This window comes from Carcharodon carcharias, chromosome 1, assembly GCF_017639515.1.
Source record: "Carcharodon carcharias isolate sCarCar2 chromosome 1, sCarCar2.pri, whole genome shotgun sequence".
NCBI classification, from domain to species: Eukaryota; Metazoa; Chordata; class Chondrichthyes; order Lamniformes; family Lamnidae; genus Carcharodon; species Carcharodon carcharias.
This window is the reverse complement of record NC_054467.1, coordinates 53,085,341-53,229,519: the sequence shown is the minus strand read 5'-3', so window position 1 is coordinate 53,229,519 and position 144,179 is coordinate 53,085,341. Positions and strand designations below refer to the sequence as shown.

At 44.0% G+C, this 144,179-nt stretch overlaps 1 protein-coding gene across 1 annotated transcript; it reads right to left on the bottom strand.

Annotated features, from left to right (window-relative positions):
* Positions 1-31,844: 31,844 nt before the first annotated feature.
* Positions 31,845-121,396, bottom strand: rbm46 (RNA binding motif protein 46). Its single transcript, XM_041194697.1, has 4 exons — positions 121,246-121,396; positions 93,916-94,383; positions 54,492-55,286; positions 31,845-32,047 (listed from the first exon to the last, which is right to left on the bottom strand). The coding sequence occupies exons 1-4, from the start codon at positions 121,394-121,396 to the stop codon at positions 31,845-31,847; spliced, it is 1,617 nt and encodes a 538-aa protein (XP_041050631.1).
* Positions 121,397-144,179: the final 22,783 nt, after the last annotated feature.

The window sequence follows — 144,179 nt, the reverse complement described above, 5'->3', positions numbered from 1 at the left end:
CTACACCCTGATACACCTTCTTCTCCAGTGAAGCCTAGACCGTCCTCTCCAATGTTGGCATTTATTTCGAGAGGACTAGAATATAAAAGCAGGGATGTGCTGCTGAGGCTTTATAAGGCTCTGGTCAGACCACATTTAGAATATTGTAAGCAATTTTGGGCCCTGTATCTCAGGAAGGATGTGCTGGCCCTGGAGAGGGTCCAGAGGAGGTTCACGAGAATGATCCCAGGAATGAAAGGCTTAACATATGAGGAACGTTTGAGGACTCTGGGTCTATACCCGATGGAGTTTAGAAGGATGAGGGGGGATCTGATTGAAACTTACAGAATACTGAGAGGGCTGGATAGAGTGGACATGAGGAAGATGTTTCCATTAGTAGGAGAGACTAGGACCTGAGGGCACAGCCTCAGAGTAAAGGGAAGACTTTTTAGAACAGAGATGAGGAGAAACTTCTTTAGCCAGAGAGTGGTGAATCTATGGAATTCATTGCCATAGAAGGCTGTGGAGGCCAGGTCATTGAGTGTATTTAAGACCGAGATAGATAGGTTCTTGATTGGTAAGGGGATCAAAGGTTACGGGGAGAAGGCGGGAGAATGGAGTTGAGAAACTTATCAGCCATGATTGAATGGCAGAGCAGACTCGATGGGCCGAAGGACCTAATTTCTGCTGCTATTTCTTATCGTCTTATGTGGGCAGGGTTCTCAATGAGTACTTTGTCTTCGCCAGGAGAGGGATGATGTAAACATTCTAGTTAAAAAGCCGGAGTGTGAAATATTAGATACAATAAACATAATGAGAGGAAGTACTGGAGGGAATGACATCCTTGAATGTGGATAAATCACCAGGGCCAGATGGATTGTATCCCAGATTGTTAAAGGAAGTCAGGGAGGAAATAGCAGGTGCTCTGAGGATCACTTTCCAATCCTCATTAGGTATAGGCGAGGTCCCAGAGGATTAGAGGTCTATGAACATTGTACCATTATTTAAAAAGGGTGCGAGGGAAAATTATAGGCCAGTCAGTCTGATTTTGGTGGTGGGAAAATTATTCGAATCAATTCTGGGAGACAAGATAAACTGTTACTTAGAAAGGTACAAATTGAACAGGGATAGTCAGCATGGTTGGTTAGGGGAAGATCATGTCTTACTAACTTAATAGAATTCTTTGATGAAGTAAGGAGGATTCATGTGGGTAGTGTAGTGGATGTTGTCCACATGGATTTTATTAAGGTATTTGACAAGGTCCCACATGGCAGATCCCATGGGATGTAGGGCAACATGGTGAATTGGCTCAGTGACAGGAAACAAAGGGTAATGGTCAATGGATGTTTTTTACAAATGGAAAGTGGTTTCTAATGATGTTCCACAGGGCTCGTTGGGGCCCTTGCTGTTTGTTGTATATATTAATGATTTGGACTTAAAATGTGGGAGGGATTACTGGGAAATTTGCAGACGACATAATTATTGGCCATGTAGCTGATACTGAGGAGGATAACTGTCGACTCCAGAATGTTATCAATGGTTTGGTTGAATTGGCGGTGAAGTAGCAAATGGAATTCAATCTGGAAAATTGTGAGGTAATGCATTTGGGAAGGGCAAACAAAGCATGGGAAAACTCAATAAATGGCAGGATATTGGGCAGGCTTGAAGAAGTGAGAGATCTTGGAATGCATGTCCAAAAGTCCCTGAAGGTGGGTAAGGTGGTCAAGAAAGCATATGGAATGCTTTCCTTAATTGGATGAGGTATTGAATACAAAAGCAGGGGTGCAGTGCTGGAACTGTATAAAACACTGGTTAGGCCACAACTGGAATTTTGTGTACAGTTCTGGTCACCACTTTACAGGAAATACATAATTGCTCTGGAGAGAGTACAGAGGAAATTTACAAGAATGTGGCCAGGGCTTGAAAATTGCAGCTAAGAGGAAAGTTGGATAGGCTACGGTGGTTTTCCTTAGAACAGAGGAGACTGAGGGGTGACATAATTGAGGTGTACAAAATTATGAAGGGCCTAGATAGGGTGGACAGGAAAGATCTGTTTCTCGTGGCTGAGGGGTCAATTACCATGGGGCAGAGATTTATGGTGATTGGTAGAAGGATCAGAGGAAAAACTTTTTCACCCAGAGGGTGCTGGGCATCTGGAATTCTCTACCTAAATTGGTGGTTGAAGCTGAAATGCAATGGGCCAAATGGCCTCCTTCTGCAACGTAACAATTCTGTGATTAATTTAAAAGATACCTGGATCTGCACTTAGAGCTCTGTAATCTGCAAGGCTACGGATCAGGTGCTGGAAAGTGGGATTAAAAATGAGCAGCTAGTTTCTTTTCTTCCCTTTTTGGCCAGTGCAAACATGATGGCTGAACATCCTCTTTCTACACCGTAACTTTTATATGATTGTATATTTTGGGGAGCCAAGGGACTTGTGAGAATGAGAACCTGAAAGAAATTAGTGAAAAAGTAATGCTGGAGAAATTAATGGGACTGAAAGTTGATAAATCCCCTGGACCTTATGATCTACGCCCCAGAGTATTGAAAGAGGCAGCTGTAGAGATAGTGGCTGCATTGGTGATCATCTTTCAAAATTCTATAGATTCTGGAATGGTGCCTGCAGATTGGAAGGTAGCAAATGTAACCTCAGTATTTAAGAAAGGAGGGAGAGAGAAAATGGGGAAATACAGATCTGTTAGTCTGATATCAGTGGTAGGGAAAATGCCAGAATCCATTCTAAGGGCAGATTTTGCCCTCGGCCGGGGCAGTTGGGAAGCTGACCACTGCCCGCGATCGGCAATGCACTGCGATTTCACGCTAATGGGCCAATTAAGGCCTGCCCAGTGAGAAACATGAGTGGCAGCACTGAGCGCTGTCTGTGTGGAAGGGGTGGACAGGAGGATGAGCGGGCCAAGCACGAACTTCATGCATGTGCGCGAGTGAGTGCTGCACAATCTCCCTGAGGCATGGAGCTGCCTCAGAGAGATGAAGAGGTATAACAAAAAATAATAAAGAAAATAAAAAGGTAATAAAACATGTCACATGAGCAGGGACATGTTATTAATTCAATTGCAAAACTGTTATTTTATTTTTATTTGCTTTTGGAAACCTCATCCCGCCCGTGGATGGGGTTTCCAAAGAAATGCGAATTTTTCGTCTGTCCACCAGCCATTAGGTTGGACGGGCAGTGAAAATTTAAATTTAATTGTTTACTTAATGGCCTTAACAGGCCTTTTAATTGTCGGTGGGCGCGCTGCTGGCTCTGGTGCACGCCTGCTGACTGAACTATTGCACGATTGCACATTGACGTCGGCACACAAAGCTGATGTCAACACGTGTCACTTCACGCTTCAGCAGATCATGTACATGCCCACCTGCCGAGCGAAAATTTCTGCCCTAAAGGATGTGATAACAGAGCAATTAGAAAATAGTGGTGAGATTGAGCAGAGTCAATATGGATTTATGAAAGGGAAATCATGTTTAACAAACCTGTTGGAATTTTTTGAGGATGTTACTAGTGGAATAGATAAGGGGGAAGTGGATGTGGCGTATTTGGATTTTCAGATAAGGACCCACATAAGAGGTCAATAAACAAAATTAGAGCTCCAGATTGGGGGCAATATATCGGTATGGACTGAGGATTGGTTAACAGACAGGAAATAGAGAGTAGGGATGAACAGATCATTCTCAAGTTGACAGACTGTGACTTGTAGGGTACCGAAAAGACCAGTGCTTGGGCCCCAGCTATTCACAATCCATTTGAACGATTTGGTTGTGGGGACCAAGTTTGCTGATGACACAAAACTTGGTAGAAGTGAGTTGAGAAGGAGTCAAAGAGGCTTCAAGAAACAGGGGTGATTGCTTTCTCTTCTTGCTGACACACTCACCCAACACCTGTCTGCATTCAACTTTTAACCCATTTTTCTTGTGTATTCCTGGGAGATGAAATAGTCTTATCTTCCGCCTAGAGTCTGTTTTTCTTTCATCTCAAGCCATTTTACACATTCTGTGATATAAAGCAACAGGTGGGTTTTTGGATGACTTCTGAAATGTGCAAATCAGTCTTTTGTCTCTGCAACCACAGGAGATTAAAGTTCGGTCTTTTGCATCTTTCCTATCTCCCTTTCAAGTGTCTCTGCTTGAAGAAAGGCACCTTTCAGGTGCAACATTCCATGTTCTCTCAGGACAGATCTTGTCAGTATAATCCACATAGGAATTTTCCAGAAAGTGGTCACTTTACATTATCATCTGTTGATCAGTCTTTACTTATATTTCTTTAAAAAACACACAAATGTTTCTTAAAAGAAGTTCAATATGCCCATAAGTAATTCATGGCTATAACCTGCTTTTAATGACACTTCCCCTGCACCATGAATGAAATGAGATTCATTCTCATTTGATTACAACAGGGAGAAAAACATAAGACAATCAGACACACACACTCTCATTCATTCTTTTAGTCTTGGTCAATATTATCTCTTCAGTTCTAACTGGGTCTCTTTAAGTTCTGGGCAGGGTATCTGCAATCACATTTGATTTCCCAGCAATGTGGGTGATTTTTAGGTGATACGGCTGGAGAAACAAATTCCAATGGAATAACCTGGCATTCTGTGTTTTAAAACCTTCCACAAAAGTTGCATTCATTTACAGATTAGCTTGGTATCCAGGTTTCAAAGTTGCTTTATTTTAAAGTCATCTCTGGTCAGTAACCTTGTGTCAGCCAGTGCGAGTAATTTATTTTGTTGGTTCAAAGGCTGCAAAATCCAACTCCAGGGCATTGGGGGAGGGGAGCTCCAGCTGCTCTGGGGCTCAGCTATATCAGGGTTCAGCATGTGCTGGGTTTCCTGCCTTACCTGGGCTGGCTGGTACAGCTTTTGATTTATTGGTGGGGGTTCTCCCACATCCACGTCATGGACTACGGATCATTGTAAATTTCTTTAAATTTCCTGAACAGGGCTGTCACATTCTCCAACTACTCATAGGCCAGGGTTGTTGATTGGGCATTTGAGATTCCAGGGTCTGCCAGCCTGGCAGCCGGGGGCTCAACTGGGGAAGAAGCCTGTCCCTCCTGGCTACCCTCCAAGGTGTCCACCCCCTGGTAGAAATTCACTGGTTGTCTGGGCTCTGGGTTTAACTTGGCTTCAGCTGCACTTGAACTCCCCATGTGGTAATCCCAAGGGTGGCGGAGTTTCAGGGTTTTGAGGAGCTGGGGAGGGGTTGGTTCCTAACCTGTCCCATTTTGTTTAGGACACCACTGCCCTCAGATGGTTCTCCTGCTGTTGCTGCAATGCCCTGCAGCTCATCAACTAGGTAAGGCATTCCCCTCAGTAGCTGCATGTCTTCTTTGGACTTTCCCTGTTCTCCCTGTAAAGTTGGAAACACAGTGTGGATGAGCCAGACCTCTGGCTCATCCTGCAGGGATGCAGGTGTCTTTCTTTTTTTCAAACATTTTGCCTGGTTTGGGACGTTTTTGCGTCCCTGTTCTGTCCTATATCTTTGGGAGAGCTTCGCTCACAAGAGTTGGACCAACTTCAGTTGCTGTGCCCTGTGGCTCTTCAGCTAAGTGGGACATCACCCTCACTCTTCCCTGCCCGATTTGGGAATTTCCCTGTTCCCTATTTAAATTTGCCACAAAGCTATCAATCAGACAGGACACTGGTTCGATAGCGCCCTCTGTTGTCTTGGGAATTTGCATTCCCCTAACCTTTTCTATGTCTCCTGGAACATTACTGCCTTCAAGTGGATGTTCAGCTCCTGTTGTACTCCCTCGTGGCTGTTCAACCAGTTGAGGCATCTCCCTCACTATCTGTCTTTTTGTTTGGAAACTCCCCTGATCCCTAATTAAATCTGCCATGAAGCTGTTTGTTAAACAGGCCTACTCTTATCCTCCTTTTTAATCTTTACATGTCCCTCATGGACCTCTTTTATTACTGTTGATGTAGCTTTGATCCTTTTTAACTTGCTCAGGTTCTACCTTGTTTCTTTGTACTTCTGCAAGCCTGTCTTTGGCCCTTTTAACTTCCAGTGGCTCCGCAGCTTGGCATGGCACCTCTCTCAGTCTCCTTACTTGTCTTGGAGCTCCCCTGGTCCCTGTCTAATTCTGCAAAAATGTACCTACTAACTCAATTTCCAGGTTATCCTCTCTGCCTGTTTTAATGTCCACTGGTCTCTTCTCAACTCTTGTTAACTTTACAGACCTAACCTTGGCCTTTTTAAATTCAAGAAGCTGTTTTTTAACTACTCCAACCTTCAATAGTTCTATCATCTCCTTTTGGGCTCCTGAACACTGTTCAGCTCTCTGCAGACTCTGGCTGCATGTTCCCTATCTATGATTGCAAGGAGCCCTTGTCTAACTACTCCAACCTTTACAGGCTCTATTGCCCCCTTTAAGGCCTCTGAGCCATTCTGGGTTCCCTGTATTCTTACAGGTCCTGGCTGGCTCCAGCCCTTTCAGCTTCTTCTGATTCAAGAGATTTTCCCTGACTTTTCAGGAGTACTATCCATTTTGCCAGCCTTTAACTTCCTTTCCAGTTCAAGTAGTCTTCTTTGGAAAGCTTCCTCCCTTTCTTTTTCTCTTTCCTGTCTCTCTTTCTGTTCTCTTTGGAAAGCTTCCATTTCTTACCATTTCTGTCTTTCCCTTTCCTCTCTCTCTCTTTCCTGCCTCTCTTCTTCTCTCATATTCTAATTCTTTTCATCTCTGTTCTAGCTGCATTCTCAGCAATTCTTTTCCTGGTAACCCACTGTAATATTACACATCTCATCTCATTTGAGGGAATCTCTAATCCTAAGTGCCTAACTCTTCGAGGGACAGAACTTTTAAATCCTCAAAAGTAACTTCCCCTTCTGCTGGAAAAGCACTTGCATCAAATGTGGACATTTTTACACTTTAACAGTACAGACTCAAGAAAGCCTTTGTGCATTATTTTAAGATAAAAGCAAAATACTGGCAATGCTGGAAATCTGAAACAAAAACAGAAAATGCTGGAAAAGCTCAGCAGGTCTAATAGCATCTGTGGAGAGAAAAAAACAGAGCTAACGTTTTGAGTCCATATGACTCGAAACGTTAACTCTGTTCTTTTTCTCCCCACAGATGCTGTTAGGCCTGCTGAGTTTTTCCAGCACTTTCTGTTTGTGTTGCTTTTTTAAAAATTGGTTTTGAAGGAACAATTTATTTTCCTCATACTAATTCTTTTGTTTTGTCTGTGGAAACAATCTTGGCATGAGCCCCCAATTTGTTACGACTGGTCCCGGACAAGATCGCCAATTTGTTACAACCAAATCGGGACCCAAATTTTGCTATGATCCCAGGTGAGAGGAATCAGCTGGCTCCCCTTCTTTATTCAACCTGCTTGGTTGGTCACAAGGTTAATTTAAAAACCCTATCCCCTTGGATGTCTTTTCTCAGTCCAAATGTATTTACTTTTTAGAAGGAGCCAATTTAACCAGGCTTTCCTGAGTCAAAGAAAGAGTAAGTTTGCTGGTTACTAAAACCCGCAAAAATTAATAAAAATGCAACTCAAACACACAGATCAGAAATGAGAAGTTAAGAGTCCAAATAAAAGTTTAAAAATAAACAAATCAATCCTTGGCTTGTCCATGAAGCATGGATGGTAGTACATTGCAGCTGTTAAGCTGGGTGATTTCAGTAGAGTTGACTTTGGTAGATTTGCTGACTTTTGGCTTGTCCTTGGGCAAGGAATCCTGGTTCTGCAGGGTAGCTGAAGAAGCTGTCCTTTTGCTTGTGGCTTTTGCTGAGCCTTGCCTCCAGCAAGAGAGAGAGAGCGCGAGATTTCACCTACAAACTGCAGGGGTAACTTTTTTTTTCTTGCTGACACACTCACTATTACTGGTCTGCATCCAGCTTTTTAACCCATTTTTCTTGTGTATTCCTGGGAGGGGAATTAGTCATGTCTTGCGTCCAGAGTCCATGGGCAGACATTTCAGTTCGGTGGCAGGGATGGTTGGCGGGCCCAGGATCGGCCAGGAATCAGGCCGCCACCTGTGATCAGTCCCCAGCTGCGACTTCACGCTGGTGGGCCAATTAAGGCCCCCCTGGTGTGAAATACGCCTCCCCACTGGTCGGGAAGGGCCGGGAAGGTGCGAGGGGCCGTCCGCTGCTGGGTCAAATGGCAACCCAGCAGCTGGTTTAAGAATGGCACAGGCAACGCTTGAAGAGCGTCTCTTCTGTCTCTTGTTATCTAAGGTGATGGAGTCGAGTGCAGCTGGAGACGCCAGGCAGGAGGGCAGGTTGGGTGCGCACTCAGAATCACACAATGCAGAAGAGGCCCTTTGGCCCATCGAGTCTGCACCGACACGTGAGAAACACCTGATCAACCTACCTAATCCCATTTACCAGCACTTGACCCATAGCCTTGAATTTTATGATGTGCCAAGTGCTCATCCAGGTACTTTTTTAAAGGATGTGAGGCAATCTACCTCCACCACCCTCCCAGGCAGCGCATTCCAGACCGTTACCACCCTCTGGGCAAAAATGTTTTTCCTCACATCCCCCCTAAACCTCCTGCCTCTCATCTTGAACTTATGTCCCCTTGTGACTGACACTTCAACTAAGGGGAACAGCTGCTCCCTATCCACCCTGTCCATGCCCCTCATAATCTTGTACACCTCAATCAGGTCACCCCTCAGTCTTCTCTGCTCCAATGAAAACAACCCTAGTCTATCCAACCTCTCTTCATAACTTAAATGTTCCATCCCAGGCACATCCTGGTGAATCTCCTCTGCACCCCCTCCACTGCAATCACATCCTTCCTATAATGTGGCATCCAGAACTGCACACAGTTCATCAGCTGTGGCCTCACAAAGTTCTATAAAACTCCAACATGATCTCCCTATTTTGTAATCTATTATGCCTCGATTGATAAAAGCAATTTTCCCATATACCTTTTTCACCACCCCACTGACATGCCCTTCCGCCTTCAGAGATCTATGGACAAACACGCCAAGGTCCTTTTGTTCCTCAGAACTTCCTAGTGTCATGCCATTCATTGAATACTTCCTTGTCAAATTACTCCTTCCAAAGTGTATCACCTCACACTTTTCAGGGTTGAATTCCATCTGCCACTTATCTGCCCATTTGACCATCCCGTCTATATCTTCCTGTAGCCCAAGACACTCAACCTCACTGTTAACCACCTGGCCAATCCTTGTGTCATCTGCAAACTTACTAGTCCTACCCCACACATAGTCATCTATGTCGTTTATATAAATGATGAATAATAGGGGACCCAGCACAGAACCCTGTGGTACGCTACCAGACACTGGCTTCTAGTCACTAAAGCATCCTTCTGTCATCACCCTCTGTCTCCTACAATTTTGAATCCACATTATCAAATTACCCTGTATCCCACGTGCATTTGCCTTCTTTATAAGTCTCCCATGTGGGACCTTATCAAAGGCTTTGTTGAATTCCATACAAACTACATCAACTGCACTACCCTCATCTACACACCTGGTCACCTCCTCAAAAAATTCAATCAAATTTGTTATTCAACCTTGCCGACCTGCTGGAGGAGGTGACTGCCTGGAGGGACACCCTTGTCCCCAGAGATGGGAGGAGGAGGCCATCGCACTTCACAAAGAGGGCATGGAGGAAGCTTAAAGCGCAGGTTAGCAGCCATGACGTGGTGCAGCTCACATGGGTGAAGTGCTGGAAGAGGTTCAATGACCTGCTGTGCTCAGGAAGGGTGAGTACCATGTTGGTCTGGGCCAGTGTGCAGAAGTGTTAAGGTGTGGCCTTCCCCCCGTGGACCTCGGGGGCACAAGAGTCTGAGCACCAACTGTCAATGACACTCGAGCTGGCCATGAGGGTGAGCTCTGGCTGCTTGGAGTGAATGCCTTGCAGCTCGAGGGCCGAGATTCGGATGTGCCCTGTGAGGTGCTCCTCAGGCATTGCAGGTAGAGATTGGACTAATCAATGCCCCTCTGTCCATTCAGAAGAAGCTGAGCCATAATCAATCAGGGAGATCACTTGCAGGCCCAACTTACTGCTGCTCACCAGGTTCAAGCAGGACACTCTTGAGCTGGAGAGCTGGCATGCTCCACATACACTTGAGTGTGGAGAGGTGGGGGTGCCAGACAAAGGTAAGAGTGCAGTGCACAGAAGTGAGATTTTTGGATTGTGCAACCAATCTAGTGTAGTCTCTTCATTCATGGGAGCTTCGAACCTGGAGTCCCCATTGATCATTGAAAGACAACGGCACCATGATGCAGATCTCCATTGTCTTACCAGGGTACCTGGCTTGCACAGTGACAGTGTAGCGATTTAAACTAATGACATGTCCTTCTTCTCCTAAAGCTAAATTCACCAACACGCACTCGCTCTCTAGACACTGAAGGGCCATCCCTTATGCCAGAGGACCACTGGGCTTCATTTGCACCTGCATCACACCCACTCTCTGAACCAGGCACCAGCGCAGATACCAGCACCTCGGTGGGTATTAGATCAAAGGCTAGAATGTGGTTGCACATCGGTGAGGACACTTCACACACGCTTGAGGTGCAGGCGGAGGCAGAGAGTACCCAGAGCGCCAGCAGTCAGAGGACTACTGGGGACCAGGACACCACTCAGTTGAAGGCTGATGATAAGCCTCTGGAGTCGTCTATTAGGCAGCAGATGCTGGATGTCCAGTGAGGATCTGGCTGAGATCTGTGAGGGTCTGTATGCCATGGTCTCCGTGATGGAGGAGTCCATGTGGAGCGTGAGCACTGCGTTAACCGTCATGGCTGAATGCCCTGCCTCCTCCATTGAGAGAGTGGCGACTCTCATGGAGAGGCAGCTCCAGGGGCAGAATGAGGGGTTCCTGGGGTGGTGATTGGACCTGCATGCCCTCACACAGGCACTGACCTCAGGTGGTCCTCAGCACTTGCAAGTGTAAGTTAAAGGCACCATGAGCACAAGAGGGACAGGTCACTGGTGATTTTATGTTAATTTATGTTTCATTTATCTACACTGGTCTGGGAATGAAGACCAGAGAAGTTTATGTAAATAGTTTGGAATTGTCAAAATGAGAAAAATTGTGTTTTTGTTGTCATGGCCTGAGTAAGCTTCAGCTTTTTATTTTATTGGTTCAGGGTATGTCAATATGTAATGCTGGACATAAAGTCTGAGCTTTATTGCACAGGTACTGAGTGTTTTTTGTGTTCGAAAGAAAGGATCATTTTAGACATCCGGGATGGAGGCGGAAGCCCTGGAACGAGATGGAAGCAGATCTTTGGCAGCCTAGCTGAAGGAGTGTTGCATCAAGGCATCCCTGGTGTCCCTGCCTCCCTGGAGGTTTCTGAGGTCTGCCTCCATGCCCTCAACGTTCTCCTCACCGTGCTCCTCTTCTGACTCAATACTGGATTCATCATCTGTGGCCTGTGCAGCTCTTCCTCCAGTGGGACCCCCTTGCCACTGCCAGAATGTGGAGAGCTCAGCATGTAACTGCTATCAGTGACACCCGCTCTGGGGGGATATTGTAGAGCACACCCTGAATGGTGCAGGCATCGGAAACGCATCTTCAGAAGACCTATGGTCCACTCTACCACCGTCCTTGTAGAGGCATGACTCCTGTTGTAACTTCTCTGCCTCTGTTCTTGGGTGGTGGGGACGGGTCATAATAAGCCACCATTTCAGCGGATAACCCTTGTCACTCAGCAGCCATCAATCCAGTCGGACTGGAGCAGTGAAGAGCCTCGGCACCTGGGAGAGTCTCAGGATGTAAACATCATGGGAACTGTCAGGGTACCTTGCACAGACTTGCAGAATATGCATCCTGAGGTTGCACACTAGCTGCACTTTGCCTTTTTAATGGCCTTAGCTGGTCTCGTTAATTGATGGCAGTCGCAGCTCCAACTCCCGCATGTGCATGTCAACCGAAATATCACACGAGAGCGTGATGATGTTGGGATGCTCACCTGACATCATTACGTGCTATTTTATGCTCGAGTGCGTTGGGCACATGCCCGCCCACTTAGTGAAAAATTCTGCCCCTCAGACCATTTTATGCATTCTGAGATATAAATAAATAAATAAATAAATAATATAAACAGGAGATGGATTTTTGGAAAATTGCTGGGATGTGCAAATCAGTCTTTTCTCTCCGCATCCACAGGAGATTAAAGTTCAGTCTTTTGCATATTTCCTATCTCCCTTTCAAGTGTTTCTGCTTGAAGAAGGCCATGACACCTTTCAGGTGTAACATTCCAAGTTCTCTCAGGCAGGTCTGTCAGTATAATCCACGTAGGAATTTTCCAGAAAGTGGTCACTTTATATTATCAGTCATCTTTTGATCAGTCTTTACTTGTATTTCTTTTGAAAACACAGGTCTTCCTTAAAAAAAGTTCAATTTGGCCCATCAGTAAATCGTAGTTGTAATCTGATTTTCATGACAAGCTAAATGAATCAGCAAAAACACAGCAGATGGAACTTAATGTGGAAAAATATGAAGTTATCCACTTTGATCGGGAGAACAGAAATGCAGAGTATTTCTTAAATGGAGAGAGATTGGGAAGTGTTGATGTTCAAAGGGACCTGGCTGTTATTATTCATAAGTAACTGAAAATCAAGGATAGAACTTAGCCCTTGTCAGGCAGGCTCGGCGGGGTGGTCGGGAAGCTGACCACTTCCTGTGATTGAGGCTGGAAGGAGCTTTCACGCTGGTGGGCCAATTAAGGCCCTTCAAGCATGAAACGTGAGCCGCAGTGCTCAGCGCTGCCTATTTTGGGGGGGGTGTAGGAGGGCGAGCGGAGCGAGCATGAACTTCGCGCATGCGCATGGGGGCACGTGCTTGAGAATCCCTGAGGCAGCTCTTTGTCTCAGAGTTTTCAAGAAAAGATAAAGAATCGAAAATGTGACTCTGTCACATGTACAGGGACATGTTATTAATTAAATTTTAAAATTTTAATTTTATTTTTATTTGCTTTAGGAAGCCTCATCCTCCTCGCGGGTGAGGTTTCCTAAAAAGTGCAAAGGTCACTTGGCCTTTTCATCTGCCAGCCAACCATAAGATTGGACAGGCAGCGAAAAATTCAACTTAGATTTGAATTGCAACATAAACTTGAATTTAATTAGATTGTCAATGGCCTTAATAGGCCTTTTAGTTATCAGCAGGTGTGCAGACGACTCCGGCACACGCCCGCCGAATGAAATATCACGAGACTGTGCGATGATGTTGCGATGCATGCCCGACATCATCACGTGTCATTTTGTGCGTAAAATTCTGCCCCCTGTGTCAAAACCCTGTCATGCCTGTGGCATTTGAATGGGGAGGCTATGGTGGTTGGGGGGGCTGTCCTACCTTCAAGGGACTAAGTGGGGACAGAGTGACTGGGATAGAAGCAACCCATGGGCTTCACAATGGCTCCCTAGTTCGTAACTGGAAGGTGACCATGCAGGCTTCTGTACATTTTTGTGTCTGTCCATTGTTTTGCTGACAGAGCTCGTGCATAATGGATGGAACAGCCAGCGTTGCATTCATCCTGGCGATCAGGCAACTAAGCAGGAGGAGAAGAAGGGCCTGTTGCCACCATGCTGGGCAAAGGAAAGAGCCTCACCCTGATCAACAAGCACCAGCTGGGCCCCCTCAAGACCCTGAAGCTGAGGCTGGCAGACACATTGAGCGGAGACATTTTGCAAGACCAGAAGTCGCTTCTCATACCTCCAGATGGGCAAGAGACAGTCCTGTAGATGCCATTGCTGGTTAAAGGATATGTTTTTTTAATTCATTCACGGGATATGGGCTTCGCTGCCAGGCCAGCATTTATTGTCCAGCCCTAGCTGCCCTTGAGAAGGTGGTGGTGAGCTGCCTTCTTGAACTCCTGCAGTTCATGTGGTGTAGGTACACCTGTTAGGAAGGGTGTTCCAGGATTTTGACCCAGCGACAGTGAAGGAACGGCGATATATTTCCAAGTCAGGATGGTGAGTGGCTTGGAGGGGAACTTCCAGGTGGTGGTGTTCCCATCTATCCACTGCCCTTGTCCTTCAAGGTGTTAGTGGTTGTGGGCTTGGAAGGGACTGTCTAAGGAGCCTTGGTGAATTCCTGCAGTGCATCTTGTAGATGGTACACACTGCTTCTATTGTGCATCGATGGTGGAGGGAGTGACTGTTTGTGGATGTGGTGCCAATCAAGCGGACTGCTTTGTCCTGGACAGTGGCTCATCTTTGTCACATTTTCCAGGAGGAGTTGACACCGCATGGCCTGGGAGGCCACCCATTGCCAGTGGCTCTAAAATGACTGCCACTCTGAACTTCTTCATGAGGGGTCCACTGGAGGAAGGATTTCTCAAGCACCTGACCACAAGTGCATCTGAGAAATTATGACTCCAATACAGTTTTTAAACTGTCACATGCCTTCTGACACTCCTGTGTCCATTGAAACTTCTTGTTCTTTTTTAGCAGTTCAGTCAATGGAGCAACCACACTGCTAAAATTTGGGACAAATTTCCAGCAAAACCCACTCATGCCCAAAAGTCTCAAACTTATTGTTTCATCCCAGGCATGGGGAAATCCACGATAGCATTGACTTTCACATCTCTCAGAGCCACTTTACCATGTCTAATGGTATGGCCTAGATATGTAACTTGCGCTTTTGCAAATTCACTATTAGTCAAGTTCATCACCAAATTAGTTTCGTGTAGTTGATTAAATAATTCATCCAGATGTTATAAATGTGCCTTCCACGTTTGACTGAAAACTATGAAGTCGTCAATATAAAGCACAATTGCTCAGTCCTGCAATTACTTTGTCAGTCCTTGAAATGTTGCTGGTACATTTTTTATACAAAATAGCATGACTTTAAACTAACTTAGTTCATCTGGCATCAGAAAATTTGATATCTCCTTTGGTCTCTCTGATATGGCTCCTTGCCAATATCCTCTCAGCAAGTCAATCTGGGTAATAAACTTTGATTGTCCCACTTTCTCAAAGCAATTTTCCAAGTGTGGTAAAGGATATGAATCCGCTTTTATCATTGCATTCACCTTTGGATAGTCCACATAGTTTTTGTGTTCTATCTGGTTTCGGTACCATCGCAATAGGCAAACTCCAGTTACTGCAACTAGACTCCATGATGTCATTTTGAAGTATAAATTCAATTTCTCTCCGTACTTGTGATAACTTTGCTGGACTTAATCTATAAGGATGTTGCCCTATTGAAGGTGAACCTCCTACACCCACAACATGCATAGCTAAATTTGTCCTTCCCAGCTTATTCTCACAAATAGCCTTGTGTGACTGCAATAACTTCTTCAAATCACTTTGACACTTGTCTGGAAAGTAACTCATTATTACATTTAAGTTTTTAACTACCCCCTCATTATCCAATTTGATTAGAGGAAAATCAATTTCAGAATCCTTCTTTTCTACCTCTTTCTCCTTATCTACCACAACTAATACCTCTTTTTGTGTGCTTCAAAGTATTTTTAAGCAATTTACAAGATACACCCTCTGCTTCCTTCTTCTTTCTGGAGTATTTATTAAATAATTTATTTTACACAGTTTCTTTTCAATCCTGTAAGGCCTACTAAATCTGCCTTTAATGAGTCACCCAATACTGGTAACAAAACTAACACTTTTTCCCCAGCAACAAAACTACAAGCTGTGGCTCTCCTATCTGCCTTCACAGAATCACACAGTGCAGAAGAGGCCCTTTGGCACATCGAGTCTGCACCAACATGTGAGAAACACCTGACCTACCTACCAATTCCCAATTACCAGCACTTGGCCCATTGCCTTGAATGTTATGACGTGCCAAGTGCTCATCCAGGTACTTTTTAAAGGATGTGAGGCAACCCGCCTCCACCACCCTCCCAGGCAGCGCATTCCAGACCGACACCACCCTCTGGGTAAAAAAGTTTTTCCACACATCCGCCCTAAATCTCCTGCCCCTCACCTTGAACTTATATCCCCTCGTGACTAACTCTTCAGCTAAGGGGAACAGCTGCTCCCTATTCACACTGTCCATGCCCCTCATAATCTTGTACACCTCGATCAGGTCGCCCCTCAGTCTTCTCTGCTCCAATGAAAACAACCCAATTCTATCCAACCTCTTTTCATAACTTAAATGTTTCAACCCAGGCAAGATCCTGGGGAATCTCCTCTGCACCCCTCCACTGCAATCACATCCTTCCTATAATGTGGCGACCAGAACTGCACACAGTTCACCAGCTGTGGCCTCACCAAGGTTCTATACAACTCCAACATGATCTCCCTACTTTTGTAATCTATGCCTTGATTGATAAAGGCAAGAGTCCCATATGCCTTTTTCACCACCCCACTAACGTGCCCCTCCGCCTTCAGAGATCTATGGACACACGTGCCAAGGTCCCTTTGTTCTTCAGAACTTCCTAGTGTCATGCCGTTCATTGAATGTCAAATTACTCTTTCCAAAGTGTCTCACCTCACACTTTTCAGGGTTAAATTCCATCTGCCACTTATCTGCCCATTTGACCATCCCATCTATATCTTCCTTGTAGCCCAAGACACTCAACCTCACTGTTAACCACCTGGTCAATCTTTGTGTCATCTGCAAACTTACTAATCCTACCCCCCACACAGTCATCTATATAAATGACAAATAATAGGGGACCCAGCACTGGACACTGGCTTCCATTCACTAAAGCATCCTTCTGTCATCACCTTCTGTTTCCTACAACTAAGCCAATTTTGAATCCGCCTTATCAAATTACCCTGTATCCCATGTGCATTTGCCTTCTTTATAAGTCTCCCATGTGGGACCTTGTCAAAGGCTTTGCTGAAATCCATATAAACTACATCAACTGCATTACCCTCATCTACACACCTAGTCACCTCCTCAAAAAATTCAATCCAATTTGTTAGGCATGACCTCCCTCTGACAAAGCCATGCTGACTATCCCTGATCAAACCTTGCCTCTCCACGTGGAGATAGATTCACTCCTTCGGAATTTTCTCCAGTAGTTTCCCTACCACTGACATGAGACTCAAAGGCCTAAAGTTCCCTGGCTTATCTCTACAACATTTCTTAAATAGCAGAACCTCACTAGCTGTTCTGCAGTCCTCTGGCACCTCCCCCGTGGCCAGAGAGGAATTAAAAATTTGGATCGGAGCCCCTGCGATCTCCTCCCTTGCCTCCCTCAGCAGTCTGACACAAATCATCCGGACCTGGAGATTTAACCACTTTTAAGCCTGCCAAACCTCCAATACTTTGTCACTCTCTATATCAATTTGCTTAAGAACGTTGCAGTCTCTCTCCCCGAGTTCAATATCTTCATCCTCATTCTCTTTCACTTTCATCACTTGCTGTCATATCTTTATATGTTCCCTAGCTAATTCACATGCTCTGTTCAATCTTTCTCTGAAGTTTGATACATATTCCACGAGAGTAGTTTCCAAATTTTGACCCACCAATTTCTCATGAATCAACTTGTGGTACCCTTACCTCATGACCATAGACTAATTCAAAAGGATTAAATGCAGTCGATGCATTAGCAGCTTCTCCAATATCAAATGACAAGAATGAAATTACTCTACCCAATCCTGTGGATAGTCCTGACTATATGCTTTCATCATGCTTTTTGATGTCTGATTCCATCTTTCCAAAGCCCCTTGTAATTCAGGATGGTAAGCTGTTGACTTAAACTGTTTTACCCACAAACTATTCATTACTTCCTTAAACAGTTGTGACATGGAATTTGAACCCTGATCTGATTGTATTTCTTTTGGTAAACCGTATCTTGTAAAAAAAGTTAGTCAACTCTTTCCTCTTTGTTATAATATTTCTCAAAGGTATCACTTCAGGAAACCTTGCAGACATATCCATTATTGTCAGCAAGTACTGATTTCCACTTTTAGTCTTAGGGAGGGCTCCTACACAATCAATCATGACCCTAGTAAAAGATTCCTCAAATGCTTGGTAGCAATTGGAAGCAAAGGTGCCAGCTTAATCACTGCTTGTGGTTTCCCTATCACCTGACATGTGTGACATGTTCTATAGAAATTGACTACATCTCGATGCAATCCAGGCCAATAAAAATGTTTTTGTATTTTTGCCTGTGTCTTTCTAATTTCTAAATATCCCCCTGTTGGAATTTCATGAACTATTCTCAATATCTCATTTTTGTACTAAAATGGTATAATAGCCTGATGCACTTTCATCCATTTTTCATCTGCTGAAACCTGATACAGTCTCCACTTTCTCATTAACACGTTACCCTTAAGGTAACATTCTGTAATACACCCTGCCTCTGTTTCTGAGTAAACTGTCTGATATAACTGCTTTATTCAGCCCCACCAGCTACCTTGAGTTAAAGTCTTCAGCTGCATTCTCTTCCATTCTTTCTTCCTGAACAATCTTATCAAAGATTGTATCAGCTAATTGAACTTCAACACCTTTTCTCTGCCTTTCAATTTCCCCTTCTTTCTGTTTCAACCTGTGAGCTTGTGATCTTGTTACTACACAATCTGGAAACAATCCAGGATACTCTTTCTGCAGGACTTCTGTTGAAAGCACCACTATAGGCTGTTCAACTACCATAGGCATCGCCCACATCTGTGACCCTGCTATATCATTACCTAAAATAAATTGAACCCCTACAATGGGCAATTTTTTCACTACTCCAACAATCAACTCACTTGTTTTCGGCCTATTCTTTAAATTTACCTTCCACAATGCAATAGATTTAGCATCTCCGTGAACCCCACTTACTTGTTCCTGCAATACTCCCTCTAAATAACAAATACCACTATCCAATAACTTTAAGGATTGACTAGCCGCTGTGTCTCTTAAAATTTTAATATCTTTACCTGCTCCACCCTGTACACATGGAAAAGCTTCCCCTTCACATACAAATTCTTTAAACATTTCTGCTGCTCAGAACTCCTTTGGGTAAATTGTGAACACATTCACATTTCTTTACCTATCACAGATTCTTCCTGCTTTATCTGCACACAAACCAGTTTTTTCCTGTGCCTGGACCTCAGAATTCACAGTACTTTTACTTCCTGAACTTTTCTGCATCCCAATTAATTGCAAAAGATTTTCCCTATAATTTCCAACACATTGACTCTTTGTACCCAACTTTATTACAATGAAAACACCTCAATTTTCAAATGTCATTTCTGCCTTCAGCACCTTGCTTCTTAGTTTGAAAAAAAAACTTTGTGGGAATTTCCACCTATTTCTTCTATTCTCTGATTGCCTACCTTCCTTTCACCTTCCTACTTTCTTTCCTTTGATTTAAAAGGGTAACAAAAAAGGTTTAGATCTATGAACTAAGACATAATCATCAGCTATCTTTGCTGCTTGTCTTACCCTTTTAATCCTCTGTTCCTCCACATGAGTTCTACTGCTGAAGGAATTGAATCTTTAAATTCTTCCAAAAGAATTACTTCTCTAAGAGCTGCATATGTTGTCTCTATCTTTAATGCCTGTATCCACCAGTCAAAATTACTTTGTTTTACTCTCTCAAACTCAATATAAGTCTGCCCAGGCTGTTTCCTTATATTCCTAAATTTCTGCCTGTATGTCTCACACGCCAACTCATATGCACTTAAAATAGCTTTTTTTACCGCACCATAACCCACCGACACTTCTTCTGACAGTGAAGCACAAACTTCATGAGCTTTACCCACTAACGTAGACTGTAAAAGCAATGTCCAGTTTTCTTGTGGCCATTTCATCTGTTCGGCTATTTTCTCAAATGAAATAAAGAATGGCTCTACATACCTTTCTTCAGACTTTGGAAGAGCTTGCACTAAGTTAACCATCTCCCCACTGGGTTTTAGGTTGAAGGTTCTTTCATCATCAGAACCGTCCTCACCACCTGAGGTCTTTTTTTCAAACTCTAGTCTTTTAAGTTGGTACTTTCTTTCTCTTTCCTTCTCCCTTTCTTCCATTGCTAACTTCTCCCTCTGGAGATCAAGTTTTCGCTTTCCATTTCTCTTTGAAATACTCTCCTTTTTCCCTTTCTTTCTCTTACTCTGCCCTTTCTTTTTCATTTCCATTGCTTGTTCAAATTCAAGCTTCTTCATTTGTAAATGAAGTCTCACTACCTCCAACTGTGACTCACTAGTGTCAGATATCACTTCCAACTTCAAATGCTGTGCTATCTCTTCAACTATGTCTGCTTCCTTTGCCCCTATAGATAACCTCAACTGCAACTTATCCACCAACTCTGCCAGTTTACCATTAGATACTTTTTGTAATGCAATCAGCATTACGTCTTCTAATTCCAAATAAGTTTTAGCCATGGATACAGCCATTTTTGCAGTCTCACCACATTAAAATCCCTCATACCAGTTCCTGAATTAAAAGTGCTTCTTGTACTCGTAACCTTAAGATTCACCAACTCCAAACCAGTCAAGGAATTTCAAATATCCCGCAAAGAGTTTGTTAGGATGCAGCAGGTGATGTGCAAGGGCAGACCAAATCCATGGCGGAAACAATGGTTTTGCAATTTGTATTTATTTCGAGACGCATGCTCTGAATTCAAAAGTAACAAGTCCACCAAGACTTTTAGAGATTTTTTAAAAATTAAATTAAAATATTTATTAACAAAAGAAAAAATTTCAAGCACATATATAAGGCTACAAATTTCTACTATAAAAACTCCTAAAATTTCTAATTAACCTGACTCCCGGTTACACCCCCTCTAAGGAAATGGTCCAAAAATAGATCTTAGATTTTAAATAGATCCATCAAATTAACACAATACCTTGGATAATGGAAATCTAATTGGCTTTTCTCCAGCTTCAATTTCGGTAGACAGCAGGTTTATGCACAAATGCTGGAAGCTCCATTAAGGCTATTTCACACACTTTGTTGGATCTCACAATGCCTTCTCCTGATACATAGCCTCATCTCCTTTATATAAGTTTCTCTCTTTTTTAATATGTAAATTCTATTGTTTCATTTGTCTTTGAAACTGTATCTTCCTCACATTATAAAAACTTTAATGTTGCTACTATACATTGTCAGTAACCTTTGAGAAAAATAAACACATTCCTTAGCCTTGCTTCTCTGGATAGTTGTAAATACACTTTGAGATCCCTTTGAAATCCAAATCTCCCTTCATCTATCTAAAAATGCAAATTCCTTTCACACCCTACATGCTAAGCCAGCATCCATATTTACTAAATAGCATGTCAAGCACCTAGCTTCTTTTGATTAGTTAAAAGTTGCAGTCTACTTGACTCCAAACATAATTAAACCGCACACAGACCCAACTATACCCACTTCACAATAAACCAGAGAAATATTATGAAAATTGTTATACTGACATGACAGAGTCCTCATTGGCTTGGGAGACATTGGTCTCAACCTTAGCACAGACACAGTCCCAGTCCTCGCCAGTAAGCTCTGCCGTCTGGTTTTCATTTATGGTGAATGGCCTGAGCTCAGGCAACCCCCTCCGGTCTGGGATCTCTCCCTGTTGTTGTGGGCGATCATCTCCTGCAGAAAGACAAGTGGACAAACTGTGAGCAGGGCGGATAGAATGCAAATGATGCCTGCCTTCTATGGGTATTGAATGGACTTGTGTAAAGGCTGAGGACATTAGCTGCACAGGATAGGTGAAGAGATGAAGATGTCAAAATGTGTGTGATAGAGTCAGTGGTGATGTCCCTTGTGCTGGTAGTGTGAGAGATCCCTGTAACCCTGCGAATGCCTTTTGGGATTGTGAGATTGTGAGCTGAGAGTAAGAAGAAGGTTGCCTTACCCTGCCACAGCAAATGACCTCTTCTGCAGAGGTTGGCATTAGCCGTCCTGACAACCTGCTTTGAAGGTGGCATGGTGAGGTGGGTGGACCTCCAGCTCCCATCACTGGGGAAAAATATGTCCTGCCATTCTTCCACCGCATCAAGAAATGCCCCCTGCACATTGTTGCTGAACCATGGGACAGTTGGCTTCTTTCTTTTTGGGGCAATCACTTGCCATGACCATTCATGGGCTGCAGAGTGAACGTGTGCACGGATGCAGTTTAAATATGGTGCCCAGAAAGATGGCCCTCTGAGGGATGAATCTCAGCCCACCACTACCATGAGATGCGATGTGTTTCATATTCTTGCATATATAATGAGCTGAAAAACAGATGCTCTGGTGTGGCAACCTACCATGATGACTGGTAGAAACAAGCCACCTTTCCTGCCTGCCATTGCACTTAGTCTCCATAGTGGAAAATTCTGTCTTGGCATGCTGCCCTCGAAGCAACTTCATAGGGAACAGACTGTTGCCCATCTCCTGGAATGTGCTTTTGCAAAGCAAGCCTGGAAAGAGATACAGTTATTTTTGGTGAAGGACATGTTCAGTTCCTTAACACAAGTTTCTATATGTTGTCTCAGGAACACACAATGAGATGAAAATCAATTGCTGTTGGAGAACCATCAACTTGGAGAAAGGCATTATTTGGTCTGTCCAAAACTTCCAATGCAAAGATCTATTGATAACCAAGTGTGGCAGGTGGAAGATTTCAAGGTCCAGGACTTTGTGATGAGGGATTCGCTAAAGCCTGGGGCAACTGGCACAAAGACACAATGGGGAAAAGTCACTAAGTCCTTGTTGCCAAAGTATGTCTTTAAGAAAAAGAAACACAAAAGTGAGGATGAATATCACAATCTCACTTTTCTCTCTTTACTGTCACTGATGTCTTTTATTAAGCAAATACTGCTGCAGGGCAGAACACATTGAGTAAATTCAATTGACATATGGTTACAAGCCTTATGTACCAACGGCAGATCACCTGACTTTTTTTGATTTGTTCATGGGATGTGAGCATTGCTGGCTATGCCAGCATTTATTGCCCATCCCTAATTGCCCTTAAGAGTCAACCACATTGCTTGGGTCTGGAGTTACATGTAAACCAGACCAGGACATTAGTGATCAAATGGGTTTTTACAACAATCAGTCATGGCTTTGTGGTCATCATTAGGCATTTAATTCCAGATTTTTATTGAATTCAAATTTCACCATCTGCCATGGTGGGATTTGAACCCAGGTCCCCAAAGCATTACCCTGGGTCTCTGGTTTAGTGATAATACTGCTACCCCACCACCTCCCCTCATATTTAAACTAATTTAAACAGAATTTAAAGTAATTGCTGCAACAGAAGGCAAAACATACCTGGGTCAGTAGCTTCAAGTGACTGCTGGTCACTGCAGTCTGGATTCATGTGACCACGGGTACCTGTGAGCTTAAGTTTCTAGGTGCAATTTGATGGACATCCCCAAATAGATGTAGCCAGTGAGTTCTTGCCATTGTGGCCAGGGGCATTCACCAGTTCTGTGGGCATTCACTTATTTAGGCTCTTGAACCAGGGAAAATGATCAAGGGCAGTCCAGTGTGAAATGATCATGGGCGTAACTCACTAATTGTGATTTAAATACTGTGATCTTTAGTGGCTATTCCCATTGATTCTTCTCAGATTACACTGCTGCATAGACAGGAATCATATGGAAATTCCAGTCCCTTGTCTTTATTTGGGCTCACTACCAAATTTCAAATAATGTTAGGGGGAGATAGTGATAATATCACTGTACTAGGAACCCAGAGGCCCAGGCATCCTCTAAAGTGGGAGTATTTGTGAATTTTGATGCTGGAATGATATCTTTTTACTGTGTATCAGACTGCAAGCTAAACCTGATCTGCACATTCCAGCAGGAAAAAATTCTGCTTACAATCTGTACTGAAGAACAGAGCACTAATGATTGTATTTGCATAATGATGACCCATAATCTTGGGACCAAATAGCACTAGAGACTTAGTTTATCCTGAGTCTTTGATGCTCTTATATCTCTATTTACAACTAAACATGCAATTGTCATACTGGAAGAGTGACATCTGTGCCTTGGCTTCCTGTGATTATATTGTACAGTATAAGGTTGTGTACACTTGCAATAGAATCATGGGCCCATAAAAACCTGAGTCTGCAAACCAGCTGACAGAATAAGGGAGAGTAACAGCAGTGTTAATCGAGGATGCTTGGAGTTGCTCTCTGGTGGCCAAGGCTGCAAAATTAATAAACATATAAGAATAATACTTGATTTCCTTCTTAATATGAATGTTAATAAGAATTAATTTCTTATGGAGGCAATTCCCATGATTTCTGACAATGCAAAGACTGGAAGATTTGGCCCATAGTTGTAAGTCAGGATGGTGACTTGGTGAGAAACATGCAGGTGACAGTGTTCCCATGCATCTTCTGCCTTTGTCTTAGGTGGTAGGAGCCTTGGACAGTAGCTTGGAGAAAGCAGTGCATCTTGCTGCCACTGTGCGCCAGTGGTAGTGGGAATTAATGTTTTAAGGTGGTGGCAGAGGTGCTGATCAAGCAGGCTACTTTGTCCTGGATGGCATTGAGCTTCTTGAGTGCTGTTGGAGCTGCACTTATCCAGGCAGGTGGAAAGTATTCCATCAGACTCCTGATTTGTGCTTTGTAGATGGTGGACAGTCTTTGGAAGGTCAGGAATTGAGTTACTCATTCCCAGCCTCTGACTCGTTCTTGTAACCACAGTACCTATGTGGCTGGTCAAGTTAAATCTGGTCAAATATGGTGACATGCTGTTGGTGTTTGGGGGTTCAACGTGGTCATGCTGCTGAATGTCATAGGGAGATGATTAACTTCTATCTTGTTGGAGATATTCATTGCTTGGTACTTTGTGTGGCATGAATGTCACTTGCCATTTATCAGCCCAAATCTGTACCCAGGTCTAGCTGTGTGCATGCTTCAGTATCTGAAGTTGTGAATGGTACTGAACATTGTGCAACAATCAGTGGACATCCCTACTTTTAACCTTATGCTGCAGGATAGGTCATTGAAGTATTTAAAGATGGATGGACCTAAGGCACTATCCTGGGGCTGAGCTGATTGCTCCCTAACAGCCACAATCGTCATCTTTTGTACTGGGCATGACTCCAACCAGTGGAGAGTTTTAAGCCAATTCATACTGACTTCCATTTTGCTCGGGCTTCTTGACACCAGACTTGATCAAATGCTGCCTTGATGTCAAGCTCAATCACTGAGGTGGCAGAAGCAGTATGTAGATGAATTTGAGAACTGGTTTAAAAAAAACATAGACAAGAAATCATGGGGGCATTTCAACTATTCTGTTAATTGGACAGAAGAGGTATAAGGGGGATAAAGGAATGGAGTTGCTACAATACATACAGGACTTGCTTCTAACTCAACTATTGGATCTAGTAGTAAGGATTGAGCCAGAGAAGATACGAGAAGTAAAAATCATAGTCAAAGAGTCATTTATGGCATAGAAAGGAGGCCATTCAGCCACTGAGTCCATGCAGAGCAATCCAGTCAGTTCCCACACTCGATCCCATAGCCCTAGAGGTTTTTTTCCTGCAAGTGCTCATCCAGTTTCCTTTTAAAATCATTGATTGTTTCCACTTCTACCACCCTTGTCTCATGAATTCCATGTCATTGCTGCTTGCTATGTAAAACTGCCCCTCCTCATATTTCCGCTTCATGTCTTGCCTAAAATCTTAAATCTGTGTCCCCGGTCTTTCACTGTCCACAAGTGGGAACAGTTTTTCCTTGTTACCTTATCCAACCTGTCATGAACTTATACACTTATATCAAATCTCCCTCTTTTGTTCTAAGTTTTTCTGACCTAACCTTGTAACTGAAATCCCTTATTCTTGGAACCATTCTGATAAACAACTTCTGCATTCTTACATCCTTCCTAAAGTATGGGGACCAGAACTGGACTAACCTGGCAGGGGGCTGCGATCCTGAGAGGAGGTTCAGCAGAGGAAGATGCACAGCCAAAATAATAAGAGAGAACAAGTGAGTCTGGAAGGCACAGAAATTATAGGCCAGTTAAGGCACAAAGGAGTTTGGCAAGGTTGGATGGTATTTATTTTAATTGCAAGTGGTCTGACGAATAAGGCAGATGAGTTGAGGGGCACAAATTAACACATGGAAGTATGATGTCATTGCTGTCACAGAGACATGGTTGAGAGAGGGGCAGGATTGGCAGCTCAATATTCTAGGATATAGGGTCTCCAGGCGAGACAGGGAAGGAGGTAAAAGAGGAAGGGATATCGCAATATTGATCAAGGAAACAATTATAGCAGTAAGGAGGGATGACATCTTAGAAGACTCCTCAAATGAAGCCATATGGGTAGGACTTAAAAACAAAAAAGGAGCAATCACATTACTGGGTGTGTACTATAAGCCCCCAAACAGTCAGAGAGAAACAAGAGCAGATATGTAGGCAAATTTCAGAGAAGTGTAAAAATAATAAAGTAGTAATATTGGGGGATTTCAACTTCCCCCAATTGTGTCTAGAGGGAGTGGAATTCTTAAAATGCATCCAGGAGACCTTTTTAAGCCAGTACGTAGAAGATCCTACAAGAGAGGGAGGGGGTGGTCCTGGACTAAATTTTAGAGAATGAAGCCGAGAAAGTGGTAGAGGTATTAGTGGGGGAGCATTTTGCAGATAATGATCATAACTCTGTTAAATTCAAGGTTGTTATGGAAAAAGGACAAGGATGGGCCTGAAATCAGAGTTCTACGTTGGGGGAAGGCCGATTTTAATAAGATCAGATATGATTTGGCCAGAGTGGACTGGGAGCAGCTACTTTTAGGTAAATCTTTGTCAGAGCAGTGGGACTCATTCAAGAAGGAAATGGGGAGAGTAAAGGGCCAACATATTCCAGTAAAGATGAAGGGTGGGACCAACAAATCCAGGGAACCCCGGATGTCAAGGGATATACAGGATTGGATAAAGAGAAAAAGGGAGGCTTATGGCAGATACTGAGGGCTCAAAACAGCAGAAGCCCTAGAAGAGTATAGAATGTATAGGAGGGAACTTAAAAAGAAAATTAGGAGAGCAAAAAGTGGGCATGAAAAAACATTGGCAGGTAAAATAAAGGAAAATCCAAAGTTATTTTGTGAGTACATTAAGAGTAAGAGGATAACTAGGGAAAGAGTAGGGCCATTAAGGACCACAGTGGTAATTTATGTGTGGAGCCGTAAGATGTATTTAGGGTTCTAAATGAATACTTTGTGGCGGTGTTCACAAGTGACAGAGGCGACGTGGGTATGGAAATCAGGCAGAAGGACTGTGGTATAACTAAAGAAATTAGCAAAGAAAGGGAGAAAGTTCTAAGTGGTCTGGCAGGCTTAAAAGTAGATAAATCTCCAGGCCTGGATGAAATGAATCCCAGGCTGTTGAGTGAGGCAAGGGAGGATATAGCAGGGGCACTGGCAATAATTTTCAATACCTCTTTGGCCACAGGAGAGGTGCCAGAGAACTGGAGGACAGCCAATGTGGTACTGTTATTCAAGAAGAGAGGAAAGGATATAACAGGGAACTACAGGCCAGTCAGTCTAACCTCAGTGGTGGGGAAACTATTGGAAGCAATTCTGTGGGACAGAATTAATCTACACTTGGAGAGGCAGGGATTAATCAAGGGCAGTTAGCATGGTTTTGTTAAGGGGAGGTCATGTCTGACCAATTTGCTTGAATTTTTTGAAGAGGTGACCAGGTGTTTAGATGAGAGCAATGCATTTCACATAGTCTATTTGGACTTCAGCAAGGCTTTGGATAAGGTCCCGCATGGGAGACTGATGACAAAGGTAAGAGCCCATGGGATCCAAGGCAATTTGGCAAATTGGATCCAGAATTGGCTGAGTGGGAGGAAGCAGAGGGTGATGGTCGAGGGGTGTTTTTGTGACTGGATGCCTATGTCTAATGGGGTTTCACAGGGATCAGTGTTGGGTCCCTGGCTGGTTGTGGTATATATAAATGATTTAGACTTGAATGTAGCAGGGTTGATCAGTAAGTTCACGGATGACACGACAATTTATGGGATGGTAAATAGTGAGGAGGATAGCCTTAGATTACAGGAGGATATAGATGGGCTGGTCAGATAGGCTGATCAGTGGCAAATGGAATTTAATCCAGATAAGTGTGAGGTGATGCACTTGGGCAGGACAAACAAGGCATGGGAATACACGATGAATGATCGGGCCCTGGGAAGTACCGAGGATCAGAGGGACCTTGGTGTGCACATGCATGGCTATGAACTGGAAGTCTGTCACGGCCACCCATTTAAAGGAACATTGACATTGATTCGTGGCAACTTGAGAAGAGATCCAGATATGTTGCATTAGAAGCAGACCAGTAGGAAGACTGAAATAATGAAGTATTGGAGCAGCAACAGGTGCGAGCATATTTCTCCATTTTGGTGACTGTTGTGCCGGAAGTGTCTCATTCAGGATCCTTGCCAGGGAGGAAACAACATATGAGCACATCTGTCCCCTTCCCCTTCTGAATAAAAACTCTTCAGAAAAAGAGTCATATTTAACCCTTTAACCCTGTCTCTCCACACAGGAGGAACCTCAACTTGCCCCTTTTCAACAATTTTCCAGGAATAATGGAGGTAGGACAAATGGAGGGGTCCAGACCTATGATGACCCCAAGATTTGACAATCACTCTCCAAGAGTCCTCCTCCAGGTTGTGAGCATTCAATGGATGGCAAGAGACCTACCCAACAGACCAAAGAAGCCTGGATGGATTCAGCAGCCGTGCAGTCATCAAAAGGACCTGGCCGCAAGTGCTGTAAGAGGTGGAATGACCTCCTACAGTGGGAAGGGTGAGTATACAACAATTTGCAGATGGAGCTATATGGTAGGGTGTAATGTGTGCCAAGTGTAGCATTGGGTCACGTGCAGAAGGCACCAGACATCTCATTGCATGACATCTGTGGATTCTGAGCGGGGCTGGGGTCTGAGTGAAAAACCTATTAGTTTGCAAGAATCATTGTGAAGTGGCGGTCGCCGACCACAAGACATGTTGGGCACTCAAATAACAGCATGATCTTTCCATAGAAGATTCATATCAATCTCCCTTTTTCTTTGCAGGAGAAGGTGGCACATAATGCCCTTGAGAGGTCACGGACTGGAGTAGGAGCACTAAGCCTGGTCTTGACACTCCTGGAGGAGGTCGTCTTGGAGATGGCAGCCAGCCATTGGTGATGGAGAGGCTGGAGGACAGCCCCGGGGTGGTGAGATTCCAAGAGCCCTAGCTCTCAACTGGAATGATTGTGCTGATTTGGGGTGGGGTGGGCAAATTAGGGAAGAGGTGGGGAGGGAGCATTGATAGGTTTGACCTTGGTGGCTTGCAGCCTTTGGGGAGGAACATGTGTCTCAATTTTGAAAGGGCTCAGGGTTGAAACCTGGTTAGCACTTTTCAACATGTGTCTGTGTGTAGGATATTACATTTCCTAAGTTATCTTAAATGATGATGATACCTTCATAATCCTTGTTCCCTTTCCCCACAGATGAAACCTAGGTAACTGCAGGCACCCTGAGGGACCAGATTTAACCTCTGAGGAGAAGAGAGTCCTTGAGCAGCACCTTGCAGATAGACACACCTCTGTGGGTACGCAGAAATCACCAGGAAGGGTGACATTGTTTAGTCCAAACTTAGTACTACATGCATTTTTGGTTGCCATTTCATGAAAAGTATATGGGGTTGAATTTCATCTTCGGTGGGGTAAGTATGTGTTGGGTCGTTTCCATCTGACAAAACAGATTTCTGGCCATCATAGTTGATACAGTTGCGAGATGGAGTCTCATTATGAATGCTTGGTGCAATTCCAAGACACAATGATGGATTCAGCTCTTGGGCAATGTTTACACAGCTGCAAAGGGGACTGCTAGCTTTGTTTGACAGTTTTACGAGCTTGTAATAGATTTATCTTTCTTTGAAATGGTTTTTCAATATCTGTTTGTTTTATTTGGACAAGATTAGATGTCATGTGGATTAAAAGAATTTTTCAATGGGCATATGAATGGCTCTATTGATTGACAGTTTTATGACCATGTAAGAGGGTAATTTTTTTCAAGGTGATTTTGCATAGCTGCTTATTTTTTCTCATAAGCATTTCAAAGTCTTGCCAGTGTTATTATGTGGCTCATTGGTTTTGTGCATAGTGGCTACTGGAATGGCGCTTCAAAGGCTGTTTGTGTAAATCTCCAAACTGTTGAATGCAGGAGGACTTTATCCACTTGATGCACCCTTAGACAGTGCTGGTCAATTTGATGGACCCTTACTTTTTAAGGGCAGAGCCCTATAATCAATCACTGAATTCATAACATATTTCAATTTTCAAACAGCATCTAATTATGACAGTTGAAGCTGGTAAGCTTTTAAACTTACCTTTTATAAGTTCCTGCCTCCACGCAGGCTTCCTTAAGGTTCATGAACTTCCGGTACCCACAGGCTTCAGGAACCCAGCCATCTCAATGAACATAGCAACCTAAGGAAAAATTGTATTTGGAGCTTACATTTAAATAGTGGACCCGACCGACATCACTTCAAGTGCATGTCAGGTTGCAACCCACTATATTTTCCGACTTGGGGAAAATGGTGGATGATGGGAATGGCCTGGTATGTATAAAATTGTGACTCCGCATGCCTCCCACCCAATCCTCCCGATGCAGGTTTGCTCAGCGTGGGAGATGAAAATTCAGTCTATGGAGTCCCTGCAGATGCTGTAGTAATTTGCAATTATGATTGTGAAATGTGAGAGCATAGATATCAAAAAAGGATGACTGGTTGGGTGTCTATGCTCTTGAAAAAAAGCTGAGGGGTGACCTAATAGCGGTCAAAATCCTGGAATGCCTTCTTCAACAGCACTATGAGTGTTCCTGGACTGCAGCAGTTCAAGCAACCCACCACCACCTTCGCAAGGGCAGTTAGGGATGGGGAATAAATGCTGGCTTTGCTGTTGATATCAACATCCCATGAACAAATAAATAAATGTTATGGGAGCAAATGACTTATACTATTTCATTCCACTCTGCCCAGATTAAGCTCCATTAAGAGCTTAAGTGGGAACTTTAAGCCAATTACATTACAGCTGTGCTTGCTTTTTAGACATAGCACAGTATGCAAGTACATGATTTTTGAATTCGAGTTGTTTATCTACATATAAAAAGCACCGTGTTTATTCTATTCCGGTTGTCTCTTTGACTGGTTAGCTTCTCATACTGATTATGTAAAGGAAGAATAAATTAATAAATTACATAATTTCCAGCTTTTTAAAATATTTTTTCCACATTATGTGACCCAATAGTTCCACAATGTGAATTTTATGACCTTGCAATTGGTTGCTTGGCTCTGCATTGATCAATGAACCTTACCTAAAATGTATTTTCCATTAAAAAAACAGGAAAAATTTTACTGATATTTAATTGAACACATGATTGCAACAATTCAACCAATACAATATAAATAGTTTTCTCTCAACAACCTAGAACATGCAGGCATGGCAATAAACAAGAAAAATATCAAGCTTAACAATTTGAAACAGTGGGAGTAATTTTAACCTAACTCGCTGAGCGGAAATGCATGTTATTGGGCAGAACACCAGTTTTACATCTCAACTAATATTATTCTCCATTGGCTACAAACTGGAAGGGGTATAAAATAGTGTTGCACCCAATCTCATCAGTTTCCTGACGGATGGGTTAGGTGAAAACTGACCCCAGAATGATAGTGAACACCGCAACATGAAAATAAAATACAGCATTGTTCTTGAACATTAGTGCAGCCAAATATCCAAGTAAGAGGTCTTAATTTTGGTGCATGAGTAATGCTATAGGTATTAAAGAGTAAGATAACTGAAGGGCAACAGACAAATAGACCGTTACTGTGATGAAAAACTTGCCAAGTTCATTAACAGTATTCTTAAACCTTTAACGAGAATGTAAAACAATTTGATAAAGCTTTTATACACAGAAAAGAATTACACATTTGTGCCTCAATAAATTTCTTAGCATAACAAATGAACAAAAATATTTTTAGAAAGCTAACTTGCATTCCAAAAAACTTACAATACTTGGGTATTCCATTTACAGTACTTCTTTAGAAGAAAGACCCATGACTAGAAACATATAACCGTTGTCCAATATGATTGTTGTTACCAAGAGGTAGTGTTGTTGATAGTGGGTAGCTAGGATAGGAGTAAGGTCTAGATGTGTATTGCAGTAGACTAGATGCAGAAGTTGGAAGCGGTGTACCAACTTGAGAGAGACTATTGACTGAGTTGGTCCGACGCAAACTGTAGTCTGTAAGTACATAAATATGCACATTATTGCACAAAAATTGTATAATTATAACATTCAGTTATAGTTACAAAAATGTAAAATATGATAAAATCTCAGAGTTAGAGCCTTTTGGCTACAAACATCACATTGAGACAGCTAACATTTTGTGTCATGAGGGCCTTAATTGTTGCTTCATAAGCTTTTGCAATAATTTATCCAAAGAGATGTTTCAAATCGCTTTCCATATTTTTTGTTACACTGACAGCTAGTCATTTCATAGCTAGATATCTTTACAGTCACAAAATATTCAGATAAAGTGCATCTATATCATTACACTCACAAATCAGCTTCCAACAAATTCATGGGCAAAGTGCTTTGGAAGAAATAGTAGATTACATATGAACATGATATCTTTGGGAAAGGAAAAGAAAGAGATCATGGCAGGGATTTTTAGCAACTGATGGGGTGAGTGTGGAGGCAGGTGGGAGAAAAAGCTAGCACCACTGGCCAGTGTGCCAGCACCATCCTCACCCCAAGCCATTTTTCCAAAGGTGGGATCGGCAGCCTACCTACCCTCAAGTGTTGGGCAGCCAATTTAAAATACTTAATAGCATATTGAGGCCAATTTTCCAGTTGACCTGCGGGGCACTCCGAGGCACTGGGGACTAAACCTGGAGACAACGACCTGTTAGCAGTGTTTTTGACTCTCTGTGCCTGCCTGGTTTCAGCTACAACCGCAGGTGGCTCTGTAGAAGGGTTTACCCTCTATGATGATAGCCTGGCCCATGAGGCCATTTTTTCAAAGTTTAAAAAGTTGAAAAGAGGGTGCCTCAAAATGCCTGATATGCAGGTTTCATCTCCTTCCAAGCCACCTATTGCCCCTCCAGCTTCGAGAGCCAACATGGTACTCACCCTGCCAGAGGAAAATCACTGCCCGCTGTCCTTAAATGGACAGCCATCCCACTCTCTGTCTACTAATTGGCCAATTTGGGGAAAATCACTGCCAGTTGAATGTTTCCCACACAGTTGTGGCATTGTGGCCCTGATTTGAGCCTAACTTCAGGGTCCTGACTCAAAAAAGGCAAAATCCTCCATTAGTCTACTTAGAGTGGATGTCATTGAAACCTTTAATAAATTACAAGCAACTTATCCAGTCTATGCTATATATTGAGTCATAGAGTCAATTATGGCATAGGAGGAGGAGGCCATTCAGCCCATTAGGCCCATTCACCTTCTCCCCACATCATCTTACTTCTTTTCAAACAAATCATCTACCTCCCAAACTAGTCCTTTGGGCACGCTAAGGTGTTTTCACTTTAAATTTCTCCTGTTTCAGGATATGAAGTCTAACACATTTTGTTGGGGTTGGGAGAGGGGGAAACCACAAAACACATGGCATATCAATCAACTTTCTTTTATCCAGATGAAATCTTTCTATTGGCTACTGATGTTGCAGTTGACAATCAAAGAAAACAAACCCATGGGCTGAATTTTCTGTATGGCAGAGGGGTGGAGCGGGAGCAGGCGTGGACCCAATTGCTGCCCACGATCAGATCCGCACCGCCATTTTACACATGCAGGCCAATTAAGGCCAGCCTGGTGTGATGCCCGACGATAGAGGAAGTGGGCTTGCGGTGGCGGGAGTGCATTGACTGCCGGGTCCAGTGGTGACCCGGCGGCCTGATTATCAGAAGGGCTGGCAGGCTTTACAAGGCTGTGCACAATGTCAAGTGGAAGGGCTTCTGGTGAGCAGGCTAGTCTGGAGGGTAGGCCAGCGGGTTAGTCAAGGCTGGAGGTTAGGGCAGCGGGAGGGTAGGGTGGCAGCACGGCGTGAAGTGCTGGTTCCCCAGAATGGGAGGAAAAGGCTCCCCCCACATGACTAAACGTGCCTGGGAGGAGATGGCGGAGGTGGTGAGCTTCCGCAATGTGGTGCGGCGCACCTGGATCCAGTGTCGCAAGCGCTTCAATGACTTTTTGCGCTCTGACAGTGTGAGTACCATGTCAGCATTGGTCATGTAACCCAGCAGGTCGTCTTATCCCCCTGCTGCCCACCGCCCTCCCCCAAGTCTGAGTGTAGGGACTGCACTGAATCATTAATGGCATTTGCCCATGCTAGGGTCAGCCTGAGAGGGTGGTGAAGAGATGCGTATTGCCCCCGCAGCATGTGTTACACTGAGTCCCACATGACTGGTTTGAGGACAATCTGGAGAAGCTGCACCTAGGCACTGTGTTTGAACTCCAGGACATGTCCAAGTCAGGGTGATGACATGCTGGGAGGGGGGCTTCAAGGTGGCGTGGCAACAAACCATCTGCTGTACTCTGCGCTCCACGGGCTTGCGTCTCCTTGCTATGGAAGGATATACCGTGTGGTGCCTAATAGGCAGCATGTGTCTAAGGTGGGGGTGGGGGGGCTGTGGAGCAGGAAGGATCTTTGTGTGAGTGTTCGACAGCAGCGGGGGGAAGAGGCTTTGGAGACCTGACATGTCCCACTCTGGTTGGGGTGGGCTGTAGGCAAAGAGAGTCCATGTGCAATTTTCACCAATCAATGTTCGTCTCTCATTTTCAGGAGGAGAATGCTCATGCACGGCGGAGCGTGCGAGGTCTGGCAGCGGGCCAGGCGCAGATCACTAGTCTTAGCCGCTTTGAGCAGCAGGCCCTGGATCTGGAGAGGTGCCAATGCCAAGGTCCACTGGTGTTGGTGAGGCTGGGGTGCCATGACCAGGTGTTTATGCCCAACAGGAGGTCAGCATTGTTCTCCGAACAGCCATAGTGCTGCTGAATGTTAATTAATTTAATTTTGCAACATGGCTTGACCATTGGTTATGGAAGGATGAGTGCACAATGATCTGGGGGACAGGGATGCACTTTGACATTGTCTCCACGTTAACTGACCCCCTTGTTCTTTCTTTCAGCATCATCGGAGCAGGGCTGGGAGGAGGAGCAGCAGAGGCCCCCTCTTACACCTGAAGCCTCACCAGCATCACACCATTTCTGTGAGGCAGGCACCAGTACAGATACTAGTACCTCAGTGGGAATTCGAACATTGGCTTGTGTCCTGGGGCACAGTGGTGAGGGCACTTCACAGTCGCTGGAGGAGCTGGCAGAGACAGAGAGTGCCCATGGCGCCAGCAGTCGGAGGCCTGCAAGGGACCAGGCACATGCTCAGTCGTTGCCTGATGATGTGCCTCTGGAGTCGACACCAATGCAGCAGGTGCAGGAAATGCGGCCGGGTGTGCGGGAGCACCTGGGGGAGGTACATGAGGCTATGCTTGGCTTGGTCTCCGTGGTAGAGGAGTCTACGCAGATGATCGCCGAAGCAATGAGCCACATTGTCCAAACGCCGGGCTTCCCCCATGGAGAGAGTGGTGACTCTCGTGGAGAGCTTCCTCCAGGAGACCCGTCAGGGCTTCCTGGGGATGCGCTCTGACCAGCAAGCCCTCACATCGGCATTGACCTCAGCTGGCCAGTGCCAGTGTGGGAGATGGTTTGGGCATCAACTTTCCCAGCTTGGTGCCCATCCTTCCACAGTGAGCATGGAATTACGAAGCGACCTGAATTCGGCACAGCAGCTGCCTGTTGTCTCTGCGGGCACCTCTCAGGGCGCTCTGGATGAGGGCGGCAGCTCCTCCACCCCTCTCCCAGTGACTGTAGCATCCGGTGAGGCTGCAACGACTGGGGAGATGCCAGCTGTGGAACTGGCAGCTCCCTCCCAGGCTGGGCCAGCACTGGCTCCATGGGCCAGAGGATGACTGCTGAGGTCATCGAGGTGAACAGGACAGCAGAATTAGCAGGCTGTCTCAGATGCCACTCCATGCGATGGGGCAGCACCAAGATGTAGCACCTGGAAATGAAAATATAAGGCACCTTAAACACACCATGGGTTTTTCACTGGTGTGTTTGTGTTGGCCTGAGATGAGGTCCATATGATTTGTCATTTTTTGGATAACACTATTCTTTTTTTGGAATAAGTTGGTTTGCTTGACATAATAAATTCAGATATGTCACCATGGCTGAGGGTGCCTCTTTTCTTCTGCATGTGTATGGTTTCTAAAATTGTAATGAGTGCTTGGTTGGACATTCAGCTTTATTAACAAGGACCTAAGTGACTGTTCCTGACCTGGCAGATTTTGCACTTACGTGTCGAATATTGAGCCTACAGCCGAGGCTTGTCCTGGTGGTCCATCTGTGGTGTGCCAGCTGAAGGTTTGTTGGATTAAAGTATCCCGGGCGTCCCTGCCTCCCTGGAGTAAGCCTGGGTCAGCATCTACCCCCTCAGCATTTCCCTGTGCATACTCATCCTCGGACTCCCTGCTGGACTCAACTTCTGCAGCCGCAGCCACTGCGTCGACATCTTCATCGTCCATCACACCCCCCCGTTTCCAGCGCAAGACTGTGGAGAGCACAGAATGCAATCACTATCACCAAGACACGATCTGGGGGGTACTGGAGTGCTCCCCCTGAGCAGTCCAGGCATCGGAAGCACATCTTGAGAAGACCGATGATTCTTTCCACCACAGCCCTTGTGGAGGCGTGGCACCTATTGTCCCGCTGTTCAGCTTCTGTTCTTGGATGGGGAGAGGCATCACGAGCCAACTTCTGAGGGGATAGCCCTTGTTACCCAGCAGCCATCCATCAAGCTGGGCTGGAGCACTGAACAGCCCCAGCACCTGGGAGTGTCTGAGGATGTAGGCATCGTGGGAGCTGCCTGGGTACCTTGCAGACTTGTAAAATCAGCACCCTGTGATGACACACCATCTGCACGTTCATGGAGTGGAATCCCTTCCTGTTGACGAAGGCACCGGGCTCACCTGCTGGCACCGGGCTCACCTTGATGGCCACACGTGTGCAGTCTATTGTACCCTGGATGCGGGGGAAGCCTGCAATTGCCGCAATGCCTCTGGCTCACTGTGTCTGTCTTGCCTGGTCACAATGGTAGTGGATGAAGGTCAATGCATGCCTGAACAGAGCATCTGTAACCTGCTTGACACAAGTGTGCACAGCTGATTGGGAGACACCGCAAAGATCACCCACCGACCCCAGGAAGGAGCCATAGGCATATAATTTGAGGGCAGCTGTGACCTTCAGAGCCACTAGCATGGGGGGTCCACCCACACAGTTCGTGGAGATCTCAGGCCCTGAGAGTTGACTGTCTCCCTTGAGAGACGGAGCCTCCTTCGGCACTGCACTTCAAATAAAATGAGGTAGCTGCTTCGCTGCCTGTATATCCTGGCAGCAGGATAGTGGCGTCATCCGCAGCCTCTTCTGCCTTGGACTACCTCTTGGCACTGCGCCCCTTGTGCCTGGGCCTGTCCTCCCCTGGAGGCTGAATGTGCACTCCTCCCTCCTCCTCCCTTCCTCCTCAGGAACAGCTGCCTCCAGTTGACAGTTCAACTTCCATTTCCAGGCTAAGGGAAGGCTTCCTGGAACCTGCAGGCCCGGAAAAGATTCCTCACTGCAGAGTGCTGACCTGAAGGTTAAGAATCCAGACATAGCAGCTAGTATGTGTTTTGAAGTACTGCAGGTCACACAGGCAAGTTTCAAAAACTTACATAAATAAATGCTTGACTGTGCACACTTGCGACCCCATTGAGCCCTCTTATCCTGCCAATAGATGACGTTAATACAAATGTGTCCTACCCGCCTGCCCGTTGCGCCAAGCCGAAGATCACATAGGCGCCAAAAAATTGGCATCGATTGGCGCCTCAAGGGCCTTAACTGGCCCGTTAATTAATGGCGGGCACGTGTCGGACATCATCGCGCACGCGCCCAGCGAATTATCGCGATGGCGCATGTTGACGTCAGGACGCTCGCCTGATGTAATTGTGTGTCATTTTACGTGCAGATGTGTGGGGCCTGCCCCCGCCCGCCAAAGGGAAAACTCAGCCCCATGATATCACAAGTCTGACTCGTAGACCTGGAAGAGTGCTTGTAAATTGAAGGAGGTATTCTTTTAGATAGTGATACTTTCCCATGAAGTTGCAAATTCCTGCAGAGAACCAGCACATAAGTCCCAGTTGGAAATCTTGCAAACAACCAATGAAAATCATGGTTTAGCCCAGATCCATTTGGCAGGTTGTCACTGATGTTCAAAACAAAGAAGACATTCACTAAATATGAGAAACAATTCAATACCTTTGTATCATAAATCAAGGGCATCCATACATTGGGTCTGCCTGACTTCATGTGAACAATTTAATCTTCCAAATTAATTTCTAACTCCCAACTCTTCTCTATGCAACCAAACTCATGGTTTACAGTTTCTTCCACTACTCTGTGAGTACTCAGTAAAACGGTCTGAACCTTTCAGTACTGTTTCTACTTCCTTCAAAATTACTATCATTGCTTCCTCCCTCAACTCAAAACTGTGACTTATCCATTTCCAACAATTTTCACTTTTTAGGTAGATTTACAAGTTTACGTTGTTAGGGCAGAATGTTACCTGGTAAGAGTGTACATTGGGAATTTAAGCATTCACTTTTCACAATAAAATGGGTCAAAATCAAAGGAAGGGCATGTCTGAATCCCAAAATGCAGCATTCAAAGTTTCACGAGGGAAGTATAATTCATAAATTTACATCTTCTACTTTCAATATTTCTCTCCAAAGTCTTGCAAGTTCTCTCCTACCACACTGTTAGACCTTCCAATTTGGCATCTGTAACAGTCAAAAATCATAAAAGATATCCTGGATGACAGCAGCTACGCCTTGATATCGCTGCGTATCTTTCTCAATCCCTGCACTGTCTTTAACATCACCAGCCACTTCATTCCCAAATAAATTTGCTCCTCTAAAATCTACCTCTCTGTTATCATTCTTAACCGGTTCCATTCATACAAATCGCAACAGAGTCTTTGGAACCCACGTTTTCTCTTTCCCAGTTAGCAGGTTCACCTCAGGTCTCACATGGCTCTATCACGAGACCCATTCCCTTCATTACTTATGGTACACCCGCATACCCCCTACTCCCACCATAACCCCCTACTCCCACCATCTTTATTAACTGGAAACTCAATTTTCAAAATGCTTACCTAGCTAACTATTCCAATTTCTTCGGAATATCAGTCCAAAACCCCATCCATCCTTGCCAAGCTAAAAAGATCTGAGCTCCCACAATTTAATGTTAATATCCTCTTCAAATACCTCCATGACTTCAATCAATTCTATTTCAGCAGTCAGCTTCAGGCATATGTTCTTGCATATATCCTTCACTCCTCACACTGGTCTATGCTCTACACCGTCCATTCTTTCAACTTCTGCAAATCCCTCTGCCTTGCAGTCTGTTAATAGTATGTTAATTATGTTGTTACGATACACAGGTGAAAGGCATTCACTGAGCACACATATATATAGGGGACAACTGAGACACTGGTGGGGAGGACAGCTATGAGACTAAACAAAAAATAAATGCATTTAAAGCGTGGTCAGACTTCAATATTTTTTTCCTATATTCTTTTATGGGATCCTTACATCGTTGGCAAAGCCAGCATTTGTTGCCCATCCCTAATTGCCTTTGAAATGAGAGGATTGCTTGGCCATTTCAGAGTCATCATATTGCCGTGGGTCTGAAGTCACATGTAGGCCAGACCAGGTAAGGATGGCAGGTTTCCTTCCCTAAAGGATATCAGTGAATCAGATGGGTTTTTACAATAATCAATGACATGGTCACCATTACTGACACTATCTTTATATTCCAGATTTTATTAATAGAATTCAAATTCCACCAACTTCCATAGTGGGATTTTAACCCATATCCTGAGGACATTAGCCTGGGTTTCAGGGTTACTGGTTCAGCAACATTATCACTACACACCATCTCCATTGAGTTAGAAAAATGGATGGTTATTGCATAGAAGAGAATATCATGGAACTTAACAGGTTATTTACAAGATTGCAGAAATTCTATTTGGAGATCTTTAATTCAGTACTTGTTTTCAAATTAAAAACAAAAAAACTGCGGATGCTGGAAATCCAAAACAAAAACAAACACAGAATTACCTGGAAAAACTCAGCAGGTCTGGCAGCATCGGCGGAGAAGAAAAGAGTTGACGTTTCGAGTCCTCATGACCCTTCGACAGAACTTGAGTTCGAGTCCAAGAAAGAGTTGAAATATAAGCTGGTTTAAGGTGTGTGTGTGGGGGGTGGAGAGAGAGAGAGAGAGAGAGGTGGAGTAGGGGTGTGGTTGTAGGGACAAACAAGCAGTGATAGAAGCAGATCATCAAAAGATGTCAACAACAATAGTAGAAAAGAACACATAGGTGTTAAAGTTAAAGTTGGTGATATTATCTAAACGAATGTGCTAATTAAGAATGGATGGTAGGGCACTCAAGGTATAGCTCTAGTGGGGGTGGGGAGAGCATAAAAGATGTAAAAAAAAACACAATGGAAATAGGTGGGAAAAGGAAAATCTATATAATTTATTGGAAAAAAAGAAAAGGAAGGGGGAAACAGAAAGGGGGTGGGGGTGGGGATGGGGGAGGGAGCTCACGACCTAAAGTTGTTGAATTCAATATTCAGTCCGGATGGCTGTAAAGTGCCTAGACGGAAGATGAGGTGTTGTTCCTCCAGTTTGCGTTGGGCTTCACTGGAACAATGCAGCAAGCCAAGGACAGACATGTGGGCAAGAGAGCAGGGTGGAGTGTTAAAATGGCAAGCGACAGGGAGGTTTGGGTCATTTTTGCGGACAGACCGCAGGTGTGCTGCAAAGCGGTCGCCCAGTTTACGTTTGGTCTCTCCAATGTAGAGGAGACCACATTGGGAGCAACAAATGCAGTAGACTAAGTTGGGGGAAATGCAAGTGAAATGCTGCTTCACTTGAAAGGAGTGTTTGGGTCCTTGGACGGTGAGGAGAGAGGAAGTGAAGGGGCAGGTGTTGCATCTTTTGCGTGGGCATGGGGTGGTGCCATAGGAGGGGGTTGCGGAGTAGGGGGTGATGGAGGAGTGGACCAGGGTGTCCCGGAGGGAGCGATCCCTACGGAATGCCGATAGGGGGGGGTGAAGGGAAGATGTGTTTGGTGGTGGCTTCATGCTGGAGTTGGCGGAAATGGCGGAGGATGATCCTTTGAATGCGGGGGCTGGTGGGGTGATAAGTGAGGACAAGGGGGACCCTATCATGTTTCTGGGAGGGAGGAGAAGGCGTGAGGGCGGATGCGTGGGAGATGGGCCGGACACGGTTGAGGGCCCTGTCAACGACCGTGGGTGGAAAACCTTGGTTTTCCAATCTCTGGTGATAGACTGTCCACCAATATCCATTACAAACCCACCGACTCCCACAGCTATCTCGACTACAGCTCCTCACACCCCGCTTCCTGTAAGGACTCCATCCCATTCTCTCAGTTCCTTCGCCTCCGTCGCATCTGTTCCGATGATGCTACATTCAAAAACAGTTCCTCTGACATGTCCTCCTTCTTCCTTAATCGAGGTTTTCCACCCACGGTCGTTGACAGGGCCCTCAACCGTGTCCGGCCCATCTCCCGTGCATCCGCCCTCATGCCTTCTCCTCCCTCCCAGAAACATGATAGGGTCCCCCTTGTCCTCACTTATCACCCCACCAGCCCCCGCATTCAAAGGATCATCCTCCGCCATTTCCGCCAACTCCAGCATGATGCCACCACCAAACACATCTTCCCTTCACCCCCCCCTATCGGCATTCCGTAGGGATCGCTCCCTCCACGACACCCTGGTCCACTCCTCCATCACCCCCTACTCCTCAACCCCCTCCTATGGCACCACCCCATGCCCACGCAAAAGATGTAACACCTGCCCCTTCACTTCCTCTCTCCTCACCGTCCAAGGACCCAAACACTCCTTTCAAGTGAAGCAGCATTTCACTTGCATTTCCCCCAACTTAGTCTACTGCATTTGTTGCTCCCAATGTGGTCTCCTCTACATTGGAGAGACCAAACGTAAACTGGGCGACCGCTTTGCAGAACACCTGCGGTCTGTCTGCAAAAATGACCCAAACCTCCCTGTCGCTTGCCATTTTAACACTCCACCCTGCTCTCTTGCCCACATGTCTGTCCTTGGCTGGCTGCACTGTTCCAGTGAAGCCCAACGCAAACTGGAGGAACAACACCTCATCTTCCGTCTAGGCACTTTACAGCCATCCGGACTGAATATTGAATTCAACAACTTTAGGTCGTGAGCTCCCTCCCCCATCCCCTTTCTGTTTCCCCCTTCCTTTTCTTTTTTTTTTCTTTTCCCACCTATTTCCATTGTGTTTTTTTTTTACATCTTTTATGCTCTCCCCACCCCCACTAGAGCTATACCTTGAGTGCCCTACCATCCATTCTTAATTAGCACATTCATTTAGATAATATCACCAACTTTAACTTTAACACCTGTGTGTTCTTTTCTACTATTGTTGTTGACATCTTTTGATGATCTGCTTCTATCACTGCTTGTTTGTCCCTACAACCACACCCCTACTCCACCTCTCTCTCTCTCTCTCTCTCCGCCCCCCACACACACACCTTAAACCAGCTTATATTTCAACTCTTTCTTGGACTCGAACTCAAGTTCTGTCGAAGGGTCATGAGGACTCGAAACGTCAACTCTTTTCTTCTCCGCCGATGCTGCCAGACCTGCTGAGTTTTTCCAGGTAATTCTGTCTTGTTTTTGTCTTGTTTTCAAATTGTTGGATTGTGCAAAAGCATGGTTAAACTCCTGATGTTGACTGGAGTTAGATTCTCAGAAAGAGATAAGCTTTTGGAACAGATGTCTGAAGCTTTAAAAAAAATCTGGGGTAACATTCATTTCCAGCTACTTTCATGGCACCAATGGAACCTTCAGCGGTAACAAAGAAAGACGGAGGATTCATTTCTGGCGGCATTTCTAGACTGTTTAGATATGGGGTGCAAGCATCAATACAAAAGAAGAACCACAAACAGAATAAATGAGGATAGGGACCCTTTTAGTAGCTTTAACAGAAAACAGGAATTGGGTAACTACACAGGAGAATGGACCCCAGGAATAACCGAGGAACGGCCAACAGATGTTTCAGATGTGACTCGAATTATCATTATGCAATGAATTGTCCAAAACGGAATAACAGGATTTTAAAAATGGCACATGACATGGAAGATTCGGAAGGGGAAGATGATGATACTGGTCAGTCAGAAGGAATTGTACTGGTCACCAGAACCTTTAGTCCAGTAAAGGATGTTCTAATTACAGACTCATTCAGTGTGCTGTGTATGTGAAGTGGTTTGATTAAGGTCTTACCTGGATTCTCTGAATAGTAAACACCAAAGTAAGGTTAAGGAATATGAAAGTTTTACTTCAGGTTCGGGAACGATAATATGCTAAAGTCACTAAAGAGAGTGGTGATTCCATGTAAAATGGCCAGGGTAAACCATTTTATCAGCACAGATGTAGTATCCAGTGTTACTGCTGAGTAAGCCATATATGAAAAAGGCTTGAGTGAAATTGGATATGAAACACAATAAGGCAATTGATTTTGGGAAATCTGTAGAGATTTACAGTTTACACAATCGAGACATTATTGTAGCCCCTTAACAAGACCTAACATTTCTAATCACCGTGTTATAGATAACATTGGGGGTAGAAGTCTAAAGGAAAAAAGGCAAATCAGTTTGCCCATCAATCTTGTAATAGGGTAAAAATCCGACTGAAGGATGCAGGGGTAATGGATGATGAATATACTAAACTTACAGAAGAGATCATGAGAAATGCAATATGGTTAAATAATATAGGAGGACACCATCATGGCCAGTAGTGAGTCTCCCATTTTGAAGGTATGGGATAAGGGCAAAAACATTTTCGTCTTACACTTCATAGACATGACAACAGATTCAGTCTGTCAACAGTAATATTTAGTAAAGGCAAAAAGGTAATTGTGCTGGAGTCAATGGAAAACTGGAAAGGAATTGGAGTGGGAGCTACATTCCTAACTGACAATGGGATGGAGAGGAATTTGCCAATGATGAATTTTAAACAATGTGTGAAAATATTAACATCGCAGCAATGAACATAACAACAAAAAGTCCCTTTAATAATGAGGTTTGTGAAAGAAATCACACAGTAATTGATGGGATGCTTCACAAAATCTTAGCTGACCAAACAAGCTGTAAACTGACAATTGCCCTGGTGTGGGAAGTCTATGCGAAGAATTCACTTCAAATGGCTATAGTCCCTATCAATTAGTTTGAGACAAACCCAAAAATACCTTTGGTGATGCGGGATCTTCCCCCTGCCTTGGAAGGGACTATGATTGGATGAATTTTTTCTGAGTACTTGAATGCCCTGCATGTAGGGTGTCAGGAAGATATAATAATGTTATTGAAATTTATTATAAAATAGTGGTAACTGTGTATATATGTGTTTGTGTGTGTGAGGCTTAATTGAGGCATAATTGGATTAAAGGCCGCTGGTCTGAAGGCTTTGATATATTAAAAGATAAACTAGGTTTGAAATGTTTAGTAGATAAACATGGGGGAAGTTTAGAATGTAAGGTGTAATGGGAACATTTGCATTTTTAAATAGACTAGATTGTTTTCAAAGCAAGGGTGAAATGTGTCACTTAGCCAGGTGAAGTTCAGAAACAGTGTGTTTATTTTTCCCAAAGATGACTGGTAAAAATTGGTACTATGATCATTTTTTATGATCAGGGAGGTAAAATCCAAAGACATGGTGAAACAATGGGAATTTGCATTCAAAGGGGAAAATATGTATAAATGAGACAGGGCTGTGTATAAGGGTGGGCATTTTAAGATCTAACAAGTGTGAAAAGCCTTCAGCATATACACCTCAAGCTGCTGTCTACAACAAACTGAAGTTAAGAAAACTCACTTTGAATTGGATTGTTCAGGGTATCATGTTTCTTTGCCTGGGCCTTTTAAAATCTGTGTCTTACTGTTGCCTATATAGAGGTGTAACTGGGAGTCAGATTAATTAGGGGATTTAGAAGTTATTATAGTACTAATTTGTAGACATATGTATGTGCTTACAAATCATTTTTCTTATTAATAAATGTTAATCTAGTTTTGTAAAAATCGAAAAGGCTCGGTGGTCTTATTATTACTGAATTCAAAGCCCGCATCTCAAAACATACAAATTGCAAAAATAGTTGTGGCAGTTGTCTCAAGTTTCCCTCTGGGATTTGAACAACTCAGCATTTATCATCGGCTGTGCCATAACAAGGGGGAAGGGCACTTATCAAGGCTTTTTCGAGGTTTCAGAAAATTTGTCCAGCCTTATGACACAGAATAAAGCAATCAGAAATAAATTTGAATGCAGAGGACATGGTACATTACAAAAGAGAAGGGCAGAAAGAGTCAAAAGGCCCGGGTAAAGTTATGGGCAGTGAATGGAAAAATGTTACTTTTACAACATGGCAATCAAACTATTAGGTACAGTCTTCGAGGTTAATTGGCGCCAATTATACATTTGCAGAATCTGAACAGGTAACAGAAAGTGAAGAGGCACACACACCTCATATACACATATGTTGGACAATTACGAGGAGCACATTATGAATACTGAAGTGCAGCATAAGACTATTTATCCCAAAAGACAACTACCCAAAGTTGGCACTACAGTAACATATACGCCAGCAGGAGCCAGTGAATAGAGGGATGCCACCATTATTGGGTGAGCAGGAAAAGCCACCTTCAAATGCAAAGTTGAATGTGCAAGATGAGGAACAGAAGGTAAGATCCATGGATTGACAAAATGAGATAAAAATGTGGAAGGCCAGAAAATGCAGTGTGAGCTCTAAAAGTGAACCAGAAAATGATCATGGCAGTTAGAAATGATCACAGACTTGCGAAAGGGACTCTGATGATAGGATGGAGAGATTGTGTAGTAATTGTCCAGAAAGAGATGGAAGGGTGAGTAGAGGTCATAGTTTGACAAGAACAAGGACCACAGAGAACAGACTAGGAATGCCACTAGAAGTAGAAGCAGAAACCCTTATTGTCGAGAAGTTTTGGTGCCTACTAACAAATCAGAAGATAAGTTGGTAAAGGACGCCAAACAAAAAGAGTTGGAAAGTATTTGTTGTATCCACTGAAATAGCAGTTGGGGTCAGCCAGCCTTCTCACACAGGTGGATATGCACAGAAAAGGTACTTCTTGATTGCACAGATAAGGATAAAGCCAGACTGTGGCTCAGGATTTCAAAGATAATGATACCCACTGCAGGTAAAGTGCACTTTAAGATTTTCTTAGTTCTTTTAGTAACATATTCCTGGGAATGCAAATCGATTGATGTTGCAGGGTGAGAAATCTCAAAGGGAAGTGTTTTGAAACCACCTAAAGACCATATGATAGGGAAACTGTGGAAATTAAACAAGCATGTTTATGGGTTGAATGATGCCCCAAGAGTGTGGCATTTATCAGTTAGGTTCGTCCTACTGAAATCAGGTTGTATTCAGCTAAAAGCAGACCCGGCAATGTTCTATTGGTATCATAAAAGAGAAACCAGCAGGCATCTTTATGATGCACATTGATGATTTTCTACGGGGAGGATATTCTGCAGAATTTTGAGCAATGGGGTGATAGATGAAATAAAGAAGGAGTTTAAGGATTGGACGTCAGGCTTACACATTAAACACTGACCTTGAATAAATAGTCTTATTTAGAAAATGTCAATTGCATTCCAATAAATCAGGCCAGATCCTCACAAAAAAGGATCCTGCATCCAAGGAAGGAATAGTCGAATTAAGAATTTGATTGCACAATTTAACTGGTTGTGCACTCAGAATGGACCCGATCACAGAATCACAGAGTGCAGAAGAGGCCTTTCGGCCCATTGAGTCTGCACCGACATGTGAGAAACACCTGACCTACCTACCTAATCCCATTTACCTGCACTTGGCCCATGGCATATCATAACATGCAAGGCTAAGTGCTCATCCAGGTACTTTTTAAAGGATGTGAGGCAACCCGCCTCCGCCACCCTCCCAGGCAGCGCATTCCAGACCGTCATCACCCTCTGGGTAAAAAGGTTTTTCCTCACATCCACCCTAAACCTCCTGACCCTCACCTTCAACTTGTGTCCCCTCGTGACTGGCCCTTCAACTAAAGGAACAGCTGCTCCCTATTTATCCTGTCTATCCCCCTCATAATCTTGTACACCTCAATCAGGTCGCCCCTCAGTCTTCTCTGCTCCAACGAAAACAACTCAAGTCTATGCAGCCTCTCATCATAACTTAAATGTTTCATCCCAGGCAACATCCTGGTGAAACTCCTCTGCAATCACAACCTTCCTACAATGTGGCGACCAGAACTACGCACAGTACTCCAGCTATAGCCTCACCAAGGTTCTATACAACTCCAACTTGATCTCTCTAATTCTGTAAACTATGCCTCGATTGATAAAGGGCAGTGTCCCATATGCCTTTTTCACCACCCCACTAATATGCCCCTCTGCCTTCAGAGATCTATGGACACACACACCAAGGTCCCTTTGTTCCTCAGAACTTCCTAGTGTCATGCCATTCATTGAATACTTCCTTGTCAAATTACTCCTTCCAAAGTGTATTTCAGGGTTAAATTGCATCTGCCACTTATCTGCCCATTTGACCATCTCGCCTATATCTTCCTGTAGCCCAAGGCACTCAACCTCACTGTTAACCACCCAGCCAATCTTTGTGTCATCCGCTAACTTGCCAATCCTATCCCCCACAAAGTCATCTATGTCGTTTATATAAATGACAAATAACAGGGGACCCAGCACAGTCCCTGTGGTATGCCACCAAACACTGGCTTCCAGTCACTGAAATTACCCTGTATCCCATGTGCATTTGCCTTCTTTATATGTCTCCAATGTGGGACCTTGTCAAAGGCTTTGCTGAAATCCATATAAACAACATCAACTGCACTACCGTCATCTACACACCTGGTCACCTACTCAAAAAACTCAATCAAATATGTCAGGCATGACCTCCCTCTGACAAAGCCATGCTGACTATCCCTGATTAAACCTTGCCTCTCCAAGTGGAGATAGATTCTCTCCTTCAGAATTTTCTCCAATAGTTTGCCTACCAATGACGTGAGACTCACTGGCCTGTACTTCCCTGGATTATCTCTACAACCTTTCTTAAATAGAACCACATTAGCTGTTCTCCAGTCCTCTGGCACCTCCCCTGTGACCAGAGAGGAATTAAAAATTTGGATCAGAGCCCCTGCAGTCTCCTCCCTTGCCTCCCACAGCAGTTTGGGACACAAATCATCTGGACCTGGAGATTTGTCCACTTTTAAGCCTGCCAACACCTCCAATACTTTGTCACTCACTATATCATTTTGCTCAAGAACCTCGCAGTCTCTCTCCCTGAGTTCGATACCTTCATCCTCATTCTCTTGGGTGAAGATGGATGTGAAATATTCGTTCAACACTCTACCGATGTCCTCTGGCTCCACCCATAGATTGTCCCCTTGGTCCCTTATGGGCCCTACTCTTTCCCTGGTTATCCTCTTCCTATTGATATGCTTATAGAATATCTTGAGATTCTCCCTACTTTTACCATCCAGAGCTTTCTCATATCCCCTCTTTGCTCTCCTAATTGCTTTCTTAAGCTCCACCCTGCACTTTCTGTACTCCACTAATGCCTCCGCTGATTTGCTTCCCTTGTACCTGCTAAAAGCCTCTTTTTTCCTTCTCATCGTATCCTGAATATCTCTGGTTATCCATGGTTCTCTGGGCTTGTTACTCCTTCCTATCACCCTAGAGGGAACATGTTGAGCCTGTGCCCTCCCCATTTCCTTTTTCAACAACCCCCCACTGCTCCTCTGTAGATTTCACCATAAGTAGCTGTTCCCAGTCTACTTTGGCCAGATCCTGCCTTACTTTACTAAAATCCACTCTCCCACAACCCAAAACATTTTTTTTGCAACTTGTCTATTTCTTTGTCCGTAACACGCTTAAATTGTACCATTTTGTGGTCGCTATTACTGATACAAATTTTGATGTACTGGAATTGAGCGCTGAGATGAAATATGCTGCAGTTGAGGAAGTTCTGAGAGAAAATTAAACATTAAAGAAATTAAATTTAGAGAAATGCATTCAAGTTCCCAGCCTTAAGTGATCCAGAAGAAATGAATTTAGCCATTTTTAGTGATGCTTCACATGCCAATCTTCCAGATGGATACTCCAGTACATCAGGGTTTGATACTCAAGTACATCAGGGTTTATCATATATTTAGTGGGAAAGAAGAACAAATGTTGTCCATTGGCCTAGGAGGCAGAGAAAATAAAAAGGGTAGTTGACACGAACAGGGGAGAGAGCTCATCCTGAGTGAGAAACAGCCCGAGTGAGTGTGGGTATTGGCAATTTGGTGCACAGTGAGAATTTGGTACTTAGGGGAAGAGGTGCTCTTTGCATTTTTCCTTGCTATCCAACTTCTTAAATCTTCAGAGCATGGTCTTGCCCTGCTGCAGTAGCAGAGGCTCTAAAGGGAAAGGACTGACTGGTAAGTAGTGGGTCAGGTCGGGTAAGTATTTACTACTTTAATCACTTATAGTTTAAGGTCTTTTTGTGGTTATAGTTTGCATATTCTATAGTAACGAGGATCAGAATAGAAGGGCCCTAGAGTAATTGATTGAAAAGGTTTAATTTAAAGGGACAAGTCATGGCAGGAGAGCTCAAAGCTGTGGTGTGCTCCGTGTGCTCGTTGTGGGAAGCCGGGGACGTTTCCAGTGCCCAGGACTAGCATGTGTGCAGGAGGTGTGTCCAGCTGCAGCTCCTGGAAGCTCAGGTTTCAGAGCTGGGGAACAGAGGCTGCGGACAGTGTGGAGCATCCGCGAGTCTGAGAGCATCATGGATAGCACGTTTAGAGAGGCGGTTACACCGCAGCTGAAGGGATTTGAGGAAGGAAGGGAATGGGTGACCAACAGGTAGTCCAAGAGAAACAGGCAAATAGTTCAAGAGTCTCTGCGGTCCCGCTCGCAAATTGGTATTCCATTTTGGAGGCTGAGGGCGCTGATTCCTCCAGGGAGTGCAGGTAGAGCCAAGCTTCTGGCACCACAAGCAGCCTATGTGTACAAAAGGGGAGGAAGAGCAATAGTAACAGATAGGTGCTAATGTGGCTGTCAGCATGACTCCAGGATGGTATGTTGCCTCCCTGATGCCAGGGTCTGGGATGTCACTGAACAGCAGCAGGGCATCCTGAAGGGGGAGGGTGATAAGGCAGAGGTCATGGTACATGTTGGTACCAATGACACAGATAGAAAAGGAATGAGGTCTTGCATCAAGAATTCAGGGAGTTAGGCAGTAGACTAAAAAGCAAAAACGCTCTTGGATTGTAATCTTTGGATTACTCCCATTGCCATGTGCTAGCGAGCTCAGAAATAGGAGAACAGTGCAGATGAATACGTGGCTTAAGAGTTGGTGCAGGAGGGTGGGTTTTAGATTCCTGGATCACTGTTTCTGGGGAAGGTGGGACCTGTACAAGCGGGACGGTCTACATCTGAACCAGAGCGGGACTAACATCCTTACTGGCAGGTTAGTTAGTAGCGTTGGGATTAGTTTAAACTAATTGGGCAGGGGGAGGGGACACAGAATGTTAGCAGGATAGGAACGCTTCATAATACAGTAAAACAATCAAGTCAGAGGGAGTACAGCTGCATTAAGTTTTAAGGGAGTAAGGCAAGGCTGAATGGCCTCTACTTTAATGCAAGGAGTATTACAGGTAAAATGGATGAGTTAAGGGTGAGGATTGACACGTGGAATTGTGATATAGTAGTCATCACTGAGACGTGGTTGAGAGAGGGGCAGGTTTGGCAGCTCTACATTCCTGGATATAGAATCTTTGGGCGAGGCGGGGAGGGGGTAAAAGAGGAGGCATTGCATTATTAGTTAAGCGATCAGTTACTGCCGTAAGGAGAGATGAAATCGTGGAGGGGGCATCGACTGAAGCTTTGTGGGTGGAGCTTAGGAATAAAAAAGGGGCAGCCACATTGTTAGGAGTTTATTATAGACCCCCAGATAGTCAGTGGGAAATTGTGGAGCAAATATGTGCACAATTTGCGGAGGTGTGTAAAAAAAAATAACAATACAGTAATTATATTAGGTGATTTCAACTTTCCCAACATTAATTGGGATAGACATAGTGTTCAGGGCTTGGATGGAGTGGATTTCTTGAAATGTGCACAGGAGTACTTTTTAGGTCAATATGTATAGGCTCCAACAAGGGATAGCGCAGTGCTGGACCTAATTCTGAGGAATGAAGCCGGACTGGTGGCTGCGGTGGTGGTGGTGGAGCATTTTAGTGATAACGACCACAACATGGTACAGTTCAAGTTTGTTATGGACAAAGAAATAGACAAGTTGCAAAAAAAAAGTTTGGATTGGGGGAGAGCGGATTTTAGTAAAATAAGGCAGGTCTGGCCAAGGTAGACTGTGAACAGATACTTGTGGGGAAATCTACAGAGGAGCAGTGTGGGGCGTTGAAAAAGGAAATGGTGAGGGCACAGGCTCAACATGTTCCCTCTAGGATGATAGGAAAGAGTAACACACCCAGAGAACCATGGACGACCAGGGACATTCAGGTTACTTTGAGAAGGAAAAAAAGAGGGTTATAGCAGGTACAAGGGAAGCAAATCAGCGGAGGCATTAATGGAGTACGGAAAGTGCAGGGTGGAACTTCAGAAAGCAATTTGGAGAGCAAAGAGGGGATATGAGAAAGCTCTGGATGGTAAAAGTAGGGAGAATCTCAAGATATTTTATAAGTACATCAATGGGAAGAGGATAACCAGGGAAAGAGTCGGGCCCATAAGGGACCAAGGGGACAACCTATGGGTGGAGCCAGAGGACATAGCTAAAGTGTCACATCCATCTTCACCCAAGAGAATGAGGATGAAGGTGTGGAACTCAGGGAGAAAGACTGCAAGGTTCTTAAGCAAATTGATACAGTGAGTGACAAGCTGTGGCAGGCTTAAAAGTGGACAAATCTCCAGCTCCAAATGATTTGTGTCCCAGACTGCTGAAGAAGGCAAGGAAGGAGGTCGCAAGGGCTCTGATCCAAATTTTTAATTCCTCTCTGGCCACAGGGGAGGTGCCAGAGGACTGGAGATCAGCTAATGTGGTTCCGCTTTTTAAGAAGGGTTGTAGCGATAAGCCAGGGAAGCACAAGCCAGTGAATCTCACTTCAGTGGTACGCAAACTATTGGAGAAAATTCTGAAGGAGAGAATCCATCTCCACTTGGAGAGGCAAGGTTTGATCAGAGATAGTCAGCATGGCTTTATCAGAGGGAAGTCATGCATAACAAATTTGATTCAATTTTTTGAGGAGGTGACCAGGTGTGTACATGAGGGTAGTGCAGTTGATGTAGTTTATATGGATTTCAGCAAAGCCTTTGACAAGGTCCCACTTGGGAGACTTATAAAGAAGGCAAATGCACATGGGATACAGGGTAATTTGATGAGGTGGATTCAAAATTGGCTTAGTTGTAGGAGACAGAGGGTGAAGACAGAAGGATGCTTTAGTGACTAGAAGCCAGTGTCCAGAGGCGTACCACAGGGATCTGTGCTGGGTCCCCTGTTATTTGTAATTTATATAAACGACATAGATGGCTATGTGGGGGATAGGATTGGTAAGTTTGTGGATGACTCAAAGATTGGCCGGATGGTTAACAGTGAGGTTGAGTGTCTTGGGCTACAGGAAGATATAGACGGGATGGTCAAATGGGCAGATAAGTGGCAGATGGAATTTAACCCTGAAAAGTGTGAGGTGATACACTTTGGAAGGAATAATTTGACAAGGAAGTATTCAATGAACAGCATGATACTAGGAAGTTCTGAGGAACAAAGGGACCTTGGCGTGTGTGTCCATAGATGTCTGAAGGCAGAGGGGCATGTCAGTGGGGTGGTGAAAAAGGCATATGGGACACTTGACTTTATCAATCGAGGCATACATTACAAAAGTAGGGAGGTCATGTTGGAGTTGTATAGAACCTTGATGAGGCTGCAGCTGGAGTACTGTGTTCAGTTCTGGTCGTCACATTATAGGAAGGGCGTGATTGCAGTGGAAGGAGTGCAGAGGCGATTCACCAGGATCTTGCCTGGGATGAAACATTTAAGTTATGAAGAGAGGTTGGATAGACTTGGGTTGTTTTCACTGGAGCAGAGAAGACTGAGGGGTGACCTGATCGAGGTGTACAAGGTTATGAGAGGAATGGACAGGGTGGATAGGGAGCAGCTGCTCCCTTTAGTTGGAGGGTCAGTCACAAGGGAGCACAAGTTGAAGGTGAGGGGCAGGAGGTTTCGGGGGGAATGTGAGGAAAACCTTTTTACCCAGAAGGTGGTAACGGTCTGGAATGCGCTGCCTGGGAGGGAGGTGGAGGCGGGTTGCCTCACATCCTTTAAAAAGTACCTGGATAAGCACTTGGCCTGTCATAATATTCAAGGCTATGGGCCAAGTGCTGGTAAATGGGATTAGGTGGATAGGTCAGATGTTTCTCATATATCGGTGTAGACTCGATGGGCCGAAGGGCCACTTCTGCACTTGTGATTCTGTGAAATCGCTTCAATAGCTTCTATGCTGTTTCTCCAGGGTTTCCACAGATCTTGGCCCAAGCTACTGCTGCTGACTGGAATTACCACCACTGAAATTGAACTACAAAATCTAACTGTGCTTTTATCTCATTCTAAAGTTTTGCATTTTCCCTTTTGTTTTCCTTGGCATCTAATGATTTTTCCTCTGCCCATAACATCTTTCTGTAGGTAACACATAAGTATAGGTTGTGTATAGCAAGATGTCTGGGGCTCATAAAAAAGGTTGCAATTGAGGTACGCCCTACCATAGTCCGCCATTAAATCATGAATCTGTAAAAAAGTGATTTTACTTTTCCAAAGTTATCTCCGTTACAGCAAGCTGAATTTTCTTACAATATTCTGGTATTTGGTCTCAATGACTGCAAAGTAGTTTTGGGGACAAAGGTTGGCCATGTTTGTTGGTGATGAATCTTTGCTACTTCCTGCTGTATTGCTCCACTCTGTATTTGTTCTTACATCAGGAGCGGTAATTGACTTTGGAAAATGGATAACATTTTCCTAACTGCCCGGAGCTTTATGACTCTGGAGAACAAACCTTGCTGAAATGGCCCAATGGCATGACAATCAAATCAGATTTGAGCATTTTTGATAATATTAGCTTAACACCTTAGGCAGAGATCTCTAGAATATCCCTATGTGCTCCAAAGCAGCAAGACTAGAGCTGTTCGCATGCGAGAAGCTTCCTATGTCATTACAAAATAAAATAATTAATTATTTTGCAAATTTTCCCATTCAGAACGTAATCCAATAATGGCACTCCATTTCAGTGGCTGTAATCTGTAGAAGTCAGAAATTTATTTTAAATCAATTAAATATGTGAGGCAAAGCGAAGCAATTATTTAGTTCAAAACTACAGTTGGAAAGGTCCCTTAATTTAAAATGTACACTGTTGCGATATAGTGCAGACTTCATTAGTTCTGTGCACTTTAAAATTAACACAAGCAGGAAAGCTTACCTAAATGTGTCAATGCATATTGTGCTGCCAGTTCCTTAGCATCTTCCAGCATTGTGCAGAGCTTATCGGGCATGAAATGGCTCAGTGTACCTTGTGAACTGTTTGCAAGGGATGGAATAACCACTTTATAAACAAGCAATTGCTTCCCGTCCTGACTTGTAGTTGAGTATAGGTAGTACTCTGGTGGTGCCCAGTTATTTTTGTTGCAGTAATACTCCAAGTGTGTAACTGAGGACTGAAAATGACTAGGCTTTAATGAGTAAATACTCAAAGGTGTAAGCTTTATTCCAGGGAATAGAGGATATGTGCACCTCTCCAGTTCAGGTGAGCATGGACTATGGTGGCCATTCAGACGTGCTGGTAAGCTTGGTGACCTTCCTGGGGTTTTTGGTACCCCTTCCTCTTTGTTGGTGAACGTCAGTCGTTGATTTTCACAATTAAGATTGACTTGACTACCTTGAGTGTATTTCCAAGAGCCATCTTTATTAACTGGTTTTGCAAGGGTGACTTCGATGCCAGCACCATCGATACACTTCCCGTTCATAATATTCATAGCAGCAACTGCATCATCTCTGTCAAAAAAGTGCACAAATGCATAGTCTCGGAGTTTTTTCACACGTTCAACTGCTCCAGGTTTGATTTTGTTAAACTCCATCTTTATGGTTTCCTCTGTTGTAGATATCATCAGGTTTCGCACATATAGTACCTTAACCTTTTGCATAGTTTCCTCATCTACTTCTTTTTCTGGGTCTGCCCAGTCCACTTGAATAGTATGTCCCCACAATTGGAAAGTACCTGAAAAAATAGATGAGGTAGGGTGTAAATTCAAAGGCAACACAGGCTTGGATCTAAGTTGTAAACTGTTAAAATACTTATTATTTTCTATCATAATGAATTACCAGTACAGTTTAACCTTGCCAGTACGGAACTCTGAAATCTGGAAACACCAGTTAGCTGGAATTTTTTTTGGCTGAAGGGTAGCAGAGTTAGCTTTTGGGGTTGTGAGCTTCAACACCCTCGCACTACCACCTCCCTCGCCGCCCCCTGAGGCAGCAATGGCGACTGTGGAGAGGAAACTACCAAGTCCAGAGGCTCTGGCGGAACAGCCCTGGACCCACTGGGTCAATGCCACCAAACAGTAAGGGACGGATATTGAGCCCAAAGTGCTCTTTAACTTTAAAAACACTTTTAGCACCGAGTGCCAAGTGGGCCTGGGATAATTGTGCGCAAACTTGGTACAGGGGCTGGCAAGTACAATTCAGTGATGTATTCAGAAGGGAAAAACAGGAAGTCATTCAACTGAGCTTGGGAAGGTGTCTTCTTGCTCCTGTCTGCCAGCAGGTTCCTTACCCATGACTAGCAACTAGCACTGGCAACTAGACTAAAAGTGGGAAAAGAAGGGCTAATTACAGTTTTAAGGCCTGAACTCATTTTGCAACAAGGAATTATATAATTATAGCATTTCTTATGATCTGTAGTGAATGCAAATGCTTCAAGACCACATCAAATGGGTTGAATGATTAGACTCCAAGTGGGTAGAAATCAGTTTTCCCATTGTTTACTATCTATTACCATCAAGAATATGCACCAATGCATTTGTACAAAATCATACTTTATTTTATAATGATCCTGTCGAGAACTTGGGGCATTTCGTAAATACAAATTGCTGTTTTGTACATAAGAACTTTGAATCTAACTGGTTTCTCCAAACACTGGAATCTCCAAACTAATTAAGCTATGTTTTTAAAATTCATATTTTTGCCTCGTTTTACAAGGTTTGCTAGAACATAATTACAAATTGAATGCTCTATGTCTTATGTCAATGCAACTGTTTATGCTCATTTTTAATGATGCAGCCATGTTCAATTTTCCTTGCTGCTTAACAAAGCAGCTTTAGAGAATTCAGAGATTAGGGCACAAATAGAGGAATTACTTATTACCCTCTTTAAAACCAAGGAAACGAGTTTGGTACTCAGGTTAACAAAAGTGTCCCTTACCCCTAAACTCACACATACTGGCCCGAGGCAGAAAGGCCTTCAGGCACTACAGGATACACTAGTCTTAAAGGGAGCCCTCTCTCCAGTTGTTTCCTACAGGGAGTCTGGGGTTATTGGGTAGAGAGAAAAAAAGTTTGCCCAGGGCAGGCCTGAGCTGTACCTCTGCATGGTGCTTGTGAACTATGCTCTTTGGAAGTTGCTGCCAGCTGCTTGATTTTCTCCCAGTCAGCAGCCATACGGGATGTTCTGCTCAGCTGCCTCATACTCAGGGCCACATTCGATCTTGGAATTGCCCCCAGTATCCTGCCTCACCAGCAGCTCGTGACATGTGTATGTTTATTACATATAGTTACTGAGAGATAAATAAGTCAGTAGAACAAGCTGTCATTTCATGTATGTTCAGTAACTAGCTCATTATAACCTTCCATTTGAAAGTAACAACTTCCAGAATGTCCTGTTTTTAGATAAATGAGAGATGTTTAAATAATTACTGCATTAGTTGTAGGTATTGTTTAAATTTAATCAATCCACCAATATTTTGCTCGGTAATAAAATCTGCAAGTGAAATTTTTTTAAAATGCAAAATATCTCATTTTTAGCTCCTTGTCTCTTTATCCTTCTTCAGACTTTGAACTAGAGGCCACTACATAAGCCCCAGCCCCCAGGCCACCTCAGATGAGAACGCTGAGGAAACCACCTAGGAAGAACCGTCACTGCGCTCACCAGCACCCTCTCACAGTGCAGAGACACACACCTTGGTGGTGCACAGTTCCAGATTAAGCTCTGGGTCACCTATTGGAGAATCACTGACATGTCCCTGCAGCAGTCGGAGGCAGGGACAGCCGAGGTCTCCGGCACTCAGTGGGTTGCTGGAGACCAACCACCTGCTGACTCCAAGATGAGCCACTGTGAACGGCCACCAACACAATGCTGGAGATGTAACAACAGGCAGCAGAATATCAGGCAGGGATGCAAAAGTCACTCAGCGGACTGGAGCAAATGATGGAGGAGTCTGCCCATGTTCTGCCTGATGTCAAGGCTCCGACATGCGAGTGCCTTGAGATCAGATCGGGAAGGTTGGGAATCACCAAGGAAGCCTTGGTCTAGCAGGTTTTGCTCTCGGCCCTGGACTCCATGGTCACACACACTGATGGGCATCATCAACGTCTTGGCGATAGAGGGGGTTGGGCACATTTACCTCTCTCTACGTGCCCCATCTCCTCAATGAGTCAGGGAGAGGTCCTCAGGAACCCACAGGGAGAATGTGTCAGCTGGACATCCCAGGGGACTCCACTCAGGACACTCCAAGGGTGTCCAGCCACTCAGAATCTCCTCTGCCTGTGACCCCATCCACTCCAACTGCTCAGGCCGAGGAGGGTGCATCTGCCCATGACCCTTATCAAGCTAGGGCCCTCCAGGTCTCAGGCCACCAAGGACATGCGAAAGGTCATTGCAGACATCAGGATCTATCAGTCAGACGTCAGTCTCCACCTCTGCTGCAGATGTTGGGGCTGCACCCAGGCATAGTGGTAGGGTTAGGAAAATTACAAAATATTGAAATCACTTTTGGGTCACAGGTGAGCAACCACTGTAAAAATATTGCACTTTCCTTAATACATTCTATGTTTATGTGAATGGCTTATGCAACTGAAAGCATTGTTATGTACATATGAATCCTCTTATTTTGAGGTTTAGCCATTAACCCACTCAGTGATAGTGTCCGTTTGTGAGACTTACATTCATGTGATGTCAACCTCACTGAAGATAGTTTCTGCACCCTTGTGTGATGTCGTGGAGGTATGTTACAATCTTTATTGGAAGTGTGTGCTTAATGCATTTGTAATCCTTTTTCCTCACAACACACCATTGTGTGAGGGCAACTGAGCAGCCTTAAGGGACCAACAGCAGTTTTGCCTCCTCAGTGGTCGTGCCGAAGGAGAAGACCTGGACAGGCAGATGATATCCCCATCTCACTGGCTGCTGTAGTTTCTCATTAATGTGGCGACGATTGCAACAATTAAGTTGCCGCAGTGTTCTCACTGTTGCTAGCACGAAAGCATACAGGGTTGACCTTCAAGAATTAAGGCCTGGTGAATCGTGAGACGCAAGGTGCTACTGTAAATGCTGAACCTGCTCTCTATGTGACTGGTTGGCCATAACTGTCAATGCAATGGAATGGCATCAAAGGACAGGGGTAGTGTGGCCACCTCCTAGTGCCTTCACTTTACTCCTCCTGGAATCTGGTAGCAATTAAAGTGGCACTGGCACGTCTTCCACATCATGCTTCCTCAATGGCGTTGTCCCACGGAAGCTGACCCTCATCATTCGCTTCATGTTCCTGGCCCTCCTCCTCTCATCCTTCTCAATTTCTCCATCTAGCAATGGGATCGCCCCTTTGCGATGCTAGGTTGTGAAGGGCGCAACACACAGTAATGATGCAGGATACCCTATCTGGAGTGTGCTGCAGTGCCCCGTCTGAGTGGTCCTGGGATAGTTATTCAATTTCATTGTTACTATTTAATTATTATCTCATCCGACGAAGCCACATGTCAACACACTGCACAGGCAGCCAGGGGCAAGAACATTGCACACACACATGCCCCTCTGCCAGAATCAATAACAGGTCTGTTCCCTTTCCATTGCTGCATTTGTAAACTTAGGGTAACATTGTGTTCGTTTTAAAAATATTTCAAGTGTGATATATTTTAAATATGCCTCTGTGAAGGAGAAAGTTGGAAAAACATTTCAAAGGGTAGAATTCCAGAATCAAAAAGTCAGAATTCTGCCAAAAGGCAGAAGTTTCTTATCCCTGGGTTAAGCTCTTATCCACAAGAGGAAACATTCTGTATCCACTTTATCAAAACCTTTTATAATTTTTAAGATCTCCATTAGGTCACCCCTCAGTCTTCTTTTCTCAAGAGAAAACAGACCTAGTCTGTCAATCCTTTCCAGATATGTATATACCATGCATTTCTGGTATCATCCTTGTAAATCTTTTCTGCACCCTCTCAAGTGACTCTATCTCCTTTTTATAATATGGCGACCACAGTACCCTAGTGTAATCTAAACAAGGTTCAATACAGGTTTTGCTTAACTTCCCTACTTTTCAATTCTATCGCTCTAGAAATAAAGCCTAGTGCTTAGTTTGCTTTTTTTATGGCCTTGCAAATCTCGGCTTCAATTTTTAGTGATTGGTGCATTAATACTCCGAGATCCCTTTGTTCCTCTACCCCGCCTAAACTTGCAACTTTTCAAGTAAGAATTTTATTCTTCCTACCAAAATTATAGAGGTAGTGGTAGAGGTATTCAAAATCATAAAGAATCTGGATGGAATTGTTCCCATTGGTGGAAGGATCAAGATACCAGGGGACACTGATTCAAAGTGACTGGCAAAAGAAACAAAGGGAATGTAAGGAAAAGCTTCTTTATGCAATTCGGATCTGGAATGCACTGGCTAAGAGTGTGGTGGAGGCAGGTTAAATCATGGCTTTGAAAGGAGACTTGGATAATTATCTGAAGAGGAAAACTTTGCAGGGGCAAAGGCAAGGGAGAGGTAATTGGTGCACTGTTCTTGCAGAAATCCAGCATGTCACAATGTGCCAAATGGCCTCCTTTTGTGCTGTAACCATTAGAACAAAAAAAGGCACAGCCATTCAGCCCATCATGCCTGTGTCATCTTTTTAGTGGGGCTGTTCAATTAGTCTCCCACTCTCTGGCTCATTTGCCATAACCCTGCATTTTTTTCCTCTTCAAGTAAATGTCTGAATTTAACCAGTGAGTCTCCTTCCACCAAAGCACTACATCACATTATCTGTGTTGAATTGCATTTACCGATTATTAGCCCATTCTGCAAGAAAAGGAAAAGCAGGTATATTCATTCATCATAGATTTTCTGATGTCTGCTGTCTGGGGTGACGTAACTAGCACAACCTCTTGAGAAGGGTATGTTTACTGACAGCAACCTTTGGATTTCTGCATTATTCTGTGCACATACAGGTTCAAGTACAGAATTTTTTGAAGCTGACAGGGGCCGTGGCTGCTGGCTGGAGAACTGGCAAGAGCGCTGTGTCACCTCTGTTCAGGAAGGTCTGCCAAATGATGTACCAGTCAGGCACTTGACAGGGCAGCAAAGGGCCTTCCTCCAGAATCAAGGGGCCAGGAGCAGCATGCTGAAAGCTGCTGACCAAAGGCTGGCAGCTCTTCTGTACTCAGCAGTTTCACCAAACATGGGCCTCAGATCGAGGAGGGACCCAGGCACAGGTGAGTGATGGTGGATTGGGGGTCGTGGGGGAGTCAGCAGCAATAGCAGGGGGTGGCTTTCAGTGCTCCACTGATGCTGGGTGCCGCAATCAGACATTGGAATGCCCTTGAACTGTCCTGGGAGCCCGCAAGAAAATGCAGCAGGGTTTGTTTCTCAAGCTCCTTACATGATGAGCCGCCTGCCTGCTGCAGGTGAGGCCCTTAAGTGGACATAAATCAAATTCTCTACAAAACCATCCTGACTTGGAACTATATTACCTTCACTGTCACTGGGTCAAAATCCTGGAACTCTCTTCTTAACAGCACTGTGGGTGTACCTACACCAGAGGGACCGCAGCATTTCAAGAAAGCAACTCACCACCACCTTCTCAAGGGCAATTAGGGATTGGCAAGAAATGCTGGCTTAGCCAGCGATGCCCGCATCCTATGAAAGAATAAAAAAAGTTGGCGGCAGGGCAGGAAGGCCTTCATTGGGGTGGAGATGGGAAGGAGGCAAGGCCCCTACCTGCCACCCTCCTGCCAGGTTAAATGCTACCCCACCACCAAATTCACCATGTGGGAGGGCACAAAACTTCATCCCATGTCTGGCCAGTGTCAGTGCAACTTATGAACACAGGCATCCAGTACTGTTATCAAATCCTTTTATTATTTTAAGCACCTCAATTCGATCACCTCTCAATCTTCTATACTCAAGGAAATGCAAGCAGCTTTAATGCAACATGTCATTATAACAACACTTTTTAGCCCCAATCTTATTCTAGGGAATGTGCACTACACTACATCTAAAACCAATATATTCTTTCCGGAGATGCGATACAATACTCCAGATGGGTCTAACCAAGTCGAGCATAACTTACTTCCCTACATGTTCCTGCCTCCTTGGACAGCCAGTATGCTTTTTGTAGGCTAGCTTTATACTCTGTGGTACTGATTGAGCACTGCACTGCCAAAGGTACACTTTCAGATAAGATCACACCAATAGCACTATCTGATCATTATTACATGGCTGTTTGAGGTGGCTTGCTGTACACAAATTGGCTGCTGCGGTTCCTCAACAGTGATGTTACTTAATAAAGTACTCAGGACAGAATTTTGAGGTCGTCAGGTTGGGTGGGGGGGGGGGGGTGCCTGGGAATGGCCGGGAAACAGCCCACCGCCCGCGATCAGCCTCTGGCTGTGATTTCAAGCTAACGCTGCTCCTCACTGGTCTGGAAGGGCTAAACAGGGGTGGGGGCCTGTCAGCTGCTGGGTCCAATAGTCACCTGGTGGCCAGTTTAAAACGGCACAGGCAACCCCAGGAAGGCTGCCAGAGAAGGGCATCTGTTGCTCGTTGTCCCGATGGACTCAAGTACGGCTGGAAATGACAGGCAGGTCGGGTGGGCACTCAGCCTCCAGCTTTTCTGATAAATGCCTTGCTGTCCTCCTGGAGGAGGTGGCTGCTTGTCCCCAGAGATGGGAGGTGGAAGACACCGCACCTCACCAAGAAGGCATGGGAGGAGGTGGCAGCGCTGGTGAGCAGCCATGGCATGGTGCAATGCATATGAGTGCAGTGTTGGAAACGCTTCAATGACCTGCTGCGCTCGGGAAGGGTGAATACCATGTTGGATTGGTCAGTGTGTTTAACTGTTAAGGTGTTGCCCTCCCCCCATGGACTTCAGGGATGCTAGAGTCCGAGTGACAACTGGCAATAATGCTGGTGCTGTCCACAGGAGTGAGCCCTGGCTGACTGTACTGAGTGCCTTGTGGCTCGAGGGCCTCGACTTGGATGTGCCCTGCGATGTGTTCCTCAGCTGGGTTGGCCAGGCTGCAATGGCGCTGCAGGTTGAGAGTGAATTAATCAATGCTCCTCTGTTATTTCAGCAGAAAATGAGCCATAACCAAGCAAAAAGGGAATGTACAGGCATTCCCCCACCCAACCTGCTGCTTCTCTCCCATTTCGAGCAGGATGCCCTTGCGCTGGAGAGCCAGCACTCTCCCTGTACAACCGAGCATGGAGAGGTGGGAGTGCCGGGCCAAGGTAAGAGCGCAGGACACAGAGGTGAGACTTTAGATTATGAAACCAATCTAGTGAAATCTCCTCATTGATGGGAGCCTCAAAGCTGGAGTCCCTATTGATCACTGAAAGATGATGGCACCATGATGCAGATCTCCATGTCTCTCCAGGGTCTCTAGCACGCACAGTCACCGTGTGGGGACTGAAATTAATGAAATGTCTTTGTTCTCCCTTTTAGATTCGCCAGCATGCACTCAGGCTCTGGATCAGAAGGACCATCCCTGACGCTGGAGCACCATCAGGCTGCATTTGCACCTGCGTCACACCCAGTCTTTGAAGCAGGCACCAGCGTGGATACCAGCATCTCAGTGGGCATTAGATCTTTGGTTAGAATGTCGGTGCACATTGGTGAGGGCACTTCACACTCGCTTGAGGTGCAGGGGGAGACAGAGTGCCCAGGGCGCCGGCAGTCGGAAGACTGCTGGGGATCAGGAAGATGCTGGGTCGAAGGCTGATGATAAGCCTCTGGAGTCATCCATTAGGCGGCAGATGTCCAGCAGGATGTGCGGGAGGATCTGTTGGAGATCCATAAGGGTCTGTGTGCCATAGTCTCCGTTGTGGAGTCCAAGCGGAGCATTGACCCTCATGGCCAAGCGCACTGCCTTCTCCATTGAGAGTGGAGACTCTCATAGAGAGGCAGCTCCAGGAACAGAATCAGGGGTTCCTGGGGTTACACTCGGACCACTAAGCCACTCATACAGGCAATGACCTCATGTGGTCAAATGCCAGTGTGGGAGATGGATAAGGCACTCAGTATCTCAGCTAGGTGCCCATCCATCCATGGTGAGCAGGGAGGACAAGAGCGACCTTACGAGCTGCTTGTCGTCTACGCAGGCTCCTCTCAGGTTGCTCTGGATAATGGCAGCAGCTCCTCCACCCCTCTGCCAGTGACCACGGCATCTGTTGAGGCTGCAATGACTGGGATATGCTAGCTATGGCACTGGCCACTCCCTGCCACATGGAGCCAGCGCAGGTTCCACTGGCCAGAGGACGACCTGAGGCCAAAAAGACACCAGCGTCAGCAGGATGTCTTCAATGCTGCTGCCAGCGAGGTTGGGGGGGGTGGGTTGGGGGGGGGCAGTGGGCAGCAAGACATAGCACTCGCAAACATAAGTTAAAGGCACCACGAACACAAAAGGGACAGTTCACGGGTGATTTTCTGTTAACTTATGTTTGATTCATAGGTCTGCTGGTGTGGTTATGAACACCAGTAATGGTAATGTCATTATGTACGCAATGTGACAATAACATTGAATTTTCCTTGGTTCTAATGGCCTGAGAACTTCACATTTTCTCTTTCTGGTGCAGGGTACGCCAGTATATAATGTTGGACGTGAGTGCCTCGAAACTTTATTGCACACGCACTGAGTGGACTTTGGATACAAATGAAAGGATCATTTCAGACATCCAGGATGGAGGCGGCAACACTGGCCCGAGGTTGGAGCTGATCTTTGATAGCCCAGCTGAAGGGGCATTGGATCAAGGTGTCTCTAACTCCCTGGAAGTTACCGATGTCTGTCTTCACACCCTCAGCATTCTCCTAAGACCATAAGATGTAGGAGCAGAAGTAGGTCATTTGGCATTTGAGCAGGGGAGAAACCTCATCCCAAGTGAGACACAGCCAAAGTGAGTATGGGTATTGGCGATTTGGTGCACAGCGGGAGTTCGGTACAGAAGGGAAGAGGTGCTCTTTGCATTTTTCTTTGCGATCCAACTTCTTAAATCTTCAGAGAATAGTTTTGCCCTACTGCAGTAGAGGCTACAAGGGAGAGGAATGACTGGTAAGTATTTACTACTTTTATTGCTTATAATTTAAGGTATTTTTGTGGGTTATAGTTTGTATATTCTGCAGTAACAAGGAGCAGGAAAGAAGGGCCCTAGAGCAATTGATTGAAAAGGTTTAATTTAAAGGGATAAGTCATGGCAGGAGAGCTCAAAGCTGTGGTGTGCTCCTCGAGCGCCATGGGGGGAAGCCGGGAACATTTCCAGTGCCCGGGACCAGCATGTGTGCAGGAAGTGTGCCCAGCTGCAGCTCCTGGAAGCTCGGGTTTCAGAGCTGGAATGGCAGCTGGAGACAGTGTGGAGCATCCGCGATTCTGAGAGCATTGTGGATAGTACGTTTAGAGAGTTGGTCACACCACAACTGAAAGGACTTGAGGAAGGAAGGGAATGGGTGACCACCAGGCAGTCCAAGAGAAACAGGCAGGTAATTCAGGAGTCCCCTGGAGTCCCTTTTGCAAATCGGTATTCCATTTTGGGGGCTGATGGGGGCGCTGGTTCCTCCAGGGAGTGCAGACAGAGCCAAGCTTCTGGCACCACAAGCAGCCAGTCTGTAGAGGAGGGGAGAAAGAGCAAACAGTCATGGGAACAGATAGGCGCTACTGTGGCCATCAACATGACTCCATGATGGCGTGCTGCCTCCCTGGTGCCAGGGTCCGGGATATAACTGAACAGCTGCAGGGCATTCTGAAAGGGGAGAGTGATAACGCAGAGGTCATGGTACACATTGGTACCAATGACATAGGTAGAAAAAGGATGTGGTTTTGCATCAAGAATTCAGGGAGGTAGGCAGTAGACCGAAAAGCAGGACCTCTGTGGTTGTAATCTCTGGAAAGTGTCCTATATGCTTTTACCACCCTACTAACATGCCTCTCCGCCTTCAGAGATCTATGGACACACACACCAAGGACCCTTTGTTCCTCAGAACTTCCTAGTATCATGCCGTTCATTGAATACTTCCTTGTCAAATTACTCCTTCCAAAGTGTATCACTTCGCACCTTTTCAGGGTTAAATTCCATCTGCCACTTATCTGCCCATTTGACCATCCCGTCTATATCTTCCTGTAGCCCAAGACACTCAACTCACTTAACCAATTTTGGGGTCATCTGCAAACTTACTAATCCTACCTCCCATGTAGTCATCTACGTCGTTCATATAAATGATAAATAATGGGGGACCCAGCATAGATCCCTGTGGTACGCCACTGGACACTGGCTTCCAGTCACTAAAGCAGCCTTCTGTCATCACCCTCTGTCTCCTACAACTAAGCCAACTTTGAATCCTCCTTATCAAATTATCCTGTATCCCATGTGCATTTGCCTTCTTTATAAATCTCCCATGTGTGATCTTGTCAAAGGCTTTGCTGAAATCCATATAAACTACATCAACTGCACTACACTCATCTACACACCTGGTCACCTCAAAAAATTCAATCAAATTTGTTAGGCATCAACCCAGGATCAACCTAGTGTATCTTCTCTGGACTGCCTCTAATGCCAGTATATCGTTCCTTAGATAAGGGGACCAAAACTGTTCACACAATTCTTGGTGTGGTAGAGCTAGTGCCATACGTAGTTTTAGCAAGACTTCCACCATGCTCCTCTTCTGACTCACTAATGAATTCATCATCTGTGGCCTATACAGCTGCACCAAGATCCTTTTCCTCCAGTGGGTACCCCCTTGCCAGTGCCAGATTGTGGAGAGTGCAGCATGCAATCACTATCAGTGACACCCACTAAGAGAGTGTCATAGAGCACCCCCTGAACGATCCAGGCATTGGAAGGGCATCTTCCTAAGACCTATGGTCCTCTCTACCGCCACCTTTGTGGAGGCATGACTCCTATTGTAACGCTGCTCTGCCTCTGTTCTTGGGTGGCGGAGAGTCGTCATGAGCCACCTTTTCAAGGGATAGCCCTGGTCACCCAGCAGCCATTCTTCCAGTCGGGCTAGAGCACTGAAGAGCCTCAGCAGCTGGGAGTGCCTCAGAATGTCAGTGTCATGGGAGTTGCCAGGGTACCTTGCACAGACTTGTAGAATCTGCATCCTGTGGTCACACACTATCGTTCATGGTGTGGAATCCCTTTCTACTGATGAAGGCACCTGGCTGACCCACTGGCGTCTTGTGGGCCACATGTGTGCAGTTGATTGCACCCTGGATGCGGGGAAACTCAGCAATCGCTGCAAAGCCTCTGGCTTTCTCAACCTGGCTGGCCTTATGATAGGATAAAGAATAAAGGTCAGTACCTGCCTGAACAGATCTTCTGTTGCCAGCTTGATGCAACTGTACACAGCTAATTGGGAGACTCCACACAGATTCCCCATCTCACCTCTGGAAAGTGCCGGAGGCGTAGAAGTTGAGGGCCACTGTGACCTTCAGAGCCACTGGCATGGGGTGTCCACCCACACAGTCAGAGCTGATCTCAGGCCCAACCATCTGACAAATGGATGTCACAGTCTCCCTTGAGAGGCGAATCCTCCTTCAGCATTGCATCTACTTCAATATGCCTGAGGTGCATCGCCACCTGTAAACCCTGGCAGCAGGATAGTGGCGTCTTCTGTGGCCCCTTCCACCTTGGGCTTCCTCCTGGTCCTGCGTCCCTTGTGCCTGCACCTCTCCTTCCACAGGTCCCTCCCCTGGAAGTTGCACTGAGACACCTAGCCTCCTCTCCCTTCTGCTCCTCTCTTCCAACTCAGAGGAGGTGCCTGCAGTGGAGACCACAATCCCCATTACCATGGTCACAGAAGACTGTCTGATATCGAGAAGGGTCCACCTGGTCTGAATCCTCCCGAGGCCTTGGAGGCACCAAGGAGACCTGAAATGAAGCCTGGAAATGCTGACAATGAAGCCCCAAACAGAGGTGAAGCTGCCAAGTAGCAATAAGTCACCAGCAGCAAAATATTTACCAAACTCACACTGGCAATACTGTTGACCGCTTTTATCCCTCCAGCGGATGAGGTTTTTGAAAATGTCGGCTGGCCGCCTGCCTGTTTAGCCCACGTGAAGACTGCAAAATTGCATGGGCAACGTTAAATCAGCTTCAATTGGCTTGTTAATGGCCTTAACTGGCCTCTTAATTAATGGCGGCTCCAGCACCCACAAGTGCCCGATGTCGTTGGGATGCTCACCTGATGTCATTGCACACTCTTTTGTGCTCAAACGTGTTAGGCGCGCGCCTGCACAAGTCTTTCCTACTTTTACACTCCATCCCCCTTGCAATAAAGTCCAACACTCCTTTTGCCTTCATAATTACTTGCTGTACCTGCAAGCTACCATTCTGAGATTCATGTCCGATGACATCTGGCCTGCAGCATTCTGCAGTCTCTCTCCATTTAAATAATATTTTGCTTTTCTATTTTTCCCTCAGTGGACCTCATTTTCTTACATTCTACTCAATCCTCCAAATTTTTGCCCACATACTTAGCCTACCTATATTTATTTGTAGATTCTTGCGTCCTCCTCACAACTTCCTTTCCTACTTATCTTTGTATCACAACTTGATATAAAATATTTTACGACTTGAGTACATCAGGACTCCAGTGGCCCAGAAGAAGCCAACTGTTCACAGTGCCAAACATCACTTATTCAATGCATTGCATGACTTTACCACCCCCACGCATTTAGTTTGAGGAGGGAGCATTCATGAAGCTTGAGTGACTAGCTACATGTGCTGTTGACAATGGAGAAGCAGGAAACTGCTGATCTGGCCAGTGTATGTTCTTCCTCAGATGCAGAGTCCGACATATATTCAAAAGTGCTGTATGTGAGCGTAAGTATTACCGAGTCATTTGGATTTCTCCAAAGCACAATGGTTTTGCAGAATTACAGTCTACCATGAGTATTTCCAGGAACAACTGCAGCAGAAACTTTCATGTCACAAGATCTTCACACAGTTAGTATACTGAAAAAATTGGGCTTAACTATGCAGCAAATTCACTTGATTAGTATCAAGCAAACAGGATGCGAGTGCAACTCAACAATTGCTAAAGCTCTGCTCCTGAATAGTTTGACATGGCAAGGGAATGTCCTGTGGCAGAATAGGCAGAGATACGGCTCAGTTCTCCACCAAATTAAGTTAGCATTTTGGAAATTGCCCCTTCCCCTCCAAATGAAAGTTAACATGCTAGAGAGCAGGTAAAATCAGCTAAACACCATAGAATCAAATGTTACAACACCAGAAGATGGACTAATTCACAGCAAGCTGCAAAGCCACTTCAATTCCAAAAGGTTCTCATTGATACAAAGTAGACATGTCCCCTATAAAAGTAAGAGTGGTACTGCCAAATCTAGACCCCCTGGTTGTCTCGAGGGATACAGGGGAAGATCAAAGAAAAAGAAAGCGGACGATAGGCACAAAGAACTAAGCACTGCAGATAGCCAAGATGAATATAGGAAGTGCAGGGATGAAGTAAAAAAGGAAATAAGAAAATCAAGGAGAGGGCATGAAAATAAATTAGAAAGTAAAGTTAAAGATAACACAAAGATGTTTTACCAATACATTAATGCTAAAAGGTTAGTTAAGGGAAAAGTGGGACCTATCAGAAATGAAGATGGAAACTTGTGTGTGTGGATGCAGAGGCTGTGGGAAGGGTTTTGAATGAATATTTTGTCTCCGTGTTTACAAAGGAAAGGGAGGATGTTGATATAGTATTCCAGGAGGAACACTGCGAGATATTGGATGGGATAGTCATAAAGAGACAGAAAGTACTCGAAGGGTTGAAATCCTTGAAAGTTGATAAGTCACCAGGGCCAGATGTATGGTTTCCGAGGCTGCTGAAGGAAGTCAGGGAGGAGATAGCAGATGCTCTGAGGATGATTTTCCAATCTTCACTTGATATAGGGGAGGTACCAGAGGACTGGAGAAATGCAAACGTAATTTTGTTTAAAAAGGATATCAAAGGAAATGCCAAACAATTATAGGCCAGTTAGTCTTACATCGGTGGTGAGCAAATTAGTGGAATCAATCCCGAGAGATAGGATTAACTGTCATGTGGAAAGGCATGGACTAGTCAGGGATGGTCAGCATGGATTTGTTAAAGGAAAGTCTTGCCTCACAAATTTGATTGAATTCTTTGAGGAAGTGACAAGAAGGGTTGATGAAGGTTGCGCAGTGAATGTTGTGTACATGGATTTTAGCAAGGCATTTGACAAGGTTCCACGTGGCAGATTGATCAGGAGAGTAAAAGCCCATGGGATTCAGGGTAATGTGGAAAACTGGATAAAAGGTTGGCTTTGTAACAGGAAACAAAGGGTAATGCTCGATGGATGCCCTTGTGAATGGAAAGTTGTCTCAAGTGATGTTCCACAGGGCTCGGTGTTGGGACCCTTGCTGTTTGTGTTATATATTAACAATTTGGACGTAAACGTGGGGGGCACGATTGGGAAATTTGCAGATGACACAAAGATTGGCCGAGTAGTGGATAGTGTAGAGGATAGCCATAATCTCCGAAACAATACAGATAGGTTGGTGGAGTGGGCGGTAAAGTGGCAGATGGATCTTAACATAGAGGAGTGTGAGGTCATACATTTAGGGAGGTCAAACAGTTACAGGGATTACACAATAAATGGGAATATACTAAGAGGGGCAGATGAAGTGAGAGATCTTGGCGTACAAGTACACAGGTCCCTGAAGGCAGCAGTTCAAGTAGACAAGGTTGTAAAGGCGACATATGGAATGCTCTTTGGCAGAGGTATAGAATATAAAAGTAAGGATATAATGTTGGAATTGTATAAAACACTGGTGAGGCCACAACTGGAGTATTGTGTGCAGTTCTGGTCACCACATTACAGGAAGGACATAATAGCTCTGGAAAGTGTGCAGAGAAGGTTTATTAGAATGTTGCCAGGGTTAGAAAAGTTTAGCTATGAGGAGAGATTGGGTAGGTTGGGGTTATTTTCCTTAGAACAAAGAAGGCTGAGAGGTGACTTGATTGAGGTGAATATAATTATGAGGGGAATAGATAGAGTGGACAGGATAAAATTGTTTCCCTTGGTGGAGAATTCTAGAACCAGAGGACATGGATTCAAGATAAGTGGCAGAAGGTGTAGGGGGTACATGAGGGAGAACTTTTTTTTAAATGCAGAGGGTAGTGGGTGTCTGGAATTCGCTGCCCATGTTGGTGGTAGAGGCAGAAATTCTAAACTCTTAAGAAGTACCTGGATCTGCACCTAAAGTACTGTTAGCTGCAGGGCTATGGGCCAGGTGCAGGAAGGTGGAATTAGAAAGGGCACCCGAGTGCCCTGAGGAGGGCTGGCATAGACAAAATGGGCCGAATGGCCTCCTGTGCTGCAACTTTTCTATGGTTCTGTGGAGAAATACAAGGAGCATCAGATTAGATGCTAGAATACATGCAGCAGAACCTGTTACAATGGAAAAGCACCAGGTTTTATTAAAAGGCTATTTTAAATATATAATATGCAGGGTAGAATTTTCGGGTCGGCGGGCGGCTGTGATCGGCAGGCCCAAGGGCAGCTGGCTAACAGACTGCCAACTGCAATTTTACGCTGGATGGCCAATTAACAGCTCAATTAATGAAAGACTCAGCGTTGCCAAGTAGGGGCAGTAGAAGGATGAGCACTGAAGTCAGCGTGGGGGTGGGGGGAGCTTGGTAGGAAAGCTCCTCAGGGAGCTGACTCATTTCAAATCAAAAAAAACAGAATGTAAAACCTGGGAAAAAAGTGTCCACACCACACGTCAGAATGAGTCACCTCAACATACGAATGCTGAAAATTCTGTCCAAACATTTTAATCTTTTTTTAAATTAATCTTGGAAACTTCATCATGCCCTTGAATGAGGGTTCCTCAAAAAGGCAAAGGCTGCTTGGCCTGGCCACCAACTGTAACGTTGGACAGGCAGTGAAAAATCACCATCAATTGCTACTTTAATGGCCTTAATTGGCCTCAATTTTTGGTGTGCACGCTGCCGACTCTCATGCGTGCCCACCGACCGAAATATCGCGTGAGTGCGTGATGATGTTGGGATGCTCGCCCAACATCGTTGCACGCTATTTCATACTCGAGTATGTTGGGCGCACGCCAAGTGAAAAATTCTACCCATAGACAACAAAGGAGTGGATAACAGAAGGAAATACGATGAGATGAGGAAAGAAGGCAAAACAAACTATTCAGAAGGTGGAATTTTATGCTGGCGGGATTTTACAGTCCTGCTGAAGTCAATGGACTTTGAAATAGCTTGCCGCATTTTAAAGCCCTGCCCCTGCCAAAACATGGCCGTAAAGTTCCATCCTATGAAACAAAACGATCAAGTAACATAAAAATAAGATATTCTACAGATACATCAATAACAAAAAAAAAAAAAATCAGGTTAGGACCATCATGTAAGCACAAGTTAAGGTTACACTACTCTGAAATATAGAAATATCAAACAATGCCTTTGCCTCTGTACTTACTGGGGAGAAAATGAAGTGCCAAGCGGTGTTAGAAGCGATAATAAAAGATATAGACATTTAAAACTGAAAGAGGAAGAAATTGATGAACTAACTTAAGGAGCATAACGCCCCATATTAGGTTGGATTTGAAGAAGTAACAGAAAGAGTGGCAGATGTAATATATTTGGATGTTCAAAAGGCCTTCAATGAGATATCACATGGTGGACTCATGACTAAGGTCAGAGCACGCGAAGTCAGGGAATAAGTAGCAGAAGGTACAAAAGTTAGCTACAAAACAGGAAGTTGAGAGTAGGAGTTAAGGGTAACCACCCAAGACTGGCAAAGGTGGAAAGTGGTGTGAACATGAACACGGTTGTTTACAATTTAAATAGACAATCTGAATCCTCCTGTTCCTACAGGGGATATGAAAATTTGCAACAATACCCAATTGAGAATATAGTTGATACTGCGAAGGACTGTGGCATTACATAAATGAACTTGCGGAATAGTTGTGTAATCTAGAAATTAATTTTAATATAGTATAAGTTGTTTGGTTGGAAAAATAAGGAGGTAACAACTTTTTGGAAAGTAAAAGTCTAAATGCTGCAAAGGAGAAAAGGGATCTGGGGCACAGATGCACTCATCTATGTTTTAAAAGCAAGCACAGCACTGGGGTTTTGTTTCTAGAGAGAAAGAATTGAAAAAAAGAGAAGTTATGTTAAATTTATTTTGAACATTGGTTTGACCACATTCTGGGAAGCCAAGAGGAAGTGTGCAAAACCAATCTAGATTGGCCTGTTTAAGAAAAAAATGCTATTTTTATAGATGCATACTGAATTATTTTGGCTAATGCTTTCCAGAACTTCTGCATAGTTCTAGTGCCCATATTATACAAATCATACACAGGTACTGGAGAAGATGCAACAAATATTTATGTGGATGATACCAGAACTGAGAGGATGTACTTATTAGGCAAGGCTGAACAGGCTCAGGCTCTTATCTCTGGAAAGAAGTCAGTTGACCTAATACAGGTGTTTAACATTGATGACATTTGACAAATAGAGGAAATGTTTCCACTTGTGGGGAAGCCAAAACTAAGAATCATACATATAGGATATGTACTATTAAATCCAATTGGGATTTCAAGAAAGAATAAACTTGCAGTTGCGTAGTGCCTTTCATGACTGCAGGACATGCCAACGTGTTTTATAACCAATGAATGTCTAAAGTGGGACAATTAGGGTTGGTATTAAAATATACACACAGTAAATAGAATAGACAATAATATTAGAGTAGACACGAGGGGCATGACCAATGGTGATTCTGGAAGTGTTGGCTTAGCATATGAACAATAATATCCTTCACAGCCTGTCTAAGCATAAGTCTTTGTGTGCTATATATAAGTTCTTAGTCTACGGGCGTTGTAACTTTTAAGGGAAGGGATGTTCCAATGCTGTTACATAGGGCCTATCTTCATTACTTAGGCAGGAACCAATGGGAGTGTATTGATAGGCCACCCAGATCAATTCAATGATCAGTAAAGAGCAGTTCAAAGGACAGTCAATTCTAGTCAGTCATGAGCAGGTGCAGAAGGAGGTGTCTAGCTCCATGCAGCTAAAGTGCTGCTGTCAGGCTGGGGAGTAATTTGGTAACTTTGTGCAGCTGGGGCTCAGATGAAGCCCCAGTAGCCATTTGCTTGTTCCATGCCGCTCTGAGAGTTCAGCTTAGAAGCTTTGGGAGCCATTGATGGCTCAGTGCAGCTAAGAATTGGGGCTCAAGAAATCCTATGTGACTGGGTGCGTTTTCAGAAGCAAGTAGAAGAGATTCCAGACAGCAGAGGTGTTGTGGTGAGCAGCCTCCAGATATTCAGGGCTTGGGAGAAATCCTGAGGAACAAACCCTGGAAGGGAGCTGTCGTTTAGGCAGTCTGAATCAAAGCAACTTTGCGGGAGTTCCGAGACTAGATCTTTGAAAGTACAGAATTGGAATCCCTTGTGAAGAAGGCAGAGTTTAAAGAGATTATGTAACTCCAAGTGAATACTAACATTTGGGTGGGTTCTTGAGAAATGCATTGGCTACATCTGTCAATTATTCTGTAGTATGGTATGTTCGACCAGTTTGCCTGTCAATTCACATGCACCTCAAGTTGATTCTGAATGTTAGAGTATATGATATATTTTATAAATTGTTTTATCTTTCTAAACTTGTATTGTAAATTTTGTTTTTGTTTGTTCCAAATCTGTGGAATCTTGTGGCCTCTAATATTATTGTCTATTCTAAAAGCAGGTGTCTTTAATCTCAACCTTTAACTACTTGAAACAAAACATGACTGGTCCCTAACCCCCCTGACCCACCTACCTCCACGTTCCAGGGTCTGGTTTGGCCAAGGATTGTAACAACGTGCTATTGTCGCTGCTGAGAAGGAGATAAGGGAGCTGAATTTTAGACAGGGCGATTGTGTCACAGTAGAAACTAGCCACGCCAAGGTTGCAAGTCGAGATAGCAAGGAGCAACTGCTAAGCGTGTATCGTCTGGCTCACTGATTAGGTTAAGAAACCCTCCATGTGATGAATGCACTAAAATAATTATTAAAAAGGTGCTATAGACTGCATCTTTTGAGAAGTTTTTCCTGGGTGACCAGGAGCTTCTCCCTTGCACGTGCTCAAAGATCTTTGCTTGCTTGAACCTCATATTTGAGTGTGGTAATTTTTACTACACCAACTGCTGGATCGAATGTTGACATCAGAGGGTGCGCGAGTAGTTTACTTTACCTCCTATTCGTTAGGGTAATCGGTGTTCAGGACAGGAAGCTGCCAGGCGAATTTGAGAATCCAAACCAGAGAATAAGTCTATGGGTGAAGTAACTAAAGATGCCTGTTCTCAGGGTAAGCGAATTAACAAATAGCTGTGGGGTAAAACAGGGATGGGACCCATAGGGAATAAGGACAATCATAGGGTAAAAAGGGAGAAGATCGTTTACCGTAGGAGAGTGACAATAGTCAGACTATAAAGTGCCAGCAATAGCAGCTGGAACTCAGAGCAGGGACCCGAAAGTTCACTCACCAAATTCTTGGCAAACAAGAACAAGATAATAATTTGTATAATAATTTATTTTATTCTAAAAGCTTCTACTGAGTGTAAAGATTCTTTTCAAAATGGCTCCCAGCTACCAAACAGAATTGTGAATTTCAACTGCCTTTCTCTTACCAACTGAGAAGACAAGGTTGCATCCCGACAGATTTTAAAAAAGACATCTTGAAATTCGGTGTTCCAAATTAGTAAGCAGAAATTCATTAACTTGATGGTTTTTCCTCCAAACACAGAGACTAAATGATAAGCCACTAGGTGTGAAAAGTTCAGGCCTTTTTGAACATGGCAGGTGGTAAGGAGACTTCGGATTGCAAAATAAGATTACCACTATTGGAAAGTGGCCCAGTGTTCTTGTACAAGTCACGTGATAATAATGGCCATTATGGCTTACCTGCAAAAAAAAAATCAAAAAGGGCAGAAAGCTGCTTATAACATATTTATTACCACTTTGAATGCTGAACCATGCAGCTGTACAGAACCTTGGTCTCACGCTGCAGCTGTACAGAACCTTGGTCTCACGCTGCAGCTGTACAGAACCTTGGTCTCACGCTGCAGCTGTACAGAACCTTGGTCTCACGCTGCAGCTGTACAGAACCTTGGTCTCACGCTGCAGCTGTACAGAACCTTGGTCTCACGCTGCAGCTGTACAGAACCTTGGTCTCACGCTGCAGCTGTACAGAACCTTGGTCTCACGCTGCAGCTGTACAGAACCTTGGTCTCACGCTGCAGCTGTACAGAACCTTGGTCTCACGCTGCAGCTGTACAGAACCTTGGTCTCACGCTGCAGCTGTACAGAACCTTGGTCTCACGCTGCAGCTGTACAGAACCTTGGTCTCACGCTGCAGCTGTACAGAACCTTGGTTAGGCCGCACTTGAATATTGCATGCAATTCTGGTCGCCACATTACCAGAAGGATATGGAGGCGTTGGAGAGGGTGCAGAGGAGGTTTACCAGGATGCTGCCTGGTCTGGAGGTTATTAACTATGAGGAGAGGTTGGAGAAACTCGGATTGTTCTCACTAGGGCGACGGAGATCGAGGGGCGACTTGATAGAAGTTTACAAAATTATGAGTGGCATGGATAGAGTAGATAGTCAGAAGCTTTCTCCCAGGGTGGAAGAGTCAATTACTAGGGGACATAGATTTAAGTTGAGAGGAGAAAACTTTTTTTACGCAGAGGGTAGTGAGTGTCTGGAATTCACTGCCAGAGGTGGTGGTGGAAGCAGGTACGATAGTGGTGTTTAAGAGGCAGCTTGACAAATACATGAATAGGATGGGAATAGAGGGATACGGACCCCGGAAGTGCAAAATGTTTTAGTTGACGGGCAATATGATCAGCGCCGGCGGGCCTGTTTCTGTTCTGTACTTTTCTTTGTTCTTAGTATACAGAAGTGGAGAAAAGGAATTAGGTGCATAAATGAGTGAACACATTGGATACTACTTGAGAAGGAATGGTACCACATTAATTAGGAGCACACTAAGGGAGTACTACAAGGAATACAATGACAGGTTTGGAATGTAGTGAATAAGGTTGCTGAGCTAACAAGCACAAATCACCATGAGAGAGTAAGGTGTAGTGGCAATAATGGGAACCAGGCTTTAAAATGGGAAGGACTGGCCATTTAACATTCAAGGACACAGTGTTCATTAAAGATAGGGAAGGAGAAAACAGAGATGCAGTGGCAGTGCTGATTCAGGAAGACAATGCAGTGTTGGAAAGAGGGTGTCCTTGAGGGGTCAGGAACAATCCATTTGTTTATAGTTAAGAAAGAAGAGGTATAATCATGCTACTGGAGATATTCTGCAGGCCTCCAAACAGCAAATAGAGGAGCACATCTGCAGAGTACTCATGGATGTGAAAGAGTGGTGATATTGGGAGACCTCACAGAATCTTAACAGCTCAGAAGGAGAACATTCGGCCCATCATGCCTGCAACGGCTCTCGAAATGAGCATTATGACCTAGTGCCATTGCCCTGCCTTTTCCCAGTAACCGTGTGCATTGTTTCTATTCAAATAATCAACTAACGTCTTCTTTAATGCCTCGATTGAACCTGCCTCCACCATACTTCCAGACAATGCATTCCAAACCTGAACCACTCATGTGAAAAAGTTCTCTCTCACATCACACTTGCTTCTTTTGTAAATCACTGTAAATCTGTGCCCTCTCATTCTTGATCCTTTTACGAGTGGGAACAGTTTCTCCCTATCTACTCTGTTCAGCCCCCTCCAGATTTTCAGCATCGCCATCAAATCTCCCCTCAGCCACCTTCTCTCCAAGGAGAACAGTCCCAACCTCTCCTATCTATCTTCATAGCTGAAGATTCTCACCCCTGGAATTATTCTTGTAAACCTCTTCTGCACTCTCTCCAATTAGTTCACATCATTCCTATATGGTACGCAGAACTGTACACAATATTCCAGAGGTCTAATGAGTGTCTCATAAATTCAGCATAACCTCCCTGCTCTTTCACTCCATACCCCTGTTAATATAGCCCAGGATACTATATGCTTTTTTAACTGTTCTCACCGCCTGTCCTACCACCTTCAATGATCTATGCACATATACACCCAAGTCTTTCTTCTCCTGCACATCGTCAAAATTTCACCCCTTATTTTGTATTGTCTGTCCATGTTCTTCCCAGTGAAACATGTCACCTCACATTTCCCTGCATTGAACTTAATCTGCCATTATTTGTCCACTCCAACGTGTCTATGTCCTTTTGACGTTCCACACCGTCTCCTCCTCGCAGTTCACAACACTCCCAAGCTTCGTATCATCCGCAAACTTTGAAATTGTTCCCTGCATACCAAGATCTAGATCATTTATATCAGGAAAAGCAAGGGCCTCAATACTGACCCCTATGGAACTCCACTACAAACCTTCCTCCAGCCCGAAAAATATCCAATGACCTGCTTCTTATTTTTCAGCCAATTTTGTACCCTTGTTGCTACTGTCCCTTTTATTCCATGAGCAATAACTTTTCTCACAAGTCAGTTGTGTGGCACTGTCAAATGCCTTTTCAAAGTCCATGTACACCACATCAACAGCATTACTCTCATCGACCTTTTCTGTTAACTCTTCAAAAAAACTCCAGCAAGTTAGTTAAACACGATTTCCCCTTTAAAAGTCCACGCTGGCTCTTCCTTATCAACTCATATTTTTCCATGTGACTACTAATTCTATCCCAAATATTTCTTTTCAGTGTTATCAATTGGGAAAATGTTAGAGTAAAGACAAAGGAGGGGGAGAGATTGCTGAAACGTGTTCAGGAGAACTTACTTGGCCAGTATGTTTTCGATTCAACTCAGGAGGAGGCATTACTGCATCTGGTGCTGGTAAAGGAGGTGGGCCAAAATTTTCAAGTGCCTTTGGCAGAACACCTGGGGAAGAGTGACCATCATACCATAAAGTTTACATTAGTAATGGAGAGAAGGGAGCAATCTAAAGGAGAACTTCCAAATAGGAAGCGTGCTAATTTCAATGGGATGTGGGGAGAACCTAGCCAACTAAAAACAGAGCCAAAGATTGACAGGAAAAACTGTAATAGAAAAATGTGTGATCTGTAAGAAGTTTCAGTACAGACTAAGTACATTCAAATAAGGACTCCTAAAGTGATAAAAGAAAGAGAGAACAGAAAAAAAAAGATCTGATACATGTTAATTCTTCAAGTGAAAACCAGGTCAAATACAATAAGTTGAGAGGGTGGAGGAGAAAATAAGACAGACAGAGAGAACGTGAGAATAAAAAGGCAGCATAAAAGGGAAACCAAAAATTTTCTACCGACATGCCAAGGCTAGAATACTTAATTACTCTTTGTGCCAGTGTTTATTAAGAAAGAAGTTGCAGACAAAATATTGGTAGAAACAGATGCTAGAGTTAATGGATGGGATGAAAATTGATATGCAAGATGTAATGGAAAGGATAGCCGTGCCAAGAGTAGTAAATCACCTGGTACAGGTGACTTGTGCCCCAGGTTCTAAAGGAAGTTAGGGTGGAAAGCTTGTGAAAATCTTTTGTTCTTCCCTAGATATAAAGGAGGAGGGGGGGATTGGAGAGTGGCAAATGCGACACCCTTATCCAAGGAAGGGTGTAAGGAGATTCCTAGTAAGGTAGCCTGTCCACTGCCTAGTACTGGATGCCTTTATTTCCGGGAAATTAGGGTTAGGGCTGAAGAATCATTTAAACAGGCAAGGACCTAAAGTAATTTTGCAAAATTATTTCAACATATGCAGCAAAGGGAAGTAAACCTCCCAGGAGGGAATAGACTCTCACCACCTTTGGTGCGATCCCATACGGGAAGCATAAAGCCAATTGTGGTTTCAAACCTGCTGAGTGGGGCAAGGGTATCCATTGAGTCCCCTCATTTAGCAAACACACTCAAATGTAAAGGTTTAGGAAGGAGGGATTCTAACCATACCATATCCTAAACATTACCATGACTAACTTTTCAGAGAGACCCATGACCAACATCTGTATCTAGGAATGTGCCCAGCACTATCCCATGTCACATCCCAAAGCCGTGTTGGAAAATGCAACAGGCACGAAGATCAGGCACAGTGTCCTGGGTGTGAATTGGTGAAAGCTTAGAGATCATAGCTGCCCCAGTAATGCGGCCCTGCCTCGCATGCTCCTACTAGGCTCTGGGTTTCTTAAGTTCGTCATGCGCAGCAGGCCCATGTTATGGTTATGAGCAAATGGGGCTGGTTTGGCTTTTCCATCAGTGGCAATAGCTTGTCAAAGAACCTCAGCATCAGAACTTTACGCTGGCTGGGCTCAGATTTGCTATCGGTGGATGACATTTCTTTTTCTCATGTTATTAATAAGACAGCACAGCTGACTGATAAAAACAAAGATGCTCCTAGTGTGTCTTTTAGTTGCGGCCTAGTGGATGGGAGGCCTATAGTATCGGTGTGGTGGTGGAGGTCTTTCCTCCTGTGCCATAGTGCTGCCACTCTGGTGTCCAGTAGTGGCCAGCCTAATTCCAAGTAACTTCAGGCAGGTCAGTTGAGCATCAGTGGTAGGTAAGGTTTTGGAAACAATAAGCAAGGCAAAAATGGAAGAGGCAGAGAGGCTTACACTAATTAAGTAGAGCCAACATAGATTTGTAACAGGCAGACTGTGCTTAACTAATCAAATTCAAATTTTTGATGGAATAGAGAAGGTTGATGCAGGGAAGGCAATGGATGTTGTCTATAAGGATAAGATAGTGTTTGACTAAGTACATATAAAAGTTTGGTTAAAAAAAAAAAGGCCGTTGGAATAGGAGGATCAGTGTCAGGTCAGATAAAAAATTTGGTTTAAGGACAGAAAACAGCGTGTCATGATAAATAGGAACATAGGAAGTAGGAGCAGGATTAGACCATTCAGTCTCTCAAACCTGCTCTGCCATTCTAGATTGTGGCTGATCTTCTACCTCAATGCCATTTTCCCACACTATCCCCATATCACTTGATATCTTCAATATCTAGAAATCTATTGATCTGACTTGAACATACTCAATGACTGAGCCTTCACAGCACTAGAAAATTCCAGTTAGTGAAAAAATTCCTCCTCATCTCAGTTCAAAGTATTCTTCCCTTATTGCCCGCTTCTATAGTCCCAGCGCCAATGGGAACATCCTTCCTGCATTTATCCTGTCAAGCCCTGTAAGAATTCTGTATGTTTCAATGAGATCACCTCCTATTCTTCTAAACACTAGAAAATATAGGCCAGTCTCCTCAATCTCTCCTCCTAGGACAAGCCCGCCATCCCAGATGAACCTTTGTTGCACTCCCTCTATGGCAAGTACATCCTTCCTTAGGTAAGGAGACCAAAACTGTACACAATACGCCAGGTCCGGCTCACCAAGGCTCTATACAATTGTAGCATGACTACTGTACTCAAATCCTCTTGAACATAGGCACCCAATCCCTTTGGCCATCAACACTTCCCAATCTCACCATTTAGGAAATAGTCTGTGTTTCTGTTTTTCAAACCAAAGTGGATAACTTCACATTTTTCCACATTATACTCACTCTGCCATGTTCTTGCCCATTCACTTAGCCTGTCTAAATCTCTGTGAAGAAGGTATAATAATTTTCATAATTTTTTATGGTTAAGTGTAAAGTAGGTTTATGAGGGGTTGTGTTGTTGTGTGTTTGAGAGAGATTTAACTACATTCTGTAGCCAAGCAGGTTGAAGTTATCAAAGGAGGTAAGGTGTAGAAGTGTCCTTAATATATTAATGAGTAAACATGGTTGGGGTCCTAGCATGCAAAGTTTAATGGGAATTTGCATTTTTAGATAAAAAGGGTGGGGGGGGGGGGTGGGGTTTGGTTTTCAAAGGAATCTGTCTGTTTACAAACAGTCAGACAAACAAGTTAAGGAACGTGTTTATTTTCGACAGTATAGTGGCAACATGAAATGATTTATATTATGAGAAAGGTAAAGTTCCAAAGACATATGGACAATGGAAATTACACATTAAAAGGACAAGCATGTATAAAAGCGAATGAGTCTGTGTGTCAGGAAGGCATTTTAAGCTTTAACAGAAGCGTGAGAAGCCTTTAGTATTTCTGTCCACAGAAACTGAGGCTGGAAAAAGCCACTTTGAATTCTATTGTCCAGGGTATTGTGTTAACTTGCTGGATCTATTTAAAATCTACTTTTTTTTTTAAACTGTTGTCTTAATGGAGATTTAACTGGAAGCCAGATTAAAAAGGGGTTTTAGGAGTTATAACAGTGGCAATTTGTAGACCTATGTGCTTGAAATGTTTTCTTTTGTTAATAAATGTTTAATTCAGTTTTTTTTTAAATCTGAAGTCCTGGTAGACTTATTACTTCTGAATTCAGGGCACGCATCTCAAAATAAATAGAAATTGCAAAACCATTGTGATAGCATGATCAAGTTTCCCTCGTGGCTTTGACCCGCCTGGCACACATCTGCCACATCATAACAGTCCCCTTGAAGCCTCTATGCATCCTCCTTACAACTCACATTTCCACCTAGTTTTGTTTTATCAGCAAACTTGGTCTCCACATCCAAATCACTGATATAGATTGTTAATAGCTGGGGCTCAAGCTTTGACCCTTGTGATACCCCACTAGACATAGACTACCAACTTGAGAATTGCCCACTTTTTCCTATTTCAGTTTTCTGACCGTTAACCAATCCTCAATCCATGCCAGTGTGTTACCAATTCCAACTGCTCTAATTTTGTTTACTAACCTCTTGAGACCTTATTGAAAGCCTTCTGAAAATTTAAATACAGCACATTCACTAGTTACCCCTTATCTATTCTGCTAGTTGCATCGTCAAATGACTCCAACAGATTTATTAAACATGATTTCCCCATCATAAATCTATGTTGACTCTGCCCAAACCTGCCATTATTTTCTAAGTGTCCAGTTATCATGTCCTTTTTAATAAATAGATACTAGCATTTTCCCTACTACTGATGTCAAACCAATAGGTCTGTGGTTCCCTGTTTTCCCTGACTCCTTTCTGAAGGGCTGGGGGCGGGGAGCTGGTTACATTTCCTACCTTCCAATCTGCAGGAACCATTCCACAATCTACAGAATTTTGGAAGATGACCAACACTTCCACACCACTTTCCAAATTCTGGCATGTAGATCATCACATTCAGGGGATTTATCTCAACTTTTCAGTCCCAATAATTTCTGTTTTTACAAATACTAATTTACTTCAGTTCCTCATTCTCGCTAGTCCCTTAGCTCTCTTGTACTCTGGGAGGCTTTTGTAACCTCCTCTGACAGACATGGAGTGGAATTTTCCATTCTGGGGACGAAGTGCGGTGGCAGGCAGGAAAGTCAGCATGATTCCCACTGGGCAACAAGGTGGATTTTCACGACGGATCTTTACAGCTCATTCGTTATGCACCAGCGAGGAGCTTGTCACAACTCGTGGCGGGGTAGGCAATTATTCATCCATCCCACTGTTACCTCATGGTGTCAAAGGTCCTGGCGGGCACACACACACACACTGCCGGCCTGAGAGGGAGGTCGCCAGGGAGGTCAGCGCAGCAAAAGCATGAATTATCTGATGGACCCTGCCAGGGGAAGTGAACAACCTTCTCACTCAATACTCCCACTCCCATAAAGGCATTAGGCAGACTAAGGATTAGAGTCCACAGGGATGTCACACATGACCAGATGGGACATCAGCACTGCATGTCTGCCAGCCACTTTAAGATCCCCATCCTATGTTAGATCCTGCACAAATGGCATCTTCATCCCTTACTGGGAAGGGCTCAGCACACAGCAGGCATGGATGCTTCTGAGCTCCTCTTTCATCCATTGTGCTCATAGTAAATCCATCTGTCTTTATGCAGCACAAACTTGCTCATAGTCAGCGTGAGAGGCCCATGGCCAGAGTGGGTATCCTAAACCCGAGGGCATTTACATCCCAGGGAGAGCAGATTGCAGAGCCAGCTGGTGAGAACAGATAAAAGCAAAAGAACAGAGATCATTCCTGTGCAGAAGACGAGATCGGCCTCCCCAACAAGCCAGTCAGGGTCCTCCAGTATACATCACATTAAGACAATGACTGAGTGACCTATAGTGTAGGAGCCTGCCTTGTCAGTCACTAATTATCTTTCTTCTCTGTTCCAGTTACCAGCGAGAAAAAGTGGAGCAAGCACCCCAGCTCAAATGATGATGTTGAACACTCATCTGATGAAGATCTGTCACTAGGTTCACCTGCATCCTCCAACAGCACAAATACACGCAACTAGTTCTAGAGTAGGCCCGGGTTCACAATCTGTCCACAGCAGGCAGAGGCAGTGAAAGCTGAGGTCTCGAACAGTCAGACAACTGCGGGAGACCAGGCCTTTGCAGGGTCACAGTCTGATGATGAATCTCTACAATCAGCCTGGAGAGAAATGTTGGAGGTATAGAGACAGGAGGGGGGACATCAGGCAGGGTTGTTTGAGGGGGGAGTCCATCCACGTGGTCTGATGTCCTGGCTCTGGCATGCGAGCTCACTGAAGTCTCTAAGGGAAGGGTGGTGGCCGCCTTGAAGACCCTGATCTAGCGGAATGCAGAGTTTCTGCCAGATTTGCAGTTGGGCCTGCACTCCATTGCTCTAGCCATGGATGAGTTCCAGCAATGGCTAGGCAGGGGGGGGCGCGGTGGGACAGGGCATCTCAACTTCCCTCCAGGTGCCTCTATTCCTCGAGGAGTCAGGAAGGGGCCGTCAGACACACAAAGGGAGGAGGAGTGCCAACAGGACACCCTGGGAGCACCCACCCATGAGTCTCCAAGGGTGCCCTGCGTTCCAAACCCCCTCTGCCTGTGACCCCATCAACTACAGGAGGTCAGGCCAAGGAGGGTGCACATCTACCCTGGAACAGGCGGCCCTTAGTAGGCGAGGGCTCTCCAGGCCTCAAATCTCCAGAGGATGCCCACCAAAGTAATCTCAGTCAACAGGGTGTCTCCACCTCTGCTGCGAATGTCAGGGCTGCACCTAAACGTAGAAGTAGGGTAAGAAAAATTAATATATTTTGAATGTACAACAGTGGCACAGGCATTCATTCACTATATATTTTCTGCACTATTGTAAATATATTTCAGTTTTGGCCCTCTCCAAAGCACAAGTATTGAATGGCTAATCAATGTAATGCAAGGTCCTATGTTCAATCAAGGGTATCTGAATATTCCACTCCCCCACCATTATCTCCCATTTTGTTTGCCCCCCCCACCCCCAACAATTATCTCCCATCTTGCCCCTCAGCTCCATGAAGTGTCTCTCAATCTCATCAGTCAATCAATCACCTTTAGTTCCACATCAGTGACATGAACAAGGGCACTTCCTATAAGGAAATGATGGCTGGACTCAATGTGACTTCATGACTGTTGTGACACAGCAGTTGGAAAAGGCTGATATTTAAAATCCCAGAGGGAAACTTTAAACAACTGCCCTGCACACAAAACCACTTTGTTATACCCAGCACTTCTCTTTGAATGTAAATTTTCATTGTATCACCAGGCCCTTTGAACACCACCTCTTCTAATAACCAAACCCCTTTCATAATACCAATTTTATAAGTAACATAAACAATGCTTGGTGTCTCCTAGCTAGGTGTAAGATTTCACCCAATCTTTGAATGCTCTATTCAACAAAATGCAAATGTCCTCTGAGTTTACATCTCAAATCTACGATACATCAAAGCACCCAGACTAGCTAGCTTTAATCCAATTAACACAGACACACCCACAGACTAAACATCTTAAAAAAATAATTTCCAATATTATATACATCTTCATGACAATGATAATTGTTCATGGAAGGTTATCCTGATTTTCCTGCTGCTGTCGCACTGAAGTCTGTTCTTTGTGGACGTTATAAGTATTAATTATGACCTATGTTGGCATCTTTCCATGCAAGTGCGTAATACCATTGCTTTTACTTTGTAACTGTGTGGCTTTGGTAAAAGTATTATTCATTGTCAAGTTCCAAAGCCTTTCATGCCACTCTGCAGCATTATTTTGTCTCTGCTTTTAAGGCTGAACATTACTCCTTTATTAATTCCCTCTCTCCCCCTGTGTGATGCTGAGCGATGGAAGCTCACTCAACTTGGTGACATTTGAGATATCTGATAGATGGGAATGTGTGAGAGATGTCAGAGGTGCGCGTTCATCTTGATGAAGCTGTCCAAGGCACTACAGGGACTCAAAGGCTCCTTAGACAGCACCTTCCACACCCATAACCACTACCATCAAGAAGGACAAGAGAAGCAGATAGTTGGGAACACCACCACCTGGAAGTTCCCCTCCAAGTCACTCGCCATTGCGACTAGGAAATATATTGCTGTTCTTTCAATGTTGCTGGGTCAAAATTCTGGAACTCCCTTCCTAACAGCATGTGGGTGTACCTACACCACATGAACTGCAGCGGTTCAAGGCGGCAACTCACCACCACCTTCAAGGGATGGGCAATAAATGCTTGCCCAGTCAGCGAAGCCCACAAGCCCTGAATAATATATTTTAAAAATTACCAGTGAGGATGTTACTTTACGCCTGAACAACTGCCTGGCGTTGCTTAATGGAATCCCTTTGTGAGGTCACAATGCTAAATGATATGGAACTCATTGCATGACTGCGCAATCATGCATAGCAAGGAATGACCTTTGTCCATCTCACAATATCAAGAACTGCAATGGTTATGAAAGGATTGCTCTGGCACGTCTCCTGGTGCTCATCAGTATCTATGAAGGGGTTAAGTTATCATTGACTGCTGCGTCAAAAGTGACTGGGTCACATTTGTCCCAAATGCCAAGGCAATGCACGACGTAAACTTGGCTGTCTTCCAACCAAAGCAGGGTTATCAGTGTTTGTCAATAATCAGACGATGGTCCCGCAGAACGTCCTGTACAATGCTAATATAATGCAGCTTTGTGTCCATGCTGTCATGTGACAGATCACTGTGTCCTAATGTCCAGAGACACCTTGGGGTTCAATATCAAGATGCAGGAGAGATAATGCTGTCTGGACGTAGCTATGTCTTCAGACGGTCAAGCAATAACCACTGATGGATGTTTTCCCTCTTAGACCACCTTGCTAAGTTACTGTCACACTGGTAATAAATGCATCAATGCGTGCAATAGCATTGCATCTTGAAGGCTGCTGTGGCTGACATTTTTGCAACTTGGTTGAAAGGAATGCATTGTGTGTAGTTGTCTAAAGATGTGCACTAGTGGAGTGCTTACCCCATTACACAGCAACCAGAGGCTACTGCCCCTTTAAAGGGTGACCCCATCATTAGGGTTGAAGATGACTTATGTTTCTTCCATTATCATTTTGAGATTGATGACCTTTTGCGAGATGTTGAAGATGACTAATGAGGTCTTACTGTTTCCCCTGCATTGAAGTGTGAAGAGAACTACGCTTATTAACTTGTTTTCACCTTAGTTCTCCTAGAATCCTGTAGCTATAAGGTTGCCATGGGCACATCTTTCATTGTCATACTCATGCAATGGCATCATGTGGCTCTTCTGAATCCTCGCCCTATTCAAATTCATCACCTTCAACATCCTCATCAGAGAAGACATGTTCCTCTGTGTCTCCCTCTGGCAATGCATCCCCCTTGGCAGCACTAGGTTCTGTAGGGCACAGCAAACAATGATGATTTGGGACATCCTCTCTGGCGAGCACTGGACAGCTTTGCCTGATCAGTCCAAACATCTGAAAAGCATCTTTCAGAGGCCAATAATCTGCTCTATTAAGGACCTTGTAGCATTGTATCTCTCCCTCAGATGCACTCTAAACGATAGACAGGCGTCATTCGCTACGTCTTTAGGCGGTACCCCTTAAGTAAGGGGAGCCAACCCTCTTAAGCACTAAAGCCCTCAAAGTTCTGTGGCACCTGTTGGTGACAAGATGTAAGTGCCATGACAGCACCCTGGCTATCTAGCACAAACATGCATGATCTGCTTCCTGTGATCACAGATTAGTTGGACGTCGTCTATTAATGAATCTCTCAGGCTGCTGCCAGGGAGCTTTCAAGGCTACATGTGTGTAGTCAATGGTGCCCTGCACTTGTGGAAAGCCTGAGGTCACAGCAAATCCCATAGCTCTGGCAGGCTGGCTTGCTTCATCCATGCTGAACTGCACTTAATGGTGAGCTTTATTGAAAAGGTAAAGGCGGCAGCATTGCCTCCAGCCTGCATTCTCAAATCCACCTTTTTTCTGTGAATTGAGAAATTAATGTTGTTCCTGTTGATTTGTTTTCCTCCATATACAAGGCAGCTATGCATTCTCAAGCCTTTGCATTTCCCTTAGACTGCACATCAAGTACCAAGGCTACTCCTTGCTGGATAATAACATCCTGAGGACAAGTGGCAGATCCTCTCAGACTTGGAAGGCGCATTCAGAAAGAGGGTGTTCATTAGTGTCAAAAGACCAAAGTCCGAGGAGTCAGTCAGCCTTGTGGTTGTCCTCCAGTGGCATTTACAGCTATGGATACCCAGTCCTTGCACTTCTGTCCTGACTTCAAGAGTGGTGCCTTCAATGTACTGGGAAGATAGAGGCTTGTATGGCTCATGCTGCATCTGTACAGCAGGTGTGACCATTGGTTCTTGAAGCCTGCATCCATTCAGATATGCCTCTGAGAGAAGCAGATGCTTGGGAGCATATGCAGTGCAGCATCTAAACTTAATGGATTGCAGCCTGAATGCACAATGGATTGCGGCCTGAATGCACATTATTAGAAAAAGAACCAAGCTGATTCATTGTGCATATGCGACCCTTAAGTTCAGGTGAGCCATGCACTCCATGGTTTGCACAGCAAGGTTATAGGGTGCTCTTTCAATCAGCCAACATTTGCTGTGAACTCCTCCCACACGCCAAGACCCCTCTTAACCGTTTTTCTCTCTAGCTTGATTTTCGGATCGTGTCATTGGAAGGCAAGTCGAAAATGGTGCTACTAATATTCACGTAAGAGATCAGCTTTCAACCTCCCGCTCTCACCCAAGTCCCTCCCATCCTCCTTCATCCTCACTTCCTCCTAATTCCCCTTCCTGCAATCACTATCCAGCCTCCCTGTTACCCTTGAATCCATCATTATTCATGCTGATATTCCTGTTCTTCTCCCCAGACCCTTTAATGTTGATGTCCCCTCACCCTTTGTCAAGCTGATCCACATGCCACTTTGTGATCCACTTTCCAGGTCTCCCCCTCCACCATGAGACCATCCAATTCACTGCCATTAATTTTCAGCTCCCGGCTTACAGGATGCATATGCCTTCCCTAACTGTGATGGTGCCATCTGCCTCAATACGCTGCCGCTAACTCCCAAGACTAAATTCCTTCTCCCTCCCAAAGTGGAACCAACACATGCAGAGGCCTCTAACATGGTCCACACAGCCCCAGGGCAGTCTGCTTAATACGTACCCAAGCGTGGGCCTTAGCCCAGTAGAGTACTCAATATGCCCCTGACAGCGTGGCCTCAGCCGCAGGACAGTCTTGTAACTAGCCCCAGGACAGGTTTCACAACTCACTCTTGCCTCCCATGCGCCCAACATTTACAGTCGGGAAATAGACCATTCTAATTTGGAGGGGGAGTGAGTTTCCGGTCAGCAGGCCTTTTAATGAGCATTCTTGAGATGAAAATAAATGCAAATATGGCTCCTGGCAGAGATGAGTGGTAAACCTGTCCCACCTTTAACCCACCAAAGTCAGGAGAACAAGATTCCAAACTAATTTCCTGCTGGCAGAAACTGACTTTTACAATCATGCCAAATTTTGTGCCTCTGCCCGCCACATTTCTCTCAATTGACGGAAGTGGGAAATTCCACCCAGTGTATTTGTTGGTTTCTCTGCCATTTCCTTATTCCCCAGGTCTCTGCCTGAAACTGGCCTACATTTTTCTTTGCAAGAATTTTCCTTTTTACATACCATAGAAGCTTTTACAGTATATTTTCATGTTTCTCGCTAGTTTACTTTCATATTGTATTTTCTCTTCATCAGTTTCTTGGCCCCTTTTTGCTGAATTCTAAAGTGATTACCATCCTCAGGCTTACTAATTTTTGGCAACTTTATAAACCTCTTCCTTTGATCTAATACATACTAACCTCTTTTGTTAGCCTTAGTTGGATTAGTTTTGCTCTTGGGTAAATAGTTGTTTACCATGTAGAATGATAAAGCATGATGTTCTCCAAGGGTCAATGGTAGAACAAAACCAATTAATTACAACACAACAAAGATAGGCTAGTAGAGTGGACAGACAAGTAGCAGATGGAACTGAATTCAAAGAAATATGAGATGATGCATTGTGGACAATATGGGTTAAATGGCACAATTTTGAAGAGTGTGCAAGGCCAGAAGGCCAGGGGCAAGGGGTGAGTTCACATACAAACATCTCTGAACTTGGCAGGACATGTTGAGGCACTAATTAGCGAAGCATATGGGACCATGGGCTTCATAGAGGCATTGAGTAACAAAGCAGGGAAATTATGCTGAATCATTCTGAAGCTCTGGCTAGGCCCCAACTTGCCTCCAACTACATCGCATTTTGCTCATCACACTTTGGGAAGGTCTGAGGGTCCTTGACAGCTTGCAGAGAAGATGTAAGGGAAGGAAGGAGGGAGGGAGGGAGGGAGTTTAGCTACAAGGTTACTTTGAAAAGCTGGGGTTGTTCTTCCAGCAAAGGAGATTGAGGGGAGGTTTGATAGTGCTGTTAAGATTATGACAGGTTTAGATAAAGACGACAAAGTATAGCAATCTCTATTTGCTGATCAAACTAGGGAACACAAATTTAAGGTTTTGGAGATAGATGTGGGGGAAGTGAGAAAGATTCATTTATTTTTACACAGCAAGTGTGAATACCCTGGAACTCTGCCTACAAGGGTGGTGGAAGCAGAGATGATCAACCATTTCAAAACGAAATTTGATGAGAGAAACAAACTTGCAGGGCTATGGGGAATGAGCAGGGCAATGGGATTAACTGGATTGTTGTAGAGCGTCTACATGGACCCGATGTGACATAGTGACTCTATAACTTGGAACTGTGTTGTACCAAACTGTAAAATTCTATTAAGGAATGCTTAAGATCCATAAATGTTACATTACCTATACCAGATAGGGTCCTCCATATTTGATCAACACCTACAAATAGGATCCCATGGGAAAAATATATTCTGAAGGATACTATCTACTTCAGAAATTTAGAACAATCTAAACCAGGTGAACTTTCATAATGCCACTATATATAAACGAGTAGGAACCACTGTTGTGTGTGGTAGTAAAAGAATGGAAACTGTAGCATTTTCTTGTTGTATTGGTTCACCTTATAAACAGTTCCATCTCAATATTATGCCTGTTATGTTGTGGTTCTCCAACCTCTGGCCATAACCTCACAGAAACCTCAATGCTTCAGGGTTTTGCTAAAATAATGATGACATACTGGGGAAACTCACAGAAATCTTACTCATTTAAACTTAAGCTGTTTGTTCTAAAGGTAGCAATTTCTTTTGTCATAGGGTGAACTTCCTTATAACTTCTGGTGCAGTTATGGGCAGAGCAGAAGTGTGGCAGAAATTAAAAACGTAGTAAAAAAAGGGAGTAGGCCATTTGGCCTCTTGAGCCACCTCTGCTATACAACTAGATCATGACTGACCTTCTAGCTCAATGCCATTTTCCTTTGTTATCTTTAATTATCTAGAAATCTATCGATTTCTGTCTTGAACATATATAACTGAGCCTCCACATCCTTCTGGGGGATAGGGAATTCTGAAGATTCACCATGCTGAGTGAAGAAATCCTTCCTCATCTCAGTCCTGAATGACCTACCTGGGAGGTGCCAGAAGACTGGAGAACATTGGTTCCGCAATGTAAGAAAAATTGTAGAGATAAGCCAGGGAACTACAGACCAGTGAGTCTCAATTCAGTGGTAGGGAAACTATTGGGAGAAAATTCTGAAAGAGAGAATCCATCTCCACTTGGAGAGGCAAGGTTTGATCAGTGATAGTCAGCATGGCTTTGTCAGAGGGAGGTCATGCCTAACAAATTTGATTAAATTTTTTGAGGAGGTGACCAGGTATGTAGATGAGGATAGTGCAATTGATGTAGTTTATGTGGATTTCAGCAAAGTCTTTGACAAGGTCCCACATGAGAGATTTATAAGGAAGGCAAACGCACATGGGATACAGGGTAATTTGATAAGGTGGATTCAAAATTGGCTTAGTTGTAGGAGACAGAGGGTGGTTACAGAAGGTTGCTTTAGTGACCGAAAGCCAGCGTCCAGTGGCGTACCACAGGGATCTGTGCTCAGTCCCCTTTTACTCATCATCTATATAAACGATATAGATGACTACGTGGTGAGATGGCTTAGTAAGTTTGCAGATGACACAAAGATTGGCCAGGTGGTTAACAGTGAGGTTGACTATCTTGGGATACAGGAAGATATAGACTGGATGGTCAAATCACAGACTCACAGTGCAGAAGAGGCCCTTTGGCCCATAGAGTCTGCACCGAAACGTGAGAAACACCTGACCTAACTAATCCCATTTACCAGCACTTGGCCCATAGCCTTGAATGTTATGATGTGCCAAGTGCTCATGCAGGTATTTTTTAAAGGATGTGAGGCAACCCGCTTCCACCACCCTCACAGGCAGTGCATTCCAGACCATCACCAGCCTCTGGGTAAAACATTTTTCCTCACATCCCCCTAAACCTCCTGCCTCTCATCATGAATTTATGCCCCCCTGTGACTGACCCTTCAACTAAGGGGAACAGCTGCTCCCTAACCACCCTGTCCATGCCCCTCAATCTTGTACACCTTGATCAGGTCGCCCCTCAGTCTTCTCTGCTCCAATGAAAACAACCTCTCTTCATAACTTAAATGTTTCATCCCAGGCATGATAAAGGCAAGTGTCCCATATGCCTTTTTCACCACACCACTAACATGCCCATCTGCCTTCAGAGATCTATGGACACACACATCAAGGTCCCTTTGTTCCTCAGAACTTCCTAGTGCCATTGCTGTTTATTGAATACTTCCTTGTCAAATTACTCCTTCACACTTTTCAGGGTTAAATTCCTTCTGTCACTTATCTGCCCATTTGACCATCCCATCTATATCTTCCTGTAACCCAAGACACTCAACCTCACTGTTAACCACCCGGCCAATCTTTGTGTCATCCACAAACTTACTAATCCTACCCTCCCACGTAGTCATCTATGTCGTTTATATAAATGACAAATAATAGAGGACCGAGCACAGATAATTGGCAGATGGAATTTAACCCTGAAAACTGTGAGGTGATACACTTTGGTAGGAGTAATTTGACAAGGAAGTATTCAATGAACGGCATAACACTAGGAAGTTCCGAGGAACAAAGGGAGCTTGGCGTGTGTGCGCGTTAGAGGGGTGGCGAAAAAGGCATTTGAGACACTTGCATTTATCAATCGAGGCATAGATTACAAAAGTAGGGAGGTCAAGTTGGAGTTGTATAGAACCTTGGTGAGGCCACAGTTGGAGTACTGTGTGCAGTTCTGGTCACCACATTATAGGAAGGATGTGATTGCACTGGAGGGGGTGCAGAGGAGATTCACCAGGATGTTGCCTGGGATGAAACATTTAAGTTATGAAGAGAGGATAGACTTGGGTTGTTTTCGTTGGAGCAGAGAAGACTTGAGGGTCAACCTGATCGAGGTGTACAAGACTATGAGGGGCATGGACAGGGTGGATAGGGAGCAGCTGTTCCCCTTAGCTGAAGGGTCAGTCATGAGGGGAGGGAAATGAGGGGAAAAACTTCTTTATCCAGAGGGTGGTGACAGTCTGGAATGCGCTGCCTGGGAGGGTGGTGGAGACGGGTTGCTACACATCCTTTAAAAAGTGCCTGAATGAGCACTTGGCACATCATAACATTCAAGGCTATGGGCCAAGTCCTGGTAAATGGGATTAGGTAGGTAGGTCTGGTGTTTCTCATGTGTCAGTGCAGACACATGGGCCGAAGAATGTGAGATTCTGTGACTTGTGTATAATTTAGTGCCTCTTTTTAGATTAACCCATTTCGAACCAAAAGGGCTGTGCACCACTCTTTCTATTTAAGTCACTCTGGACTGGGCTCCAGGGCCTGTGTGAAACCAAGAAATGTGACTTCAATTTGGGTTTTCCCTTTGTCCTTCGCCAAGAGTAAATCCAGACACTCACTCAATAACTCTATAAAAGGCCCAGCTGAAATCAGGAGCCTAAAATGATATCATTCTACAGGTTGAGTCATCTTTTTTAGAAGAAGTTCTTGTGTCAATGTTTTTATTCTCCCCTAGATTTCTTCTATAACAAATTAGGGTTGGTAAATTTGGTGATTCAACAGTCAAAATCAGGCTGCCATATTAAATTCTTCTTAAAATAACGTTGTACCTGGGATAAGTTTTCTTCTAGCCATTGCAGCAGCTCTGTGAGATTCGTATTCTACAAATGCAAATCCGCGATTCTTAGTCTTGTCAGTGGCACTGGGGTAGACAATAACATCGACGACACCTTCGGTAACCTTCTTCATCTCCTCAAGGATTTCTTCCTTTTTTTTCTCCTTTGGAATTGCGCCAATGAACAATCTGCAGTTATCCAAGCTAACACACACACCAATAAATTTTCCAGGTCGAATTTCATAATTGTTAAGCATTTTGATTGCATTCTGAGCTTCTTCTCTTGTAGTATACATTACAAAAGCATAACCTCGATTCTCACCACTAAATTCCATCATCAGTCTAAACTCATAAATTTTCCCTGCCCGCTGGAACACAGGTACCAGTTCATCTTCATACATGTCTCGTGGAATCTTTCCTACAAAGACTTCACATCCACGAGGTGGTGGAGGACCTTCCCAACCTGTTAAAGCAGGAGATGTGTTTAATCATTTGGTACAATCAGTATCAGGTAATTAATAGATTAGGAATCATGCTATAAATAATAAAAGATACAAAGTTACAATATTAGATATAACAGATTAACTTTTAATGCCACAATTTCAAATTGAACATTTATTTGCAGCAAATCACATCTGAATAAGATCACAAAAATAGATTTACTTATAAAATTGTTTATATTAAATTCTGGCTTGCGCGTGAAACCTTTTCCTCAAATTATGTTGTCCCCTTTTCTCAGGTCAGGCACTAATTGTAATTAAACATATGGTGGGCCAGTACCCTGAGTTCTCCAAAAACTGTCCCTCATCAAGCAGCCATTAGAAAATGTACACTAAGTTCTGTCTGGGAATTTACCCAAACCCAAAGAGCTATTTATACTGTTTTATGAAGCGAACTTTTATGCAAAGGTATATCCTGAATGTACTTCTCCACACTGAACACCACTTCAAAAGAAGTGATGCACTGAGGCATCAAGAGCACAGAATGGGGGACTTTAATGCTCATCATCAACATTGGCTTAGGTGTACCATTATTGATTGAACAGTGCAATTCCTGAAGGACATATCTGCCATACTGGGGTTGTGGCATGTGGCGAGAGCACCAACTGGAGGAAAAAATTAACTTGACCTTGTATCACTATCTACCTGTTGCAGATACATGTGTCATGATTGTATTGGCAGAAGTGGCTACTGCATAGCCTGTGCGCAGGCAAAGTCACATATTTGCACTGATAACACCTTCCATCATGTTTTGTGGCACTACCATGCTTAACTGGATAGTTTCAGATCAAATCAAGCAACTCAAATCTGGGCATCCTCAATGCTGGCCAACAGAAGCAGTAGAATTGTACTCCACTGTGATCTGTAACCTCAGTCTAGCAAATCTTTCACTTTTCTGTTACCATCAAACCAAGTGCCCAGCTCTGATGCAATGAATAACCTAGGGCAGCAAGCCAGGAACATAGCCAAGCATACCCAAAGAGGCACCAACTGGTGAAACTACAACACAAGCCTGCAAACATTCTGAACTGTGGTAGCAGTATGCTTTAGAAAGAGCTAAGCAATCTCACAACCAATCAAATTAAATCTCTACATATCTGCTACATCTGCCAATTAAATCTGTTCCCTCTTGTTCTCAATTCTTCTGCTAGTGGGAACAGTATTATGTTAATACCATTTTACAATATAGAATAAAGGAACATTTGGAATTAAAAGTAATTTTCTTTCCCTTTCCACTATTTACTGGCCTAATTATTTGGCTTTCATAGGTGTGATTACAGCACATTGATCTTCAATTGTCTCACAATCTGAAATTCAATCATTTTGTACAACTAGATCAGTGCTGGTATAAATCAGATCTACCTCATGTCCAAGTTTATATGGAATGCAGGTCCACATAAATATTTGAAAGAAAAAAAATCTGAAGGTTTTTTTTATATTAGGCACCTGGATCAGAGCATTACAACCTGGATCAGAGCATTACAACAAAACAAAAGAGTCAGGAGCAGGTGTAGACTATATGGCCTGTTGAACCTGCTTTACCATTCAATATCATCATAGCTGATCCTGGGCTTCAGCTCCACATCCTCAGTAGGAAGAGAGAAAGACAGACTTGCATTTATTTGCATTGCACCTTTCGTGATCTCAGGATGTCCAAAACAACTCTACAACTAATTAGTTACTTTTTTTTTTGAGTGTCATCGTTGTTACGGACAGGAAAGGCAAATTCTTGTCACAAACTGTCCATAAGCAGAAGGTGTTTTTGAATTATTTTTGAAGTAGGCTGTGGCATGTTTTCCCAAACCCTCAATTTGTGAGATCCAATTTACGAATAACTCACAGCAAGCTCACATTAGGATTGACTCAGTTCGCAATGTCTCACTCCAGTACACGTGCATGCGGCATGCACATGCGCACAATAAGGGTGTGGGGTGGGGGATAGAGAAAGTTTTACAGCTATGGACACTAACAGTAAAAGAACCACAGATGAATATTAGTTTATGTGAACATCAGAGTCCAGTGAGGACTCTTTCACAAAGGAGTTAGAGTTCAGCTGGCTGAAGACCGGAGTTGTAGAGTTCTCTTTACAGTTGTTGCTGATACCATAAGATGAAGTTGGCACACAGAGACTGGGTCAGTTCTGCAAAGGATGGTAGGATATTTTCCAGCAGTGATAGACATTGAGGAGCAGGCTGTTGTTCAGCCTGGAGATCTGCTTCTTGGTGTTCACTGGTTTCGATGTTAAAGAGCAGACTAATGGTTTTTCAGGCCTCTCCACTATTAAGGACAAAGCAGTCTGCTTGATCAGCACCCCATCCACCAACTTAAACATTCACCTCTTCATCTTGTGGGGTGAAATCTCACTGAGGAGTCAGGGGTTTCGCCTGCTGGCTGGAGAGCTGGCGAGACTCCAGTGCTGTCTCTTTTTGGGAAGACCCACCGGCCAATACGCCAATCAGGCAGCAGCAGGCCTTCTCCTGGAATCAAGACCCAGGGCAGAAGTCTTACCTTAAATTCCCTGTTCTAAGTTCACCACGAGCGAGAGCACAAGATTCTGGTTGTAGTTTCTTCTAGTCTTAGTCAGCCTGCTAGTGGCAGTCATACAGTTAGTTAATTAGATGGCTAGTTAGAACTGGTTCCCTTGCCAGCAGGGCCTGACTCAGATCTTTAGAATTTCAGGTTTTTGCTCACTGACAAGAGTAAATAGCATGGAGACAGAGTACTGCTAAACAGAGTACAGAACCCAGGAATTTGGTGAGTGAGGGAGTTTGGTGCAGTGAACGAAAGAGTCTTTTACAGAACAAGGAGTGGTCTGAGAGAGAGTGAGACCCGAGAACTGAAGTGCAGCAGCGTTAATGGGGTAAGCAGGTAAGTGATTGGTTGGTGAATTTTAGGGTTTTTAGGGTTCTATTTTTCTCTAAATTGGGACAATAGTACTGGGGAGATATTAATATTGCATTATATTTATCACCTATTGGCAGTAAGTGTCTGCAGCTCAAAGAACTTTGGCTTTGCATCGGTGAGCTTTGGACACTGCGATGAATCAGGGAAAAGTTACCTGGACATTCTGTTCCAGGAGGCAGTCACACAAGTTGGGTTAGGTGCCTCTGATTTGGTCCGTGGTCAGGGACAGTGGCGGGGGTTGAGCGGGTGGGGGTGGGATGCTTCATATGAGGGTGAATTTAGAAAGTTAATGATAAAGGATAAGATGCTAGTGCAGGGTGGCAATGCAGGTAATGATAAGCAGAGTACAAGAGGAAGGAACAGAGCATACAAACATTAAAGTGCACCAGCAAATAAGGTCAGAGTAGGAAAAATGGTTAAAAGGTAGAATAAAGACCCCTTATCAGAATTCCTGCAGCATTCCTAACAAGATAGATAAATTGATAGCTTAACTTGAAATAAAAGGACATGACATGACAACCTTTACAGGAGGTGTGGCTGCAAGATGATGAAGACAAAGAACGGAATATTCATGGGTATTTAACATTTCAGGAGAGGAAAGAGGGACATGGAGATGGGATAGCTCTGTTAATAAAAGATGAAATCACTACAGTTGCGAGGAATGATCCTGGCTCAGATAATCAAGATGTATAATCAGTTTGTGTGGAGATAAGAAATAGCAAGAGGAGGAAGTCGCTGTTAATAGTTTATATGTTCCCCCCTCTTAACAGTAGTTACATTGTAGGACAGAGAATAAAATCAAGAAATAATGTGGCTTGTAAGAAAAGAACCACAAGCAGTCCATGTCCAAATGCAAAAGACCTGGACAATATCCAAGCTTGGGCTGATAAGTGGCAAGTAACACTTGTGCCACACAAGTGTCAAACAATGACCATCTCCAATAAGAGAGAATCTAATCATCGCCCCATGACATTCAATGGCAGCATGATCACTGAATTCTCCATCATTATCCTGGGGGTTAACATTGACCAGAAACTGAACTGGACTAGCCATATAAATACTGTGGGTACATGAGCAGGTCAGAGGCTAGGAATCCTGCGACGAGTAACTCACCTCCTGACTGTCCACCATCTATCTACAAGGAACAAGTCAGGAGTGTGATGGAATACTCCCCACATCCCAAAAATGAAAAAATTGTGGATGATTTTAATCTTCATACAGATTGGACAAATCAAATTAACAAAGGTGGCCTTGATGATGGGTTCATAGAGTTTCTTAGAACAAAAGGTTCTGGAAGCAAACCAGAGAACATGCTATGTTAGACAACCTTTACAGTGGTGTGGCTGGCTGCAAGGTGAAGAAGGCAACATTGGATGCAGAATCGGTGACCACTTTGCGGAACATCTTCGGTCTGTTCGCAAGCATGACCCAGACCTCCCTGTCGCTTGCCATTTCAATACACCACCCTGCTCCCATGTCCATATGTCCGTCCTTGGCCTGCTGCAATGTTCCAGTGAAGCTCAACGCAAACTGGAGGAACAGCATCTCATCTTCAGACTACACACTTTACAGCCTTCCGGACTTAACATCGAGTTCAACAACTTCAGATCATGAACTCTCTCCTCCATCCCCACCCCCTTTCCGATCACCCTTTCCCAATAATTTATAATTTTTAAATATATTTTCCTAACTATTTCCATTATTTTTAAATGTTATTTCCATCCATTGTTTTATCTCTACCTTTTAGCCCATTTTGATCCTTTACCCCCACTCCATGACCCCCTAGGGCTCTCCGTACCTTGCTCGTCCTACTTAATGTCACCTATTAGCACATTTCTTAACTAATATCACCACCGTCAACACCTCTTTGTCCTTTTGTCTATGACATCTTTTGACAATCTCTACCTATCACTGGCCCTCTATCCAGCTCTATTAAACCAGCTTATACTTCACCTCTCTTCTATTTTTCCTTAGCGCTGTTGAAGAGTCATATGGACTCGAAACGTTAACTGTGTTCCTCTCCGCAGATGCTGTCAGACCTGCTGAGTTTTTCCAGGTATTTTTATTTTTGTTTTGCAGTAGATCTATGTATTTGGATTTCCAAAAGACATTCAACAAGGTGCCACACAAGATAAGAGCTCATGGTTATGGGGCAATATGTTGGCATGAATAGAGGACTGGGCAGCTAACAGGAAAAAGAGTGGGAATAAACAGGTTATCTTCTGGTTGGCAAACTATAATTAGCTGAGGTGCCACAGGGATCATTGCTGGGGCCTCAATCAACTAGAATCCATATTAATGACTTAGGTGAGCGGAGTGTATTGTAGCCAAATTTATTGATGATACAACAACAGATTGGAAAGCACAGCCTGCAAAAGAATGTTGGTGAAGTGTTTGGGTATAAATTTAGTAGATAGTGCATAATGTAGGAAATGTGAGGCTGTTTCCCCTTGTGGGAGTGTCTAGGACCAGAGGGCATAATCTCAGAGCAAGGGGTTGCCCATTTAGGACAGAGAAGAGGAGGAATTTCTTCTCTCACAGAGGGTAGTCAACCTGTGGAATTCTTTACCGCAGAGGACTGTCGAGAATGGGTTGTTATGTATATTCAAGGCTGAGATAGACAGACTTTTAATCAGTAAGGGAATCAAGGGTTATAGGGATAACGCAGGAAAGTGGAGTTGAGGATTATCAGATCAGCCATGATCTCATTGAATGGCAGAGCAGACTACTGGGCTGAATGGCCTACTTCTGCTCCTATGTCTTATGGTCTTAAGGTGATGGCAGGGTGGCATACAGTCGGGAGGGAGTTGCCCTGGGAATCCTCAACATTGACTCCAGACCCCATGAAGTCTCATGGCATCAGGTCAACCATGGGCAAGGAAACCTCCTGCAGATCACCATGCACCGCACCCCCTTCCCCATCAGCTGATGAATCAGTATTCCTCCATGTTGAGCACCACTTAGAAGAAACACTGAAGGTGGGAAGGGCTCAGAATGTACTCTGGGTGGGGAACTTCAATGTCTATCACCACGAGTGGCTCGGTAGCACCACCACAGGCTGAGCTGGCCGAGTCCTAAAGGACACAGCTGCGAGACTGGGCCTGCAGCAGATGGTGAGGGAACCAACAAGAGGGGAAAACATACTTGACCTCATTCTCACTAATCTGCCTGTCGCAGATGCCTTTATCCATGACAGTACCTGCAGGAGCAACCTTGTGGAGATGAAGTCCTGATTTCACATTGAGGATACCCTCCATCGTGTTCCGGTACTACCATTGTGCTAAATGAACAGATCTAGCAACTGAAGACCAGGCATCCATGAGGCGCTGTGGGCCATCAGTAGTAGTACTCAACCACAATCTGTAACTTCATGGCCCAGCATATCCTCCATTCTACATTACCACCAAGCCAGGGGATCAACCCTGGTTCAATGGAGTGCAGGAGGGTAAGCCAGGAGCAGCACCAGGCATACCTAAAAATTTGAGGTATCAACCTGGTGAAGCTACAACACAGGACTACTTAGGTGCCGAACAGCATAAGCAGCAAGTGATAGAGCTAAGTGATTCCATAACCAACGGATCAGGTCTAAGATCTCTAGTCCTGCCACATCCAGTCATGAATGGTGGTGAACAATTAAACAACTCACTCAAGGAGGCAGCTCCACAAATATCCCCAAACTCAATGACGGAGGAGCTCAGCACCTCAGTACAAAAGATAAGGCTGAATGATTTGCAACAATCTTCAGCCATGAAGTTTTTTTTTATTCATTCATGGGATGTGGGTGTCGCTGGCTAGACCAGCATTTATTGCCCATCCCTAATTGCCCTTGTTTCAATGTGTCAACCATATTACTGTGGGTCTGGAGTCACAAGGCGGCCAGATCAGGTAAGGATGGCAGATTTCCTTCCCTAAAGGACATTACTGAACCAGATGGGTTTTTATGACAATTGACAATGGTTTCGTGGTCATCAGATTTTAAATTCCAGATTTTTGATTCAAATTTCACCATCTGCTGTGGTGGGATTCAAATCCAGGGTCCCAGAGCATTACCATGGGTCTCTGGAATACTAGCCCAGGGATAATACCACTACGCCATCGCCTCCTCAGAGTGGATGATCCATCTTGGCCTCCTCCAAAAATCCTCAGCATCACAAATGCCAGTCTTGAGCCAATTTGCTTCACTCCACATCATATCAAGAAACTGCTGAAAGCACTAGATACTGCAAAGACTACGGGCCCTGACAATATTCCGCCAATAATAACGAAGGCTTGTGCTGCAGAATTTGCTGCACACTTAGCCAAGCTGTTCCAGTACAGCTACAACACTGGCATCTACCCAGCAATATGGAAAATTGCCCAGCTATGTCCTGTACACAAAAGCAGGACAAATCCAAACCGGCCAATTATTGCCCCATTAGCCTACTCTTGATCATCAGTAAAGTGATGGAAGGGGTCATCAGCAATGTAATCAAGCAGTGCTTGCTTAGCAATAACCTGCTCACTGACGCTCAGTTTGTGTTCCACCTGTGTCACTCAGCTTCTGACCTCATTGCAGTCTTGGTTCAAGCATGGACAGAAGAGCTGAACTCCAGAGGGGAGATGAGAATGACTGCCTTTGACTTAAAGGAGCCCATGGGAACTGGGGGGGTAAAACACTCTGCTGGCTGAAGGTCAGTCATCTCAGTTCCAGGAGTTCCTCAGGGTAGTGTCCTAGGCCCAACCATCTTCAGCTGCTTCATCAACGACCTTCCCTCCATCATGAGGTCAGAAGTGGAAATGTTTGCTGATGATTCCAAAATGTTCAGCACCATTTTCAACTCCTCAGATACTGAAGCAGTCCATGTCCAAATGCAGCAAGACCTGGACAATATCCAGGCTTGAGCTGACAAGTGGCAAGTAACATTAGTGCTGCACAAGTGCCAGGCTATGGTCACCTCCAACAAGAGAGAATCTAACCATCGCCCTTTGACATTCGAAGGCATTACCATCACTGAACACCCCCAACTATCAACATCCTGGGGATTACCATTGACCAGAAACTGAACTGGACTAGGCGTATGAATATTGTGGCTGCAAGAGCAGGTCAGAGACTAAGAATCCTGCAGCAAGTAACTCATCTCCTGACTAGCCAAAGCCTGTCCATCATCCACAAGGTACAAGTCAGGAGTGTGATGGCATACCCTCCACTTGCCTGGATGAGTGCAGCTCCAACACTCAAGAAGCTTGACATCATCCAAGACAAAGCAGCCCACTTGATTTGGCACCTCTTCCATAAACATTCACTCCCTCCACCACAGTGGCAGCAGTGTGTTCTATCTACAAGATGCAGTGCAGGAACTCAAAGGCTCCTTAGGCAACACCTTCCAAACCCACAACTGCTACCATCTAGCAGGACAAGGGCAGCAGATAGATGGGAAAACCAACTGCAAGTTCCCCTCCAAGCCATTCACCATCCGGACTTGGAATATATTGCCGTTCCTTCGCTGTCAAAATCCTGGAACTCCCTCCCCAGCAACACTGTGGGTGTACCTACACCACAGGGAGTGCAGCAGTTCAAGGCAGCAGCTCACCATCACCTTCTCAAGGGCAATTAGTGATGGGCAATAATTGCTGGCCTAACCAGGTACACCCACATCCCGTAGACCATTTGGTCCCTTGAGCATGTTCTGCCATTCACTCAGATCATGGCTGATGATCTTGTTTCGAATTCCACATTCCCATCTACCCCTGATAGCCTTTGATTCCCTTGCCTAACAAGAATCTATCGACAGCTGCCTTAAAACAGAAATAGGTCCTTCCTATCTACTCTATCATAATTTTATGCAGCTAAATTAATTTTCCCATCAGCTTCCTCTGGTCCAAAAAAAAAAAATCAGCTAAAATTCTCCATTCCTGGCAACATCCTCAAATCCTTAACAAAAACAGAATTACCAGGAAAAACTCAGCAGGTCTGGCAGCACTGGCGGAGAAGAATAGAGTTGACGTTTCGAGTCCTTATGACCCTTCAACAGAACTTACCTGTAAAATTCAACTCTTTTCTTCTCCGCCGATGCTGCCAGACCTGCTGAGTTTTTCCAAGTAATTCTGTTTTTGTTTTGGATTTCCAGCATCCGCAGTTTTTTGTTTTTATCCTCAAATCCTTTCTTTACTCTCTCAAATGCAATCACATCCTTTCTGTAATGTGGTGACCAGAAATGTATGCAGCACCCTAATTGCAGTGTAACAGTTCCAGCATACCATCCTTACTCTAACACCTATGCTTCAACTAATAAAGGACATTATGCCTGCCCTCATAACCACCTTATTTACATGCCCTACTACCTTCAGGAATCTGTGGACATGCACTCCAAGGTCCCACTGTGTCTCGACATTTTAGAATCCTTCCAAGTATTGCTTGCTCCACCCAAAAGCATTATCAACTCACACCTGGGCTGAATGCCATTTGCCACTTTTCTGCCTACCTGTCCAGTCCATTAGTGCAGTCTACAGTTTTCATCTTCACTATCAACCACACATACATTTTTCTTATCACCTGCAAACTTCTTAATCATGCTTACTACATTTAAGTCTCAAGCATTGGTAGAAACCATGAACTGCAAGGGACCCAGCACTGAGCTCTGTGGAACCCCACCAGAAACGGCCTCCCAGACACAAAAACAGCCGTCGAGCATTACCATTTGCTCTGTGCCACTAAATCAATTTTGGATCCAATTTGCTGCTTGCTTTTGGATACTAAGGGCTTTTAAATTTTCTGACCATTCGGCCACATGGGACCTTGTCAAAAGCCTAAAATTCACATAGACTGCAAGCACATTATCCTTATTGACTCTCCTTGTTACCAATTCACAATCAAGTCAGTCAGGTCCAACCTTCCCATAACAAATTTATGCTGTTAATGATTGTGTGTTTTTAAAAACTGATTACTTACACTGTTTGAATTTTTTTTTCCAATAAATTGCCTGAGGTCAGGATGAAAGACCTTCAATTATTCAAGCTATCGATTCCTCCCTTTTTAAATAATGATATGCAAACAATCCTCCTATAGCCTTATAGCTAGAAAGAATTGGAAAATAATGACCATCGCCTTTGCTGTTTTTTTCCTTGCTTCTCTTAACAATCTGGTATTTATTCCATCTGGTCCAGATGATTTATCCACTTTCAAGGATGCCAAAGATCAAAATCTTTCATCCCATCCAAAATTTCACACACTTCCAAGAAAATGGCCCAGTTTTTCGCCACACCCCTAGAAATGGAAGAAAGCTTCTAAGTCATGCCCTGAACCCAGCATTTCTCATTTTCGCAGGCATGGAACTGGAGTCAGTCCAGGGATTGCGCATGCACAATTCATAGAGACAGCTGATTATTTTGGAAGGCCAGGAGTATGGAATCCAGGCAGTGTAGATTAGGACAAGTAAGAGGAGGTCTGAACTTGATGGATTTGTTTGAATAGCCAGGGTATCCTTTGGGAGAGGTGTTTAGGAATATAGTATGCTCCTATCCCTTTGGATAGGTTCCCCGAACACCTTTGGGAGAGGCAAGGCATCCTATGAGATTGTTAAAAATGAACATAATTGTGTACTTTTTATGCATAAGCTCACTGGAACTGTCAAAGCTGTCAAAGAGCTGTCCAGCTGTCAAGGTGGGGTAGTGGTATTGTCACTGGACGAATAATTCAAAGACTCAGGGTAATGCTCTGGGGACCAAGGTTCAAATCCCACCATGACAGTGAAATGTGATTTCAATTAAAAAAATGGAGGTTAAAAGCCTAATAACGACCATGAAACCATTGTCAATCAAGCGGGCTGCTTTGTCCAGCTTCTTCAGTGTTGTGGGAGCTACACTCATCCAGGCAAGTGGAGAGTATTCCATCACAGTCCTGACTTGTACCTTGTAGATGGTGGACAGGCTTTGGTTGGGATGGGATGGGGTGGTCAGGAAGTGAGTTACTCGCTGCAGGATTCCTACCTCTGACCTGCTCTTGTAGCCACAGTTCAGTGTCTGGTCAATGGTAACCCCCCAGGATGTTGACAGTCGGGGATGGTAATGCCATCGAATGTCATGGGGCGATGGTTAGATTCTCTCTTTGCGTAGTACTTGCGTGGCATGACTCTTACTTGCCACTTTTCAATCCTGGATATTGTCTAGGTCTTGCTGTATTTGAACATGGGGCTTCTGTATCTGGGTCGTCGCATATGCAACCATCAATGAGCACCCCTTTTTCTGATTTTATGATAGAAGGAAGGTCATTGATGATGCTGCTGAAGATGGTTGGGCCTAGGACACCACCCTGAGGAACTCCTGCAATGATATACTCGAACTGATATGATTGACCTCCAATAACCAAAACCACCTTGCTTTGTGCTCGGTATGACTCTAACCAGCAGAAAGGTTTCCCCCATTCCTCACTGTCTCCATGTTTGCTAGGGCTCCTTGATGCCATACTCAATCAAGTGTCTTGATGTCAAGGCAGTAACTCTGACCTCACCTCGGGAGTTCAGCTCTTCAGTCCGTGTTTGAGATCAAGGCTGTAATGAGGTCAGGAGCAGAGTGGCCTGGCAGAACCCAAACTGAGTGTCAGTGAGCAGGTTATTGCTAAACAATGCTGCTAGATAGCACTGTTTATGACCCCTTCCATCACTTTATTGACGATTGAGAGTAGACAGATGGGACAGTAATTGGCTGGGTTGAATTTGTCCTGTTTTGTGTACACAGAACATACCTTGGGCAATTTTCCACAATACCAGGTGGATGCCAGTGTTGTAAGCTGTACTGGAAAAGCTTGGCGAGGGGCACAGCAACTTTTTGAACAGAAGTTTTCAGTGCTATTGCCAGAATATCGTCAGGGCCCATAGCCTTTGCAGTATCCACTGGCTTCAGCTGTGGATTATACAAACCCAAACTCTACAGGACTACTTCAGCTGAGCGCAGAGTTCAAACAGACATAATTTTCGCTGCAGTAAGGGCCTTACCCCAATGTGGGAGTTGCGAATCATTAGCGAAGTTGTAAATGCTCATGAAGCTCTTTGAAAACTGAAAAAAAAAACTGCTTGCCTTTATCTGAGAGATGAAATAAAATCTGTTATATCAGGTTCAATAACTGTTTGTTGACATTACCCTAATTGCTATTGTGACAGCATCATTCACAGAATCTCAGTGCAGAAGAGACCCTTCGGCCCATCGACACGAGAAGCACCTGACCTACTTTCTAATTCCATTTACCAGCACTTGGCCCATAGCCTTGAATGTTATGATATGCCAAGTGCTCATCCAGGTACTTTTTAAAGGATGTGAGGCAACCCTCCTCCACTACCCTCTCAGGCAGCGCATTCCAGACCGTCACCACCCTCTGGGTAAAAAGGTTTTCCTCACATCCCACCGAAACTTCCTGCCTCACACCTTGAACTTATGCCCCCTTGTGACTGACCCTTCAACTAAGGGGAACAGCTGCTCCCTATCCACGCCCCTCATAATCTTGTACACCTCGATCAGGTCGCCCCTCAGTCTTCTCTGCTCCAACGAAAACAACCCAAGTCTATCCAACCTCTCTTCATAACTTAAATGTTTCATCCCAGGCAACATTCTGGTGAATCTCCTCTGCACCCCCTCCAATGCAATCACATCCTTCCTATAATGTGGCGACCAGAATTGCACACACTACTCCAGCTGTGGCCTTGCTAAGGTTCTACACAACTCCAACATGATCTCCCTACTTTTGTAATCTATGCCTTGAACGATAAAGACAAGTGTCCCATATGCCTTTTTCACCACCCCATTAACATGCCTCTCTGCCTTCAGAGATCTATGGACACACACGCCAAGGTCCCTTTTGTTCCTCAGAACTTCTTGGTGTCATGCCATTTATTGAATACTTCCTTGTCAAGTTACTCCTTCCAAAGTGTATTACCTCACACTTTTTAGGGTTAAATTCCATCTGTCACTTATCTGCCCATTTGACCATCCTGTCTATAACTTCCTGTAGCCCAAGACACTCAGCCTCACTGTTATCTTTGTGTCATCCGCAAATTAATCCTAACCCCCACATGGTCATCTATGTTGTTTATATAAATGACGCATAATAGGGGACCCAGCACAGATCCCTGTGGTACGCCACTGTTAATGCTTGACTTCATTCCACAACTGACTTTTAAATCCAATCTAATTGACAGCTCAATGGGGTTATTAAAGATTAGCTCTCTTTGATTGGGAGCTGTGAATACAACTACTTTGTAATAAATATTCAGAACTTTATTTTATTTAATCTCAGTATGGCTCCTCAGGAATGCCCATGGTGGATTCTGAGTGAGTTGGTATGGAAGGTGTGGTGGGTGCGGGATTGCAGGTCACAAGCTGGCATTGGTTAGCACCAAGTTGGCATAGGGGCTTTAATTAGGTGCCATAGTGAAGGTTGGTGGGTCATGAGTTGGCACAATTGGCACTAGGTTGGCATGGGGCTAAATGGAGCCAAGGGGGTAGGTGGGGGTAGGTTGACATGAGTTGGCATGTAATAGGCATGGCAGTGGTTAAAGTGGTAGAGGGGTGAGGGCTAGAGATCTTAATGTTTGTGAAAAAATTGGGAGAAAAGTGGCAGGGAACCAAGGCAGAAATTTTAAACAGTCTGCCCCGACATTCAGCAGCTCATGGCTGCCTCTAATCTACATCTGGGCACTGCAGGCCCAACTCCATGCAGCACCCCCCTGCCACTGCCTGGAATGAAGATTCTGCCACATGGGGCACTTTTTCCAGAGGCAGCTACAGCAAGCTAGCAATTTCACAGCTCGGCACACCCACCTCGGGAGCAAAAACACCAAGGCTAATGCCTCCGGGCAGAATTTTGCCCTTCATGTGCGGGATCAGCAGGGGTGGTCGGGAAGCTGATCGCCACCCATGATCGGTAGTGCTCTGCGATTTTACACAGGTGAGCCAATTAAGGCCCGCATAGCATGATATGTTAGTGGCAGCGCTGAGCGTGGCCTGTGCGAAGTGGAAAGGTGGGGGGCGGTGGAAAGAGTATGAGCAGGCCTTGTGCGCCAGGGAGCACTGAATAATCTCCCTGGGGCACTGAGCTGCCTCAGGGAAATAAAGAATTTTCAAAAACCATAACGAAGAGCAGAAAAATAAAACTAAACATGTCCCCTCATGTGAGTGTCATATCAGGAGGGACATGTTTTTAAAGTTTTTATTTTATTTGTATTTGCTTTTGAAAACCTCATCCTGCCCATGGATGAGGTTTCCCAAAAAAAAAATGCAACGGCCGCTTGGCCTTTTTGCCTGCCCGCCAGCCTTTAGGTTGGATGGGCAGTGAAAAACTGAAGTCAATTGTTAACTTAATGGCCTTAATAGGCATTTTAATTGTTGGCAGGTGCGCTGCCGGCTCCGGCGCATGCCCGCCAGCCAACTATTGCGCGACTGCTCATTGATGTCTGCACGCTCAGCTGACGTCATCGAGCATTATTTCACGCTTGGTCAGGTCAGGCACATGCCCACACGCCGAGCTAAAAATTCTGCCCTCTATTTCTGTAGCCTAAGATCCCATATGCAAATTTAAACACAAACATATCAATTCGAAATCATTTGGCCCCTCGAACTTGTTCAACCATTTGGCAAGACCATGGTCTCAACTCCACTTACTTACCTATCCCCTATATCCTTTGACTCCCTTGTCAACCAAGAACCCATAATTCATTGTTAAAAATATTAAATGACCCTGCCTCCACTGCCCTCTAGGAAAGACCACAGGCCCTCAAAGAAAAATTTCTCATCTGAGTCTTAAATTGGAGACCCTTTATTTTTAAGTCTTAGTTCTAGTTTCTCCCACATTGCCTCAGCATCCACCCTCTCAATTCCTCTCAGGGTCATATATCTTTCAATAAGGTCGCCTCTCATTTTTCTGAACTCCAAAGGATACAGGCCCAACCTTTCTCCATAACCTTTAAGATCCTGAGGGGTGCCTTGGCAGGGTGGATGTGGAGAGGATGTTTCCTCTTGTGGGAGAATCCAGAACCAGTTTAAACTTGTTTAAAAATAAGGGGTCGCTCATTTAGGCAGATGAGTAGAAATTTTTTGAGAGTTTTGAATCTATGAAACTCCCTCAAAAGGCAGTGGAAGCAGAGTCTTTGAATATATTTCAGGAAGAACTAGATAGATTATTGGTTAACAAGGGGATGAGGGGCTATCTGGGGTAGGCAGGAATGTGGGTTGAGGTTACATTCAGATCAGCTCTGATCTTATTGAATGGGTGGAGCAGGCTTGAGGGGCCAAGTGGCCTATTCCTACTCTTAATTCGTATGTTCTTATCAACGCCCTATACATTTGTAGCAAGACTTTCCTACTTGCAATAAACCAAAATATTCCATTTGCCTGCTGAATCACTTTCAGTACCTGCATACTAATCTTGTGATTCAAGTATTTTTATATTATATGTATAATATTCATTCACATTTCTTATATGGTGAGACATTGGGAAGTGTTGATGTCCAAAGGGACCTGGGCCTCTTTGTTCGTAAGCCAGTGAAAGATAACCTCCCAGTGCAGCAAGCAAATCAAAAGGCAATGATATGCTGGTCCGACGATTTATATACAGAGTTAAGAAGTCTTGCTGCAATTGTATGCAGCCTTGGTGAGATCACGTTTGGAGGATTGCATACAGTTTTGGTTTCCTAACCTAAGAAGCAATATAGTTACCATAGGGGCAGTGCAAAGGTTTACCAGACTGATTCCTGGGCTTGTGGGATTGTCCTAGGAGAAGAGATTGGCCCTACATTCTCTAGAGTTCGAAGAACGAGAGGTATCCTCACTAAAGCATGCACAATTCAACCAGAGCTCGACAGGATAGTTGCAGGAAGGATGTTTCCCCAGGCTGGGGGGGGTGGTCGAGAACCAGGGGGCAGAGTCTCTGAATAAGAGGTAGGCCATTAAGGACTGAGCTGAGGAGGAATTTCTTTACTCAGGATGGTGAATCTTTGGAATTCTGTACCCCAGAGGGCTGTGAAGGTTCAATCATCTAGTATATTCAAGACAAAGATTGATTGATAGCTTAAATTTCTAGAAATCTAAGGATATGGGGATAATGGTATTGAAATAAAAGATCTGTGTTACAGTGCGCAGTTATGATTTTAGAAAGGTATTCTTATATGTTATATTTTTTTGAAACAGAGGGCGGAATCATCCCAGATTTACACAAAGTGTGATAGCGGGCGGGAAAAAAGTTCTTTTACCAATGGCAGGTTTTCGTCTCCCATTAATTATGCAGCCACAGGAAACACACCATCTCACTAGTGGGCAGCCTCCGATTTGGCCGTCACGATATTACTTCGCTGCTTCCTCCTGCAGGGTGCCATATTTGAACTGCAGCTGCATGCATACTTCTCAATGCTTGCAGCCCAGGAGAACACCAGTGAAGACATGCCCCAAAAGCCAAGAGTACAGCCCCCCAAATTAGTAACACAACCCTGGGATGCCCTCTGGATACTGTGGAGGCCTGCTGCGACGTCTTCTACCCCCACTCAGGCTGCAGGAGGCCCATCAGTGTCACTGCACCGGCTTGAGAGGCAGTGGCAGAGGTGATCAGTGCCAATGCCACACAAGGTCTGACATCCAGTACAGAAAACTGATGAATGCTCTCATCTGGGCTGCCAGGATAAGGCAACTATCTTATCACTCTAAACTTTCACATTCACTGGCATCTCACTCACTCTGCCAGCTCAAGGGACATCACCACTCACTCTCATGCACACCCTCACATCACCATTTGGCCTCCTCTCTCTGGAGACTTGCCTCCTCAGCCCTCACCATCTTGAGGCCACTTACAGAGATCAACATGTGCCACCACACACACCCTTGTCTGGTAGGTAAAGATCTAACCATGAGTCCCCCCTAACAGTGATGTTTTGCCACCTGCAAAGCCTGGTGCTGATTACCGCGAGTGCTGCCTGAATCAAGGTAGGCAAACAAACCTCGAAGTCCCGAGTGCAAGGCAGCTTACCAGGTGCATGTCACTTATGTACAATTGTGAAACATGTCAGTGTGGGTGCTCGGAAGATCCAATGGGATGCTAAAGTACTGAAATTAGTTTCTTGACACATGGCAGTGGGAAACACGGCCCGCCACTGACAGTGTAAAACCGATTTTTGGCCTTCTTGCCATTTTGTCACCCCCCGCACCCCCACCAGTACCATAATGTCAACATGCCCGGAGAATTCCAGTCTGAGTTTAAAAACTGTTCTCAAAGTGGCTTCAACCCATCAGACAGAATTGTGGATTTCAACCATCTTTCTGTTACCTCCTGAGAAGGCACAGATACAACCCCAGACACATTGTCTAGAAAAATAAACCATTTTGAAAATGTAATGATTGTTCAAATGAGTAAACAGAAACTAACTGACTTCACACAAAGACACTAACTGGCAAGGAGACTTTGGATTGCAAAATGGGATTACTGTTTGGCATCTCGTCCTGATCACATGATAGCATGGCCATCTTGGCTCCCTGTTAAAGGTATATGTAGTCGGAAAATTCAACCTGGTTCAAGAGATCCATCTTGAAGCTTCAACCCAGGGAGGGACATAGAAAGTTATCTAAAAACAGCTAAAGGCCTGCTGCAAAGTAACTAGGAAGATAAAAATGCCACAGCTGCAAATGGAAGTAAGGAACCTTCTTTCCTCCCTATAAAACTGATTTCACCTAAATTCACTTGTTAAAGCAACCTCTAGCAATTCAACAGTGGAAGCCTTCACAGCTGCAGATGCAACTCTGAAGCCCAACGACCTTCACTTCAGCCAACACACAACTTCAAAGCATATTGGGCATACACCAATTACAGACTGAAGTTAATTATCTTCATTTGATGCAGTAGTAACTTTACATTTTCTCAGGTGACTTCCAGAGCAATAGTGTGAAATAAACTAACCTTTCCCTTTCAACTAAAAAAGCTTTGCTGCTGGGTTGTTTTAAATTGAATTTCTCATTCCACGGGTAAGACGACACACACCCAGGTACAAATACTTGTTCATGGGTGACTGTCAAGGACGCTTTAAAAGATATTCCTCCAAACAGCAATGATCTAGGTGAGAAATGGCCTACTCTTGCTCCTATTTCCTAAGTTCCTATGTACTCTCATCTCTGTACCAGAGTTTTGCAATCTTTCCTTCTCCATTTAAATATATCACTTTTCTAGTCTTCCTGCCAAAGTGAGCAAGTTCACATTTTCCCAAATTATACTTCCTCTGGCAAATTTTTTTGTCCATTCGCTTAACCTATTCAAATCCCTTTGTTAACTCTATGCCCTCCTTGATTTACTTTCCTACCTATCTTTGTGTCATCAGCAAATTTAATCGCCATACATTCAGTCTCTTCATCCAAGTCATTGATACAGGTTATAAATAGTTGAGGCCCTAGCACTGATCCTCGTGGCACTTCACTGGTTAAAGCTTGCCAACCCAAAAATGGCCCATTTATCCCTACTTTGTTTCCAGTTTGCCAAACAAATCTCTATCCCCTACACCATGAGCTCTTATTTTGTGTAACAACCTCTGATCTGGCTCTTTATCAAATGTCTTTTGAAAATTCCAGTACATCAGAACTACAGTCTCCATGTTACATGTTATTTCCTCAAAGAAATCTAATAAATTAGAAAGACTATTTTCCCTTTCACAAAACCTTGTTGACTCGAAGTGCCCTGCTAGAACCTCCTTAATAATAAAATCTAACATTTCCCCAAAATTGCTAGATGTTAGGTTAACTGGCCTGAGGTTACCTGCTTTCTGTCTCCTTCCTTTCTTGAATAGAGGTGTTACATTTTTTTCCCCCCAATCAGAATCAAGGGAATTTTGGAAAATGAAAACCAATGCATCTATCTCCACAACCACTTCTTGTAGGGCCCTGGGATAACATCCATCTGATCCTTGAGACTTGTCAGCCTTTAGTACTAATATTCTCAGCACCCTTTTCCTGGTGATTGAAAGTTCCTTCCCTCCCTTTCACCTCTTGATTTACAAGTATTTCTGGGGTGTTACTTGCATCAACAGTGAAGACAGACAAATTATCTGTTCAATGCTTCCGCTATTGGCTTATTTCCCCATTATTAATTCTCACTAGAGGACTCTCACTCACTTCAGTTACTCTTTTCCTTTTTAAGTACTTGTAGAAAATCTTACTGTTTTGATATTTCTAGCTAGATTTCTCATATTCTAATTGCTATTTCTCATACTCCCCATTACATTGGTCATTCTTTGCTTGTTTTTAAAATTCTGTCCAACCTGTGCACCTAGCGCTAAGCTTCGCATAATACTATCTTTAACTTCCTTAGTTAGCCATGGATGGTACATTAATCTCCTACAGTCTTTTTCACTGTAATCTATTTTTGCTGAATGTATGAAATATCTCCTTAAATGTCTGCTGCTGCAATTCTACTGACCTTAACCTGTTTCCCCAGCTCATTTAATCAGCTCCATTTTCAGACCCTTTTAATTGCCTTTGGTTTAAAACACTAGTCTTAGATCCACTCTTCTCCTCCTCAAACTGAATTCAATTATGATCACTGATGCCCAAAGGCTCCTGTACTATGAGGTAATTCATTAAACCTGCCTCATTGCACAATACCTGGGCTAGAATAGCCTGCTCTCTGGTTGGCTCGAGACTCTTAAGAGGTTGTCCCAAAAATACACGATGAACTCATCTTCCTGGCTACCTTTTCCAATCTGATTCGTCCAATCTATATTTTTATTAAAATCACCCACAATTTTAACATCCATCTTACAAATCCCTATTATTTCTACCTGCACATCCCAACCTACAGCATTCTTACTATTAGGCCTATAAACTGCTCCCACAACTCACTTCTTCCCTTTGTTATTTCTTATCTCAACCCATACTGATTCTACATCTTGATCTTTCAAACCAAGGTCATCTCTCACTATTGCATCAATGTCATCCTTAATTAAGACGACAACCTCACCACCCTTTTATAGCTTCCTGTCCTCCTGAAATGTCAAGTAACCTCGAATATTAAGATCCCAGCATTGGTCACATTTCAGCCACATCTCTAACTGCCATCAGGTCATTTTTTTTTTACTGAATTCAAAGGATGTGGGCTTCACTGGCTGGGCCAACATTTATTGCCCAATCCTAGTTGCCCTTGAGAAGGCATTAATGAGCTGCCTTCTTAAACCATGTGATTTAGGTATACCCACAGTGCTGTTAGGGAGGGAATTCCAGGAGTTTGACCCAGCGACAGTGAAGGAACGGCAATATATTTCCAAGTCAGGATGATGAGTGGCTTGGAGGGATTCTTCCAGGTGGCGGTGTTCCCATGTCTCTGCTGCCCTTGTCCTTCTAGATGATAGTGGTCGTGGGTTTGGGAGGCGCTGTCTAAGGAGCCTCATACATATTTATTTCCATTTCAGCTGACAATTCATCCATTTTGTTATGAATGCTTTGGGCATTCGGGATACAGAGACTTCAGTTTTGGCTTTCAACTATTTTTGCAAACTCTGGCCTTATCAGCTGTAACACTCAAGTTTGTGCCCCTGCCCCTTCCTGCCTCTGATTGTCATTATCCTTACTGCTATTTGTTCTTTTGCCTCATCCTTTATCTTTAAATTTACCACATCTTCCCTCACATAACCCACCCCCAACTATTTAGTTTAAAGCCCTCATCACCACCCTAGTTATGCGACTTGTGAAAACACTGGTCCCAGTATGGTTCAGGCAAAGACCATGCCAATGGTACAGCTCCGACTTTCCCCAGTACTGGTGCCATGTCCCATGAACTGAAACCCATTTCTCCCACACCAATTTTTGAACTACACATTCAACTCCATAATGTTACCTGCCCTACAGCAATTTGATCATGACTAAGGTAACAATCCAGAGATCTTTTAGGTTCGGCTTTTTAATTTAGCCCCTAGCTAGTCATGCTCCCTATGCAGAACCTCTCTCCTAGTTCTACCTATGTTGTTGGTACTTACGTGAATCACAATACCTGAACCCTCCCCCTTCCACTGCAAGTTCTACTCCAGCCCAAGCAGATGTCCCAAATCCTGGCACCAGGCAAGCAACAGAGCTATCTGGACTCTCACTCTTGGCTGCAGCAAACTATATCTATCCCCCAGACTATACTATAAACTATAGTCCTATTTAATTCCCCCACTTGAATGGATTCCTGCACCAGAGTGCCATGGTCAATTCACTCATCCACCCTGCAACCCCTGATCTGATTCATACAAGCTGCAGGAACCTCCAACCTGTTGGCCAAATGAGGACTGAGGCTCCTCCACTTCTACCTTCTGAGTCCCCATACCTGCCTCACCCACAATACACCCTCCTGTCACTGACCATTAACCAAATAAAAACACACTGTTCTAGAAGGCACTCACACACCTTAGGCTAGAGAACATAGGGAACTCTCCCCCTCCCTGATGCATTGCACCGTCTGTAGTTTGGTCTCCAGTTCAAAGGCTCTAAGCCGAAGTTCTTTGAACCAGAGACACTGATCTGTTGTAGCCAGATCTGTAGTGTCAACAAACTACCACATACTGCAAACCAGCACTGCAATCTGTATTGTATTTTAATAAACTTTTTTTAAAAATTGAATGCATCTAGTCTTGCCTGTGCTTATATTCTTATTTCAATAATCTTCCAGCTGCCCCGATTGAATTTCTATAGATTGGGCAAGACAACAAGGAAATACCCACTGGCAATCACAAACCTGCTTACCTGTGATTTCAGACCTTGATTTTTATTTCCAAATGTGGACTCTGAACCCACTGACTGGATAGACAGGCCCTGCTCTCCTCGGCCCTTCTCTCCAAGCCCTCACCAATTTTCATGGCTCTGCTCTCAAGCTCTTGCCGCTTGGCCCTGCTCTCCGCTTGGCCCCACTTTCCTTGAACTCACGCTACTTTTTATAACCCTGCGGTCCTTAATCTCTCTTAGCTTGGCCCTGCTCTTTTTGAAGGTAATAGGGCCAATTTGTAGATCATTAGTACCATTGCACTGAAATACTTTAGACAGTAACGGTCCTTGTTAAAATGAATATTGTATCCCCTGAAAGCATACGGAAGAACAGCATGACTGAAATGGATGGAGGGTTGACATTATGAGGAGCAGTTATGTAAACAGGCATGTTCTCACTGGAAAAAAGGTTGAGAGGTGATAGGATAAAAGACTAGATAACGTAGGCCATGACAAGTTAATTCAATTCATCTAGAACAGTCGAACCAGAGGACATGACCTGCGCTTGAAAAGGGAAAATTCAAAACCGGATATAGAATCTTCAGGCGAGGGAGTAAAAGAGGAGGAGGCGTTGCATTATTAGTTAAGGAGTCAGTTACTGCAGTAAGGAGAGGTGATATCTTGGAGGGGGCGTTGAATGAAGCTTTGTGGATAGAGCTTAGGAATAAAAAAGGGGCAGCCACATTGTTAGGTGTTTATTATTATAGACCCCCATATAGTCAGTGGGAAATTGTGGAGCAAATATGTGCACAATTTGCAGAGGTATGTAAAAAAGAATAATTATATTAGGTGATATCAACTTTCCCAACATTAATTAGGATAGACATAGTGTTAAGGGCTTAGATGGAGTGGATTTCTTGAAATGTGAACAGGAGAACCTTTTAGGTCAACAAGGGACGGCGCAGTGCTGGACCTAATTCTGGGGAATGAAGCCGGACAGGTGGCTGAGGTGGTCGTGGGGGAACATTTTAGTGATAACGACCCACAACATGGTACAATTTAAGCTTGTTATGGACAAAGAATAGACAAGTTGCAAAAAATATTTTGGATTGGGGGAGAGCGGATTTTAGTAAAATAAGGCAGGATCTGGCCAAGGTAGGCTGGGAACAGCTACTTGTGGGGGAATCTACAGAGGAGCGGAGGGGGCGCGTTCAAAAAGGAAATTGGGAGGGTATAGCCTCAACATGTTACTCCTTCCTATCACCCTAGCAAGCCCAGAGAACCATGGATGACCAGAGATATTCAGGATACAAAGAGAAGGAAAAGAAAGGCTTTTTGCAGGTACAAGGGAAGCAAATCACTGGAGGTATTAACGGAGCTTAAGAAATCAATTAGGAGAGCAAAGAGGGGATATGAGAAAGCTCTATCTGGTAAAAGTAGAGAAAATCCCAAGATATTCTATAATTATATCAAAGGGAAGAGGATAATCAGGGAAAGATTCGGGCCCATTAGGGACCAAGGGGGCAATCTATGGATGGAGCCAGAGGACATCGGTTGAGTGGTTGAATGAATACCTCACATCCGTCTTCACCCAAGAGAATGAGGATGAAGGTATCGAACTCAGGGAGAGAAACTGCGAGGTTCTTGAGCAAATTATTATAGGGAGTGACAAGGTATTAGAGATGTTGGCAGGCTTAAAAGTGGACAAATCTCCAGGTCCAGATGATTTGTGGCCCAGACAGCTGAGGGAGGCAAGGGAGGACATCGCAGGGGTTCTGACCCAAATTTGTAATTCCTCTCTGGCCACGGGGGAGGTGCCAGACGACTGGAGAACAGTCAATGTGGTTCCGCTATTTAAGATAGGTTGTAGAGAGAAGCCAGGGAACTACAGGCCACTGAGTCTCACGTCAGTGGTAGGGAAACTACTTGGAGAAAGTTCTGAAGGAGAGTATCTACATTTGGAGAGGCAAGGTTTGATCAGGGATAGTCAGCATAGCTTTGTCAGAGGGAGGTCATGCCTAACAAATTTGATTGAATTGTTTGAGGGGGTGACCAGGTGTGTAGATGAGAGCAGTGCAGTTGATGTTGTTTATATGGATTTCAGCAAAGCCTTTGACAAGGTCCCACATGGGAGACTTATAAAGAAGGCAAATGCACATGGGATACAGGGTAATTTAATAAGGTGGATTCAAAATTGGCTTAGTTGTAGGAGACAGAGGGTGATGACAGAAGGATCCTGTAGTGACTAGAAGCCAGTGTCCAGTGGCGTACCACAGAGATCTGTGCTGGGTCCCCTATTATTCATCATTTATATAAACGACAAAGATGACTATGTGTGGGGTAGGATTAGTAAGTTTGTGGATGACACAAAGATTGACCGGGTGGTTAACAGTGAGGTTGAGTGTCTTGGGCTACAGGAAGATATAGACGAGATGGTCAAATGGGCAGATAAGTGGCAGATGGAATTTAACCCTGAAAATTGAGGTGATACACTTTGGAAGGAGTAATTTGACAAGGATGTATTCAATGAATGGCATGACACTAGGAAGTTCTGAGGAACAAAAGGGACCTTGGCGTATGTGTCCATAGATCTCTGAAGGCGAAGAGGCATGTTAGGGGTAGTGAAAAAGGCATATGGGACACTTGCCTTTATCAATCGAGGCTTGGATTACAAAAGTAGGGAGATCATGTTGGAGTTGGATAGAACCTTGATGAGGCCACAGCTGGCATACTGTGTGCAGTTCTGGTCGCCACATTATAGGAAGGATGTGATTGTACTGGAGAGGGTGCAGAGGAGATTCCCCAGGATGTTGCCTGAGTTGAAATATTTAAGTTATGAAGAGAGGTCGGATAAACTTGGGTTGTTTTCGTTGGAGCAGAGAAGACTGAGGTGCAACCTGATCGAGGTGTACAAGATTATGAGGGGCATGGACAGGGTGGATGGGGACCAGCTGTTCCACTTATTGAAGGGTCAGTCACAAGGGGACATAAGTTCAAGGTGAGGGGCAGGAGGTTTAGGGGGGATTTGAGGAAAAACTGGTGATGGTCTGGAATGTGCTGCCTGGCAGGGTGGTGGAGGCAGGCTGCCTCACATCCTTTAATAAGTACCTGGATGAGCACTTGGCACATCATAACATTTAAGGCCAAGAGCTGGTAAATGGGATTAGGTAGGTAAGGTGTTTCTCACGTGTCGATGCAGACTTGATGAGCCTAAGGGCCTCTTCTGCACTGAGATTCTGTGAAAGAGAACTGGATTATCTCTAGAGGAATAGTTTGCAGGATCATGGGGAAAAGGCAGGGGCATGGGACTAATGAAATTGCTCTTGCAGTTAGCCAGTACAGGCACAACAGTCTGAATGGCCTTCCTTTTGCATTAACCATTGTATGATTCTATAACTCTCACTGCTCTTTATGGCCCCATTCTCCTTGAACTCTCACTACTTGGTCACAAGGTCCCTCTGTCCCTTGCACATTCTTTAGAACTGTGCCAGACAGTATACATTGCTCCTCTCTATTCTTTCCACCAAAACGCACTCGTCTTGGGATTCAATTCCATCTGCCACTTTTCTATTCCTTCTATTACATTTGTCATGCTGCAGTTGATCTACCAATACCACCAAACTTAGTGTACCAATATTTACGTTTTACTTCATAATTCAATAGATAAATAATTCATATGTATATAAAATAAAGCATTGGTCCTAGCACTGAACATTGAGGGGCACCACTACCTACCATCCTCCAGTCCAAAAAACAACCATTTACCACAACTCAATTTTTTATTCTGAAGCTGACATTTATTCCATGAGCCTCAATTATGCTAACAAGCCTTTATGTGGTACTTTGTCAACTGATTCCTTAAAATCCATATAGATAACATTCACTGCATTCCCTTCATCAACATTCTCTGCTACTTCAAAAATATAAACATGTGGGTCAAACATGATCTGCCTTTTACAAATCTGGGTTGGCTCTTCTTAATCACCAGAAGCCTTCCCAATCCCTGTTTTTTTTTCTCTGGTTATTTTTCTAAAGCCTCACCCACATTGATCTTAAATTGGCCTGTGGTCAATAGGAATGTCCCTACACCCTTTCTTAAACAAAAGGTGTTACATTTGCCACTTTCCAATCCTCTGATATCTATCTGTATCCAGGGAAGATTGAAAGATTATGGCAAGCCTTTCCACTATTTCCATCCCCTTTCCAATCCTTTACAACATGGAATGCATGCCACCCAGACTAAACGACTTGTCCACTTGCAGGACAGCCAGCCTTTCCAGATGCCCTGTCTCTCAATTTTTTCTCCTTCATTACATCTACCATCTCCACTTCTACGAATATATTGTCAGCATCCTCTTCCTTAACCATCATCGACTATCTGGCCCATTCATCCACCTCCATCATTCAATAAAGTCATGGCTAATCTGATTGTGGCCTTAACTCCACTGTGAAAATAAAGCAGCTTAACGACTTCTATCTGGCCTTGCCAGATGCTATTTCCATTCACCCATGAAAGGTTGAAAAAAAAAATGTACGAAGTCAAAAATGTCCAGGAATACAATCAACTGTATTCCTCTCCGCAGATGCTGTCAGACCTGCTGAGTTTTTCCAGCTATTTTGTTTTTGTTTCAGATTTCCAGCATCCGCAGTATTTTGCTTTTATCAAAAATGTCCAGCTCAGCTTGCAATGGTTACTATCATGACACCCTTGAATTAGTCTGGTGTATAGTCAGATAATGGGCAGGAACACGCCTAGACATAAGACAATCAGATGGTGGAGTAGTGCCATGATACCCAAGGGAACACCTGAGCCAAGATGCAAAATGTGTAACAGATACATAAATAGTTTCTCTGGGAGGAGGGATCAAGAGCAAAATGCAGAAGTAGTGGTAAGGACACACCTCAGCCCCAAAAATATGAAGTTCCTACCACTAAATCCAGCACGATCAGTGTTAGAAAGAATCAGCATGTACAATCCCCCCTTAATTGCTTAGGTCATAGTCTATGTAACGCAAGTGTAGCTAAAATCATAGTTTGTAGCTACGCAAGTTGTAGCTTGTACCGTAAATTGTAGCTAAAATCTTATAAGAAATGCTCCTATCTTCAATTATCCATGGGATTTTCATGGAGATTCTTTAATCTTCACCATATATGCTGTTTCTCAGATGTTTCTGTCAAGCTGTTGATGTTGAGGTGGGAAATTGGGAAACCTTACAGAAATTCTTGCTCCAGTTTTCACATCACATTCCTACCTGGCGGTGGTCCACCGAACTTCCTTTGTCCATTTTCTTGTATCATTGTGTAGCCTGTCTGCTCCATCAAAGCAAGGAGTGCAGCTTCATTCTGGGTCACAGATCCAAGTTTATTGGAACCATTTGTCATATCCAGGCTTTCCGCTGTCATGGTCACAAAGGGTATTTTGAATCTGTATGAGAAAACAATAATAAACATGTTTTGTTTTCTTTCTTAAAATGTCCTTTATAAAGGTCTCCCACTTTTGATTTATGTATAACTTAGATGAATGTTAGTAAAATATTTATACTTCTAAGTTAAACAGAGAAGAACGTGTATGATCCTACATCTGTGAACTAAGTGGTTGATTTACAGTGAATTATTTAGGAACTGGACCAGCCATAGCAATACTGTGGCTACAAGAGCAGGACAGAGGCTGGGGATCCTGTGGAGCGTAACACACCTCCTGACTCCCCAGTACAAGGCAGTACAAATCGATCTTACACTTATGAACTGAATACATGAGTGGTTGATTTGTAATTAATTATTTTTTTGTAGTGAATTATTTGTGGTGCCTTGTAGATGGTGGGCAGGCTTTGGGAGTCAGGAGGTGTGTTACTGTCCCCAGAATTCCCAGCCTCTGACCTGCTCTTGTAGCCATCGTATTTATATGGCAGGTGCTGTTCAGTTTCTTGTCAATAGTAACCCGTAGAATGTTGACACTGGGGATTTAGTGATGGTCATACGATTGAATGTTGAGGGACAATGTTTAGATTTGCTCTTGTTGGAGACGATTATTGCCTGGTACTTGTGGCGTGAATGTTCCTTGCCACTTATCAGCCCAAGCCTGGATATTGTCCAGGTCTTGCTGCACACAATGCTTCACAGAATCACACAGTGCAGAAGAGGCCCCTTGGCCCATCAAGCCTGCACCAACGTGTGAGAAACACCTGACCTACCTACTTAATCCCATTTACCAGCACTTGGCCCATGTTACGATGTGCCAAGTGCTCATTCAGGTACTTTTTAAAGGACATGAGGCAACCTGCCTCCACCACCCTCCCAGGCAGCTCATTCCAGACCGTCAACACCCTCTGGGTAAAAAGGTTTTTCCTCACATCCCTCCTAAACCTCCTGCCCCTCACCTAGTATCTGAGGAGACACGAATGGTGAACATTATGCTATCATCTACTTCTAACCTTATAATGGAGGGAAGGTCATTGATGAAATAGCTAAAGGTGATTGGGCCCAGTACACTATCCTGAAGAACTGCTGCAGTAATTTTTTTTTTGTCTGCACTGGAGTGCTGTTTTTGGCTGCAGTAGAGAGCTTTAGTTGCAGTTTGGTGATTGAGGGAGTTGAAGGGTTAAATTCTAAAGTCTAGTCTTTCTTAAATTTAGCAATTGGTTAAAAGTTGCTGTTAGGGTTGGAAGGTAGGTGAGTTTTAGTTCAGCCTTAAAACAGGGCTCTTACAGGCTCTGCTTGCAGCTGCAACTAGTTAACTGGCTTAATCAGGTTTTCAGAAGCTAGGTTCAGAGAGTATAAAAGTAGGCCATCTTATGGTGCTAACCTTGTCTGCACTGGGGTGTTGTGTTTGGCTGCAGTAGAGAGTGTCAGTTGGAATTTGGTGACTGAGGGATTTTGGTGAGAAGGGAGGAAGTGCTCCTTTCTTTTTCTACCTTTGCTCAGAAAGAAGAGCGCTGGCCTTGGTAAGTAGGAACTGGTGAGTAAATTGGAAAAGTATAATATTTGTAAAGTTCCTATTTACTGTGAAGTGCCAGGATTAAGGGAAATTTAGGGCCAATATAATAAAGTAATATAAATAATCCAAAGTTGAATAAAGTTAATGTAAGGGAAGTAGAGTTAAGACATGGCAGGGAAGCTCAGTCAATTGAAATGAGTGTCCTGTAATATGTGCAAAGTCATGGATGCTTCCAGTGTCCTAGGTGACCACATATGCAGGAAGTGCTGTCGGCTGCGGAAACTTGAGCTCGATTGGCAGCTGGAGTCACTGTGGTGCATCTGTGAGGCTGAGAGCTACGTGGATAGCATGTTCAGAGAGACTGTCATACCACAGCTTAAGGGACTGGAGACAGAGAGGGAATTGGTGACCACCAGGCAGTCCAAGAGAAGTAGGTTTTCCGTTTTGGCAGCTGGTGAGGATGAAGGTGTTTGTTCCTAAGGAGTGCAGTCAGAGCCAAGTTTGTGGCACCACAAGCAGCTCAGCTGTACAGCAGGGGAGGAAGAAGGAAGAGCTATAGCGATGGGGGATTCATTGATTAGGGGAACAGACAGGCATTTCTGTGGCTGTAGATGTGGCTCTAGGATAGTAAGTTGCCTCCCTGGTGCTAGGGTCAAGGATGTCTCAGAGCAGCTGCAGGACATTCTTCTGGGGGAGGGTGATCAGCCAGAGGTTGTGGCCCACATTGGTAACAATTACTTCGGTAGAAAATGGGATGTTGTCCTTCAATCAGAATTTAGGGAGCTAGATTTGAAATTAACAAGCAGGACCTCAAATGTAGTAATCTCCAGATTGCTCCCAGTGCCAGTGAGCACAGAAATAGGAGGATAAGGCAGATTAATGCATGGCTGGAAAGATGGTGTAGGGAGGGAGGGGTTTGGGTTCCTGGGATACCGGGACTGGCTCTGGGGGAGATGGCATCTGAACAGGGCTGGGACTGAGTTCCTTGCGGGGCGTTTTGCTAGTGCTGTTGGGAAAGCTTTAAACACACTCAGCAGGGGTATGAGAACCAAGAAAAAATGAGAGGGATACCAGGGTGCACAAAGTTCTGGGATAGACAGATAGCACGAGTATAAAGAATAGTAAGTTAATAAATAAAGTCGGAGTAAGGGGTAAAAGTAACAATCTAAATCAGGGTTAACATATATGTGAATGCATGGAGTATAAATAAGATCAGGGTGTTATGGGCGCAGATTGCCATGTGGAAGTATGATGTTGTGGCGATAACAGACACCTGACTCAAGGAAGGGCCGAACTGGGTGTTATATATTCCTGGGTACAAGGTGTTCAGAAGAGATAGGAAAGGAGGGGTAGCGGTATTGGTTAAGGAGAGGATTGCAGTGCTGGAGAGAGCACGTCCCAGAGGGTTCAAGGACAGAATCAATTTGGCTAGGGCTAAGGAACAAAAAGGGCTCAATTACATTGCTCAGTGTAGTTTGTAGACCGTCAAATAGGGAGAAGAACAAATCTGCAGGGAAATTAAAGTGAGGCAAGCATTATAGAGTAGTCATAATGGGTGACTTTAATTAGCCGAACGTAGACTGGGATAGTGATAGTGTAAAGGGCAGAGAGGGGCAAAAGTTCCTAGATTGTGTTCAGCAGAATTTTCTGTATCAGCATGGGTCCAATCCAACAAGATACACTATTGGACCTGATTCTTGGAAATGAGACAGGCCAAGTGGATCAAGTGTCAGTGGAGGTATATTTAGGAGACAGTGATCATTGTATTGTACACTTTAGAATGATGATAGAAAAAGGACGATAAGCCATGCAGAGTAAAAATTAACTGGACAAGAATGGAGCTGGACCAGATAGACTGAAACGAAAGATTGGCAGGAAAAACTATAGCTGAACAATGGGCTACCTTCAAAAAAGAATTAGTTTGAGCACAATCAAGGCATATTCCACTGAAAGGGAAAGGCAAGACAAACAAATCCAGAGCTTCCTGGATGAAAAAGGAGGTTGAAATTAAGATAAAGAAGAAAAAGTGCATTTATGACAGATGTCAGGTAGAAAATACAATTGAGAACCAAGAGGAATACAGAAGGTTCAGAGGGGAGGTGAAAAAGCATATTACCGAAGCGAAAAAGGGTTATGAGAGAAGACTGGCAGCCAACATGAAGGCAAATAAATAGTAAGAGGGTGGTAGAAGGAGTAGGGCTGATTAGGGACTTAAAAGGGAATTTACACATGGACGAAGGAGCCATGGTTGAGATATTAAATGAATACTTTGCATCTGTCTTTACCAAGGAGGTAGATGCTACAAAGGCCATGGTGACAGATGAGGAAACTAGAAGGGTTCAAAATTGATAAGGGAGAAGTGCTGGTATTTGAAGTTGACAAGGCACAAGGACTGGATGAGATGTGTCAAAGATTCTAGAAACAATTATTCAGGTTAGAATTAGTAGTAACATGGAAAAATATGGGTTGATAAGGAAGAGCCAGCATGGATTTCTAAAGGGGAAATTGTATTTAACTTACTTGGAGTTTTTTGAAGCAGTAACAGAAAAGGTCAATGAGGGTAATGTTGTTGATGTGGCGTACGTGGAAGCATTTATCAGTGCCATACGACCGACTTGAGAGAAATGGAATAAAGTAGCAACATTGATACAAAAAATTTCAAAATTTGCGGATGGGTTTGCTAGTTCTGTTGGGAGGAGTTTAAACTAATTCGGCAAGGGGAGGGGGACACAGAATGTTAGCAGAATAGGGACACATAATAATACAATAAAACAATCAAGTCAGAGGGAATACAGCTGCATTAAGTTTCAGGGGGGTAAGGCAAGGCTGAATGGCCTCTACTTTAATGCCAGTGGTATTACAGGTAAAACGGATGAGTTAAGGGTGAGGATTGACATGTGGAATTGTGATATAGTAGCCAGCACAGACATAAAAACAAAAAAAACTGCGGATGCTGGAAATCCAAAACAAAAACAGAATTACCTGGAAAAAATCAGCAGGTCTGGCAGCATCGGCGGAGAAGAAAAGAGTTAACAGACATGTGGTTGGGGGAGGGGCAGGATTGGCAGCTCAACATTCCTGGACATAGAATCTTCAGGTGAGACAGGGAATAAAAGAGGAGGAAGTGTGGCATTATTAGTTAAGGAGTCAGTTACTGCAGTAAGGAGAAATTATAGCTTGGAGGGGGCATTGAATGAAGTTTTGTGGGTAGAGCTTAGGAATAAAAAAGGGGCAGCCACATTGTTAGGTGTTTATTATAGACCCCCAGATAGTCAGTGGGAAATTGAGGAGCAAATATGTGCACAATTTGCAGAGGTGTGTAAAAACACTAACAATGGGGTAATTATATTAGGTGATTTCAACTTTCCCAACATTAATTGGGATAGACATAGGTGTTAATGGCTTGGATGGAGTGGATTTCTTGAAATGTGCACAGGAGAACTTTTTAGGTCAATATGTAGAGGGTCCAACAAGGGACGACACAGTGCTGGACCTAATTCTGGGGAATGAAGTGGGACAGGTGTCTGAGGTGGTGGTGGGGGAGCATTTTAGTGATAGCGGCCACAACATGGTACAACTTAAGCTTGTTATGGACAAAGAAATAAACAAGTTGAGAAAAATTTTCGGATTGGGGGAGAGCGGATATTAATAAAATAAGGCAGGATCTGGCCAAGATAGACTGGGAACAGATACTTGTGGGGAAATCTACAGAAGAGTAGTGGGGGGTGTTCAAAAAGGAAATCGGGAGGGTACAGGCTCAACATGTTCCCTCTAGGGTGATAGGAAGGAGTAACAAGCCCAGAGAGCAATGGATGACTAGAGATATTCTGGGTACGATGAGAAGGAAAAGAGAGACTTTTAGCAGGTACAAGGGGAGCAAATCAGCAGAGGCACTAATGGAGTACAGAAAGTGCAGGGTGGAGCTTAAAAAAGCAATTTGGAGAGCAAAAAGGGGAAATGAGAAGGCTCTGGCTGGTAAAAGTAGGGAAAATCCCAAGATATTCTATGAGTATATCAATGGGAAGAGGATAACCAGGGAAAGAGTAGGGCCCATTAGGGACCAAGGGGGCAATTTATGGGTGGAGCCAGAAGACATAAGTAGAGTGCTGAATGAATACTTCACATTAGTCTTCACCCAAGAAAATGAGGAAGAAGGTACAGAACTCGGAGAGAGACTGCGAGATTCTTGAGCAAATTAATATAGGGTGTGACAAGGTGTTGGAGGTGTTGGCAGGCATAAAAGTGGACAAATCTCCAGGTCCAGATGATGTGTGTCCCAGACTGCTGAGGGAGGCAAAGGAGGAGATCGCAGGGGCTCTGAACCAAATTTCTAATTCCTCTCTGGCCACAGGGGAGGTGCCAGTGGACTGGAGAACAGCCAATGTGGTTCCGTTATTTAAGAAGGGTTGTAGAGATAAGCCAGGGAACTACAGACCAGTGAGTATCACGTCAGTGGCAGGAAAATTTATGGAGAAAATTCTGAAAGAGAGAATCTATCTCCACTTGGTGAGGCAAGGTTTGAACAGGGATAGTCAGCATGGCTTTGTCAGAAGGAGGTCATGTCTAACAAATTTGATTGAATTTTTTGAGGAGGTGACCAGGTATGTAGATGACAGTAGTGCAGTTCATGTAGTTTATATGGATTTCAGCAAAGCCTTTGACAAGGTCCCACATGGGAGACTTATAAAGAAGGCAAATGCACATGGGATACAGGGTAATTTGATGAGGATTCAAAATTGGCTTAGTTGTAGGAGACAAATGGTGATGACAGAAGGATCCTGTAGTGACTGGAAGCCAGTGTCCAGTAGCATACCAAAGTGATCTGAGCTGGGTCCCGTTATTCGTCATTTATATAAACGACAGATGACTGTGCGGGGTAGGATTAGCAAGTTTGCGGATGACACAAAGATTGGCCGGGTGGTTAACAGTGAGGTTGAGTGTCTTGGGCTACAGGAAGATATAGACGGGATGGTCAAATGGGCAGATAAGTAGCAGATGGAATTTAACCCTGAGAGAGAGGTGATACACTTTGGAAGGAGTAATTTGACAAGGAAGTATTCAATGAACAGCATGACACTAGGAAGTTCCGAGGAACAAAGGGACTTTGATGTGTGCGCGTGTGTGTGTGCGCACGCATAGATCTCTGAAGGCGGAGTGGCATGTTAGTGGGGTGGTGAAAAGGCATATGGGACACTTGCCTTTGTCAATCAAGGCATAGATTACAAAAGTAGGGAAGTCATAGTGGAGTTGTATAGAACCTTGGTGAGGCCACAGCTAGAGCAGTATGTGCAGTTCTGGTCGAAGGATGCAATTGCTTTGTAGGGGGTGCAGAGGAGGTTCACCAGGGTGTTATCTGTGATGAAACATTTAAGTTACGAAGAGAGGTTGGATAGACTTGGGTTGTTTTCATTGGAGCAAAGAAAACTGAGGGGCGACCTGATCGAGGTGTACAAGGTTATGAGGGGAATGGACAGGGTGGATAGAGAGCAGCTGCTCCCCTTAGTTGAAGGGTCAGTCACAAGGGGACATAACTTCATGGTGAGGGGCAGGTGGTTTAGTGGGGGGATATGAGGAAAAACCTTTTTACCCAGAGGGTGGTGATGGTCTGGAATGCGCTGCCTAGGAGGATGGTGGAGGTGGGTTGCCTCACATCCTTTAATAAGTACCTGGATGAGCACTTGGCACGTCATAACATTCAAGGCTATGGGCCAAGTGCTGGTAAATGGGATTAGGTAGGTAGATCAAGTGTTTCTCAAATGTTGGTTCAGATTCGATGGGCCGAAGGGCCTCTTCTGCACTGAGAGATTGTGTTACGAAGCTTGGGAGTGTTGAGAACTGCGAGGACGGTGGTATGGATCTTCGATAGGACAGACAAGTTGGTGGTGCAGTGGGCAGATAGGTGGCAGATGAAGTTCAATGCTGAGAAGTGAGAGGTGACTTCTTTTGGAATGCATGTCCACACGTCCCTGAAGTTGGCAGGACAAGTGGATAAGGTAGTAAAGAATGCTTTCCTTTATTGGATGAGGTATAGAATACAAAAGCAAGAATGTAATGCTGGAACTGTATAAAACGCTGCTTAGACCACAGCTAGAGTGTTGCGTACAATTCTGGTCATCACATGACTGGAAGGACATAATTGCTCTGGAGAGAGATTACAAAGGAGATTTACAAGAATGTTGCCAGGGCTCAAAAATCACAGCTAAGATTCGGTAGGCTGGGATTGTTTTCTTTAGAACAGAGGAGGCTGAGGGATGACTTGATTGAGGTGTACAAAATTGAGGGGCCTGGACAGAGTAGACAGGAAACACTTGTTTCCCCTGGAGGTCAGTTACCAGGGGCCACAGATTTAAGGTGATTGGTAAAAAGATTAGAAGGGATATGAGGGAAAACTTTCCCACCTGGAGGGCGGTAGGTATCTGGAATTCGTTATCCAGATTGGTGGTTAAGGCAGAAACCCTCAAATCATTTAAAAGGTGCCTGGATTGAAACCTGAAGTGCTGTAATCTGCAAAGCTATGGAGCAGGTGCTGAAGGTGGGATTAGAATGGGTGGCTAGTTTTTTCACCTGGCACAGGTGTATAAAATTATGAGGGCCATAGATAGGGTAGACAGGAAGGAACTGTTCCCCTTGGTGGAGGGATCAGTAACCAGGGGGTATGGATTTAAGGGGCAGGAGGTTTGGAGGGGATGAGGGGAAGAATTTTTTCACCCAAAGGGTGGTGGGAACCTGGAATTCTGCCTGAAAGGGTGGTAGAGGCAGAAACCCTCATAACGTTTAAGTAGTATTTGGTTGTGCACTTGCAATGCCTTGGCATACAAAGCTACGGGCCTAGTGCTGGAAAGTGGGATTAGAATAGTTAACTACTTGTTTGACCAGCACAGACTTGATTGGCTGAAGGGCCTTTTTCTGTGCTGTAGACCTCTGACTCTGAGCTGAATGGCCTCTTTCTGTGCTGTAACTTTTCTATGGTTTGAGTTGTTTTGTTGACAAATCCCGAAGAGGTGGTATTTCAGTGCGGTAGTCATCTTCAGCTTGTTGACTCTAGTTGCAGTCAGTCTTCATTGGACAATTCCTGTCATGAGATGCAAGAAATTCCACCACGTAAGCCTCATCCACTTCAAAGACTCCCTCATCACAGACTCCCTCGCCAAGGTGATGATTTCACGAGGAACCTTAGGGACAGTGTTGTGAGATTCTCCATGACCACTGACACAATCAAGACACAATTTCTGCCACACACCGTTCAGACATAATGATGGGATTTTATCCCATGTATCAGCAATTTTGTCAATGCCCTTGATGTTATTGCCATGCCAAAGTTCCCTGACTGATGGTGCATTCTCGCCATCTGCTATCTTAATGAGCTGGGAGAAGATGCAGCGTAGGTAGTCTGCCTTGAATGCTGCAGTTGCTCCCTGACCCATGGGCTGTAGCAATGAAGTAATGTTGGATGGTAAGAAAATGGCCTTGATATTTTCAGACAATTCATCAAGGCTGACAGGATGACCCGTCAAGAGGAACAATATCTTGAAGGTGAGATTTTCTCTGGCACAATATTCCCTCCAAGCTGGGATGGCATACAAGGAAAGCAGCTGTAAATGTGCATAGGCTGATAGCTTCTTGGAAATTACTTGCTTCCCTTTCTGCAAGTACCGATGGCCATTAGGGTAGCTCAGCATGAACTGGTCACATTCCTTAATCAAAGTGTTCATTTGTCAGTGAGCAGTATAACCTAAGAATAACAGATGTGTGCACAGTTCACAGGGAGGTGCCATGTTGCCACCCTATTTTGGGAGCGGAATGTACTGCCAGTCTTTTAACTGAGCCATCCAGCATGCAGGGGGCTGCTGGACAACAATTACCCTCCAAACACTTGAGTGCTGATACTGTCTATATACTCGGACAGAATAGTGCTGCAATAGAGCCACAGTAATCCTCATATCTGAAATAATGCATCTGCTGCCTGTATTGTTCATGGGGCACACTGATATTGGCTACACAAAGTTTCCTGCCTGGTGGTGATTTGCTAAATAATACCCTAACTCAGTACACCCAAGTATAGGTATTAGCAATAAAAAAAACATGCTGGAAATACTCAAGTTTGGCAGCATGTGGAGAGTGAGAGTTAATGTTTCAGATTGCGACCAATGAATTGCTTATGGACGTGAGCATCTAGAAGCTGGCCATGACTCGGTGTGGGCGAGAAAATGGAATGATTTTCAGTAGTGCAACCTGGCAGCTAGAGACACCCAATACCTCACCAATTATCATGGTTTTCTTCCAAGATCAACCTGTGACCAACTTATGAGTACTGTGCACAATTCTGATCTCCACTTTATAATAGAGATGTAGAAACATAAGGGAAAGTGCAAAAAAAGTTGTGCAAGAACGTTACCAGATCTGAGAGTGCAGCTATCGGGAAAGACTGAACAAGTTGGGGCATTTTCTAGAAAGATAGAGAAGCAACCTGATAGAGGTTGTTAAAATTATGAAGGAGCTCAATTGGATAGATAAGATGTTTCCACTTGTGGCTGAGACCAAAATTGTAAATATTAGATAATCACTAAAATCTAATAGGGAGGAGAGGCTGTGGAAAAAGGAATAGAAGGATATGTTGATAAGGTTTGATGAGGTAATGTGGAAGGATGCTTGTGTAGCGCATAAACAATGGCATAGACATTGATTTGCCTGTTCCTTTGCTGTAAATTCTGTGCAGCAGTGGTGCTTTCATGCATGTGCGCAAAGATACATGTATGCACACATATCTAAACATTCCAAATCTTTTTAGGCTTCCAGTAGTGATCAAACAATATAGCCACTGATGGTGTTACCAAATAATGTCTTTCCTAAGTCCATCGTTTGCCATTTCACTGCAACTGGAGGGGCTGTTCCTGTGACTTAAGCATGATTGGTGGAAGGGTGCTGTTGTTCAAATGAGTACTAGAGATAGCTATGATTGGCAACTTCTAGGCCCTGCGATATAATGGCTGAAGTCAATGCACCTTAGCTGATGCTAGAACTATTTGGCTCAGCTGAGTTAGTGGCACCTATACAGGCATTGGAAGAGCATGTGAGGAGCATGTAGCTCCATTGCTCTTCGTCCCTCCTGTGGCATTGTGCCTGGCTCCATTGTGTGACATAGCCACACTGATTTACGTGACAACACCTTGCTGGAAATGTGTAATCTGATGCAAATCAGTATTCTCCATTCCTCCTCCCAGTCAGTTCACTTCTGGATAGCTTTCCCAGGTTGGAGGAGATTGTGGGCACCAGAGGTTGAATGATAGCAGTTTGATTTTTCCAGTGAAGCGACCACACTGGTGACAAAGACTAATAAATTGTAAGCTTTGTTGTAGCTTCTACAGAAAAGACCACAGATGCCATGTTAAAGTGCTGAATGTTGCATGTTGATTTCTCCATGTTTCAGCCATATTTTGGCAGCTCCTCCTAAGGTTGCCCAATGCATCCAATGCATATTGCCAAGATCCTCTTAAAAGTGAGGGCAGTGAAATGTACATTCCTGCTTCAACAGTACTTGGGCATGGATTCATTCTTCAGGCAATCGTGTTCTCATCTATCTTCTATCACTGCCAGCTGCTGCTGATTTGTTATTCATTTACTCACTTATTTATTCACTTACTCAGTGAAGACTCCTTTAACTCCCATCTTAAATGCCCTCTGAAATGGCCGAACAAGCCACTCAGTTGTGTCTAACCGCTACAAAGTCTGAAAGGAATAATGAAACCACAATAATGAGTCACCCAGCATTGACTTAGTCACCAGAAACACCAATGGCACCCCCAGCTCTGTTGACCCTGCAAAGTTGTCCTTACTAACAGCTGGGGGCTTGTGCCAAAATTGGGAGAGCTGTCCCACAGACTGTCAAGGAACAGCTTGACAATCATACACTCAATCGTATCTTACAGGCAATGTCCTAGACACCAGCACCACCATCCCTGGGTATGTCCTGTCCCACCAACAGTACAGAACCACCACCAGAAATGGCAGCACAGTAATATACAGTCAGGGAGAAGTTGCCACAGGAGTCCTCAACATTGGCTCTGGATCCCACGATATCTCATGGCATAAGGTCAAACTTGGGCGAGGAAGCTTCCTGCTGAGTACTGCCTACTGACCAAGGTGGCTATGTCCTAAAGGACATAACTGCTAGACTGGGTCTTTGTCATTTGGTGAGGGAACCAACGAGGGGGTGAGGGGGAAGCGTACTTGAGCTCATCCTCACCAGCTGACCTGTTGTAGATGGATCTGTCCATGACAGTATTGGTAGGAGTGCTCACTGCACAGTCCTTGTGAAGACAAAGACCCGTCTTCACAGGTAGCATTGGTGATCTTTCAAAATTCTATCAATGGAATGGTTACTGCAAATTGGAAGGTGGCAAATGTAACCCCACTATTTAAGAAAGGAGGGGGAGAGAAAATTGACAACTACAGACATCTTAGGCTGACATCTGTAGTAGGGAAAATGTTCAAATCTATATTAAAGGATGTGATAACAGGACACTTAGAAAATAATGGTAGGATTGGGCAGTCAGCATGGACTTATAAAAGGGAAATCATGTTCAACAAACCTGTTGGAGTTTTTTGAGGATGAAACTAGCATAAGGGGAGCTGGTGGATGTGTAATATTTAGATTTTCGGAAAGGTTTTGATAAGAGGTTAGTAAATAAAATTACAGCGCATGGAATTGGGGGAGTGTATTGATTGAGAACTGGTTAATGGACAGAAAACAGTAGGAATAAATGGGTCATTTTCAGGTTGGCAGGCTGTGACATGTGGGATACTGCAAGAATCAGTGCTTGGGCCATAAGTATTCATAATCTATATCAATGAGCTGGATGTGGCAATTAAAGTGATATTTCCAAGTTTGCAGATGACAAAACTAGGTGAAAGTGCGAGTTGAGGAGGATGCAAAGACACTTGCACGAGATTTGGGGAGACAGTATGTAAAAAATTTGACGGATGGAATAAGATGTCAAAAAATGAGGTAAACAGAAATACACTGGCCCAGATTTTTACCTTGTTGTGCAGGCATGGCGGGTGAGCCCGGGAACAATTGTGAAGTCAACCACTGCCTGCGACTGGGCCCTAACAGATTTCACGCTGGTTGGCCAATTAGCAGCTATCCAGTGTGAAAGACGCATTGCCGGGATGGGGGCGGGAGGAGGGCGAGCGTGGACGTTGCCCAAGTGCGCGCAATAAAAGCGCACTGAGGTACAGAGCCGCCTCAGCTGAACATTTAAAAATTCAAATAAAAAAAACTTATCACTGTTTAAAAATGTCCCCTCATGTGACTGTCACATGAGCAGGAACATGTTATGAATTAAATTGAAAAGTTTTTAAATTTAATTTTTAATTGTTGGAAACCTCATCCTCTCCGTAGATGAAGTTTCCTAAAAAATCCAAAGGCCACTTGGCCTTTTCGCCTGCCCACTAACTGTGAATTTGGATGGGCAGAGAGAAATTTCATTCACTTGTGACTTTAATAGGCGTGTTAACTGTTGTGCTGCTGGCTCCTGCGCGTACACGCCGACTGAAATATCGCATGAGTGCGCAATGACGTCGGGATGCTCTCCTGATGTCATCACGCGTCATTTTACACAAGCGGGCACGCGGCCACCTGCGCAGCGCAAATTTCAGCCCAATATTACTTAACTGGTGAGGGGCTGGGGAGTGTTGAACTTCATGGACTTGGTTGTCCTTGTTCATGAATTATTGAAAACTAACACGCAGGTGCAGCAAGCAATGAAGGAGGCAATTGATATGTTGGCCTTTATTGCAAAATGGTTTCTGTATAGAAGTAAAGATATCTTGCTGCAGTTATATAGAGCCTTGGTGAAACTGCATGTGTGCGCAGTTTTAGTATCCTTACATAAGGAAAGATATACTGACCATTGAGGGAGCGCATGGAGGGAATGTTCTTAAAATTGATGCTGGGATGGTGGGTTTGTCCTATGAGGAATAATTAAATGTACTGGGCCATTATTCTCTGGAGTTAAGAAGGTTAGGTGATCTCATTCAAACATAGAATTCCTACAGGGCTTGACGATGAACCAGAGGACACAATCTCAGAGTAAGGGCAGGCCATTTAAAGACTGGAATGAGGACGCATTTCTTCAGAGGATGGTGAATCTTTGGAATTATTTGCCCCAGAGGGCTGTGGAGCTCTGTCGTTGACAATGTTCAAAGCGGAGATGGATATAGTGCAGGAAAACGGTGTTTGAAGTAGATGATCAGCTATTATGTCATTGAACGGTGGAGCAAGCTCGAGGGGCTGAACGGCCTACTCTTCTCTTATGTTCGTATCCCACAACCAACAGATCAGATTTAAGCTTTGCAGTTCTGCCACATTCAGTCGTGAATGGTGGTGAACAATTAAACAGATAACTGGAGGAGGCTCCACAGATATCCCCATCCTCAATGATGGAGAAGCATCATTGCAAAAGATAACCTTTGGCTGAAGTGCCAAGTGGATGACCCATCTCGGTCTCCTCCTGAGGTCCCCAACATCACAGGTGCCAGTCTTCGGCCAATTTGATTCACTCTGTGATGTCAAGAAACGTCTGAAGGCACTGGATACAGCAAAGGCTATAAGCCCTAACAAGCATCCGGCAATAATACTGATGACTCGTGCTTCAGAACGAGCCACATTCCTAGCCAAACAGTTCCAGTACAGTTACAAAACTGACATCCAGCAATATGGAAAATTGCCCAGGTATGTCCTTCCACACACAGCAGGACAAATCCATCCCCTCCAATTAGCACCCCGTCAGTCTATTCTTGATCATCTGGAAAGTGTCGGCAGTTTGATCAAGCTCAGCGATAACCTCGTTGACTCTGTTTAGGTTTCCCCCAGGGCCACTCAGCTCCTGACCTCACTACCACCTTGATCCAAACACGGGTAAAATAGCTGAGCTCCAGAGGTGAGGCGAGAGTGACTGGCCTTGACATCAAGGCAGCATTTGACATCGTGGCATCAAGAAGCCCAAGCAAAGCTGGAGTCAATGGGAATAAGGGAGAAATCTCTCCACTGGTTGGAGTCATACCTAGCATCAAGGAAGATGGTTGTGGTTGTTGGAGGTTAATCATCTCAATCACTGAATCTCAATGACACAGAAGGAGGCCATTCGGTCCATCATATCTGCAACAGATCTCCAAATGAGCATTATGACCTAGTGCCATTGCCCTGCCTTTTCCCCGTACTCTTGCACATTGCTTTTATTCAAATAATCATCTAACATCCTCTTGAATGTCCCAATTGAACCTGCCTCCTCCACATTCCAGACCCGAACCACTCGTGAAAAAGTTTTTTCCTCACGTCACACTTGCTTCTTTTGCAAATCACTTTAAATCTGTGCCCTCGTGTTCCTGATCTCTGTACGAGCAGGAACAGCTTCCCCCTATCTACTGTCCAGCCCCCTCATGATTTTGAACACCTATATCAAATCTCCTCTCGGCTGCCTTTTTCGCCAGAAAAACAGTCCTAGCCCCTCCAATCTATCCTCATAGCATCCCTGGAACCATTCTTGTAAACCTCTAATGCACTCTGTCTAGTGTGTTCACATCCTTCCCATAATATGGTGCCCAAAACTGTACACAGTATTGCAGCTGAGATCTGATCAGTGTCTCATATAAATTCAGCACAACCTCCCTGCTCTTGTATGCTGTGCCCCTATTAATAAAGCTGAGGATACTATATGCTTTATTAACTGCTTTCTCCACCTGCCCATCACTTTCAATGAACTGTGCATATTTACACCGAAGTCTTTCTGCCCCTGCATCCTCTTCAAAATTTCACCTCTCATTTTATGTTGTTTGTCCATGCTCTTCCTAAACAAAAGGAAGGGGGAAGAAACAGAAAGGGGGTGGGGATGGAGGAGGGAGCTCAAGACCTAAAAGTTGTTGAATTCAATATTCAGTTTGTTTCTTCCCCCTTCCTTTTGTTTTTTCCAATAATTTATATAGATTTTTCTTTTCCCACCTATTTCCATTATTTTTAAATCTTTTATACCCCCCACCCCCACTAGAACTATACCTTGAGTACCCTACCATCCATTCTTAATTAGCACATTTGTTTAGATATCACCAACTTCAACACCTGTGTTCTTTTGTTCTTTTGATTATCTGCTCCTATCACTGCTTGCTTGTCCCTACAACCACACCTCCCCCTCCACTTCTCTTCCCACATCCCCCCCCCCCCCCCCACCTTAAACCAGCTTATATTTCACCCCTCTCCTTGTAAAGAAAAATCAGTTCTGTTGAAGGGTCATGAGAACTCGAAACGTCAACTCTTTTCTTCTCCGCCGATGCTGCCAGACCTGCTGAGTTTTTCCAGGAAATTCTGTTTTTGTTTCACCTTTGTTTCAACGCTGATACTGTCCCTCGCCCCTCCCAGGCTTTAACTTTGCTGACAAAGTTTCTCACATAGCACTACCCTCATCAACCCCCTCTAACCTCATCAAAAAACTCATTAGTAGCTGTCAAAAAAGAGGAAAAATATAGTTTGGATGTATTTCATATAAATCTTCAGGACAAAATGGCTCCCATATGTAGATTATATTAAGTAACAACAATGGAATCAAATTGACAAGCTTTAGACTTTCTCATCATTTGAATCCCCTATTTTGTTACTGTTTTGTACATGTAATGTATTTTTTTTCCCCCGCCACAATAGTAAAACTGATACCAATCATCAATCAAATCTTTTTTAGTTCAGGTTTATTTATAGCAATGACAACACCAATGAATGTGAAGCAGTACATTACGTATGGTCCCTTACATGATATTCCCATCCTATGATAGACTTCTTTGCTCCAACGACTGTTTTATTAGTTTCCTAATCTATCATAACCATAATACAAAACACTTTCAGGACATACATGGAAGTGGAGTTTTTGGGTCATATTTTATTGTTTTCATCAAGATTTTTTGGTATTGATAGGTATTGCAGCAAACAGCAGAGGGCAGATTCCACTTGATTACCACAAATTAAAACTCCAATGATACCCGTGTTTCATTGTTAGAGGTATGCTATAGATTTATAATTATTGCTTTGTAGCCTATCCAGTATATACAATTTTGTCAAATTACTTGGAATTAAAATAGAGATAAGACTTGGATCCCATTCAAAGATGGGTAGGTAAAACAGACATCATTCCATTTGATTCTACCTGAAATTAAACTATTCTCACTGAAATTTTAAAAAAATGTTTTCACTTCTTTAGAGAATAACATTGCTAGAGTGGTCAGTATCCAGAACATATTCAGAGAGCTCCAATTTGCTATTCATTGCTAAGTGGGTTGAAATCTGTGATATATCTCTGAAAATTTTTTTGACAGAGAATAAGATACTTCTAACCAGAGGCTGGGGGCGGGGGGTGGTCAGTGGTGGGGTGAAACAGTTTCAGGAAGCATCACTGCTCTAAGGAAAATAAAAACCTAGTTTCCGCTTTGGGTGGAATCGATAATTCCAGTCTAACCAGTTTTGTGCTTAGGACCAGCTTTGAATGTGTTTTTTAAACCAGCACAAAAGATAGCAGAAACACTTTCTGCGATGTGCTTAAATTTCTGTGGTTTTTTTGCCTTGTGATTGCTCAATTTCAGTCAAATTGAACAGAACACCATCACTACCTACTGGAAAATCCTGCCCACTATAGTTTGGTTACAACTAACATATAGCATTAAAGCAATGAATTAAGAAAAACTTAGGCTTTTCAGGTGTGCAAGAAAGCAACAGGTGGACTTATTTAAGTACATAAAACAGAAAACGGCAAGTTTAAATATGGCTTCAATGTATTAGGATAAATTCAGTAGCTTCATCCACACAAAAATAATCAACATGTGGAATGTGTTTTGAATAGGACAGTGAGTCGCAAACTCTGGAATCACGTAAAAGAAACATTCACTGGGGAGGAAGGGAGGAATGATAGATCCTTCTGGATGGATGAGTCAAATCGTCATCTAATAATTCCACCAAGATTGAAAGCAAGGCAGAAGAAACCCTACTTCAATTGGGGAAATGTTTGGTTCCGAGTATTTCTTCTCTCACTGCTGGAAGACTAAGTTTTCAGACCATCTGACAAGATGATTAATCATTTACTTGTTTCTTTGCTTTCAATGTACTTATTTTCCCAGTTTCTGTTCTTAGTGCTTCCAGAAATAATCAAAGCTAAAAATTTTAAGGTTCTTCAATAACAATGGCCAGTACTTTCTGAAAGCGCATGAGACAATTCAACTTGAACCCAATCTCCAACTTGATATATGCTATCATTTCAGAATGAATTAAACTATAAACAAGGTTAGAATTATTTGCTATAGAACAGTCCTAATGGAGAATTAACTGGGACACTATCAGTTGGTACAAACTTAACCCATACCTACAAAAAACAGTTCCAAAGACTTAATTGACATCATGGACAGCAACTGGAAGCTATCCTTGATTAAGATACATAGCCAATTTCAAATCACTACCTCAACCACTGACAGTGAAGGTTTTCTTGCACTGTCCAACTTCACTCTTGCTACCAATATCATCTTTAAGATTGTTTTCTCTTCCTTCAAGAGACTTCACTAAGTCTTGATGGAAAAAGTAAACCAAAGGAAACAAACCTATATGATTGAAATAGCTATTGATGACTCGTTTAATCCTTCATAAACAACAAAAATCACAAACAACTAATTAAATCCAATGGGTATCAAAATAAATAAAAATGCTTACATCAGCCATTCGAAAAAGCAAATCGTAGGTGTTCATTGCTGTTGCCTATTGTTATAAACTTGAATATGACTTTTGATGGGTCTAACTTGAACGTTAATTATTAAGCACTATTCCTTTAATGAGGCTTGCAATCATTGCTTTTCCCCACAATAAATGAATCTTTTCCAGTGGTTCGTTTTAGTAAAAGTCATGACTTTGTTACACGCCTTGTTAAAAAGTGCGAGAGAACAGTGCGCAACTGCTAACTACCGTTTTTCTATAGATTTAAGTAGACACGGTTCACTGGTTAAACGAGTAAATCAATATGTGGGCTCATTTACAAGATCTAAATCTAACTGCTACCTGTTCTGGCTGGGATGCTGACTTTCCAGTTACAGTACCTCATTATAAAGGATCAGAATACGAACCCCACCTAAGTATCAGCGATAGTAGAGTGGTGCGAGTGCGCTGTTTTTCCTTTACTCGACACCAACATGAACAAACTCGTGTGGGGCAGCGCGCGATAACGGGCGAGCTCGAGGCTATGGAACGCTGCGCTCCGGGGCTTCTTTTCCAGTTAAACGGTTTTATGTTCGGTGGGATCAGCGCGCGCCGGCGGGAACCGGCCCGAAATACTTTATTCAACTCACTTGTGTTCGAAACGGGGCAATGGAGTCAAGGGCTGGCCGCGCACATGGGAACTCATCAACACTTTAATCCTCTCTGCTCACGTGGGTCCTTTACGGACCCTTACTTTCACAGCGGGGCAATTTACGTGTCTGAGTCCAGTGGGGGTAGGGCGGGGTCGTTGGCTGTTGTCGGACTAAAATTGACGCCAGCCTCGATCCACAAGTTTATTTCTCTGCTGTCGCCTCATGATGCGTCAGCGTAATCGTGGGGAAATCTGAAAGCAAGGAAATTCAAAGTATGGGGCTACTGCTCCACAAAAAGATAAAAGCAGAACAAGCGAGATTTATTTTATCGCCAATTGTGTCAGTTTATCGATTAGTTCGAGACGAGAAAAAGAACTGAAGTAAACTTTAGGTGCCGTCTCCCCAACCAAGTGCTTGTCCCTGCCCACCTTACCTTGTTCACTTTTCTCTCCGACTCTGAAAAAAATCAACTGCAGCCTCCTCCACCACCAAGTGCTTCCCACAACGGTGGGGGGGGGAGAGAAATCTAAGTGACGTCATCAAACACACCTTGCCTTACACGAGGAGGGAATGGAGAATTAGGCGCTGAAACCCGTCCCTAATTGACAAAATGCTCGACCAATAACTGATCAGGCAGTTTCCAAAGCAGCCAATCAGCGGTGGCAAGGGGGTGGGATCAGGCAGCAGGCGGACCAGACGACAACTGAAATGTGCAGATAAAAATAAAAAACTGCGGATGCTGGAAATCCAAAACAAAAACAGAATTACCTGGAAAAACTCAGCAGATCTAGCAGCATCGGCGGAGAAGAAAAGAGTTGACGTTTCGAGTCCTCATGACCCTTGACTCGTAACGTCAACTCTTCTCCGCCGATGCTGCCAGACCTGCTGAGTTTTTTCCAGTTAATACTGAAATGTGCACGTGGGAAACAAGGCAAAGGGCTACTGAGAAACTTAGGAAGTAAACTGAAAAGGGGATACATAGACTACTTGGAAAGGAACAAGATCAATGATTATTATTCTGAGATAATTGATGAAATTTGATTTGCAGCCGTTTTGATACAAATGTGGTGCGATAATTGTTCTCTGCTGGGACACTGCTTAGTCTTTTTATCTCGAAATTCAACATGTGCAGGTAGAATTTTCATTGTGTTCAACTGTTTTACCACTATATCTTTCTTTGGCGGAATATAAGAACAAAAATAGACCATACAGGGACTTGGGCCTACGTTCAATTTTTAGGCCTGGATGTTTGAGTCGTAATAGCGGCGAAATTGTCAATGCTTGTTGTTATTACTCCTCTAAGCCTGACACTTTTGGAGTCTGATTATGTGCAGTTACATGCAGAAATTGCTGTTAGTTTAAAGAGAGCTATTAATTTTAATCTGGAATCATAGAGTCATTGCAGGGAGGCGATTTGACCCATTGAGTCCATACTGGCTCTGTGTAGTGCAATCAATCCTCTGCTTTATCCCGGTAGCTCTCAAAGTCTGTTTCCAAGTGCCCATCCAATTTCCTTCTGAAATCATTGATCATCTCCATTTCAACCATCCTTGTAATCTGCATAGTTCTAGGCAATTACCATTCGCTCTGTAAAAAGGTTCTTCCGAACATTCATCTTTCACCTCTTGCCCAAAACTTTAAATCTGTGAACCTTAGTCTTTGTATCGTCAGTTAATGGGATTTTTTTTCTTTCTCTACCTTATTTAAAACTGTCAAAATCTACTACACTTGTATCAGATCTTCCCTCAATATTGTTCTCTCCAAGGAAAACAACCCCAGCTTCCCCACTAACCTTGTTGCTAAAATCTCTTATCCCTGGAACCATTCCTCCTTGAGGAAACTCTCATCTTTATATAGCGTGGTGACCAGAATTGGACAGAATAGTTGTAGCCTAACCAGTGTTTTATAAAGATTCAACATTACTTCCCTGAAATTGAACTCAATACCTTTATTTGCGATGCTCAAAATCCCATATGCTTTGTTACTTGCTCTTTAAATGTGTCCTTCCATTTTCAAAGAAAAAAGCATGTGAAAGCCCATATCCCTCTGTCCCTGCACACTCTTTAAATACCATAAGACATAGGAGCAGAAAATATGCCATTTGGCCCATCGAGTCTGCACCGCCATTCAATAATGGCTGATAAGTTTCTCAACCCCATTCTCCCGCCTTCTCCTCGTAACCTTTGATCCCCTTACCAATCAAGAACCTATCAAGTCTATATTGCTAAATCTATATATATATATATATTATATTTGCTCCATTTCATTATCCCCACTGCATCACCTCTTACTTATTACAGTCCATCTGCCACTTGCCTGCTCATTCTGTTTGCCTATCTATCTTCTATTGTGGTCGATTAGTCTCATCTTCACTGTTTGCTACACATCTATCTCCTATTGTGGTCGATTAGTCTCATCTTCACTGTTTGCTACACATCCATGTTTGGTATCATCAGCACATTTTGAAATTTTATGTTGTATTTCAATATCCAAGTTAATATCAAAAAAGCAGTGATTTGTGACTGACCATTGAGGAACACTGCTGTCTATGCCAGGACCACAGATCCTATCCCTGAATTACTTAAGGACATACTGAACTTTTAAGTAAGACGTGTTTTTAAAGAAGGACATACAAGCAAGACCTGGCTGAAACTGTAAGGCAACCATTTGCTGGAAAATTCCTAAATGGATTACTTGACCAACTAGTTCAGAGAGAACGGAATGTCACACCTAAAAGGTGTGACACAGCCTACTTCAGTTAGAGGTGTTTAAAAGGAAAAGATACAATGCAAACTGAACTGTAATCTCCTGTGGTTGTGGAGATAATGGACAAATGATTACCATCAGATAAAAGCAAAATACTGTAGATGCTAGAAATCTGAAATAAAAACAGAAAATGCTGGAAAATCTCAGCAGGTCTGACAGCATCTGTGGAGAGAGAAACAGAGTTAATGTTTCAAGTCCATATGACTTCAGAGCTAAAGAGAAGTAGAAATATGATGAAATTTATATTGTTTAAGTGGGGTGGAGCAGGTGAAGATGGATAGAAGGTCAGCGATTGGGGAGGGAAGTGTTAAGGAGTGAGTGGCAAAGTTGTATGGACACAAGGCAAAGTGACTGTTAATGGTAGTAGTGATTACCATCTCAGCCAAAACCACCTCCTGTTGAGTTATCTCCCAGACTGCAAACATAAACTGAGTTGAAAAGAAAACAAATCTGGGTGAAAGACGTGTTTGTTTTTCCTTTCCAGAATATACAACTGCAACCCTTGTTCTGTGTGTTATTCTGGTGTTCTGTTTTGGTGTGTTGTGATGTGAACGTCACAGCTAAAGAGCACCAACTGGGCATCTCTGCTCTTGCAGATTAAAAAACACTCTGATTGTCGGAAGCAAGTCACAAGTCAGCAAAAGCACAATCAAAAAGGAAACAGGACAACTCCTTTCAACTAACCTGCTGACCCAAGAATCTCCAAACCAACTGGTCAACTACCTAAGTAATCTCTACCAGAATCACTCCAACTTAATGACCCCAATGTTTCACCATCTACCACTCACGAACAAGCCAAAGGACTGATTCATTACCTTTTTCGCTTTTATTTTTGGACTCTTTCTCATTTCTAATCTGTGTATATGGGTGTTGCATTTTTTTTCTCGCGTTTAGTAAGTAATAAACTCAGTTTCTTTCACTCAAGACAATCTGGTTAAATTGGCTCCTTTTAAAACATAAATACATTTGGACTGGGAAAAGGTATCCACTAGGGAAAGGATCTCTTTTAAATTAACCTTGTTGCAACCAACCAAGGCAGTTGAATAAGGAAAGGAAGCCAGTTCACTCCTCCTTACCCGGGAGCATAACAATTTGGGGTACCTCATCCAGCATCATCAT

Coding starts and splice junctions, on each gene's coding strand:
- rbm46 (XM_041194697.1), bottom strand. CDS start 121,396: ATGACAGCGGAAAGCCTGGATATGACAAATGGTTCCAATAAACTTGGA. Junction 94,384..121,245: donor GTTCGGTGGACCACCGCCAG/GTAGGAATGTGA, acceptor CTGCTTTAACAG/GTTGGGAAGGTCCTCCACCA. Junction 55,287..93,915: donor TAGAAGAAAACTTATCCCAG/GTACAACGTTAT, acceptor CTATTTTTTCAG/GTACTTTCCAATTGTGGGGA.